The 110,882-nt window shown below is 63.6% G+C and overlaps 7 protein-coding genes across 14 annotated transcripts; 5 read left to right on the top strand and 2 right to left on the bottom strand.

The window, feature by feature from the left end:
* Nucleotides 1-347: 347 nt before the first annotated feature.
* Nucleotides 348-11,933, top strand: INPP5E (inositol polyphosphate-5-phosphatase E). Its single transcript, XM_012782041.3, has 11 exons — nt 348-456; nt 887-1,935; nt 6,276-6,399; nt 7,070-7,167; nt 7,856-7,980; nt 8,169-8,288; nt 8,546-8,653; nt 9,075-9,236; nt 9,314-9,429; nt 9,956-10,092; nt 10,437-11,933. The coding sequence occupies exons 2-11, from the start codon at nt 1,115-1,117 to the stop codon at nt 10,567-10,569; spliced, it is 1,944 nt and encodes a 647-aa protein (XP_012637495.1). The 5' UTR covers nt 348-456; nt 887-1,114; the 3' UTR covers nt 10,570-11,933.
* A 2,312-nt stretch (nt 11,934-14,245) lies between these two features.
* PMPCA (peptidase, mitochondrial processing subunit alpha) lies at nt 14,246-25,509 on the bottom strand. 2 transcript variants are annotated; one of them, XM_012782048.3, is made up of 13 exons: nt 25,316-25,509; nt 24,112-24,314; nt 23,606-23,685; nt 23,256-23,338; nt 21,272-21,366; nt 20,159-20,259; nt 19,466-19,729; nt 19,103-19,195; nt 18,904-19,022; nt 18,650-18,740; nt 18,429-18,491; nt 16,404-16,548; nt 14,246-14,963 (listed from the first exon to the last, which is right to left on the bottom strand). In XM_012782048.3, the coding sequence occupies exons 1-13, from the start codon at nt 25,384-25,386 to the stop codon at nt 14,794-14,796; spliced, it is 1,578 nt and encodes a 525-aa protein (XP_012637502.1). In that variant the 5' UTR covers nt 25,387-25,509; the 3' UTR covers nt 14,246-14,793. The 2 variants fall into 2 exon arrangements, with proteins under 2 accessions (XP_012637502.1, XP_012637504.1); XM_012782050.2 differs by lacking the exon at nt 25,316-25,509 and having other exon boundaries at nt 21,272-21,364; nt 24,112-24,250.
* Nucleotides 25,510-25,582: 73 nt separating this feature from the next.
* ENTR1 (endosome associated trafficking regulator 1) lies at nt 25,583-32,491 on the top strand. 4 transcript variants are annotated; one of them, XM_012782042.3, is made up of 10 exons: nt 25,592-25,714; nt 25,887-26,036; nt 26,763-26,831; nt 27,561-27,673; nt 28,235-28,651; nt 29,108-29,181; nt 29,582-29,693; nt 30,008-30,070; nt 30,721-30,860; nt 31,492-32,491. In XM_012782042.3, exons 1-10 carry the CDS (start codon nt 25,645-25,647, stop codon nt 31,586-31,588), a joined length of 1,305 nt encoding a protein of 434 aa, XP_012637496.1. In that variant the 5' UTR covers nt 25,592-25,644; the 3' UTR covers nt 31,589-32,491. The 4 variants fall into 4 exon arrangements, with proteins under 4 accessions (XP_012637499.1, XP_012637498.1, XP_012637496.1 ...); XM_012782044.3 differs by lacking the exon at nt 25,887-26,036 and having other exon boundaries at nt 25,585-25,714; XM_012782043.2 differs by lacking the exon at nt 30,008-30,070.
* A 1,645-nt stretch (nt 32,492-34,136) lies between these two features.
* On the top strand, nt 34,137-54,140 carry SNAPC4 (small nuclear RNA activating complex polypeptide 4). Of its 2 annotated transcripts, XM_012782053.2 has the most exons (25): nt 34,150-34,206; nt 34,903-35,096; nt 36,008-36,146; nt 37,114-37,160; nt 38,190-38,357; nt 38,538-38,663; nt 39,144-39,222; nt 39,710-39,791; nt 40,936-41,040; nt 41,120-41,192; nt 41,591-41,755; nt 42,028-42,175; nt 42,452-42,558; nt 42,715-42,809; nt 45,392-45,486; nt 46,500-46,579; nt 46,889-47,386; nt 48,219-48,302; nt 48,511-48,760; nt 49,180-49,250; nt 49,747-49,857; nt 50,544-50,571; nt 51,073-52,637; nt 53,496-53,630; nt 53,904-54,140. In XM_012782053.2, the coding sequence occupies exons 3-24, from the start codon at nt 36,017-36,019 to the stop codon at nt 53,622-53,624; spliced, it is 4,236 nt and encodes a 1,411-aa protein (XP_012637507.2). In that variant the 5' UTR covers nt 34,150-34,206; nt 34,903-35,096; nt 36,008-36,016; the 3' UTR covers nt 53,625-53,630; nt 53,904-54,140. The 2 variants fall into 2 exon arrangements, with proteins under 2 accessions (XP_012637508.2, XP_012637507.2); XM_012782054.2 differs by lacking the exon at nt 34,903-35,096 and having other exon boundaries at nt 34,137-34,206.
* Nucleotides 54,141-56,025: 1,885 nt separating this feature from the next.
* CARD9 (caspase recruitment domain family member 9) lies at nt 56,026-64,478 on the top strand. 2 transcript variants are annotated; one of them, XM_012782058.3, is made up of 13 exons: nt 56,026-56,105; nt 57,151-57,350; nt 57,615-57,752; nt 58,688-58,992; nt 59,119-59,298; nt 59,379-59,522; nt 59,827-59,952; nt 61,183-61,374; nt 61,757-61,798; nt 61,971-62,019; nt 63,388-63,461; nt 64,051-64,127; nt 64,206-64,478. In XM_012782058.3, exons 2-13 carry the CDS (start codon nt 57,167-57,169, stop codon nt 64,303-64,305), a joined length of 1,611 nt encoding a protein of 536 aa, XP_012637512.2. In that variant the 5' UTR covers nt 56,026-56,105; nt 57,151-57,166; the 3' UTR covers nt 64,306-64,478. The 2 variants fall into 2 exon arrangements, with proteins under 2 accessions (XP_012637512.2, XP_012637510.2); XM_012782056.3 differs by lacking the exon at nt 56,026-56,105 and adding an exon at nt 56,780-56,871.
* A 231-nt stretch (nt 64,479-64,709) lies between these two features.
* Nucleotides 64,710-66,602, top strand: DNLZ (DNL-type zinc finger). The gene is made up of 3 exons (XM_012782065.2): nt 64,710-64,937; nt 65,407-65,546; nt 66,325-66,602. Exons 1-3 carry the CDS (start codon nt 64,740-64,742, stop codon nt 66,491-66,493), a joined length of 507 nt encoding a protein of 168 aa, XP_012637519.2. The 5' UTR covers nt 64,710-64,739; the 3' UTR covers nt 66,494-66,602.
* Nucleotides 66,603-69,640: 3,038 nt separating this feature from the next.
* Nucleotides 69,641-96,995, bottom strand: GPSM1 (G protein signaling modulator 1). Of its 2 annotated transcripts, XM_012782059.2 has the most exons (14): nt 96,770-96,994; nt 89,808-90,029; nt 88,739-88,874; nt 87,878-88,020; nt 87,487-87,610; nt 87,103-87,218; nt 86,460-86,615; nt 84,647-84,755; nt 83,607-83,730; nt 78,211-78,281; nt 76,022-76,201; nt 71,811-71,952; nt 71,229-71,437; nt 69,641-69,996 (listed from the first exon to the last, which is right to left on the bottom strand). In XM_012782059.2, exons 1-14 carry the CDS (start codon nt 96,832-96,834, stop codon nt 69,790-69,792), a joined length of 2,004 nt encoding a protein of 667 aa, XP_012637513.2. In that variant the 5' UTR covers nt 96,835-96,994; the 3' UTR covers nt 69,641-69,789. The 2 variants fall into 2 exon arrangements, with proteins under 2 accessions (XP_012637513.2, XP_075865313.1); XM_076009198.1 differs by lacking the exon at nt 76,022-76,201 and having other exon boundaries at nt 96,770-96,995.
* Between the last annotated feature and the right edge of the window lie 13,887 nt (nt 96,996-110,882).

Raw genomic sequence — 110,882 nt, 5'->3', positions numbered from 1 at the left:
GCAGGGGCGACCTGGCCGGGTTGGGGGGACGGGGAAGGGGCGGGGCCCCGTCCGGGGTTGGGGGGAATGGGGAGAGGACAGGGGCGGACTGGCCGAGGTAGGGGGCGAGGGCAGGGGCGACCTGGCCGGGTTGGGGGTACGGGGAAGGGCGGGGCCCCGTCCGGGGTTGGGGGAATGGGGAGAGGACAGGGGCGGACTGGCCGAGGTAGGGGGCGAGGGCTGGGGCGACCTGGCCGGGTTGGGGGGACGGGGAAGGGCGGGGCCCCGTCCGGGCTGGGCCGAGCGCGGTCCTCCGGCCGCCAGGGGCCGCTGTGGGCCGGGGCGGGCGGCCGGGCCGGGAGGGCGTGAGCGAGCGCGGAAGGCGGTGCGCGGCCGGGGAGCCAGGAGCGAGGTGTGCGGCGCGCGGGCCGGGGCCGGCTTCGCGTCTGGACGACAAAGGCTGGAAGAAGCGGCGAGGTGACCCTGGGTGCGGGGTGGCGCAGGGCCGGAGGCCGGGCGCGGTCGTTGCCCCGCGTGCCCGCGCTCCGGCCCGAGCGGCGGCGGCAGGGAGCGGGAGCGGGGTCGGGAGCGGGAGCGGGAGCGGGGTCGGGAGCGGGAGCGGGGTCGGGGTGGGGAGCGGGAGCGGGGTCGGGAGCGGGAGCGGGAGCGGGGTCGGGGTGGGGGTCGGGAGCGGGAGCGGGAGCGGGGTCGGGGTGGGGGTCGGGAGCGGGAGCGGGAGCGGGGTCGGGGTGAGGGTCGGGCCGGGCCCACCCGGCGGCCCCCGTCGCTCCCGCCGCGGAGTGCGCCCCGTGTGCGCGGCGGGCGCCCCCTGCCCCGCGGCCGTCCTCTAGGAACGTTAAATGCGCCCGAGGCAGCCGCGGGCCCTGACCTCGGGGTTCTCCTTTAGGAATTGCGGGGACTCCCGGGCACCCAGCCATGCAGCAACGGCCCCTGTCCCTTTGGGACGCCCCCAGGCCTGCACTGGAGCCGCTGCCGGGTCTCTCTGCTGTGCTGCGCCCGGTGACCTCTGACCTCGTATCCCTGACGCTGTGCGTTGCCGGCGGCCCGGGCAGGAGGCCCGGCCGGGGAGGGTCCGGCTGCGGCCGCCGCTGAGGGCTGGCGAGGCGGCCCGGCTATGCCGTCCGAGTCAGTGTGCCTGCGACCTCCGCAGCAGCCGGAAGGCAGGATGCTCAAGGGGCAGCGTCCAGGCACAGACAGAGACCTCGCGCAGAGCTCCAGCCCCGGGTCCCCGCCCTCCACCGCCTGCCAGGGCCCGGAGAAGAGCCCCGTCCTTCCTTGCAGCATTCCCGCAAAACTCAGCAGTGGGGACCCACAGGCGGAGGCCAGACCCATCGCCCCGCATCCTCCGGCCAGGCCCAGGCTGGAGCGAGCCCTGTCCCTGGACGACAAGGGCTGGAGGAGGCGGCGCTTTCGAGGCAGCCAGGAGGACCTGGCAGCCCGGAATGGGGCGGGTCCGTCCGGGGCCTCTGAGCAGAGGGACGGCCCCCCGGCCCCCACCCCCGCTCTCTCCCCACCCTGCCTGAGCACCTCCTTGCAGGAGATCCCCAAGTGCCGCAGGGGCCCAGGCAGCGAGGGCGGGAGCCCATCTCCGGGGGGTAAGCGTCTCTCCGGGGTGCTCAGCGGCTCCCTGGACCTGCTGCCCAGAGACGAGCTCGGCTCAGCGCGCCCCCCCAGGTTGGCCAGCCTGCTTCCCCCTCGCCCCCCGCCCGCCATGGACCTGGACGTGGCCTCCGACTCCCTGAGGACGGCAAACAAGGTGGACGCGGACCACGCCGACTACAAGCTCCGAGCACAGACCCGGCTGGTGCGGGCCCACAGCAGCCTGGGCCCTGGCCGGCCCCGGAGCCCCCTGGCCTGCGACAGCTGCTCCCTGCGCTCAGCCAAGTCTGCCTTCAGTCTCCTGGCGCCCATCCGCACCAAGGACGTCCGCAGCAGGTAGGGCTGGGCGCGGGTGTGTCGTCCCCAGCCTCCCTATTAGCCTTGGAGGCAGGCTGCTCGGGAGCCGCTGGATCTGCGGTCACAGATGGCGTTAAGATCCACCAGCAGAGCAGAGCGAGTCTGCCCGCAGCCACCCCTGCGATCCCTGGGTCTCCCCGCATCATTCCAGAACTTTCCTTTTGTGTTTGACAATCGTTTGCATGATGAACCCCTGAAAACACATCATCTTGACTCGCTTAGATAGGTGAGCTCTCCGTGCTATTCTGTATCTTGTATTTTTGCTTTCTTGTTCTCACTTTGCCGAGCACAACTTCCTTGCCGGCACGAGTGCCCCTGCCCCGACTTCTCGCTGTGGCAGTGATGAGGGGGCATGCTGAGCCCTGCCTTCGTCTAGCCGCTTTGCCCAGGGCGCACGTGCGGGTGCACTCCGGCTGTTGCTGCGAGGGAGGCTGTAGCCAGCAGCCGGGGAGGGTTCCTCGGGGGCGTGTGCCGGTGTCTTCCAGATGGACAGGTGGACGTGAACTTGCCGGGCCCCTGCAATGACCGTGAGGGCACCCCGGTGTCCACGCATGCTTGAGGAGGGGAGAGCAGCCAGGCCGGGCTTGCTGGGGACCACCCCGTGCGTTCTGGCTGTTCTGTGGTTAGATTTGCTGAACACTCCATTGCCAGGTCCGCTGGCCCCTGTGGCCGAAGGGTTCACATCACGGGAGGATGCACTGGCCTTGGCTTCCTGCATTTGGAGTTTTGTGACTTCAGTAATTCGTTTTGACTTTTTTTTTTTTTTTTTTTTTTTTTGAGACAGTCTCACTCTGTTGCCTTAGCTAGAGTGCCGTGGCGTCAGCCTAGCTCCCAGCAACCTCAAACTCCTGGGCTCAAGCGATCCTCCTGCCTCAGCCTCCCGAGTAGCTGGGACTACAGGCATGCGCCACCATGCCTGGCTAATTTTTTTCTATCTTTTTTGTTGTTGTTGTTGTTAGGCTAATTTCTTTCTATTTTTAGTAGAGACAGGGTCTCGCCATTGCTCAGGCTGGTCTCAAACTCCTGAGCTCAAGCGATCCTCCCACCCTGGCCTCCCGGAGTGCTAGGATTACAGGCGTGAGCCACTGCGCCCGGCCCATGTTGACTTTTTTTATAGCTTGAGAAGGACCTGGGTGCTGCCCTGGATGTTGTCCCTCTCCTGACTCCCCGCTGCACGCCTCCAGCCCACCTCTCTGAGGCCAGAGCAGTGAATTCACCAGACGGGACGGGAGTCCCAGAGACTTTTGAGCTCGGCCCCTCCAAACCCATGACCTCCTCTCCCAGGCCTGGTCTCATCCTGGGACCGGGGGTCTCGGTCTCGGAGCCTGTGCAGGGCCACCCTGCTCCCTTCCCTAGCTCCCCTCACCACGGCCATGGTGCCCAAGTCCTGTCAGTCCAGACGTGTTGGGCATGGGAGGAAGAGGAGGTGTGAGGTGGTCCCCGTGTTGGTGTCTTGGGGCTGCTGTAACCAACGACCACAGGCTGGGGGGGTTAAAACAGCAGAACTTGACCCTCTCGTGGCGCCGGCAGGGCTGCGCGCTCCCTCCGGGGCTCTGGGGCAGACCCTTCCCCCCGGCTCTCGCCCTCGGATCTACCACCTGGGGTCACACGTGGGACAAAACCATCTCACTGGTTAAAACGATTCACTACCAGCTTCTTTTTAAATGGTGAGATTTCCTAGTACGTTTAAAGTATTGCTACATTTTTAAAATCCCGCGCAACTCACTTAGGTACGTCCTTTGTGGAAAATGACAGGTCTCAAAATTGGATCAGGTTGTTGTTTACAGACAGCCGGGAATCGCTGGGGTGATGGGGCGTCTCACCCAGTCCTGCTGCCAAAGAGCCAGCCCCCGTTTCCAGACCTTTGGTTTGTTCTAGAACAGGGGCCAGCAAGCCGTTTCTTGTCAAGGCCGGGTGGTCTTTTCAGCTTTGTGGGCCCGAGGCTGTGTCACGGCTCAGCCGCGGTCGTGGTCGGAAAGAGCCAGGGACGCCACGGGACAGAGGGGAGGCCGTGGTGTGTCAACGAAGCCTTATATCTAGGGAGTAAAACTTGGATTCTCTATGATTTTTATGGGTCACGAAATACTATCCTGTTTTTCTTTTCCAACTGTTTAAGAGCGCAGAGACCATTCTTGGCTCGTGGGCTGTGCGCGGAGAGGCCGTGCCTGGCCTGGGCGGGCTGGCCAGTCCCCGCTCCCGAACGGGCCTTTGCTTGTGGAAAAGGAAAGGCCGACTCCCATGTCTGGCAGCCGGCCGCGTTGCCGTGGCCGCGTTGCCGTGGCCGCACCGGTGTCGCCCGCAGAGCACCTGCCAGTCCTGGCCAGGGGCGGGCGCCGGGCGGGGCTCTGCTCCAGGGCCCGGACACAGGCCAGTGCCCACGGCCTGCTGCCACGCGAACCGACCCACGGCTTCCCCGGTAGAGAAGACAAGCGGGTGAGGTGGCCTCGGGCGTCCTAGCAGGCTGCCTCGGGGCCAGCCGCTGCTCACCTGCGGTCTCCCATCTTCTAGCACCGTGTGGTGGGGGCGCCACTGCACCCTGCCGGCCGGTGTGTGCCGCGCCATACCTGCCCTGGTAGGAGTTTCCAGTTTTGGGGGCGAGATAAGCAGGAGCCCCCTCCCGACACGGCGCACGTCACGCCCCGTGAACGTGAGCGTGGGGCGGCGACGGACTTCTCACGGGCGCCACTGCCAACGCTGGAGGAGGCTCCCGGCGGCGGCTCAGCCCACGAGACATGCTGCGGGAGTTGCGCGAGTCCCCCCCCACACACACCACGAAGGAAGGACCGTGGGCCCCGCGTGCGTGCTGGGAGGAGGAGTGAGACTTTCCTGGCAGGTTAGGGTGACGGGAGTAAGCCGAGGTCTGGAAGGCGGTCTGGGGTCCTGCAGCCTCAGCACGTCAGGGCCCCGGCGCGGCTCCCGGGGTTCCTCCCCAGCGGGTGGGACCAGGCCCCAGATAACCAGGAAGAAGGGACCCCGGAAGACTCGGAGGCAATGACCTTGAGGAGTCCAGACTCTGTCAAAAGGAGTGCGTGCTCCCTCGCCATCGCGGGTGTGAGGCGCGGGGCCGGCGGCGGTGGCAGGGGTGTTATGGGGATTGCTGAGCCGATACCATCCGAACTGCCGTCCACCCTGGCGTCACCGGGCGGGACAGACAGACGCGGCACCTGCTGGGGTGCCGGGTGCCAGTGAGCCTGCGCGTCCTGCCCGGAGACGGGGAGGAGCCTGGCCGGTGCCAACGGGGACCCCAGGTGGAGGCCGCGCGTGGGTGCGTGGTCTGGCTCCACAGGACAGACGACCTGGTTTCTCCCACAGACAGACGGCTGGGCGGGGGCGCGTCGTAGAAACGAAGAGACGCGAGGGACAGTGTGGACGTCACCCACGTCCCGACTCGGGTGAAGGGTGGGGTGGAATTGGGCCGGAGCAGGGCTCCAGAAGGGGGCTCCCCGAGAGGAGAGGGGCTGCAGGCGGTGCGACTGGGGAAACCGGGGGCTTCGCAGGGGGCACTGGGTGTGGAAGTGCTGAACTCTCCTCCCGCTGCGGGAGGACAGGCGTCAGATGGCGCCAGACCGCAAGGGGCAGCACGGTGAGCTGTTTGGAGACGGGCATGGCCACATCCGCCTGGGTCAGGGGCAGCTGCGTCTCTAAGTGGTTGGAAACGAGATGATTGTCGTATTTCATGGTACGAGAATGTCACGTGGCATTCTTAGTTCAGCGTCCATATAAATAAAGTTTTATCGGCACAGCCGTGCCCAATGTTTCGGATGTGGGTTTTGCACTACAGTGACAGAGCCTACTACTCGTGACAGAGACCAGGTGTCCCATGAAGCCAAAAATACGAGCTGTCGGCTCTTTGCAGAACCGGCTCGCCAGCCTCGGGGCAGAAGCCGCCAGTGTGGAGCATGCCCTGGGCCGGGGCAGGACAGGGCTGGGGTTTTTCGGTTTTGTCACAGGCTTTGAGAGCAATCCAATGTGCTTGGCCATCTGCATGCTTCACCGTGTTACAATCTGAACGTGGATTGAAGCCGTGGGGTGTGGCAAAGACAGACGTATTTACTCGGGGCCTTGGACCTCTGGGGACGGGGCTCACCGTCCCCCAGAGCAGAGCGTGGGCGCCGACTGGCCCTCGAGCCTGCAGGGCCTGCGGAGAGTCCTGACTCCGGGGGCGTGGCTCCTGCCACCCCGAGGGGCTGCTGTCCCCTAGGGGGGCCCTGGGTCCCCAGAGCTGTGTCCAGCTGGCCCTTCCCTCCTGTGCCCGGGAGGACTCGTGGGCTGCTGCGGCGCCGGTGCCTGGGCCCCAAGGCCGTCTCTTCCCTCCGCAGGAGCTACCTGGAGGGGAGTCTCCTGGCCAGCGGGGCCCTGCTGGGGGCGGACGAGCTGGCCCGCTACTTCCCGGACCGGAACGTGGCCCTCTTTGTGGCCACCTGGAACATGCAGGGCCAGAAGGTGAGCAGCACTGGGCTGGGCGTGATGTGAGTGCGAAGGGGCCGGGATGGAGGCTGGGTGGGTCGCCTGGGGAGCCAGTTCCCAGAGTGGCCTGGCCCAGGAGGGACAGAGCCCCACACTCGCCCACTGCGGCCCACAGCACAGGGCAGTCAGGATGGGCGAGGGGTCACAGCCTCCTTTGTGAGGGTCCTCGGTGGCCACGTGGCTGCAGAGGGCCGGGAGTGCAGGAGGCAGCCCCGAGCCCCCCAGGATTGCATCTGTGCTCGTGGGAGCAGCCCGCAGTGCCCGCGCAGGGGGGACACTCAGAGTAGGGACAAGCAGCACGGGCAGGTGCCCAGGTGCTGAGCCAGCGTGGCCCAGGGCCAGCGCAGCCTCGGCCGTAGACTCAGAGGTGGTTGTTAGACAAACTCGTGTTTGGAGAGGGAAACTGAGGCACGGGCGGCCCACCCAGAGCTGGAGCATCTTTGGTGTCGGGCTCCTTGGAGACCCAGTGCACAGCTGTTTGTCAACTGCCAGGCAGATCCCTTCTGGGCTGTGGCCTCGGTTTCCCCTCATTCAGAGGAGTCTCCCAGCACCACCTCCAGATGCCGTGGCTGGGACTCGGGCAGAGCGCACCCGGCCCGCGGGGAGCCTGCTGGCCTCAGCTGACCCCACGTGGCTCTTCCCCCAGGAGCTGCCGCCAAGCCTGGACGAGCTTCTGCTTCCAGCCGAGGCAGACTACGCCCAGGACCTGTACGTGGTCGGCGTGCAGGAGGGCTGCTCCGACAGGTAGGGTGCACCCCTGCTCCCCAGGCCTCCCGAGTCCTGCTGGTGGGCTCTGAGACGCCCACGTGCGGCCAGACACGGGCAGCCTCTGAGCCTGGGGTGAATATGCGGGTCAGTTTCTTCTCAAATGGCGACTGAGAGAATTTAAAGTGAATGATGTTTTATTTTTTGTAATCAGATAGTTGATTTTAGAGAAAGGCAGCCAGGTGCCAGGTTGGTATTTTGTGCAGCCTGGTGCACCCCCCCTTGCCGAGGCTCTGCCAGGCTGCCCAAGTTGCCATGGGGACGAGCTGTGATGAGAACAGCAGGGCCCCCTGCGCCAGACTCCCTAAAGGAAGGGCTCAGCCCGGGGTCCCTGGACCCCACCTGTGCCTGCCTGCAGGTCGGGGCGGGTGGGGTGCTCTGCCATGGTGGGAGGGGGCTCAGCGGAGCCGTGGCAGGGATCCAGGACCGGCCCACACCGGAGCCAGAAATGTGACCCCCGGCAGGCCCCGGCTCCTGGCCCTGGAGACCCTCCTGTTGCAAACAGGCGCCCACGATGCCCTGCTTGCTCATCTGCCCTTCTCAGTGCCAGGCTGGAGCCCAGATGTCAGTTTCCCCTGTAGCTCCTCCAGGGCCCCGGGCAGCGGGGGAAGGGGTGGAGCCCGAAGGCCCAGCACGCCCCCGCAGCCCCCGTGTCCTCCTGCCACAGGCGGGAGTGGGAGACTCGTCTGCAGGAGACGCTGGGTCCCCACTACGTGCTCCTGTCCTCAGCGGCCCATGGGGTGCTGTACCTGTCCCTGTTCATCCGCCGGGACCTCATCTGGTTCTGCTCAGGTGAGTGCAGCCCTCGGGTGGGCGGGACCCCACACAGTGCCCCCCTCGCATGGCCCACCTTCCGCCCCGGCCGGGAGACAGGGTCCAGCCTTCGGGGCCGCCGTGGCTGCCCTGGCATGAACACGACCCGCTGGGCACGGGCGGCGTCCGGCACAGTAGACTGAGGGGCTGTCTGCCTGCCCGCGCAGAGGTGGAGTGCTCCACGGTGACCACGCGCATCGTGTCCCAGATCAAGACCAAGGGCGCCCTGGGCGTCAGCTTCACCTTCTTCGGCACCTCCTTCCTCTTCATCACGTCGCACTTCACCTGTGAGTCCCCGCGCCTGGAAGCCTTTCCTCTGCACTCCAGCCTCTGCCCGGGGCGGGGAGCCCGGCGCTGCAGGGTGGCTCCATGCGTCCCAGGCACGCACGTCATGAGCACCCCAAGCCCAGACCCCGGTGTTGGGGACTGTCGCCGGCCGGGCCTTGTGGGCACACCTGTGCTGAGCGCAGGCCGGAGGTGGGGTTCTTTGTGGGGGGCTGGAGTGTGCAGGGCCCCGCGTCCCCGCCCGGCTCTATCCCCATAGCTGGAGACGGGAAGGTGGCGGAGCGGCTGCTGGACTACACCAGGACGGTGCAGGCCCTGGCCCTGCCGCGGAACGTGCCGGACACCAACCCCTACCGCTCCAGCGCAGGTCAGGCCTGTGGCGGCTCCCACGCGGGGTCTACTTCCGTGCCCTTCCGCGGTCCAGCAGAGGCAGCGTCTGCAGCTTCTGAGAGTCGGGGTCCAGCGGTTGCTCCTGGTGCCCAGCCCGCACGCAGGGCGGCCAGGCAGGCGCCCAGGCCCGAGTCCTCACTGCCCGCCCCACTCCTCCCCCGGCCGTGCGGCAGGGCTGAGACTTGACTGTCGGTGCATGAGCCTCAGGCTGCTGCTCCGGGTGCGAATGCTGCCCGCAGAGCCCAGGCTGCTGCCCCGCCTCCCTGCCAGCAGCACCGAGACCCACTTCCTGTTGGGGGAGGGGAGGGGAGGGGAGGGCCTAGACCGGGGACCCCGTCACCCTGCCTGGGCCCGGCTGCCTGTGGCTGAGCCCTGATGCCGGCATGTGCTGGCTGCAGCGGACGTCACCACCCGCTTCGACGAGGTGTTCTGGTTTGGGGACTTCAACTTCCGCCTGAGCGGGGGGCGCGCGGCCGTGGACGCCCTCCTGCAGCGGGGCCCAGAGGCGGACGTGCCGGCGCTGCTGCAGTACGACCAGCTGACGCGGGAGATGAAGAAAGGTGGGCCACCTGGGGGGCCGCGCCCAAGCCAGCCGGTCCGAGGGCCCGTCCCCGCCTGAGCGCCTGTCCCCTTGCAGGGTCCGTCTTCAAGGGCTTCCAGGAGCCAGACATCCACTTCCTGCCGTCGTACAAATTCGACCTCGGGAAGGACACCTACGACAGCACATCCAAGCAGAGGACCCCGTCCTACACGGTGAGCGCCACGCCCGCCCTGCCTCCCAGCCCGCCCCGGCCCTGCCGCCGTCCACCTGCCAGACACGATGGCTTCAAGGCAGGGACCTCCTGTTAGCCAGGCGCTCACGCTAGTATCGGGTCAACCTGGCCCTAAAACTCAGTTCTGCACCCCGGCCGGGTGGCCTGGGTCCAGTGACCCACGTCTGAGCCCCCTGGGGCAGAGAATGGGGCCGCTGGACCCTCGTACCCACTGGCTTCCTGAGCTGTCTGCCGGACACGCCTGCTCCCTTCCCGCTCTCCCCAGGCCCACGCCTCCGGGCCAGGCACCTCGTGAGGTCTCCGGGAAGCCACTGAGGCAGAGCCGGGTGGGAGCAGCGAGGGACAGGCCTCTGGCCCACAGACACCAGCGACAAGATGCGCATGAGGGTGGGGGGCCAGGAAGGGGCGCAGGGGTCTTGCTGAAGGACTGCAGGAGAGGCGTGGGCCAGGCCCCACGGCCCGAGGTGCGTAATTGGTCCCCCTGCTTCTGGAATCTCTTCCTGAAGGACCGGGTCCTGTACAGAAGCCGCCACAAGGGTGACATCTGTCCAGTGAAGTACGCTTCCTGCCCTGGGATCAAGACGTCCGACCACCGCCCTGTGTACGGCCTGTTCCAAGTGAAAGTGCGGCCCGGGCGTGACAAGTCAGTGTCTCGTGTGTGCGTCCTCCCTCTCGGGGCCTGGGGGTTGGCGGCACGTGGACGTGGGTGTTCCTGTGGCCGTCCTATCGCGCGCGGCACCAGATAGGAGCGGGCGTCCCTGTGCCTGGAGAGTCCTGGGAGTCTTCGGGGTTAGCCCGGAAGCTGTCCCGTGGCCTGTGGGGCCACGCTCTGGAGTAGCAAGGAGGCAGGACCTGGCGCAAAGCTCCAGGAAGTGAGGCTGGGCGAGCCCGGCGGGTGGCAGGGCCTGGTGGCTGGGGGGACGGAGGCCCTGCCCCTCCGCCACGGGGCAGAGCGAGGGCCCTTCCCAGCGCTTCTCTCCTCCACAGCATCCCGCTGGCTGCCGGCAAGTTTGACCGAGAACTGTACTTGATAGGAATTAAAAGACGGATTTCAAAAGAAATTCAGAGACAGCAGGCGCTTAAGAACCAGAACTCCAGCACCATCTGCACCGTCTCTTGACGCTGCACGAGGACTCAACAGAGGACTCGCCAGCTGCAGTGTGGGAGGGCATTTGACCAAAGTCACTGGAAGACGGAAGCGTCCGCCACTGGGTGGCCTCTCGCCCTCTTTGGGACCCCCGTGGGCCAGCCCCGGCCGTCCCGCGTTCTTCTCAAGTGGGGCTGTGGCGAGGCCGTGGCCTGCTGTGTTCGTGTCCCGGCAAGGAAGCCGGCCCTCGGCCTGGGCGCACCTGTCCCGGCCAGGACGCGCCCCCACGGGCACAGGTGGAGCTTCACTCACCCTCAGGGCAGGCAGAGCTCGGACCCCGCACCATGGCACCACACCCCCAGCAGCCCCCACGCCCCAGAGGCAGCCGCAGGGTCCCCCACACTTCCTGCCAGTGAGCGCCCTTGTTCATGCCTTCACATTCAGGTCGATGTCTCTGGACCTGCGTCCTCCTGGCAGCCCCTCACTCACTGACACTCACACACACACACACAGCCGGGCCCTTCCTCCAAGTACCCCACGCCACACGGTGTCTGCACAGGCTGAGTTGGGGCCCCTGGAGTGCCTGAGAGCCCAGCTGACAAAGCCAGACACTTGGACCTGATGCGGTCCCCCCCCTGCTAGGCTGCAAGTCACCGCCTTGGGACAAGGAGGCGAATAAGATGAGTAAGACACTACTTCCCGTCTCACGCCGTGAAAACACGTCGCAGTTTGGTAGCTTTGGCCACAGAAGGACATTAGTAGAGCAGGGCTGGGAACTGCCGGAAGCTTAAGAGTGTCACCGCCGTCCACCTGGCCAGCACCCAGCACCACGTCCGGGTGTTTCCCTGGAGAGGGTTCAGAACGCGTCCTTGCTCTTTGCAGCTTACCCCGTCTTTTGAAAAAAATAATGTAGGCTTTGGATGTGTGAAAATCTAGGGACATTCAATCTAGTCTTTCAAATTATTTATTTTTCCATATTTATGTTTTTAAATAAATGCATATATTGGCTCTTAAACTCTCTTTCTAGCCAAAGATTGAATCTTGGGAAGGAACAACCTATGTGTACCCTTTTCTTGCAGTGTTCTTGTTTTAAAAGGCTGTAAAACTCAAAGGCAAAAAGTCTGGACTCAGCCACCAGTTGCTGACCACACTGCTACCTGACGCTCCGCTGCCGGGCAAACCCTGTCCCATTGTGCTGACCTGGAGGTTCCAGTGAATAGTACGTGAAACTTCCAATGTTACCTTCCAAAATATGGAGGCAATACACACCTAATCTGTCGGTAAAAATGAGAGAAATTCCATTAGCAAGAGGTTACAGGCAGGCCTGTCTACACCAGTCTGTACGTATGAGATTTTGTTCAAACAAATCAACCAATTAAAAATCTCATTGTTGCAAAGATTTTTATGGTAATGGGGCTTGAAATGAGTGAGACTTGATGGGTTCTGTCTAGGCATTTTCTTTGACCCAACCACAGGGAAGAGGTTTTAACCTGAGCCCGGAGTGCGTCCATTCAGCAGGGTACCAAGCACTTCATCTCCTTGGAGGATCGTTATGTCTAATACGATCACGGTTCAAAAGGCAAGCGATTTGCTTGATCGTAGACATTAGATTTTAGATGAATGGAATTCCACTTGGAAAATCAGCTTAAAATTCAAATTAATGCGATGGAAGTTGGCCAATAGCAACAGAAAATGAGCTTCATAAAGAACTGCGAAACACAACCGAAAGTGAGGGCAGTTTTCTAAAATTCAGCTCTCGTTCTCTCAACATGTTCGCCTGCGTCTTTCATTCAACGAGCATTTCCCGGGTCCTGCAGGCCCAGGGAGAGCGCTTGGCGGGGGCGGAACCAGGGGGAGCGGCGCCAGGCCAGCGTCTTGCTAACCTCCTGAGCACAGCACGCCAAAGCCTGGTTGGCGGCAGTTTCTGGAACGCGGCCGGGCTGCTCAGGGCCCCACCCTCACCGTGACACTCGCTACTGAACACAAGGAGCAGCTTCCCGTGACCTCCGTGTGCTGCCGGGGCTTTGCCCCAACATGGTACCACTAAGAAGTCTCCAACCGAAACTTCAGTTGGAATGTATTCTACACCATCCTCCTCTGGCTCCAGCCCAGCAGGCTGGATTCCACCAGGCGGGGAGCAAGCTGACTCTCCCCAGAGGCAGACTCAGTCCTTTGGCTGGTGTGTTGTGAGGGTTCCAGGTTCCCAAAACATAACAATAGGCCAGTGCTGGGAAAACCGAACCGCGATTTTCCTCCTCTCCCACGCCAACATGGCAGCACAGAAGACTTATGTGACCCCAGAATACGTGGGCATTCCCACCCACCCGGCAGCAAGCAAGCAGTTTTGCAGGAACACCCCTGTGTGTGCTCTAGTCCTGACAATCCTGGGGACGGCGAAGATCCCACAGAATGAGGGCTCCGTCCACCACGGCCCCAGGCGCCACCCACCCGTCTGGGCCTTCGGGTCTCTCACCCGCTGGCTCTAAGCTGGGCTCCCACGAACCCCTCTTTGGCTCTGATTTGCTGGAGCAGCTCACAGAACTCAGGGAATCACATTTACCAGCTCATTACAAAGGACGCAGAGGTGTGTAGGGCGAGGTGTGAGGGAGGGGTGTGGAGCCTCCCTGGCCACCCTCCTCCACGTGTTCAGCCACCCGGAAGCTCCCTGAGCCCCATCCTCTCAGGCCTGGCGTGGAGATGCCACTGGATGGGCGCGGATGAAGATGGCAATGGTGTGGAAACGGACGGGACACCAGGGTGGACCCAGCACGGACGGCGGGGAGCCCAGCACGGCCTCCCGCATCGTCCTCCTTGGTGCGGGCAGGGCCCCTCTCGAATGGGGGTCTTGGGCTGGAGAAAGGAGGACGGGAAGCCAGACAGTCTGTCTCCCGAGGCCCAGAGCACCCCAATAGTCACAGCCAGGCTGTCCGGAAGCCACGAGCCAGACCCGCGGACAAAGCCTCTGTATCGATAGATACTTAAAACAGTATCGCAGCTTGAGAATCGACAGAAGTAACTAACGCTTGTTAGTCTGACTGCCTTAAAGTACGCCCTCCCTCCCCCGTCTGCATGGCGGAGCTGGGCTTCCCAGCCGTTCAGAAACTGACTAGAGACCGTCCTCCTCTGAGCAAACCGGTGCAGCACGATCTCGCGCAGTGTGGTGGCTGCTGCAGGCCACCGAGCTGTCCCCTAGACTGTGGCCGCACTCACGACTCCAGGTGGTTAACGCAGGTTCCCAGACCCAAGCTACTGACGCCCCCGGCCCCCACCCCACACGGCTCCTGGGGTGATTCCTGGGTGAGAACCACTGGTGCACACCGTGTCAAAAGTTTTAACCTACTGGAATTAAAGCATATCTGAAAAAATAAATTATAAAAATTAATAAAGAAAAAAAAAGTTTTAACCTGTCACCGCTACTCCTAAGCCACGCGGCCTATGGCTGTCCTGAAACCGAGTCCCGAGGCTGTGTCCCCACGCCGAGGTGCCACGCCGTGTGCCGCCGCTGCCCGCTCCCTCGGCGCTCTGGCCCCGCGAACACCCGACACCTCCGCAACCAGGACACACCTCACAGTTAAAGGACAAGAGGCTTAGGGTATGGGTGAAGCCGGACGATTTTCAGGGAGAAAGGTCGCTGTTTTAGGAAAGCTGTCAGCTAAGACAGGCCTTTAACAGCTCTGCCCTCAACCAAGGGAGACAGAAAACACCGAGGTAAGAGACGTTCACCATTTTATTACCGGCGACGATGGCTGTGCACGCACACACGCAAGGCAGGCCGTGCCCCCTCCGGTCCGGCTCGTCAAAGTGAGTCCTGGGATTCGTTGCAGAACACAGGGGTCCAGCATGTGCAGCCTGGGCCTCCCAGGAAGCCAGGAGCCCCCGCTGCTGCCTCCCTGCTCAGTGGCCAAGTTTCCAGGAACTCACATGGGCCCCACGGGCCAAGAATTCCTGACCAAGGTGGACGTACCTGCCTGGTCTTGTCATGGCGAGCCACTTTTAGTCTTTCTGCACTGCGCCTGGTCTCTAGCGTGGAGTGGTGCAGGCGAGCATTAATCCCGCTGACTGGCATGTTCAGTCCGGAAGGAATGGAAACCAGGCAGGGGTCCGGCAACGTCCACTTCCTTCACCAGCTGAAGAGGAGCGACCCCCGTGCGCACTGTTCACGGAACGAGGCGTCTTTCAACCGAACGCGCAGCCAGGCAGTGCGTGCAGAAGCAGGCTCTGTCCACAGCCGCTGGGCTGGCCGCACCCGCAGGGACTCTACCGGAAGAGCCGGTAGGTCCTGGGCAGGCGCCCGTCCTTGCTCGACAGCGCCGCCTGGATGTGCTCGTACGTGGGCAGGTCCGTCAGATCGCCCAGGGCGGCCACCGCTGGTTTCCCTCGGAGCATCTTGGAAGCCACTCTCTTGATGTCTTCCGGGGCCACGTTGCCTAGCACGAGAGCAAGAGCACGTCAGACGTGGTATCTGTCTCCACATCAAGACTGTGGTCACTGAACCGACCAAGGGGCCACCAACCTACGTCATTCCCACCATGCTGGGCCAGCTGCTGAGCTAAGGCGGGGTGAGATGACAGAAGTGAGTTGTTGTTAATAAAGGGGGAAGTGTCAAAGTTTAAAATGATTTTCGAGCGCACAAGGACATACCCAGCGGGAGTTAATATGTTGAGGAAAGACCAAGCTCCTTGTCTCATGCATTAACTTTATGACAGGTCTACAGAAAAAAACAACCCAAATTCCTCAGGGCTGCGTGGACAGAAGGTGGAGTCGGAATGAGGGGCCCACAGGGCTGCCCAAGGCAGCAGCCTCGCACGCTGCCCGGCCTCTGGGGGACCCGGGAACCACTGGCAGGTGAGTGGCGAGAACCACATCCTCCAAGGAGAACGCCCCATGGAGATTTGTTTTCCTTGGGGAGACTGCACACTCATGCTCAAGGATCCAAAGGGGATTCTTAAAGGAAGGACAAGGGCCCATGAAGGGCAGGGCAGGACTTCATGCCCAGGAGGAAGGCTGAAGTCCCCTCACAAGACCGGAGACGCCACTGGGAGACGTCCAGAGGCTGAGCCTAGTAAGCAGCTCTGTGCCAGGCTTCGCAACAGGCCCCCAGAAGACGCCCATGCAAGCAAAATCTGGCGCACAGCTGGAGGAATTTCAAGGACCACCTGAAGGTCACTCACTCAGGTCAAGACGCCTGCCTGGCAGAGAGCCACAAACAGCAAAGTGCCGTCCCAAGTGACTCTGGCATTCTGCTGAGTGCTTCCCACCCCTTAGTTCACCAAGTCCTCTTTCTCATTTACTCCAGAGACAGAGTCTCACTGTCGCCCGGGCTGGAGTGCAGTGGTGTCATCACAGCTCACTACAGCCTCAGACTGCTGGGCTCAAGTGATCCTCCTGCCTTAGCCTCCGAGTAGCTGGGACTACAGGAGTGTGCTACTGTGCCAGGCTCATTTTAAAAAAATGTTTTGTAGTGATGGGGTCTATGTTGCCCAGACTGGTCTCAAATTCCTGGCCTCAAGCAATCCTCCCACCATGGCCTCCCAAAGTGCTAAGATTATAGGTGTAAGCCACCGCACCCAACCTGTGCCCTCTTTACAGACCCCGAGTAGCAGTGACAGCCCTTCTAGGGCTGTAGGCATGGTCACATGCTAAGGTGCCAGTTAGCACAGGTGAAGCCAAGAAGTGAGACAGACTCTGCAAGCGCATGGCCCTGCCCTCAGCCCTCCTTGCTGAGGACACCTGGTGAAGGCCCAGGCTGGCAGATGGGGCAGCCATGCCCATGGGGGCCCAGAAAAGTCCACAGGAAGGCGAGAAGGTATCATCTAAGCTCTGACCAAGGCCTTGAGTAGCCGCCTGACTGCCAACGTGGTACTCACGGATGAGCGTGCACAGCTCGTGGGGCAGCTTTCTGGAATGTGTGGCCAGCACCTGCCTCCCCACGTCCTCGAAGATGACGGGTCTGGACTCCAGGTTCATCATGAGCATGGACATCAGCTGCGTCTTGGCACGCTCCAGCTCCACCTGGGGCCAACAACCAGTGAGTCTCTACACCGTCACCTGCCCGTCACAGCCCCGCAGGCTACCAGAGGTACTGATGGGAACCTGTCCTGGCAAAAGGCCTCTGGGCACCCTGAGCTGGAAACCAGGACAGGAAGGGATTCCCCTGTGCCCAGGCGCAACTCAGGAGAAAGCCTGCCACGTTTCCTCCCTGGCATCTCTGGGTAAGGCTGACACTACACCTCACAGAGTTTGTGCAGCATGTGAAACAGGGAGAAACATGCTTCGCTCGAGTTCCTTTTTACTGTCTGAGTGCCAAGCAGCAGCAGAAGGTAAAATGTTAATCTCCCAAACTCCAGGGCCCCAAAGCAGCCACATGGAAAAGCAGGAGGAAAACAATGCTACACAGAGTCTGGGGCTCCAGCAGACCCCAGTCGCCGCAGACAACTGCGTTTCGCAAAGTCCTTGGGAAACTCGGAGGACAGCCGCCTCGGTCCTGAGGCTCCGGCCAGTGACAGGAGTTAACACACCAGGGCTCTGTGAGTCAGGGTTATGGAGGAGCTGGATCTGAGGGTATGTGCCAACAAATCTAGGAACTATCAAACTTTGAAAAACAAACACTAGAAAACAGACTGGATGCTGAGATACTGTATCATCTTCTAAGTAAAATAATTCCCAATTTAAACAGGTCTTTTTCGCTTTTGCCACTTCAGGCAAATATGTAAATAAATTTATTTCAAATTGGCCTCACATTAGCGAAGGGTGTTGTTTTCTAGCAGGATACTAATGGGACTAATGAATGTTAACTTTTAAACACATTTTTTTCCTTAAATAATGCTTCTTTTGCAGTAAAAAATAAATATCAGGCCAGGTGCAGTGGCTCACACCTGTAATCCTAGTACTCTGTGAGGCCACGGCGGGAAGATCACTTGAGCTCAAGAGTTTGAGACAAGCCTCAGCAAAAGCAAGACCTGTCTCTACTAAAAATAGAAAAAATTAGACAGGTGACTAAAAATAGAAAAATCAGCTGAGCATGGTGGTGCATGCCGGTAGTCCCAGCTTCTTAGGAGGCTGAGGCAGGAGGACTACTTGAGCCCCAGAGTTGGAGGTTGCTGTGAGCTATGCTGACGCCATGGCACTCACTCTAGCCTGGGTGACACAGGGAGACTCTGTCTCAAAAAGGAAAAAAAAAAAAAAGAAAAAAGAAACGGCTATGTAATCACTGCAGAAAACATGAAATACACAGAAAATAATTAAAAGCAAAGCATATACTACAACACCTACAGGCACATGACTCCTAAGCTGGCGGGCCCTGATGCTGTGTGTATGTGTGTGTGCATGTGTACACGAACTTCTTTACGTGTATGTATAAAACTGGCTTATTTGTGCCAGTAGTGGTCCAGAAGGTAACAAGACTTCCAAACATATAAGGCATCAAAAACTACACTAAAAAAATGAATAAGTAAAAACAGGTTCAAACATAAAATAGAGCCAGAAAAAGGCCAGAGAAGGCGCCATGCTGTGGCTCACGTTGTGTCGCCGTGTAATTTGCAGTCGCCTTACAGGGGTGCCTGAGCAGGACGCACAAACTCACTGGAATGCCTTCAGCAAAGCTGAGAAAGGTCACGCAGTCAGCCCCACGACTCACCAGCAGGCAGACAAAAGCAGACCAAGCACTCAGGGGAGGTGTGGTGGGCTGTGTTCTGGGTCACCACCAGGCAGGAGGGCTCTGGGGGGCTCCTGAGTGCCACGGCCGGTTCTGAGCCCCCTCAGCTACACCATCCTGCTATCCAGTGTGGCCTTGGGTTGGGGACTGTGCCCACTGCTGGCCACTGCTACTGGCCAGGCTCTCTTCCTGGCAGGTGCTGTGGGTAAATTTGGAAATGGCTCCACGCCTTACTTACCACGTCCACGGTTCCGCCCATTAAAACAAATTCCTTTGTGATGATTTCTACCATTTCTCGAACCTACAAAGGAGAGCAAGGCCCTGAGAGTGTGACCTGCACTCCAGCCTGCTGACCCCTCTCAAGCAGGGATGGCCCTGGTCAGGAGGAGCAGCTGCAACAGAGAAGTAAGGCCGCGGGTGGGCCGGGGACACTGCTCCTGCCCTGGAGGCGGCCCTCACCTGTCTCGGGTCAGCACTGGCGTGGATGCACAGGAGGCCCGTGTCTTCATAGCTATGGTGGTAGGAGGTTGCGTTGTACATCCAGTGGTGCCTGTGGGGAAACGTGTAGTTGCTGGAGTTGGGGAGGGGACTTGCCAACATCAGGCCACAGGAAACTGGAGAAAGGACACCTGGAAGGTGGCAACATGGTGCAAAAGCCCACTTGGCCTGGTCTGGCAGCCCGAGGACAGCCACACACAAAGACTGCCACCTACCTGTTGAGCACATTGAGGTAGAGCCTGGAGAACATGCCCTTGCCGGGCCCCCCGGCCGAGAAGGAGCCGCCTCCCCCCATCATCATGTTCAACACGGCGAAGGGGATGAAGTCTCCCTCCTGCAGGGACGGGAGGGCAGGGCTTGGCCAGAGTCCACACTGCGTCTGGGGCACGCCACCTGTCCAGACCCTGGACTCACCAAGAAGGAACAGCTCTCAAGTCCTACCATGATGTGCGTGAGCTCGGGGATGGGGGTTGGGCCCAGGCTGACGTTGGACATATCTCTTTCCAGCTGTAACCGAGAACAAACAAGTGTGGCCCAGGTGAAAAACCACTGGGACTCGCCAACTTCCCAGAGCATCCTGAAGGTGGCTAGCCAGAAACCGGATGCCGATGGCTCCCAGCTGCAGTGGACACATTCCGTGCCATCCTGGGACTACGGTAACCTTAAGGCAAAGCCCCAAGTACAGTAAATGTCTACCCCTCCGGAATAAATACAGAAAAAAGTCAGAAGATGTGTACAACAGCCCACGATCACAAGACCTTTCCCGTCGCCATTTACCTTGACAATCCCCCCAGTGTACTGTGCTACCGATCTGTCAACGTCCACGGCTGGCCCGCCCCCCCAGGCCGGCTGGACGCCCAGGAGGTACTTTCTGGCACATTCCACCAGGTGCTCATGCTCAACGCCCACTCCAGCCAGCACCATACGATCGGGCGTGTAGTAGTTTCTCAGGTAAGAATGAAGCACTTCTCGACCAATCTTGGCTATGTTTTCCGTGGGGCAGAAACGGTGGAGGCCAACTGTGTTCTCCCTGTAAGCTGCCTGAGGGGGAGGGAGACAGACGCAAGGGACTAAGGGAGCACAGTGAGGTTTCCTCCCACCAGCCTCTGCCCTCACCTCCTCCTGCCGTGCCTCTGGGAAAATCCTACAGAAGCTGCTCTTTTAGCCAGGGTCTGGCAGTGGCAGCTTTGTGTGTACTCATAAAAATAACAATATCTGCCTCTCCACAATGAAAATTCATAGGAGATGTAAGATGAAAAATGTCATTTTATACGTGGAGTGGGAAATATCTCATTAGGACAAGAATCGTAAAGGACAAACACTGTATAAACAGTACACTCGGAAATTCGGAGTGTTCCATGAGCACCCATGACCTGCAAGGACAGGATGGGGAGGGGACCACCACTCTCCACCACCTCGGCGCTACAAGGACCACTGATCTGGAGGGACATTGCAAGTTTTATGATTTACTTCGTGAATCATCTCAGTGAGGAGCGGTTCTGGGTCAGGCCGCATGTTCAGGTCCTCTAGCTCAAACTGGACAGCCATCCGTGTCATCTCGATTTCCTCATCTGCAAAAGAACCCAAGGACAAGGGCTCAGTATACTCAGGGAAGAATGAAGAAAGCACTAACCCCAAGCCACGAAGCTGGGGCGAGTGCTGTTCCCTGGTGGTTGCCGGCTGTCACCTCTACCCTCATCGAGGGGGAGACTGGGGGGTGCTTGTGCAAGGGAAAAACAGCATTATGGTGAACAGAGATAAAGGGACGTGAGCCTCTCATCCCAATTCTGCCAGAAAACAGCCAGCAGGACTTGCCCCAGTCCTAGTGACCTCACCGGTGAAAATCACTGCAGGTGCCTGCCTGGCTATCTCAAAGTGCTGCTGTGAGGACACAGATCAGATATGAAGGCGCTTAGAAAACAGGCATGGACTCCTGCCAGGGGTGCCATTTCCTCAGCTGACTGTAGCAAACACTACAAAGATTTCAGCTCAAGCCAAGTGTGGCGGCTCAAGCCTGTATTCCCCGCACTTTGGTAAGCCGAGGCGGGAAGATGGCTTGAACCCAGACTTTGAGGCTGCAGGGAGCTGTGGTGGCCCACTGTACTCCTGCCTGGGGGACAGAGTGAGGCCCTGTCTTAATTAACTCAACTGTAGTCTTGGACTGGAGCACTGAGGCCAGAGTGCTATGAAACAGAGCACACACTTAGCTGTCTGGATAAACCGGCACTCCCCTTTCTCCCAGTCCTCTCCAAGCAGGGAACTCAAAGTCTTGCCATCTGCAAGGCCAATGAGGGTGGTAGAAACTTCTGGAAGCATGCTGGTCAAGGTGTTTAAAGATACCATGAGGGTGCCTTTCTAAAGCAAAAAAACCAATTTCACTTAAAACATCAAAGGGCTCAGAGATGTATCAAAGTATTAAGCACTCCCTGAAATGCCAAGGACTTTTCCAATCACCAGGCTCGTTTCTAACGAAATTATACTGTCCCTGCCGGTAGGCCCAAGGCTCCAATAGCAAGCACAGTGCTCAACAAGCCTCCCTGGCCTCCCACGCCCACCTCGAGCATTAGCAGTGGAGATCCACACCTGTTAGCCGGGGGTGCAGGACCACGTCGGCCAGCAGGCCAACCACTGTGTCCAGGCCTTTGCTATCAGCAGACACAGCATACATGGTGGTGTCTCTGGAAGGAAAAACAAGCCAACAGTGACCGACCAGGCAGCTGGCAGATGTTCACACCTGGTGTGCCAGTGGGTATTTCCTACTGTTTTGTGTCAGGGACCTGTAGATTTTTCCCCCCTTTTCCCTCTGAGGGTATGAATTCCTGGCAGGTAGGAACCCCAGCTACACACAGGTTAAGTATGTAAATAAAAGACGCTGCTGAGTCAAACTAGAGCCAATGCTGATAGAGATTTTTATAGCCACAGGCACTCTCAAAAGGGAAAGCGTTTCATCTGTGCTTTCTAAGTGTATGCTAAACAAACAGGCTGGAGGCTGGGCCCAGTGACTCAGGCCTATAATCCTACCTCTTTGGGAGGCCAAGGAGGGAGGATTGCTTTGGGAGGCTCCTGGCAGGAGGCTAGGAGTTCGAGACTAGTCTGAGCAAGAGACCCCATCTCTACAAAAAATAGAAAAAGTAGCTATGCATGGTGGCATCCGCCTGTAGTCCCAGATACTTGGGAGACTAGGCAGGAGGATGGCTTGAGGCCAGGAGTTTGAGGTTGCAGTAAGCTATGATAGCATCACTGCATTCTAGCCTCGGCAATAGAGACCCTGTCTGGAAAAAGAAAAAATGAACAGACTGGAAATACACCTGGCCTTGGATGGCTGGGGGACAGAGAGGACTTGGCTCTTACAGAGATTGCTGTCTAGCTGTAACGTTAACTCCCAGCGTGAGGTACCACACCATCAGAAGTGCACAGAGCTGGGTGGGGAAGGAACAGGCATAGGAAACATAAAACTATCTGAGATCAAGTGTAATCAAGTGAGACCATACAGAATAGACAAAATCGTCACCCAGGGAAGAGCCCTGAGAGGTCGGGTGGGGCACAGTCACCAGTGCCTTTGCAGAGGGGACTTCACTAGACTTTCACCCTGGAGAGGAGCCATCCTCAGTGACGGTCCCATGTTGGGAGAATGGCAGGAACAGAAGCCTGAGCTGTGTCTGAGTCAGGACACCAGCCTGCCTGACTAGAGGACAGAGATCATTTGGCAGAAAAGAAAGAGATCTGGGGTCTGAGGCAAGCTAGGGAGGACCTGACATACCAGGCAATGAGACTGGACGTCACACATGGGCAGCAGGAGGCAGAGGACCTCTAAGAGACCTTGTTTTAAAACATGAATATGTTACCTCCATGCTAACTTTAATTCTTAGCATTTAATGTGTCCTTTACTTGTCATTTTTAGCATTCAAATGTAAATAATCAACCTCTTAAAACATTTGTCTGTGATCTATATCCACCCATATATATCCACCCACATTGCCCAGAGCTTTCTGAAAGTGTTCCACACCTGGCACACAAAGATCAATCCCCCAGCCCCTACCGCAACTGTGCTCCAGCTAATCCTGCCCCCTCCCCTTCCCCAGCAGACTACTGCCTCTTCCAGCACTGAGCCTGGGCACAGTTCCCTGGGTCTGGAAAGCCTCCTGCCTCACTTGTCTAGCAAACTCCTCAGGAACCAGCCCCAGTGCCACGTTTCCTACAATTCTGTTCCCAACTCCAGACCAATTTCATGGCTTGTCCTCCTGGCTCCCAGCACCTTTGGCTCTTGGGTCCATTACCTACACGTGGCCCCTGCCCTATCCACCAGCATGTTCAGGACAGGTCCTACTCTGTATCCCTAGCACAGGGCTGTCAGCCTGGCTGAACTGACGTGGGTAAGTGGGTTTCCAGGAACTGTGTCTCTGTGGAAGTGCTGCCTGCCCCATTCTCCACCCAGGCCAGGGCTCCTTTCTCACCGAGAAGCTCCACAGCTTCTCCAATGGGAGGGACTCAGTAGGGCCTTAAGCAAGGATGAGAACAATATTTTCACAAGGACACAAAGTAAGTTGGTTCGTAAAATCTGGTGTACCTTGACGTCTGGCAATCACAAATGCCCCCGTGCTTTTCCAAGGTAAGCAGGATGTCATCCTTGCTGTCGAATCGAGCAGTGGACTAGTGAAAATGAATAAGAAAATCTAAATAAGCAATCCAAACAAGCCCTAAAATATAATTAAGAAAATTTACTTTTGCTTTCAAAACAAAAAAATTACCTTTTAACTTAAAAGTCTTTTATTAGTATTAACTTAGCAACTTTATCATTTATTAAATGATAAAGTTAATGATAAACTTTATCATTTATTAAAATAATCATTCTAAAAAAGAAAAACTTGAAAGATCCTTCTCAAGTATAGTCTCAAAAATGATGAATTGGACACTGACCGAAAATGCCAACTTTTCCAAAAAGTGAGCAATTCCACTAAGATATTTCGCTTCATATCTTGATCCTGAATTAATAAGAACTAGTAATAAAAAGAAAATTAACAGGTTAAAGCAAATGTTCCAAACAGAAGATTTAGTCAAGAATAACCTTTCAAAATCATGAATATGACTCTATAACCAGATTTAATTTTAAGAGGGTGATGGATACATTCATCATCTTCATTGTTATGGTGGTTTCACAAGTCTATGTATACATCAACACGAATTCATAGATTTTACATGTATGATGGAAAACTATTAGAATTACAGAAAGGTTAACAAAAACAGATGTGGGGGGCAACCCATCCTAAATGCCATTACCAGAAATGGCCACTGTTCATATTTCATATTTTCTAAAATGCTTCCACTCGGTACAGTTCACAACTGACTACTCATTACAACTGACAATCAATAAAGTATGCACATGTTAAAGCAAGACCACCTGCTACACCGCCAACAGTACTTACTTCCTACTGTACAAAATTGTCCAAATTTATTTTGAGAGGCCACACGAAGCCCATTATCCAGTGTGGTAACTTTGGTTTCAAACTTTTCCTGTCCGTCAACTGTAGCGAAAACAGGCTTGGGTACTCCAGGTAAGGGAGAAGAGAGAGGGATGTTGGGATAGGTGCCACCACTACTAAACTGTCTGTATGCCTTGGGTCCAAACCTGAAACAGAGAAACTGGCCCAGTTACAAGAGACTTGAGACAACTGGTCTCATGGTAACCACATAGCTACAGTTAATTATGTTTTGTCGGCATTAACAGTCAATACCCGCCGTTCTAAAGGATTTATTTTGACACACCTACAAAGACAACATGGAGCAGTGACCCAGACTCAGCCAAGCTGGTTTAGTTCTTTGGGTCTCTACTGCTATCTCTGTACAATAGGGCTGATGACAGTGAATCACTCCAAGTGCAATTTGTATACACGAAGCCCCTAGCACAGCTCTGCCCTTCACCAGCATCAGTGAAGTATAGGTAGAAGCCACACCCCTTATTAACCCGGTCTGAGTGGTGATCTGGCCTCCTCCTTCCGCTACTAAACTCATCTCTTGAACTCTCCCCCCCCTTGCCCATTAGGTCCCACTACCCATTGTTTCATTTCTCATCTCTTGGCTTAAATGTCACCCGACGAAGGGCTATCTCCTATCAGTCTGTCCAGTCTTCCCTATTATTTTCCACTAAACGTTGCTTATTTACTTCAAAGCACTGACAGGACTGCCAACACTTCGTTCATGCTATTGTCTGTAACCATTTCCAGGGAACAGCAACTCTACTTCTGTTCACCTTCCTAACCCTAAAACAGTGCTAGTTATGTAGTGAGGGATTAATACATATTTGCCGCCTGAACGACTGTGCCTGCGTGGGAAAGGCAGCCCTGGCCGCTTGGGCAGGAGCAGCGGTGGGCACGGAAAGAGTCCTTCACGTCAGAAACCAACAGTCGAGGGGGCACAGCGCAGCAGTCGAGAGCCCTAGACTGTGGTGTCAGACAAAGCCCCGATTCTGTGGGTCTAACAGAGCGGAGGCCCCGCCGGAGGGAGCACGCGCAGGAAAAGGGCAGAGATGACACATGGTGCCGTGTCGCCTGCAAAAACTAAAGACGAAGCTTCCAAAAATACTCGATCAGCCCCAGCCCCAGGCCATGGCCTGGTTCGCCTTCCGCTCACCTCAGCCGGGAGCGGCCCCAAGAACCCGAACCCCGCAGCAACCGCGTCGCCGCCAGCACCACAGCCGCCATCTTGTGTCTCCGCCCACCGCTTCTTTCGTCACTTCCGTTTCCGCCGGCGGAGACCCACTCCCTCCGCTTCGGCTCGCGGCGTCCCGGCGCGCGCTTCCGGTGCGCAGACCGGAAGCCTCGGCGGGAAGCTCGGAGGAGCTGCGGCGGCCGAGCGGCGGGCGACGGGGTCGGGCGACGGGGGCCGCGGCCCAGGCAGAGCCGGGGCCATGGAGCTGCCGCTGCCGGGCTAGGCAGGTCCAGCCCGCCGGTCTCGCGGCGATGTCGGGCTACCCGCGCCGCCCGGGCGCCACCCCGCTGTCCCGAGCCCGGAGCCTCGTCATTCCGGACGGTGAGCGGGGCCGGGCCGGGAGGGCCGGGAGGGCAGGCTGGCGAGGCGCCCGAGCGCGGCGCAGCCCGGCCCCAGCAGGGGTCCGCTGGGTCCGCGTGGTGCAGGTAGGTGGCCTGCCACGGCGCGCGGGCGGCGCGGCTCGCGGTAAAGTCGCTCTTATTGTTACTTACAGCTCCAGCGTTCTATGAGCGCCGGTCTTGTCTCCCCCAGCTAGACTGTGAGCGTCCCCATGGCAGGGACTCGGACTCCCACTTCTTCGGCATTCGGCCGACTTTTATGTGCTATGTGCCCAGTCCGGTGCTAGCTTCCGTGGGAGATACAGGTGAGAGACGAGGGCGCCGTTCTCAAGGAAGCGCCCGTTCCTGTAGTACCTGTAGGTACCTCTGCTATAGCGTTATCTCCGCCATTGACCCAACAATGAGCACTGAGCGCTCACTGTGTGCCAGGCACTGGGAGTACAAAGGTGAAGTCCCCGCCCCCTAGGAGCTCACAGCCTGGTTGTGGGGAGACCGTCCCCCAAGACAGTTCCAGGACAGCCTCCTCAGTGCCCAGTGGGAGCACAGGAGACCAGCCCATCATTCCAGGTGGTGGTGGGGGGGAATGAGGACAAAGGAACCTCCCACTAGGTGGTGATTGGAAACTGAGCTGGAGCCGTCTGCGTCCACAGCCGGTGAGCGGCAGGTGTTGTTCATCCTCATTCTTCCCAAGCAGCTGTGCTGCCGGGTGTGTGGGGATATTTAGGTGGTTATGTCCTGACATAAGGTCTGAGGACATTCAGGGGGTATCACAAGACAGAGAAGGACATGTCCACCCCCAGCTGGGCATCAGAACCTACCAGGAGCATCTTTAAAATCACAGACAGCAGGGCCAGTCAGTGAAAGTCAGACCATCTCCACAGTCAAGAGTCCTGGGGCTTGTATTTTTTTAAGTTCCCCAGGCAGTGAGAGCCAGTGCAGTAGAGACTCCCATGTCCAAAAAAGAAAAAAAAAATGTAGTTATAAAGGCTCCCATGATCGAGGTGGGGTGACATGACAACGTTTCTTTGCAGATTTTGGCTATGGAAAGGGGACATGTAATAAGCAAGGTCCATCAGGAGCCCAGGAGACACGTTTTGGAGGTAGAGTAGTTCGGTAATCCTTTCTCTTTCTCTCTAGCACACAGTGCCAGGCACGTGTCTGTGGTGGGGCTCTCGATTTGACTAGGTATGAGTGGCTCTTTATATCCAAAAGAGCAGGTGTGGTCAGAATCCCACAGATGCAGTCTGGGCCCTAGAGGAGAAGGAACAGGGTGCAAGGGCAGGAGAGTGGAGGTCAGGCTGGGATTACAGGAGCCAGCCTTACACCGGGTGGGCATCTGGGAGAGGTGCCCACTGGTTGACTAGAGGCCCAAAGTGTGGCTTGTGGGTACCAGGAGAGTCGGAAGGAAGTGGAGTAAGAGGGAAGGGAAAAGTGGACTAGTGGGCCTGAGCTAGGTAAACTAGGTTAAAAGGTCAGAGAGAGGACTGAGGAGCACCTGGTTCACAGGCTTTGCAGCTCCTCCCCCGGTGAACTCGGCATGTGGAGTGGAGGCGACATCTGTCTTCTTAAGGACCGCTCCCGGGGATTCCTGTAGGCAGCAGTGTGGGAACTGCAGGGCTGAGGGATGGAAAGGAGGAGAATTTCGAATTCGGAAGAAGAATGTTTCATTGCCCACCTTTCGGTCAGCTTTCTCACCTCCTAATGTCACCTGAGTCGTGGTGGAGCTGTAAGAGTGGCATTCCCGATTTCAGATGTGACCACGCTCTGGAAAGAGATGAGTAGGAAGGTTCTCATGATCTTCTTATGCTCTTGTGATTCTGTTATTTCAGATGACAAACTTGAAGATCTTGAAGAGGCAAATCCATTCTCCTTTAAAGAATTTCTGAAAACCAAGAACCTTGGCCTGTCCAAAGAAGACACAACCAACAGAATTTATTCAAAGGTAAATCTAAAAGGCCTTCAGAGGACACCTCTTTTCTGATTTGCAGTGTTCCTTTGGAGGAGTCCATGGAAGGATGTGCGGCAAAGCGAGGCAGCTGTGTTAACACTGGTGGAGAAGTTTTTCAGGGTTAAGAAGCTATTTAGATCCTACTAGTAGACAGGATAGGGTCTTTCTCTGTACTCCAAGGTTGAACACGGGGAAAGAAAGGCAGGACATGGCTTCTGGGTTGGCAGAGGGTTTTTTTGTTGTTTTGGGGTAGTTTTTTGAGACAGGGTCTTGCTTTATTGCCTGGGCTAGGGTGCAGTGGTGGCATCGTAGCTTGGGATCAAGTGATCCTTCTGCCTCAGCCTCCCAAGTAGCTGGGACTACAGGCACGCGCCACCACACCTGGCTAGTTTTTCTATATTTTGTCGAGACAGGGTCTTGCTGTGTTGCTCAAATTGATCTCGAACTCCTGAGCTTAAGTGGTCCTTCCACCTTGGCCTTCCAAATTGCTGGGATTACAGGTATGAGCCACCGTGCGGGCTGAGCCGGCAGCTTTGCTCCACTGCTTTTTTTTAGGAAGCCTCGAGGCACTCACTGGGACTGGACCACAACTCCCCAACCTCCCAACCCGTGGGGTATGGCCTGGAATATCAGCAGCCATTTTTTGAAGACCCGACAGGGGCTGGCGACCTCCTGGACGACGAAGAGGATGAGGACGATGGTTGGACTGGGACCTATCTGCCTTCCGCCATGGAGCAGACACACTCAGCAAGGGTCACTACCAGCACGTCGCCCTCCGGCACATACCTTTCATTTTTTTCCACCCCGTCTGAGCTGGCGGGGCCCAAGTCTCTACCTTCCTGGACGTTGAGTGACACTGACTCTCGTGCGTCTCCGGCATCTCCAGCAGGGAGTCCCAGCACAGACTTCGCGGGTCACGGAGAGTCTCTGGGAGATCGGCACTTGCGGACGCTGCAGATAAGTTACGAGGCAGTAAGTGAGGGGCTTGCGTTGGTGCCCGGCACAGCGGGCCAGTCTGAGCAGGGCTCCTGGAGGGAGCTGGAGCCACCCTGCTTGGTGGGTGGCCTAGGGTGTGTCACCAAGGACGAGTCCGGTTGTTATGTAACAGCCTGCTCTGTGGCTTCCCTTTCCCTTTAACTTTGGTTGCATACTTAAGCATAACTGGCTAAAAAGTACCGTGATGGGAATTTTTAAAGAAATTGTAGTCACCTAAAAAAAGTTAACAAGCTATGAGTAAAATTGGAGTCTGTGACCACAGGTCTTTAAAGAGTGGGCACCTTTTCCATGGTCTTCGTGAGTGCACTGTGGGTTGAGTCTCCACTGACCTGGATATTTCTGTTTACCAAGAAGTTTCACAAATTATAGAAGTACATACCCCTTTTGAGTGAGATGTACTGAGTTTCTAATAAGGATTTTCTTTCTCTACAGCTGAAAGATGAAAATTCTAAGCTAAGAAGAAAGCTGAATGAGGTTCAGAGCTTCTCTGAAACTCAAACAGAAATGTATGTAAGCTTTTAGTTAGGAATGTAAAACTTCTAACACTCAAGGAAGTTGATTTTTAAATGATAGTGGACTAATCAGAGTTGAGCTGAGTCTGGGCTTTATCGTATGTACATCTTCAGTGTCAGCACAGCTCTTCCGTTCTGTGTAAAAGTTTGTTTTAAACATTAGACCAGAGTCCTTGCTGGAGTTGCGGTGCTGCGAGCCAGCCCCCTCCTCTCCACACGTGTCAGCACCTCGGGGTTCACCCCTGAGGTCACCACTGCCTGGCATTTGTACCTGAGGTTCATTGTCTCTCGGGCTCTTGGTGGCTTTTGTCCAGCTAATCAAATCAGAATATGTTTTAAAGGTATTAGGATTAGCCACATGAATTACTAACAACTCAGGATTTCCTTCAACAAGGGTGAGGACGCTTGAGCGGAAACTAGAAGCAAAAATGATCAAGGAGGAGAGTGACTTCCATGACCTGGAGGCGGTGGTTCAGCGGGTGGAGCAGAACCTGGAGCTCATGACAGTACGGGTCCACGCTTCTCCACGCTAGGGCTGGGCGGCGCAGGGCGCTCCTCTGGAGCGAGGGCTGTGGCTGGCGCGTTGGAGCCGGCAGTGTGCCCGCGTCGCGCTCGGGCAGGCCCCCAGCACTTGGGCACGCTCCTCCGAGGCCACCAGCAGGCAGAGGGCCAAGCACAGGCTCTGTGGGACGAGCCCCACGGGAAGGGTGGTGGCCGCAGGGGGTGGTGTGTGGCTCCCTGCTGTCGGTGTCAGGGTTGGTGCACTATGTGGACACAAGGACAGCAGTGATGCTTTTTGTGTTTATTTTTTGGGTAACAGAAACGGGCTGTAAAGGCAGAAAATCACGTCATGAAACTAAAGCAGGAAATAAATTTGCTCCAGGTAATTAGGGGAAAGTCCATACATGTTTTCCTTTGATGTGTGGAGTCACATATACATAGATTTAACTGACTGCCACACTAGAAAAAAATTTTTTCCTTGGGCCATGATGTTGTATTAGAAAATGATTGACCCCTTCTAATTTAATGAAAAATTCATTTTTATAGTTTTCTGTGTGTAAGTTGTATGCCACTTAAAAAGTAGTTCTCGCGGCTCCCAGGGTGAAGAGACGTGTGAGTTACGTATGCTTCATGAGGCCCCAGGCACAAAACTAGCGTGAGTTAAATACAACTCATGTGACAGTTAATGTGTTAAGAAAAACTATGTGAAAGACACTGCTGGGGTTCACCCTGTGCCCTGAGCAGATCAAGGACTTAAACTCAGGACGGCACCAGCTTTCTATCCAGGGCCTTAAATAACGGGAGGTGAGGGAGTTCTTTCGGGTGTCTGATGTCTAGGCTGGGGCGGAGATAAGTGGAAGGTGTTAGGCCCGTCTCCCTTAGGAGCCTCCCTGGTGAGGCAAGAGCGCCTGGCGTGAGTGAGGCGGGGCCCCTCGGGCAAGTCCACGCTTCTCTGGGATGGCGCTTTGGTTTGCAGCTGGATTGCCTCACAGGTGCTCTCTGCTCAGCCATAAACCTCCACCCCCACCCCAGGTGCAGGTCTCCAACTTCAAACGAGAGAACGAAGCCCTGCGGTCTGGCCAGGGTGCCAGCCTGTCTGTGGTGAAGCAGAACACCGATGTGGCCTTGCAGAACCTCCGCTTGGTCATTAACAGCGCACAGGCTTCCATAAAGTGAGCGCCTCGTGGGGCTGGGAGAGCTCGGGCCAAGTGAGGGTGAGAGTAGAACGGCCATCAGCTCTTCTGGGTGGGGCTCTGACGGAACCATGGCTGCAGACCCGGGGTGGACATGGGTTCAATGGTCCTGTCCCCTCCAGGTTGTGATGTGGACAGACCAGGGCTCTATTTAACCTGCCTCATAGTGACCGTTTGCACCTGGGTGGTGTGGATGTGGGCATCACACAAATTTTAATCCCAGCTCCTTCACCTGCAAGACACTAAAATTCTGAATAAGAAAGTAGCTTTCCTCCTGTTGTAAAAAGATAAATTCGCAGAAGGCCCTCGGTGCGGTGCTTGTCACAGTGAGCACCCCTGGGATACACCAGCTGCTGTCACTGAACAGCAGTGATTGTCTGCCTCCCACTGGGCTGTGCTCTGCAGGGCGCCTGTGCCGGCCACCCCATGAGCACTTCCGTGGACAGCAAGGCCTGTTCTCCTGTTAAGCAAGTCAAGCGTGAGAGTCTCAGAATGGATCTAGGACTTTAAAAGTCTGGCTTTCACTTTGAAATTCCTTTGCTTTCGTGCTGTTATTGTTGCTGTGCACCATCAGTAGTAGCTGCTTCGAATATCTGTGTTTTCATTTTAGGCAGCTGGTTTCTGGAGCCGACACGTTGAATCTTGTTGCTGAGATCCTTAAATCCATAGACAGAATTTCTGAGCTTAAAGACGAGGAGGAATCTTGAGAAGCTCCGCGACGCTGTCAGCTTGATGCTCCGTGTACATCCTGAGGACACTCCCACTTCATCTGAGTGTGCAACTGTGTCTGTCACTGTGCAGTCTTAACCCAGAGTAAAGTATTTATCATGAGATACTAATTTCATGCCCTAGAACAGTATTATTGGCCACCCAGCATAGGAGCTGATCCTGACTGGCAGTCTGAGCTACAATTTACATGCATTCCTTATAGGTGAAATTCCTGCTATTTTATAGATTCTGATGACCTATTGGAAGGAATCTTTGTAAAAGCCAGTGTTTTTTTTTTAATTTATTTAATTGCTAAACATGAAAACAGCAATTCTGTAATAAGTGTTTTCCATTATCGTCTAAAAACATCGTCAGATGAGTTCACGTGATGAGCCCTGATGTCGTAAGTAGAACACTACACGAGCCATCACAGAAATGATGGGCTTGGGCAGGGACATGTGCCTTTTCACCATTACTCAGGGACCCTCTGACTCCCAGTTCCGTCTCTCGGCCTTCCTGGGTGGTTTCTGCAGTTGGTGGCCCGAGTGAGGGGGTGCCGCTTCCTAGATGCTGCTGTCTTCCCACCAGCCCCCCCCTCTGGAGGGGGGGACCAAGGTTGCACATTCCGTGTTGAAGCTGTTTAAACACAGCTCTGTGAGCTTTCAGATCTGAAAAACTTTTGGGCTGGGGGTTTCGAGACACATTTAAAGTGGCATTTTGTACAATGAATTTTAGAATTCAGGAATTTAAAGTGTGTTCAGAGCCTTCCTGGGTCAGTGGAAGGTCTTGCAGACTACCTTTCTGATCCTGTCCTGCACAGGGAAGAGGGGGGTGTACTGCACCTTTTTGGCTATTTTCCTGTAGCTGTCATTTTTTTAAATAAATTTTCTCTCCTGTTCGGACTGATAGCTTCCTTATTTAAATAAATTTTGAAGTTCATGTGCACAGCATATTTTATTCTGATTTTTGCCAAATCTTGATGCTTGAGAATTGAGCTGCCTTCCAACACTAGGGCCTGCATCCTGTTTTGTTCTTGTCTTAACTGGCAATTTGTGCTGGGAGATTAATTTCCTCAGGTCCTTGGCCATTGGGGTCAGGGACAGACTCAGACCACTGCTGCCTGGGCCTGATGACCGTGACTAACATGCTATAGATCTGTGAATCACACAGCTGCATGTTTTGGAGTGGGACAGATTGGATTGTGATTAAATTTCCAACCAAGATGTTTAAACTGCTGGACCTTATGGCCTTAGCTATAGGTAAAGGTCACAGCTTTCCAGAGTCGCCATTGAGCGTGCCTTCAAGCCTATGCCCCTGACAACAATTCTGTTGTCAGGACAGACTTCAGGCAGGGCAGTATGGAAAGTGGTACAGGAAAGTGCTGGAATGAGGTTCTCCTCTGGGCCTACAGGACAGTACGGGGACTCCCGGGGAGGATGCTTGGGCTGCAGACCTGTTCCAAGGCCCTCAGGAGAGACAGCATTCTAGCATTTTATGGGGTGGGAGGACGTGCCAGATGGCCAGGGTGGCCATCAGAGCCACCCTCTGACATTGCACCTGCCCTGGGTCCTACACTCCAGCTGGCAAGCAGGGTGGAGTCTGGGTGGATACGAAGCCGTTCACTCTGCTGTTCTTCCTCGGTGTGTGTTTGAAGCGTTCCATAGTAAAAAACTTAAAAATAAAATTCACAGTGCCATATTTAATGTCTGCCTCTGGGTTTCCTGCCCTGTAAGGACAGGTCCCTTCACAATTCAGGGAATGCAACGGGAGGTGCTCTGGGAGCACTGAGGGGCCAGCAGCTTTATGGTTCCATCTTCTCAGTTCTACTTTTGCACCAATACCAAACTCCCAGCTTGGCCTTCCCTGGTTCTAGCCCTCTGAGGCCAAAAGCCCACCCCTGGGTGGACAGCAGCCTCCCTTACCGTTCTCCAGCTGACTCCCCAACTCTCCCAGGCTGCGCTGGGGGCCCTGGAGTGCCTCTAATGCTCACAGGCCCTCAGCCCAGAGTCAACCCCGGAATGTTCCTGAATGGATGAGTGCCTACTTAGGGGAGCTCCCTAGGGAGCTCTTCAGGCTGGAACACCCTGAAGGTCCACAGGGGTGAGTCCTGCGTGGGGTCCCCACCCTCTTACTCGACTGGTGTTCAGTCCCACGTACCTGCCTGGAGATGGGTCTGGCCTGGGGCAGTACTGAGCACTCGGTGCTTTCGCGTTGGTTGCCCGACCAAATTCCAAGATGCAATTGACAGAAGATGAAACAGTCACGGAGAGGCCAGGGACCGCCCAAGGTCACACAGCTGGTGAGAACTCGCCCAAACCGCTCTGCCTCTCCAGGCTAAGCCAGAGCCATATCTTGACCCGGCGACCAGGCCGGCCCAGCCTCTCAGTGGCTGGGGGACCCAGAAGGCGGTCCCGAGGGCGGCCGCGCGAGGGCAGCACCGAGCAGCCCGCTTCTCTATGATCTCCGTCTCTCTATGGTCCCTGCGGGCCGCAGCGGCGTCCCGGCGTGCCCCGCGCCTCAGGAGGCGGGACTTCCGGTGCGTGGAGCTCCAGTCCGGTGGCCGCCGGAAGCGTCGTGTCTTCGGTCGCCCGGGCGACGGTGCTGGCCGCGCGCGCAGGTGAGGGCCGTGCCGGGCAGGTGAGGTACGGGGCGGGGCCGGCAGCCACGGGGCGCGGGCCCGAGGAGCGGACAGCCGTGGCCCGGGGAGGGGGCGGGGCAGCACCCAAAGACAGGGAAACTGAGGCCCGGCGTGGCGGCGATCCTGCCATGCTGGGGAGACCTGGAGGCCCAAGCCCGTGGGAATTCTGGCCCGGAGGGACCCTAGGCGGGCAACGGGCTGCAGGAGGCGGCCCAGGGGCGCAGCCCGGGACTCCCGGAGGTTCCGCCGAGACAGCCGCCCTTCCCTCCCGCCATCCTCACTGTCTGTGGGGGTCCAGTAGTAGGGCGCCCGCGTGCGCCAGGTCCTGCACTAAGTGCTTTTCGGGGATTGTGCCGGCCACTCCTCACCCCATTTTACAGATGTGGCAGCTGAGGCTCGGGGGAGGCAGGTGATTGCCCGAGGCTCCACAGCTAGCAAGAGGCAGCCAGCGCCTTTAACACCCCCGCCCCCCGCCGCCCCATACTGACGGCTTCCTTGGGTTCACTGGGGCCAGCTAGGAGGCCTGGGCCGGGTCTCAGGATCTGGGACTGAAGTGTCTTCTGCCACAATCTTGGGCAGCCCCTCATGAACACCCACCGGCAGGGAGGGCTGCAGGCAGAAGGCTCAGGGCTTGAACTGTGACTCTGACCTTCCTTCCTGCTGTTCATTGCTTAGGAGCAGTACGGGAAGGGGGTGGAAGACGGAAGTGAAAATCAGTTTGTCTTCAAAACACAAGTTGCCTTTTCCTTCAAGGCGAAGCTTCCAGAAGAAAACATCCCCTCCCTGCCCTGCCTGGGGGAAATGGCAGCTTTGAACCTGCCAGTGGTTCTGCAGATCTCGCTGGCTTTTAGCTGAGTTCGGTTTGCAGGGTTAGAAACATTTCAAGTGTAAACGATGCATCCTGCGCAGGAATGGGGGACATGGGCTGCTCTGTTCCAGTCACTCACGGCTCCACCAGAGTCTCTAGCTGGGAGAGCTCACGCCAAGAGCAGGGGAGGAGGCTTCTCTTTGTTCCTCCCAGACCTGTGCTTGTGTTTCTTTGAAATCTTCTCAGCTAATGCCTTGTTCTCCCACCCTTCTGTCTCCGCAGCTTCCTTCCCCCTTCAGGCTTCCCAGACCAGTGTTGCTAAGAAAAAAGCTTCATGTCTGCTTCTGCTTGTTGAGTCAGACACTGCCATGTGCTGGGTGCTGCTCTAGATTCTGGAGATACAGCAGCGAGCAGACAGAAAGCTTTGCCTGTGGGGAGCTTACTTCCCAGTGCTGCCAGTGACTGTCACCTGGTCAGTCTGTGCCCGGTGGACATTTTCCAAACGCCCTCTGTGGGTCCAGCTCTGTGCCATGGAGAGCAGGATGCACCTGAAGCTGTGGTCATAGGTTTAGGGGCCACGGGCCTCATCCTTGTCTTCTAGAGACTTTGCCCCTGCACCTTGCACTTTCTGCACTGGGCGACCAGCTCCCTTGTGCCGTGGGTGTGGGAGCAGAGACCAGGCAGTTGGGTCATCTTGGTGTCCATCTACTCCACCTATGCGGTGGTAGCCTCAGAGCAGGCAAGAGACATTCACGGGCCTTTGGCACCTGGCAGAGCACAGGGCAGGTGTTTGTGGGGTGCAGGAGGGTGCAAGGGTGCAGCCCAGGGCTGGGCCTGAGTCTGAATCTCCCTGGAGATCCGGGTACCTGCTTTGGAACAGGCTTCTGCCATCCTCTGCAGGTGCATGTGTCTGAAGAAGAATGAGATTCTGGCTCTTGGTTTCTAACATCTCATGATGTATTTTGGAGGCAGGCAGACGTCATGGATATAGATGCTGAAAGAGAGAAAATAACGCAGGAGATCAAGGAGCTAGAAAGGATTCTGGACCCCAGCTCCTCAGGTATCCACGTGGAGGTCTCCGAATCAAGTCTCGATTCAGATTCTGAAACAGGTAAGCTCCTGTGCACCTGGCCTCCTTGGAACGTGGCTAAGAACATCTGTGTCTGCCCTTGGGTCTGTTTAGCCACGTTAGGTAGAATGTGCTGGGGCTGCTAAGCCTAGGCCCTGTTTCTTGCCGACCTGGCCCCTGCCTCTCCCCCAGAGGGCTCGTGACAGTGCCTCCTTTGTCATGCTCTGGGTGCACTGGCTGTGCACAGTGCCCTGGCTCTGCTGCCTGGAGAGGGGCAGGAAGGAAGGAAGGGTCCTGCCATTGAGCCTTGAGCTCTAGGGGCCTCAGGGGGAGCATGCTGGCCTTCTGCAGTGTGCACTTCTGGGAGGGGCGGGCCCAGGGCTCAGCCCGTGGGCCAGTCTGGACAGTCACCACTACTCACACCCCTGGAATCTCTTGCTGGGCTCATGCGAGCCTCCTAAAAGGACCCTTCTGTGGAGGCCACACTGTCTCCCCATGCACTCCCTGAGCCTTCCCCACCCTGACCAGAGACCTGCCCACAGCTGCCCCCAACACACACACTGCTGCTCACCTCTCCCTGGGCCCAGGGCCGCCTCTGGGTGACTTTCTGTCTTCTGTGGGCAGGGCCTCTGCATCTGTGCCCTCCCTGCTCACTGGCTGAGCTCCCTCAGGATAGAGCCGGGTGCTACAGAGCCTTCCCTGGCGTCCCTCTGGTGGAAGACAGCACGTGTCATCCAGTGAACTCTGTAGTTTTGTCCCCTGTGTGTCCAGGGGCACCTCGTGTTAGGCTGGCATCTTCTCTGTCTGACCTGCCTGGGTCAAGTGTGTGCCCCGCACCATCAGGGCAAGAGGGTCCGTTCACGGCAAGTCTCACCCTGAGGCTCCGTTACCTCCCGGCCGGTGGGACCTCGGCCCCTCCCTGTCTGCACGGCCCAGGAAGCCGCGGTGGCTGCGCCACCTGCCCTTCCCGTCTTCAGTCACCAACACGGCGCACTTTTGTCTCCCACAGACTTGCTGCCTGGCGAGGGATTGGACGCCGCAGATCCCCCGATCTTGGTAACTACTGGCCTGGCCTGGCTGTGTGCAGGGTCGGACCTGCCGCCACCTTCCAAAGTAGCCCGGGAGGGGGTGTGTATAGAGAGACGCCACAGAGTATTCACTGTTGACGTTAAAGTTGTGTCCCGAAATAACTGCTATTAACAGCCTCCTGGCATTTTCCTGAGCGCGTGTCGATACACACACATCTCGTGAGAGAGTCCATCTCACGCAGAAGGCAGCAAGGTGTGTGCCTGGGCCCTGCCCTTCACAGCTCGCCTCTCTGTGTGCCTCAGTGTCCCCTGGGGCAGTAGGGACAGTCACGGCACAAGTCAGTTAACGTACAAGAGCGCCTGGCAGCTGCTCGGGTACACCAGTTAGTATTATTAACTGCCTTTCATCTATTCTGGAAGACTTTATGATTTGGTTTTTGTTTTGCCACCAAGTCAGTGGGTTCAGAGCGGCCTCGTGTTTTCAGTGGCCGTGCTGCCCTCGTGTGGACGGGCTTAGCGCCATGGCTTCGCACTCAGCGCCTCGAGACGGGCTGGCCCTCTGGAGCCGTCGCTCGCTCGCCTGTGATCTTTTTTTTTGTTATTTCGGCGCGTTATGGGGGTACAAATGTTTAGGTTACATATATTGCCCTCGTCCCCCGCCCACAATGCCCGTGACCTTGCACGAGCGAGATCATGGCAGCCTGGCTCACTGCGATGGTGGCACAGGCTTGTGGCACTTGGGCCGTAGAAACATTTGCTGTAGTGACTGAAAGCTGCTTGTTCCCTCACACGGACCCCACCCGACCTTCCTTACGTTGAGATGAGGAAACGTGTACACACTCGACTCTGGGAGGGACAGGCGCCACCCCAGACGTGAACGTGCTCCTGCCACCCACCAGGGTCATTTCTTGGTCCCACATGTGGGTGGTCTTGGGCCAGAGCTGCCTGAGTGTCCCAGGGGCCCAGCGACTGGTGTGTGGGCTTGGGCTGGGGCCGAGAGGGTGGGAGGACATCTGTGTGTCCCATCTGCTCACGGCAATCTCTGCCTCACAACCAGGAAGAAGAAAGGTGGGGTGAAGCCAGCAACGATGAGGATGACCCCAAGGACAGAGCTCTCCCTGAAGACCCAGAGACCTGCCTGCAGCTGAACATGGTCTACCAGGAGGTCATCCGTGAGAAGCTGGCAGAGGTCAGCCTGCTGCTGGCACAGAACCGGGAGCAGCAGGTAGGATGGGGTGACAGCCCCTCCTCGTGCCGACACCTCCTGACCCCAAGAGCCCTCACAGCCAGGCTCCCAGGACCAGGGCTCCCTGGCTGCCTGCCTCCCTTTCACCCAGGGGTCCCCTTCTGCACAGGGAGTGTCACTGCTGCCCTGCCCACAGAGGGGCCCTTGTGTCTGTCATAGGAGGAGATCATGTGGGACCTGGCTGGGCCCAAAGGCCCCAAGGTGCAGGGCAGCAAGAGCCTGCCCCCGAACGTGTACATAGGGCACTTCATGAAGCCGTACTTCAAGGACAGGGTCACCGGAGTGGTGAGTGGTCGAGGGAAGAAGCTCTTGTCCCCACAGCCTGCTGGTTGGCTGTGAATTCCCTTGGGGGCTTCAGGGTAACACTCTCCAATCTCAGAACTCTCTGCCTTATCCCTGGTGAAAGTCAAGGCCTCCCTCCCTGGGTGGGTGAGCTTCCCTCCAGGTGGGCCACGCAGGGCGCGGCTCGCTGTGCAGTGGCACCCCGATGGTCAGCAAGGCCTCGCCGTGTGGACTGCAGCGTCCAACAGTAGGGCCCAACCTCGTCAACCTTCGAGGAGCCCACCCTGCGCATGCCCACTGGGTTGTGCCCACAGCCACCACGTGGCAGCAGCTCTGGGTGCAGAGGGCCAGCATCTGCCCTTGCCCACCAGGAGGCTGTGGGGAAGGGGCCCTGAGTCCTGGTGTGGACCCAGGAGGGACGTTTGGGGCCCTTCAGGTGAGCACACAGGTATGTTCACATTGTGCTGCCGTGTGCTCTGACAGGGGCCTCCTGCCAATGAGGAGACGCGGGAGAAGGCTGCCCAGGGGATCAAGGCTTTCGAAGAGCTCCTTGTGACCAAGTGTAAGAACCCAGGCCAGGCCCTTGGCGTCCAGTGAGCTCTGGGACACGGGAGGCCCCTTCCCAGGGCTGTGTGTGGTTCTCAGACCTCTCTGCTGTGACCTCCTGGGCACCTGGCCTCGACCACTGGGACTGGCCACTTGAACCCCCAGCCTTTTCCAGTTGAACAGGGTCCTTTCGAGGATGCCAGTCACTAGGGGCAGGCCCGGGCTACCACCTCACACTCTCTGGTCACTTCCGCCTCATCTCGGCATGCCTAGCCCGGCAGGCCCTGACAGGAGCTTGTGCCAGGCTTCAGGTGGAGCGTGTTTCCGGGGAGGGGCTGGCACCCAGAGGCCATCAGACAGTAACTCCCTCCCTCGCCACTTAAGCACCGCCTCCTGCTCTGGAAGTGGGAGCTAACGGTGGCACCCGGTTGTGGAGAGGGCGCAGTGAACGACGAGCATGGCACGCCAGAGCCTCCGATGACGTCATGGTTCTCTCTCCTCAGGGAAAAACTGGGAAAAAGCCTTGCTCAGAAAGTCAGTGGTGAGCGACCGCCTACAGCGTCTGCTGCAGCCCAAGTTACTGAAGTGAGTCACGGCAGGTCAGGGGACGGCCTTCCCCGCCGCCCAAGCGTCGCAGCTGGCCAGCGTGGGCCGGGCAGAGGTGCAGCTCAGCCACCTCCCTCTCCCTGGCGCCGGGAGACGCCGATGCCTGAGCTTCGCGCTCCTTCCCCAGAGGAGGCTGCCAGCGTCTCGGCCACTCGGGAGTGCAGGGCCAGGCTGCGCAGCTGCGTTGAGCCATGTGCCTCAGGCAGCTCCTTTTCTCTGGGCCTCAGTTTCCCCCTGTGAAATGAGAACCATTCCATGAAACCCATTTAATGCTTTTGCTGATGGGGTAACGTCAGAAACACACGGGGTGCTGCTTTTTTGTAAATGCTCAATGGGGCAGCATGGTCTGGAAGACTATGGTGAGAGACACAGGAGACACGGTGCCTCCCAGCGCTGGGCACCAGGACATGCAGGGAGGGCAGTGGAGCCAGGTCTGGATCAGCCCCACCTGGACAGCCCAGCAGGGTACCCACCTGCTGCTGTGTGGGACCACGAGGGCTAGAGGCAGAGGTGGTGCCTTCAGGGTGGCAGCAGCTGGGGCCAGACAGCCTCTCTGGGCACTGAGAGGCCTGTGACCAGGCCAGGGCGTCCCGGGGGCCATGTGCACCTCGTGACTTGATGTGCACGGCCAGGACTTGCAGCGGTGACAATGGGTCCCTCCTCAGGCCGAGGGAGAGCTGGGTCCCCCGGCCCGTCCCGGGAAGTGGTTCTCTACTACAGCAGCAACCGTAGGCTCACAGAGCAGCTGCTGGCCCCCTTGCTGGGCACAGGTTGAGGTATCTGCACAGGGCTGGGCTGGGACGCTGATGCTTGGGAGGGGAGTGTGCCGGGCTCTGACACATGGTAGGGGGAACAGGTAGTCACCACCTGTGTCAGCAGACATGCTGCCGCCGTTCTGATCCTGGTGACAGCAGCAGGAGAGGCAAGTGCTGCCGCCCCCTATATGGGGGAGGAGGCACAGGCAGGGAGGATAAGGCAGGCTCGGAACTGGAACCGAGTCACAGTTCTGTACCACTGAGTTGAACGGAGTGACCAGCCCTCCCCAGGGCGGCCCCAGAGAGGCAGGGCACCCTGCGGAGTGCGCACCGCCGTCCCCAGCCCTCGCCTGCACTCTGCCTTGCAGGCTGGAGTACTTGCACCAGAAGCAGAGCAGAGTCTCCAGTGAGCCGGAGAGGCAGGCCCTGGGCAAGCAGATCCAGGAAGCTGAGAAGGAAGTCCAAGATATCAAGTGAGACAGGGTCCCCAGGAGGGCCCCGGGGAGAGCCCACAGGTTGGGCGTGACACAGTGCCCTGGTCCTTTCCTCCAGCCAGCTCCCAGAAGAGACCTTGCTGGGAAACAGGCTGGACAACCATGACTGGGAGAAGATCTCCAACGTTAATGTGAGTTGGGTCCGGTCTGAGCCCCAGGCAGCCTGCAGCACGTGTCAGGGATGGGGCGGGGGTCGGACCTGGGCAGTAAGTAAGGCTGCGCCGTCCCAGCTCCTCCATCCGCCATGGCCCTTCTGGTCAAGTGCGTGGCCAGCAGCCAAGAGCAGTGAGTGGCTTCATGGGCCCTCCCTGTCGATGTGCACATCTTTCTCTTCTGTGGTGGATGGTCTTGAGGCTACTGGCTTTGCATTTGGAGCCAAATGTGCATTTTTGGCAACGCAAGACCCAGTGAGCTGGATGGAGGCTCCTGGTATTTCCACCTGCCAGGAAGCAATGGCTTGGCCTGGAGCTTTGTCTGGGGGCCTCTGGGGTCAGCAGCCCCGCAAGGCTGAGTTTCTCTGTCGGTGCAGTTTGAAGGAGGCCGTGGTGCGGAGGAGATCCGAAAGTTCTGGCAAAACTCTGAGCACCCGAGCATCAACAAGCAGGAGTGGAGTGGGGAGGAGGTGGAGCGGCTGAAGGCGATTGCAGCCTCACACGGCCACCTCGAGTGGCAGAAGGTGGCAGAGGAGCTGGGGGTAAGGACCGCGGGACCCAATCCGGACCCCGGGGGTCCCAGGAGACCTCAGAGCGTGGAGGCCCTTAGCGGAGTTGGATGGGGCAGAGCCGGTGGTCTCACCGCCCCATGGGAGCCTGGTGGGAGGACAGCGTAGGTTTACAGACTTGTGTCACCGTGGGGCGCTTGGGGCCCACCTGTTCCCCAAGCCTCCCAGAGCCAGGTCTGAGTGCGATTTGGCACACGGGGCAGAGCCCACTGACGCCCCTTTGCTTCTGTGCGGGCCTTGGGAAGACCCGGCGCAGCGCCTTCCAGTGCCTGCAGACCTTCCAGCGGCACAACACGGCCCTGCGGCGCAGGGAGTGGACGGAGGAGGAGGACCGCATGCTCACCCAGCTGGTGCAGGAGATGCGCGTCGGCAGCCACATCCCCTACCGCAGAAGTGAGCTCGCGTGCCCGTCCTGAGAGGCCCTCAGGCTGTCCCGGGGCGCCCCTACGTGGAGGCACAGACTCTCCGGGTGACTCGCTTTCAGAGTCGGGAGAGGCTACAGGGAGTGCGAGGGGTCACGTGGTCTCAGGGCTTCCACAGTTGGATCCTTGGTGATCAGAGTGACTCTGTTCTGTGCGACCCATCTGGGAAGTGGGTGTCTCGGCCCCCACGAGGCGCCCCTGCGTGGGGGGCAGGTGTCTTGGCACCCACGAGGCCCCTCTCCCCCAGTTGTCTACTACATGGAAGGGAGAGACTCCATGCAGCTCATCTATCGCTGGACCAAGAGCTTGGATCCCAACCTGAAAAAGGGGTACTGGGCCCCAGAGGAAGATGCTGTAAGTGTGTGGGGCCCTAGGAGAACGGTCCTCTGGGAATTAACCGACCTGTCCCGAGGGGCTGCTGGGCCCCTGAGGTTCCCTTCTTTGAGTTCAGGACGGGGAGGTTATGGCTGTGCCCACAGATACCGTCTGCGTGCTTGTCCCTTCCTGCAGAAGTTGCTTCAAGCTGTTGCCAAATATGGGGAGCAGGATTGGTTTAAAATCCGGGAAGAGGTGCCAGGTAGGAGCGATGCCCAGTGCCGAGATCGGTGAGTTGCGCGGCGCGGGGAGGGAGGGGCTCACTGGGATGCGTGTTAGGTCTGCTCTCGCCTAGGCTGTAGGCAGCCCAGGAGACAGTGGCCAGGAGTGATTTGCTGCTGTAGGGAGAGGGTGTGGCCCAGGGGCGTTCTGTGTGCCAGGGTTGACTCTCTGGGGAAGCAGGGTGAACTGCTTTTCCAAGCCAGACTTTTATATTTATGTCCCTTGCTTGCCAGGAACAAGACCCAAGTTCCACCGGAGACAGGGTGTCCTGGTCAGTTTTCCTGACCCGTGATGTCTAAATTTTCCAGATCGCCAATGGGCACATTCCCTGGGCAGGCAGCCGCACCCCCCTCCTTTCCTGGTTATCTTTTTTGAAAACAGCTTTATTGAGATAAAATCCACATACCATACAAGCCGTTCATTTAGTGTACCCTCCAGTGGTTTTTAGTGCATTCATTGAGCCGTGCGGCCATCACCACAACCAATTTTAAAACATTTTGATCACCCCAAAAAGAAGACCTATTCAACAATAAAAACAGTTCAGTTCAAAAGTGGGCAAAGTGCTTGAATAGACACTTCTGCAAAGAACGTATGCAAATGTCCAACAAGCACACGAAAGATGCTCAACATCCTCAGTCGTTGTGAAGTATACGTCAAAACCACACATAGATCGGGATGATACTAATTGGGGAGGGCAAGTGTGGTGGCTCACACCTGTAGTCCAGCACTTTTGAAGGCTGAGATGAGGGGATCACTTGAGGCCAGGAGTTTGAAACCAACCTGGACGGAATAGCAAGATCCCATCTCTAAAAAATTTAAAAAAAAAAAATTAGCCTGGCATGATGTTGCAGACCTGTAGTCCCAGCTACTTGGGGAGGCTGAGGCAGGAGGATCGCCTGAGCCCAGGAGTTTCAGGTTGCTGTGAGCTGTGTTGACTCCACGGCACTCCAGCCTGGGCAAGAGAGCGAGACCCTGTCTCCAAAAACGAAAAGTAACACATGTAGGTGAGGAAATGGAGAAACCGGAACATTCATTCATTTGGTGGGGACGTAAAACGGCGAGGCTGCTGTGGAAACCAGTAGGCTGGTTCCTCGAGAAGCTAAACGTAGCCTGATACCCAGGATGATCGGTAGCTGTAAAACCCGAGAGAACTGGACGCAGGAACCCAAGCGCATCTGTACAGCCGCGTCCACAGCAGCGCCCTCACGACAGCCGAAATACGGAAACAGCCCGAGTGTCTGTCGACAGATGAATGGATAAAATGTTGTCTTTCCGTACGATGGAATGTTATTCAGCTTTTAAAAAAATGAAATTGTAGCAAATACTGTATTTCTGCAAATTCTGGTACAACATGGGTGAACTTGGAAACATGAATGTTCACATGCCTTTTTTTTACGCTGAGGTACATGTTCGTTTCCCTCAGGTGTAGCTGAGGAGTGGGGTTGCCCGGTGTGGTGGCTGCTCCGTGTCAGACAGGTTTCCAAAGTGTTCCCACTAGCAGCGCACCGGGCTTCCAGTGTTCCACATTCCCCGATGCTTGTTCTTTGTGACGACAGCCATCCTAGTGGGTGTGAACTGGTGTCATGGTGATTTTTATCTGCATTTCCCCAGTGACTGAGGACATTAAGCTTATCTTTTCATGGGCTTGTTTGCCATTCGTATATATTTTTCTTTGAAGAAACATTTATTCAAGTCCTCTGCTCTGTTTTTTTTATTGACTTACAAGTTCTTTACAGATTTCAGACACAAGTCCCTGATCAGAGGTATGGTCTGCAAATATTCTCTCCTGGTCTGTGTTTTCTCCCCTTCAAGTACTAGCCACCCGACCCCGCCAGGCCCGAGATAGACGAGATCTGGCGCGTGTGGGTGGCATGGCCGGAGACCAGGCTGTATGTTCTCTTTTTTTCTTTTTGAGACAGAGTCTCACTCTGTTGCCCAGGCTAGAGTGCCGTGGTGTCAGCCTAGCTCACAGCAACCTCAAACTCCTGGGCTCAAGAGATCCTTCTCCCTCAGCCTCCCGGGTAGCTTAGGACTACAGGCATGTGGCATGGTGCCACCATGCCTAGCTGGTTTTTTCTGTATATTTTTAGTTGGCCAATTAATTTCTTTCTATTTTTAGTAGAAACAGGGTCTCGCTCTTGCTCAGGCTGGTTTTGAACTCCTGACCTTGAGTGATCCTCCCACCTTGGCCTCCCAGAATGCTAACATTACAGGCGTGAACCACCGCGCCTGGCCTGTGTGTTCTCTTTTTTCCTTTCTTTCTTTTTTTTTTTTTTTTAAAGACTAGTCAAGTGCAGAAGTGAGAAGGGGTAAGGTAGTAGAGCCAGAAGTTCAGTCTGTAACTGAACAGTAAGTGGGATAACTCACTACCTTCTGACCAGCCCAGCCTGTGTGTTTTCTTTCCACTTTCTTGACGGTTTCCTTTGAAACACCGAAGTTTCACATTTTGACAAAGTCCAGTGTGTCTGTATTTTTCTTTGGCTGCTATTGATTTTTGTGACATATCTAAGAAACCGTTGCAGAAGCCAGGATAAGAGTGGGAGGTGTCTCAGCATGTTTTCATGTCCCCTTGTTTTCATGTCACTTTCAGCTATTTCAGAAGATTGCATTTCAGCTTGAAAAAGGGACGTTGGACTTTAAAAGAAGAGGAACAGTTAATTGAATTAATAGAGAAATACGGTGTTGGTGAGTTGCCGGTGTGTTAGCTTGCGCAGTGTCTGCTCGCTTGGGGAGCGTGCCCCAGCTTTGCAGACCCCGTCAGGCTCCGGTCTGCCCTGACCCCATGTCCACCGCTCTTCCGCCCGTTCTTCCCCGTCCGGACAGACGGCAGTTTCCCCTTACTACAGCTAGTGCAAGTTCACCACAGGACACTTAGAAGTGCAGGCGTACAAAAAGGAGAAAAGTAACGTGAGCGTGTCGCCCAGAGATAACCGCTGTTAGCTGGCGCACACCTCCCCTCTCCTTCCTCTGTCCTCTTCTAGGAAAAGGCAGCTTTTAACAAACTGACTCGTGTGTAACTGACTGCTTTTTACGTGACGGTGTGTCATGAGCCGTGCCGTCTGGCGTGAACATCCCGTCCGGACGCACTCTGTCCTGCTGCCGCTCCGCCGGTGGCTGCGCCGCGTTTCTTGGCGGCTCACGGGTTATTCAGCCAACCTTCCGTCCCCATCTTTCTCTCTGGCCTGGAACGAGCTGAGCGTTTATAGATAAACCTTTGCTTACATTTATGACATCTCCTTAGAACACACCCTAGCTGTGGGGTTGCCGGGCTCCAGGACGTGCAGAGCACTGAGGCTGTGTCTCACTGTCCAGCTGTCCCGTACACGCTCTGCCCTGACTGCCTCCCGCCAGCGCTGTCTGAAAGAGAACTCAGGTCGTTAGCGGCGTCTGGCTTAGAAGCCCGGGCGCAGCAGACACGCAAGGCCCATGTTATGTAGATGGGGCGATTCTTCCTTCTTGGTTGTACGTTTGCCAGAACTCTGCTGCGGGGCTGAGCACCCACGGAGGATTGGGCTCCAGAGTTGCAGGGGCGGCGGCGAATCTGATCCGGCTTCTAGCTGGGCAGCGCGGGAGGCCCCAGGCGAATCTTCCAGAGGACAGCACGCTGTCCTGGGAGCAGACTCTTCCTCTGAGCGGATGACCTTGTGCCGTCGGAGGCTGTTGTATGAAGCGGTTTCCATGTGGTTTTGCTTTTGCAGGTCACTGGGCAAAAATCGCTTCCGAACTGCCCCATCGGTCGGGCTCCCAGTGTCTGAGCAAGTGGAAGGTCATGATTGGGGTGAGGCATCCATTTGTTCCTGGAGCTCTGCCTGCATGCAGACGGAAGGTCCCATCCCCTGCGTCCCCCACGGGGCAGAATCAGGGGGCGCGGGGATGGGGGGTCGGGAGGGAGGTGGGACATGTGGATTCTGGCCCTGGTGTTTCTTCTTCCGGGCAGTCTAGGGCAGAGGGAGACCCGCCCCGGCTCAGCTGCCGCCCACCCCGCAGGCGTGCCTGCTCAGCCTCCCCCTGGGGGGCGTCTGCCTGTTGTCCTTCCTCGGTGAGCCTGCGTGGCTGAGGCCTCCATGGGGCCCTTTCCTCCCTTCAGAAGAGGCAGGGTCTGCAGAGGCGGCGGCGGAGGCCCCGTCGCAGTGTCCGGTGGAGCTCCAGCTCCAGCAGCAGCGGCGGGGACACCAGCAGCAGCGGCGGCGGCAGCACCAGCACCAGCAGCAGCAGCGGCAGTGGCAGCGAGGAGTCGGAGGCGGAACTGCAGCAGGCGCAGGAGGGCGGCAGAGAGCTGCCGTCCCCCCAGTACGTGGTGCCGGACATGGACCTGTGGGTTCCTGCCAGACACAGCACCGGCCCGGCGTGGAGAGCAGGGCCAGGAGGCCGGCCGGGGCGCCCTGCTGCCTCCCTCGGCCCTCCCAAGGGGCCCGGTGCCACCCAGGGCAGCAGAGAGGAAGCTTCCGCCCCCACATCGGCTCCCCATGAGCAGCTGGGCCCCTCGCAGGCCCCCTCCGGCGTCCACAGCACCGCCCTGCGGGGCGTCCAGGACTCACGCGCCGCGGACACGTTGCTGGCGCGCTCAGAGGAGCTGGCCCTTGAGGTAGGCCCCGGGGTGTGTCCCCGGAAAGGCACAAGGAGGAAGTGGGTGCCCTGCGCTCTAGGTGGTCACCAGGGCTGGTGCTCGGGGACCATGTGGCGGCCTGGCCACCAGCCAGGTCCCCAGGTGTAGAGAGACACCCCCTCATTGCTCATCAGAATGTTCTGCTTCTGGCTGGTTTTGGAGAACCGTCCCCACGGGCAACAGCCTTCTCCCCTGAGGCTGGCGGCTCTGTTTCCCTAGCTTGGCTGAATGAGCACGTGGACGTGGAGGCATTTCTGGAACATTTCATCCCCGAGCCGGGTGGGGGGGATTGGGGGGAGTAGGAGGGAGGAGGAGGCGGTGGTAAGGAGTCCCCAAGGTCCTCCCTGTGAAGGGCCCTGCCCACCTGCTGGGGACAGTGGCGTGTGCTGCCTGTCCTGGTCGATCTCCAGGCCGCGGGCACAGGTGCCGCTCTGGCTGTGTCCCGAGTAGCAGTCTGGGCGGAACAGGCTGGTCTTTCCTGGGAGGTGCTGGAGGGGACAGTGGACCCTGAGGCAGCCAGCAGAGTCACGTGCCACGGGGCCTGCTGGGAGCCTCCGCTGGAGAGAGGCCTGCTCTCAGCCCGAGGGCCGGCTGGGGGGAGCCCCGCTAGTGTCCTGGGGTGCCCTCTCTCCTCTGGGGAGGCCCTGCCTGAGGACCCCAGCCCCCCACAGTGCCACTGCCACACGGCACACACCGTGCTCCGGAGGCCGGGGAGGAGACGTTCACGGCAGCCCCCGTGCTGGGGGCTCCCACACTGCCTCACACTGTCCAGCTGTCCCACACACGTCCCCTAACCCGACTCCTTTGTCAGGATGGGAGCCGGCTGCTGAAGGTGCCCCTGGAGACCGTGCTGAGGGTGCTCAGGACCAACACAGCCACGCGCAGCCGCACGCTGGTGAGGCCTGCCGCACGCTGCCCGTGGCACCCAGCGCCCTCCCTGCCCGAGCCCGCACACCCCCGCCCTGGTCTGAGCGTCCCTCCCCCAGGCCCTGAAGGGAGTGGGGAGCAGGGGCCCTTGCTGGCTCCGCACTGGCCACCAGGGCAGGGGTCGCTACAGGGAGCTTGCCTGGCCGGGAGGCTCAGGTGCCTTCTCCTCCCTGCAGAAGGAGAAGCTAAAGCAGCCGCCCCTGCCCAGCTCACCCCTAGGGGCCAGCTCTGGTGACAGCGCTGCCCGGTCCCACGTGAGGCAGCTGTGGCACGGAACCTTCCAGAATGGACGGCGGCGCTGGAGACATGCTCTGCACCAGAGACTCCTGGACCGCAGGCTCCTACTGGCTGTGACCCCTTGGGTGGGCGACGTCATCCTGCCCTGCACGCCGGCTCCCCGGAGACCTGCTGTGGCGCAGACCCGAGGTACCACCCAGGGCTCCTCTGGGAGCCTCCGAGGGGGATGGGGGGGTGGAGATAGGCGTCACGTCCTGCTCAGCGCACGGCAGTCAGTTAGGGAAGTGGCCTCAGCAGGGAGCCTTCTGGGATGGGCCACACCTCTGGCCAGGTTCCTTGGTGAGGGTCGGCACCTGTCCCTGAAGGTTTTCGGCGATGGCCAGTCAGGACCCTGGCTGCTCTTCCCGGCCCTGCACGGGGCGGCTGGCTTTGAGGTTCTTGGGGCGGGGAAGGGCTCAGAGGACCCCGCCCTTCGTCCGTGGTGGCCGTGTGCTGCGGTTCCAAGGTTTCTCCCGCCCTGCCTGGCACCCAGGCCTGAGGGCTCTCGGGCCTCCGGGAGAGCAGCGTGGCAGCTGGAGCAACTTTGTCCGTGTGCCCTTGTGCCCCAGCCGATGGCCTCGGGAAGCAGCTGCAGCATGCCCGCCTGGCCAGCACCCCAGTGTTCACGCTGTTTATCCAGGTAAGCACATGGGCAGGATTTCTTTTGCTTGTGTGGGTATAAAGACTTAAAGTTTGCAGTAGATTCACTCCTAAAAGTATAATTATCTAAAGTTCTCAATTCTTGAGAATTTACTTTCCGAGGCTTATGGCTGTTGGCAAATTAACGTGGAACGGGCTGGCTGGCTGGCAAGCGTTCACTGCCACCATCAGGTTAAACGGTGTCCTGGGAAGGGTGAGAGCAGCCAGGGACCAGGTGTAAATGGAGGAATGGGGGCGTGACACCCAGGACACGGTGGGAGCCCAGACCGGAAATCCACGTGCAAGTCAGGACAGGAATTCTGGCCGAGGGTTCAGTGAGGCCGGCACAGCCGCACAGATTGCCCGTGCTCCCGCCAAGGCCTCTGTGGTGTGGGATCTCCTGAGAGCAGCTGCGGTCAGGGCTGTCCTGCGGTGTTCTGTCCTGTGGGGTCTGGGGGTGCCGAGGTGGGAGGTTCTACTAGCCCTGTGCCCCTCAGCTGTTCCAGATCGATACTGCTGGCTGCATGGAGGTCGTTCGAGAGAGGAAGGTGCAGCCACCCGGGCTGCTCCAGGCTGGCACCCAGGACCCCCCTCCGCGCCCTGTGCAGGTAGTGGCCCTTGGTGAGAAGCAAGAGTGAGCGCCGCCCTCCCCGGCGTGGCGAGGCGCTGCCCACAGGAGGAGGGTCCCTCCGGCCGGCTCTGCTGTGCTCCCTCCAGGGGTGTCTACACAGCCCTCACGTGGGGCCTGCAGCCCTGAGAGGTTCTGCGGGAGTCCCAGGTGGGCACAGGTCAGACCAACACTGAGACGTCCCACCTGCCCAGCCTGTGTCCCCACAGCCACACGGGGCGGTGGTCAGGAACCATGGGTGCTGTCTGCTTGGGGGTGCCTGGTTCTCGCCTTTCTGCCCCAGACACCGAACTTGCGTGAGCTCAGTGGGTGAGAAGCCTCGCCCCAGAGCCCTGTCACCTAGGGTGGGAGACCACAAAACGGTGTCCTCGTTTGAGGACCAGAGGCAGCTCTGTGGTGCCCCCCAGGCCTCACTGCCCTCAGCCCCCTGCCCCCTCCTGCAAGCCCCACACCGCCCCGGCCCCGGAGTGAGCGCGTTCCAGGGTGCCCGTGGCGGAGCTGCGTTGGGAGGGAGGCGTGAGGCCGCTGAGCTGCAGAGGCGCGTGGGGAGCCGGCACCTGGGGCCTTGTGCCCTGTAGCGGTGGTGGCGAGAGGTGGTCTGGGAGTGGGGACAAGTGGTGAAAGCACACAGGCGAACAAGGTACCGACTCTCCTCTCCCTTTTCAGGCGCTTTCGAGAGCCCCGAGCACCCCAGGTACTGCTGCTTCTGTGCTTGATTCGGTGGGGCAGTCCCAAGCGGCCGCTGGCTCCGAACCAGGGCCTCTGGTGCCCCGTGCCCCTGGTGACAGGGTCCCAATTGAACCCCCGCCACAGGGATGAGAGCCCGGCTGGGTGGGTTTGGTGCTCCCAGCTGCCGCCCCTGCTGGCCCTGCAGCTTCCCCGGCCCAGGTGCACGAGAGGGGCCCCCGTGAGTGAGGGCTGTCCTGCTGGCACCACTAGTCTGCCCACACCCGGCCAGTAGGGCCGGGCTCCCGAGGGGACGGAGAAGCTCTCCCAGGAGAGCAGTGCCAACCCCACGGTCCCGGCCTTGAAGATGTTCGAAATTCAGGGGCTGGGCTGGCCGGAACGTCCACTGCCCTGGCTGTGACCGGGTGTTGGGGTTTGGGGTACCCCGAGATCTGGGCCGGCCCCCAGTGACCACATTCCAATTGCTGCCCAGTACAGACGCTCACTTAGGGGTCTCTCCTCCCTGCAGGCTGCCCCTTACCCAGCGTGACAGCTCAGAAAGCTGCAAAGCCTGCCGGCCGCCGGACAGAGTATGCCACACCCCCGGTGCCCCCACCGGCTCTGAGCGGCCCTCGGCCCAAACCCAAGACCGTGTCAGAACTGCTCCGGGAGAAGCGGCTTCGAGAGGCCCGGGCCAGGAAGGCCGCCCAGGGCCCCACGGTGCTCACGCCCCGGCTGCTGCTGTCCTCGCCTGTGATCCTCCAGCCCGCTCTGCCGCCGGCCCCCCACGGGCCCCCAGCTTTGGGTCCCGCCCTCTCCAACCCAGCAGCCTCTGGGCCCGGGGGCCCTGCAGCAGCCAGTCTGGGCACTTCCGCCTCCTGGCAGGGGGCTGGGACTTCAGCCAAGGACGAGGGGTCCTCCACCCTGCAAACCCTGTCCCTAGCGGCTGCGTCTGGAACCCCCACCCTGGGCCCAGGCCAGGTCACCGGGAGCTGCCACCCGAATAGTCTCGGACAGTCTCAGGTCCCTGCCACATCCCGGAAGCAGGGCCTGCCGGAGGCGCTGCCCTTTCTCCCTGCGGCCCCCAGCCCTGCTCAGCCACCCATCCAGCCCCTCAGCCTGACACACAGAGCAGGGCCACACGTGGCAGCCAACGTCCCTCTCCCTGTCACCTGGGTGCTCACGGCCCAGGGGCTGCTTCCTGTGTCGGTGCCAGCAGTGGTGGGCCTGCCCAGGCCAGCAGGGACCCCTGACTCCACAGGGCTGCCAGTGACCCTGCTGCCTCCCCTGGCTGAGACGCGGGCAGCCCAGGGCCCCAGGGCCCCGGGGCTGAGCTGCCCTGGGCAGCCCCAGACCAGTGTGGACGTGGGACCAGACTCTTCCCCCGGGACAGGCCCCTCGACCCCTGCCACATGTCCCTCGTCACAGAGGCCTGCAGATGTGGATGGGGATGTGGCCTGTGTGGCCAGGACGTCGCCCCAGGCGGACCACCCTGAGGCAGAGCCCCTGCCGCCCAGCCCGCTGCCTGCCTGTGGTGTTGCCGGCCCAGGGAGTGACCCAGGAGGGACACCAGGGCCCCCCTCAGGGACACGGGAGCCCAGGGGGCCTCAGCCTGGGCATGAGAAAGGCTCCCTGGACCTGGGCCTGCTCTCCCACAAGAGTGAGGCGGCCACGCAGGAGTGGCTGCGGGGGCAGGGCGGGGTGTGTGTGCCCCCCCTGGGGAGCAGGCTGCCCTACCAGCCCCCCGCCCTGTGCAGCCTGCGGGCACTGTCCGGCCTCCTGCTCCGCAAGAAGGCCTTGGAGGACAAGGCCACCTCCCTGGTGGCCAATGGGGCAGCCAGGGGCCAGGCCGAGCCCCGGGCAGGAGCCCTGCAGGCCGCTCTTGGGCTGGTGCGGGCGCAGCTCCAGGACAACCCTGCCTACCTCCTGCTGAAGGCGCGGTTCCTGGCAGCCTTCGCCTTGCCCGCGCTGCTGGCCACCCTGCCCCCCTGCGGCGTCCCCACCACTCTCTCAGCAGCCACAGGCGTGGGCTCCGAGAGTGAGGACGAGGGCCTGGACGAGCCGGAGCTCACCTCGGCCAGGAGCCCCGATCAGGTACGGTCTGCTTCCAGCCCCGGCCCCACTTCCCCACGGCGGCCCCGGTGGCACCGTCACCCGCCCAGAAGTGTCTGGCCTGCCCGAGCGGCGTGCGGGACAGGCAGAAGTCGCGGGCAGCTTGGTTCCTTGGGACGAGGAAGTGGGCGCTGAGGTCCCCTTGCCGCCCCCATTGCGTGTGGCGTCTGTGCAGAAGTCACCTCCCCTATGGGGCAGCGTGGGGAATGCTCGGAGAGGGGCCCAGGTCACGTGCACACGCGGCGTGCACTGCCTGGTGGGCCGTCCGCCTGGGGCAGCAGCTGCGTCCTTCCCAGCACCTCTGGGGGCGCAGAGTCCCTCAGGTGTCGCCTCCCTGGCTGCGTGTGGGGAGAGTGTTCCCAGCTCTATACGCAAAACCACTTATTTCTGACGAGAGCCCTGAAGTGTGGGGCTGTGACCCTGGTCCTCCAGCTGCACCCAGGGAGCCCCCTGCAAGGCCCCTTCCCCTGTTGCCACTTGCAGCCCTGAGAAAGCCCCAAAGCGGCTCCTTCCCGCCCTGGGCACCCCAGGGCCCTGCCTCGAGCCCCCGGGAGTCCTGGGCTGAGCGAGGGAGGAAGCCCTGACCCGGGAACAGGCTGGGCACCCCAGCCAGCCGGGAGAGCTCCTGCGCCCACACCCCCCAGCCCTGTCCTGGACCACACGGCCCTCCTCTCGGGGCAGTAGGAAGGGCCTGGCGGTAGGAACTAGGATGGCCTGGAGCAGCTGGTGCCTGACCCATGTGGGGCCCCTCAGGGCCCTCTTCTCGCCACGCCTGATTCCCGCCCGCAGTGGCTGGGGGTCACTCGTCCTCCCCCCCCCCCCCCCCGTTCTGTGTTGCAGCCAGCCCCAGGCCCAGGCGAGGGCTCCGCCCCCTCCTGCCCGGACACCTGTGCCGACCTGGACACAGACCTGCACGTGCTGAGGACCCGGCGTGCCCGGCATGCCCGGAAGCGCAGGCGGCTGCTGTGAGGGCAGGTGAGGGGGTGGGCACCGCCCTTGCGGCCAGGAGGAAGCAGGGGCGGGGGCCACGAGGGCTGTGGGGGACCGTCCAGTTGGCCTCCTGTGGAGCCCATCCTTGGGCTCTAGTGCCCAGGCATGGCCCTGCCTCACGGGCCATCAGACACGGGACAGGTGGTCCAGCAGGTGCACAGTTGGCACAGTGTTGGCCTTGGTCCCTGTACCTCACAGCATTGCCCATGGGGTCTGGCTGGGTGTGCCTGGGACTCCACCAGGGTGTTTGTGCTCCAGGACAAGGACACCCCAAAAGCCACAGCTGCAGCTGAGGAGAGGCAGGGCCCCATCAGCCCCAACAGCTGCCACCGCCCCACAGGAGAAAGCGCCAGAGGCCAGGGGAGCCGGTGCCGGACCTTTGTTGGCAGTGGGGGGGGGCCTCAAACAGACCATGTCATCACGGGCATAGCTGGTCCCCAAGTGCAAACCTGACCATTTGAAGGAATAAAGTTCTATTTTTTAATTAAAAAGCAAGACATGGCTCTGGTGGTTTTGTTGTCTCGGGATGCTGAGCACGTACAGGGAGCTTCCTCCTGGCACCACTGGACCAGCCACTGGGTCCTGGTGGTCTCCTGTGCCCGGGGCTGCCTCGCGGACCATGACCCCATGACCCTGGGCCTCAGCCCGAGTGAGGGGACAGGTTCTTGCCTTCGTGGGCGACATTTGTGGCTCCGGCCTTCAGGCGGGGCCTGTGCCCTCTGCAGGCGGCTGCCAGCCCTCGTGCTGCCCGGGCCGACCCCAGCGGCTCCCCTGGGACCAGCTGCCACCTGGCTGCGCACAGTCACAGCGGTGGCTCCCTCCCTCCTGCATGGGCGTCTCCGGCACGAGACCAGGTCCCGGCTGCAGCAGTGTCCCCTGCGTGTCCTGTGTCCCTCCGCGGTGACAATGCCCAAGGCCCTGGGCTCTCCTGTGAGCTCCGTCGCACAGTGACCGCTGTGGGCAGCCCGTCTGCCCTGAGCCCCGCAGATGGCACGCCCTCCTCGCGCCAGTGCCCTGCGAGCTCATTCTGGGCTTCCACACCACCTCCGCGGACCTGTGCATGCCTCAGGTTTGTCATGCAATTTCCAAATACTTGGGAATTTTCCAGATATCTCTGTTACTGATTTCTAGCTTAATTCTGATATGGTCAGAGAACGTAGCATTTCCATTCATTGTCAAGGACACACACCACAAGGAAGGCACCGTTGTCTTCGTTTCACACACGGGGAAGCTGTCGGAGGGCTGACCACCCGGGCCACCCGCAGCAGCAGGACCCCAGGGCCCCACTCACACCCCGCACGCCAGGCCCATGCAGGGCACGGCCTCCCAAAACGCAGCTCCCTCGGGGCCCAGGAAGACCCAGCTGCCCGCTCCTCCCTGCATGACGTCCGGGGCTGTCGTCCTGCAGAGGCCAGCAGGAGGGACGGGCCGAGGGCTGAGGGCCAGCGGGCGACGGGAAGGGAGTGGTCAGGTGAGCTCCGCGCCAGCTTCCCGCCTTTCCCGTGCAGCTGCCGGGCGGCAGCTCGGTTAACCGGCTACACCAGGTGAGGCGAGGCTTGGGGTTCCCAGACTGCGTTGAAGATGAGGGTCTGGCTGTACCAGAGCCTGCAGTCCACAGAGGACTCTGCAGCTGTTGTCCACGAACATGCCCTGCCACCGACAGCCCTTCTGAAGCTGGCTCGGGGTCCCCGAAGTGGCCTCCCAGTCCGCACAGTGGGGCCTGGTAGAGAGGGAGGTGCACAGAGGGGAGGATGCCGTGGAGGGTGTCAGGGACTACACTTCTGGACATTTCTTGCTCCCGTCTGGGAGGGACACGGCATGCTAACTGGTGCCCACGGCCCTGAAGCCTGGGCCCGCCTGCCCCCCAGGACGCCGTGAGTTGGGCTGCTGGCCCTTGTGTGACCCAAGCATGTGCTGGCCCTGTCGTGTGGGTGTGAGCCGGGCTTGGGTGAGCTCTCCCCTGCCGCGCCCCATGGGTCTGCCGCAGCCAGCCAGCCCCAAGGCCACACTACCGTCCCCAAGACGGCTGGCAAGGGTGCAGGCGTCAGGCACAGAGCACCCCCGCTGGAGGAGCCCCCAGAAGCCTGTGTCCGGCCTCCTCCAGCCCACAGGAGGCCTCTGCTCTCCCTTCCACCTGCCGGGTGCCGGGGCCAGGCCCCCAGGGCGGCCCCAGGACCCAGGACCCCTGGCCACCAACAGGGCTCCTAGCAGCTTTCCTCTGGAGGGCGGAGGACTTCCACTTCCCTGGCCCCACCTCCTGGGGCCGCCCTGGCTGGGTGGATCGGAAGGCAGGCCACCGGCACTGGCCCCTGGGGAGGCCGGGCAGCCAGACCGCCAGGAAGTGCACGGGCCGCCTCGTGCCCCGGCTCCTCCCTCCTCCAGCTGCCTGTCTCCCAGCGGGCGCTGCTGGCTACTGCGCGTCTGGTGCCTGCGGCGCAGGTGGCCCTGGAGGACCCTGAGGTAGGTCGGTCAGCTGGGAAGACCAGGGGCGGCTATTTTTTGGGGACCTGGAGCAAATAGCCCAGAGCAGCACTCCGTTTGTGACGGCCGGCCAGGCGGGCTCCACTGTGCTGCCCGTCACAGCCCCTGTGAACACCAGCTCCTTTCCGTGGCACCAGCAGTGGGAGTCAGGTGTGGCTCGAGCAGATTTGGGGCCAGAAAGGCAGCAGTGGGCCCGTGTCCTGGGGAGCCACGGGGTTGGTAGGCAGTCCCTCCTGTCACCGGGCTGCGTGGATGACAGCACAGCAGGAAGTTGAGAAATTTCTCCGAAGACCAAGCCAGCCGCAGCCCATGTCTCCAGGAGCCGTGATCTAGCCCCCGGGGGCTGGACCCCAGCGTGTCCCGGGGGCTGGAGGCATCGGAGGGGCTGTGTCCTGCCGGCTACGCCCAGCCTTGGCCCAGTCCAGGGAGGGCACCTTCCAGCTGGGGAAGGGGACAGCTGGGGGGCTCCGAGAGAGCTGGCCTGACCACCTCGAGGTGTGGCTGGGGGCTGGGCTTCCTCTGGGGTGAAGAGCGCGGGAAGCCACTGGTGCCCAGCACCCCGGGACCCCCCTGCAGCCGTGGGCCACATCGCCAGCCCCTCCCCGGCCCCCGTGCCTGGCAGGGGTGACACACCCACTCCTGTGGGCAGGCCTCCGTCACTCTTCCAGGCCGGCACGGTGACAAGCAGCCGCCAAGGGCCACCGCCACCACCGCCGCCGAGGGAAGCAGGGCGCGGGCCTGGGCGGTGAGTGGCGCTGAGCGATGAGGAAGTCCCGCACACACGGACGCTCCCTGGGGCCGGCCATCGCGAATCCGGGAGGGTTACCGGCCCCTGGCCGGCCAGAGGCTGGACCCACCTCCCCAGGGCCGCGCAAGGGCGTGGCGCCAGGCAGGGCAGCCCCCGGGTGCAAACAGCTGCATCCCCTGCGAGGGCGGGAAGCGGCCGCCCCTGCAGGCTCAGGGCACTTTGCAGGGTCGGGCGGGAACGGGAGGCGGAGACCCTCAGCTGCCCTCCCCACCCCAGCCGCCCCCGCGAGGCCATGTCGGACTACGAGAACGACGACGAGTGCTGGACGGCCCTGGAGGGCTTCCGGGTGACGCTCACCTCGGTCATCGACCCCTCGCGCATCACGCCCTACCTGCGGCAGTGCAAGGTGCTGAACCCCGACGACGAGGAGCAGGTGCTCAGCGACCCCAGCCTGGTCACCCGCAAGCGGAAGGCAGGTCGGTGCCGCGGCAGGCCACCCGCCGCCCCCAACCCAGCCAGGGGGCCCTGCCAGCTTTGTCCCGGCCCCCGTGAGCCCAACCCTCAGGGGGAGCCCCCCACCCCCAGCCCCCTGCTGTCAGCAGCTGCTGCGCAGAGGAGGGTGGGGCAGCCCCCGCCTCACCGGGGCCCCACCACACCAGGGGTGGGAGGCGGGACCCCCCAGCCCGGCTGCCCTCTGCCCGGAGCACGCCCACCAGTCCCGGCCCGGCCTGGGCCCGCAGGTGTGCTCCTGGACACCCTGCAGCGCACGGGCCACAAGGGCTACGTGGCCTTCCTGGAGAGCCTGGAGCTGTACTACCCGCAGCTGTACAAGAAGGTCACGGGCAAGGAGCCCTCCCGCGTCTTCTCCATGATCATCGGTGAGGCCCGCCCACTCCGCTGCCCACCCCCACGTGGGGGTGGAGAACAGGGCGTGGGCTGCGGTGGGGGGGCGATCCCCTGGTCACGCCTCTGCTATCGCGGTCAGAGCTCCCCGCCAGGCGGGGGTCCCAGGGGCCCCAGGAAGGGCAGCAGCAGGGGCGGGAACCCCCTGGTGGCCCCGATGCTCACCCAGATGAGGATGTGGCCCCCACAGCCCTGCCGCGGCCACAGCCCTGCTGCCGAGGAGCCCGTCCCGCGGGTCCAGCAGCCAAAGGATGCTCTCCCGGCGGGCGGGGAATCTCGTCCCATCTTTTTTTGTTTTTGTTTTTGTTTTGAGACAGAGTCTTGCTTTGTTGCCCAGGCTAGAGTGAGTGCCATGGCATCAGCCTGGCTCACAGCAACCTCAAACTGTTGTGCTCAAGCAATCCTGCTGCCTCAGCCTCCCGAGTAGCTGGGACTACAGGCATGCGCCACCATGCCCGGCTAATTTTATATATATATATATATATATATATATCAGGTGGCCAATTAATTTGTTTCTATTTATAGTAGAGACGGGGTCTCGCTCTTGCTCAGGCTGGTTTTGAACTCCTGACCTCGAGCAATCCACCCGCCTCGGCCTCCCAGAGAGCTAGGATTACAGGCGTGAGCCGCCGCGCCCGGCTCGCCCCGTCTTTGGTTAAGGCCCAGCATCACGTGAGACAAAGGGGGCAGCCTGGTGCCGGCCGCCCCATGCAGAACCTGGGTCCCTTCCCCGGCACTAGGCAGCCGGGGCGCCCGGGGAGAAGGGCCTCTTCGGGGCCAGCTTCTGTCCTCGGGGTCCCGGCGTGTCCCCTCGACCTGGCCGGCGTCCCCAGGAGCCTCGGGTGCTGCTGGTCTCTCCGAGGCCGGGCGGGAGCCGCGGGGGCCGTCGCCTGACGCCGGCCTCGCGCAGATGCGTCCGGGGAGTCGGGCCTGACGCAGCTGCTGATGACGGAGGTGATGAAGCTGCAGAAGAAGGTGCAGGACCTGACGGTGCTGCTGCGCTCCAAGGACGACTTCATCGAGGAGCTGCGCCTGAAGGACGGGCTGCTGCGCAAGCACCAGGAGCGCGTGCAGCGGCTCAGGGAGGAGTGCGAGGCGGGCGGCCGCGAGCTCAAGCGCTGCAAGGACGAGAACTACGACCTGGCCATGCGCCTGGCCCGCCAGAGCGAGGAGAAGGGCGCCGCGCTCATGCGGAACCGCGACCTGCAGCTCGAGGTGATGAGGCGCTTCTCTGGGGGACAGGGGGGTGGGGGACGCGGGGGGCGCCCCGCTCGCTCGCCTGGCTGGGCTGGGGGGCTGCGGGCGGGGGCGGGGGCCGGCCGGCTCACGGCCCGTGCACAGGTCGACCGGCTCAAGCACAGCCTCATGAAGGCGGAGGAGGACTGCACGGTGGAGCGCAAGCACACGCTGAAGCTCCGGCACGCCATGGAGCAGCGGCCCAGCCAGGAGCTGCTCTGGGAGCTGCAGCAGGAGAAGGCCCAGCTGCAGGCCCGGCTGCAGAGCCTGGAGGCCTCCGTCCAGGTGGGGCCGAGGGCCGCGGGCGGGCCGGGCCGGGCGCGTGGGGGGCATGCCCGGCACTACAGCGGCCGTCTGCCCCGCAGGAGGGGAAGCTGGGCAGGGGCAGCCCCTACATCCAGGTGCTGGAGGAGGACTGGCGGCAGGCGCTGCGCGACCAGCAGGAGCAGGCCAGCACCATCTTCTCCCTGCGCAAGGACCTCCGCCAGGGCGAGGCCCTGCGCGTCCGGGTAGGCGGGCAGGGCAGGGGGACGCTGCGCCGCACGGGGCCCAGCCGGGCGGGGTGGCTGCGTGTCCGCTCCGTGCCCTGCAGGCGGGCGGTGCCGGGGCCTGGGCTCCGCGTCTCCACTTCACCCACCCCCTGGTGCCCGCTCCTGGCCGCGTCCCCCGTGGGGAGGCCCAGCCGTGGTGCCGTGGGCGGGACGCACGGGGCTCCTGCAGCCGCCCTGGGTACCAGTGTCCCCGGGATCCCGCCCTGGGCACACCCCGGGGGCCTTGGCTGGGCGCAGGGGGCTGAGCCGCCGTCCCCGGCAGTGCATGGAGGAGAAGGAGATGTTCGAGCTGCAGTGCCTGGCCCTGCGCAAGGACTCCAAGATGTACAAGGAGCGCATCGAGGCCATCCTGCAGCAGATGGAGGAGGTGGCCATCGAGCGGGACCAGGTGGGCCTCGCCGTGGCGGAGGGAGGGCCGGGGCGCCCCCGCGCAGGAGCCTCTCTGGGGCTGTTGTCCAGTTGTTTTCAAACGACAGAAGTAACGCGTGATCATTCTCACGCAGGCAATAACGAAGTTAACCTCCCCTGCCCCACCCTGCCTGCTCTCTGGGGAAACCACGTCCACCCTGGGACCCCCATTCCAGCCCCCTGTGTCCCCCATGGGCATATAGTTTTGGGGTTTGGTTCAGAAAAATGGGAGCTTTCCATCTGTCTCATTTTGCAAGTAGAATTTGTATCTCTAAAAAAAACTGGGCCCCTCGGCATCCGTGGCATCTGGGGGCATTCTTGTGAACACAATGGGCTGTGTCTGCTTCGGCGTTTCCTTCCCAAGTAGCGTCCTGAGCTGGTTTCTAACCAACACAGCCGGCGCTGCTGGGCGCTTCCGCGAGATGCTGGGAATTGGGCCCCAGGTACCAGCAGCCTGAAACACAGACCCCTCCCCGCCAGGAGAGAAGCCAGGGCCTTGGCCTTGCTGGAGGCCCCAGGCGGGCAGGGGAGGGGCTTCTGGCCGGTGTCCAGCGGGGTCGGGCAGGGGCATGTTTGGCCTTTACTGGCTGGTCCCAAGTCGGAAGTGGGGGCAAAAGTTAGGGGAGCGGCCAGTGATGACCGACATCTGGCCATCTGGGGCCGACAGCCATGGGGGCCCTGGTGGCCTCTGGGCTACTTGCCGTGTCCTTGTGGTCTGGTGGCCAGCCGTTTGCACCCTCAGCGTCCCTGCGGGGGCGGGCACAGAAGCGCGCTGTGCATGTTTGCAAGAATCTCACACAGCCGGGAGCCATCACATCCTCGATATCAAGCTACAGCCAAAATTCGTAAAATGCACGCTTACGTGCAGAGGAGCCTACAGGTGTGCCGAGTCCACCTGCGGTGTAGACCGGAGACCACCCAGGGCAGCAGGGCCGTTTTGGTGCTGAATGTGGAGACTTCTGTTTTCCTTGCACATGTAGGCACCCACTGGTGCCCTCAGCATCCTCCGTTACTTTTACAATCCACGGAGAACAAAGAGGAAGAGGCCGGTGCTGCCTGGTCCCCTTGGGCCCGGCGCCTCCGTGGCGGCTCTGGCTTGGTGTTCAGCGGGGGCCCTCGCTGGGCGCCGGGGTGCTGGGAGCAGCGGGCTGCAGGGGGAGGAAGCTCCGTGGGGACCCCCCTGAGGGCCTGCCCTGGGCCGTCCCCGCAGGCCATGGCCATGCGGGAGGAGCTGCACACGCAGTACGCCCGGAGCCTGCAGGAGAAGGACGAGCTGCGCAAGCGGGTCCGCGAGCTGTGCGAGAAGGCGGACGAGCTGCAGCTGCAGCTGTTCCAGCGCGAGGCGCAGCTGCTGGCCACCGAGGGCCGGCTCAAGCGGCAGCAGCTGGAGACGCTCGTCCTGGTGGGCCTCCGGGGTGGCCGGGCCGGAAGGGAGCCTGGAAACGGAGGGGGGGGGGGCACCAGGCGCAGGGTGCAGGGGGCCGGGGAGCCTCAGGACGGCTGCTTCCCGGTTGGTGGCCTTGGCCTTCCGTGGCCCTTTCTGAGCCCCGGAACCTCTGTAAGGTCAGCTCAGCCCCACTGAGCCCCCTCCTCGAGGTGGGGTGAGGGGTGCAACTAGTCCCAGGCCTGAGCAGGACGTGGGACTGTCTGTGGCAGTGGCCACCAGGCGGCTCTGGGTGTGGGTGGGAGGGGTGTCCCCAGGAACCCCTGCCCACCCCATGCCTGGGCCGGCTAGTGCCCCCCCCCGGACAGCTGACACCCCCCCCCATTTGCCATGGCAACAGAGCTCTGACCTGGAGGATGGCTCGCCCCGGAACTCCCAGGAGGTGAGTGTGGCCCCAGGAATGCCGGGGCCTCCGTCAGCCTGGCCGGGCAGCGGAGTGCCTGGGAAGCTCTGCAGGGGTGGCAGCGGTGGCTGTACCCAGCTGAGGGGCAGGAGCAGCGGGAGGGCAGTGGCTCCAGAGCGGCCTAACTGGACTACCTGCCTCTCCCCGGAAGCTCTCGCTCCCCCAGGACCTGGAGGAGGACGCCCGCCTCTCGGACAAAGGTGAGGGCCGTGCGCCTGCATGTGCTAGGGCTGAGACCCCCCTGGTCAGCCTGAGCCACAGCCAATCACTTCCTGCCCCAGTCTTCCAGCCCCTACTTTATGTATGGGGAAACCGAGGCTCGGAGGGGGATAAGTACTCTGGTCAAGGCCACCCAGAAGCAAACTAGAGAGCCTGACTGGAACCCAGGGCCAGGAGGACACATCCCAGCATAGTGGGCGTGGGGTCCCCTGGGGATGGTGTGGAGGTGAGCAGGCCCCGCCCACCCTGCTTCCTGGGGGGGGGGAGGGGACATAAGCTGATCCCCAGGTTCTGGGGCTAGAAAGGGGGGACACCCGTGGCCCGAGGGATGGGTGGAGTGCAGGGGTGGCTGAGGGCCTGCTGTGTCCTGGGGCACAGGGGCTTCAGCAGGTGGGCAGGACCCCTCTGCCCACCCAGAAGGGGACTGGTGGGGCCGGGGAGGAGCAGCAGCTGCGGCCGTCCCCAAGAGCTGGCAGTTCTGACCGGGTGGAGGGGAGAGGTTTCGTGGGAAGTCAGACAGACTTCCTCAGCGTCAGGCCTGACCCCAACCTCTAAGCCGAGCAGAAGGGGAAGAAGGGGCCGCAGATGGAGAAGTGGGGGCCTTGCAGCCCAACAGACGTGCGCTTGAGGCCGCCAGCCCCATGTGGCGCAGAGAGGGGGCGGGAGTCCCCGGCTCAGGCAGCTCCTGCGGGCACTGGTGGGGCAGGAGCGAGTAGGGCAGGGTGTCAGCTCCAAGGAGGGGCTGCCACTTGGCCAGCACAGCCTGGGCCCGGCCTCTCCCCACGGTGCCACCTGAGACTGGATGTGCAAGGTCCTGCCTGGCCACCTGTGCACCTTCTGCCCAGGGGCCCAAGCCCTGGTCTGCCCAGGCCCTGGCAGATTCTGACGGGGTCCAGCCTCAGACCCTCCTGCCCCGACCTGCTGCAGTGCCCGGCCTCCACCTCCCCTGTGGCCGCCTCCAACCTACTCCCCAAGAGCTGCTCCGCCTGTAGACGCTGCCAAGGGGCTGGGGCCTGGTCAGGCCTGGGCTTAAGTGGGCAAACTCTCCCATGGGCCACTTCCTGCCCACCTGTCCTCAGTGGTTGGGGGCAGCCAGTCTGGAGGAGCAGACAGGGCTGGCAGGAGCACCTGCCTCGAGGCCCCCCCTCACCCCGGGAGTGAGGAGAAGGCCTCAGCCTGTCTCCTGGTCTGTAAAATGCGAAGTCTTCGCTGGATCCCTGGGAGGTTCCCACAGGACCCTGGAGACTGGCCCCAGGTCGTGTCCAGCATTGGCGGGGGTGGGGGGGGGCGCCATGCTGAGCGCAGTCTGCAGAGCGGGCAGGACCCACGGGCACAACTGTCCTTTCCAGGCCTGGCTGACGGGGAGCACCCGGAGCAGCCCTCTGCGGCCCCGCAGAAGGAACACCTTTCACTGACACCCAACGTAAGGCTGCCTGGGGTCCCCTAAGCTGAGGTCTCCTGGCCTCAGTGTGAGTGCTCAGCAGCTGGGCCCGCCCCCATGGCCCCTGGACGGCTAGGTGACCACATGCCTCTGCCTTTGGGCACTTGGGGTAGGGTGTTTGGAACAAGAAGGGGACCACCCTCCCCTTGCCCACAGAGCAACAGGCTTGGGTGGGCTTGGGAGTGGACGTGCCGGGTGGGGCGGCCCTGGACGATGGCTGTTTGTGGTCCTTGGGGGCCTTTGCAGCAGGTCAGCATTGACCTTCGTGGGTTAACTCGGAAGTCCTGACAGCAAAGGGGCAGCCTCTGGCTTTGTAGTAGAAGGAACACCCGCTGGGAGTCCAGGCCTAGCCCACTGGCTGCGTGTCCTGGGCCTCTGCCTTGTTATCTGGAAGGCAGGACACAGACACTGGCTGGCTTCAGGGGTACGGGCAGGTCCCCAGGTGACCAGCCTGCCTCCTCTCTGAGCTCAGGCCGTCTGGGCCCCAGTCTGCCCTGCAGTTCGCAGCCCAGGGCCTGGTGGAGGGTGTGCGCAGGGCGTCCGGCTGGAGCCTGAGCCTCCCCCTCTCCAGGACACAGGCCTGACCAGCGGGGAGCCCCCGGAGAAGGAGCGGCGGCGCCTCAAGGAGAGTTTCGAGAACTACCGCAGGTGAGTGCGACGGCCGGGCGGGCAGGGCGGGGGCGGGGCCGGCCTGGCGGGCGCGTCTGGACACCTCGGTCCCCGCAGGAAGCGCGCCCTCAGGAAGATGAAGAACAGCTGCAGACAGGGCGAGGCGGACCGCGGGAACAGCTCGGGCAGCGACAACACCGACGCCGAGGGCTGCTAGCGGGCGTGGGGGCCGCGGCCGACGGGAGCCCGGGGCTGCGCCGCGGGCTGCGCCCGCCCGAGGGCGCGGGCTGGGCCCCGCCGGCGAAACCCCCGCGGCGGTTCTTGCTGCCCGACGCGCTCGCGCTGTGGAAGCGGCGGGAACGAGGCTGAGCAATAAACAACAAAAAGGAACAGTCCCTGTCCGCTTCGCGCCCGCGGGACCCCGGGCGGCGGGGCGGGGCGTGCGGAAGCCCCAGCACGGCGGCGCTGCGAGGCCCGCGCGCGAGCGCACGGCCCCGCCAGGGGGCAGCAGAGCGCAGCGCTCCCGTCCCGGCGGACGGAAGCCAAGGGCCACTTCCGCTCACGGGGCCAGCTTCCAAGATGGCGGGCGCGGCTTCAGCCGTGGGGGGCGGGGAAGGGGGCGGAGCCGGGCGGCCGCGGCCGGCGGGCGGGATGCTGCGAGCGACGCTGAGGCTGCTGAGCCATGTGCGGCCCCGAGGACCCGACGCGCGGCAGCTGTGGGGCCGCGGTGCCCGGCCGGAGGCCACGAGGAGGCGGCGAGCCTGGGGCTGGGGGTGGCGGCACTCGAGCTCCGAGCTGGGGCCGGGGCGCGTGGAGGCGGCGCACTACCAGCTCGTCTACACCTGTAAGGTGGGCGCGCGGCGGGGCGCGGCCGGGCTCGCACCGGGCGCGGCGTGGAGAAGCGGCCCCAGCGGGCCTTCCGGGCGGGGGCGGGGCGGGCCACGAGAAGGGGTGGAGCTAGTTCCCAGGGGGCGGGGCGGGCCACGGGAAGGGGTGGAACTAGCTTCCGGAGGCGGGGCCACGGCACGGGGTGGGTGGAACTAGTCTCCAGGGGGCGGAGCCACGGCAAGGGGTGGGTGGAACTAGTCTCCAGGGGGCGGAGCCACGGCAAGGGGTGGGTGGAACTAGTCTCCAGGAGGCGGAGCCACGGCGAGGGGTGGGTGAAGCTAGTCTCTAGGGGGCGGGGTGGACCACGGGAAGGGGTGGGGCTAGCTTCCAGGGGCGGGGCGGGCCACGGACGGGGCGGGGCGATCGCGTGGGCGGGGCTAGGCCTCACACCGGGCGGGCTCGGGTCCTCAGCGGCTCTCCGCCCGGCCAGGTGTGCGGGGCTCGGTCCTCCAAGCGCATCTCCAAGCTGGCCTATCACCAGGGCGTGGTCATCGTGACCTGCCCCGGCTGCCGGAGCCATCACATCATCGCCGACAACCTGGGCTGGTTCTCCGACCTGGACGGGAAGAGGTGAGGCCTGCGCCCGTCGCGGGCTGTGGGGACTGGGTCGGGAGCCCCCGCAGGGCACCTGGCCTCCCCGGGGCATTGTGCGTGCCCCCCGGCGTGGCGGTTCACAGGTTCACCTGGGCAACCCAACTTCCTCATCAACACGGGACGGTTAGGTCTGGGTTTCAGGTGAACCGCAGAGGCGGGCGCCCTGGCCAGCCACGGTGCACACTGCCTGACTGCCGCTCGCACCCACCCACGGCCTCCCTGTGCTTTGCGTTCTCGGGGTGGTTGCCCCACGGTGGGGCGTGGGGGTGTGGCAGGCGGTGTGGACTGACCCTGGCCCTGAGGGTCGCTGCCGCCTTTCGGGGAGGGCACTGGAGGTGGGGTCAGGAGCCGGCCGGGAGGCCCCGGGCAGGACCCGCAGCAGAAGGTCCGTGGAGTCAGCACGGAAGGTGCGAAGGTGTTCGGAGGTGCCCTCTGGCCTCCAGCCGTCCTCCCGCCACACCTGGGCTGTGCGGAGCTCCTCCCCTCTGACGTGTGGGGTGCGGGGTCTGCTGCGCAGTGGTCGCAGAGTGAGGAGCCGGGGCTGAGGCGCCCTCGGTGGACTGCCCCACCGCAGCTGAGAGGAGAACCTCATGATCCTCGGTTCCTGGAGTGGCCGACAGAGCCCCGGGGGTGGGTGAGGGTGCACAGGCCTGGCCAGGTGCCACACAAGGGCCTGGTGTCGGGGTGCCCTCAAGGGACCGGGGTGCAGGAGGGGCCGCTGGGCCTGGCGAGTGACTGTGTGCCCGCCTCGCAGGAACATCGAAGAGATCCTGGCGGCCAGAGGGGAGCAGGTGCGCCGAGTGGCTGCGGAGGGGGCCCTGGAACTGGTTTTGGAGGCTGCAGGGGCCCCCACATCCACTTCTGCTCCGGAAGGGGGTGAGGACGAGGACCGCAGCCTCCCTGGCAAGGCGGAGCCCAGCTGACTCCCACGCTCGCTGGCGCTGTGGGACTTGTGCCTTCCGGAAGGATGTTTCGGCCCTGGGCCTCCCTGGACGTGGCCTGTTTTGTATCAATAAACGGACGTCACTTCCAGATGCTGGGGCCTGCGGCTCTGGCGTTTCTTTTTCTGGAGTCGGAAGGACAGCCAGGAACCCCCAGCACTGCCGGGTGGGGCTCCGCGGCCGCACGCCCCGGCCTCAGCCTTTCCCGCTGCAGAGTCGCCGCGCCTTGCCCACAGCAGGGCCACGTCCAGGTGCGAGGGGGCTGGACGTGGGGTCAGACCCCTCCAGGCTGTGGCTGTGTGGCCTTGGGCAGGCCACTTTGCTCCTCTGGGCCTCTGCTTTCCTGGCACCCCTGCACGGCACTGGCTTCCTCACCGTAGCCAGCGCTGATCTCAGTCTGGCCGGACTGCACTGTGGCCGCCGGCAGGACCAGCACGGGGGCTCGGGAGAGCGTTTGAGCCGGGGCTGAGTGCCCTGTCCTGGGTCAGTAGCCAGTGTCCCCATGCCTCCTGGGCATGAGTGGTTGGTCTCCCAGCCTCCTTTGCACCCTCAGGATGCTCCTGTGTTTATGACAGCGAGCAAACGCAGGAGCGTGTTTATTCCCAGAAGTGTTCCGGGCCGTGTGACCTTCCGCATTAGTCACCAGTCTTGCGGGGAAGAGCCTGGCTGACACGTGGCCCCTCCCCACAGGTGTCAGCTAGTGATTACCGGCTCACGCTGGGCCGTGGGAGGCTGGGGGCGGTGGCATTGTTCCCGGCATGAGCTCTGACTCGATTACCCCCTGTCCTCCCCTCGGCAAGCAACCCTGTATTACTGCCGCCCAGAGCCTCCTGCACCGTGTGCGCAAACCCGTCATCCTTGGGGCTGAGCCAGCCCCGCACACCTGGGCCTGCTTCTCCGTTGACGGCCCCGGCCATGGGGCAGCTGGGGGTTTCCTGGGCGCCGCCGGGGCTGGGCTTGGCCCCGCTGCCTTGCTGACTCCGGGGCTCTGGACCCGATTCACTGACGAGAGTCACGTCATGGGCCTGTTCCTCCCACAAGCGTGGTCTGGTCCTTGCCTATTCCTCTGTGCCCTGCCCTGCCCACCTCTCCACACTCAGACAAGCAGGTGGGCTGCCGGGGCCTTCCCCAGCAGCGAGCCCACCTGCCGCCCTGCAGGGCCGAGCTCAGCCCTTTGCCCCGCCTGGCGGTCCTCGCTCAGCGTACTGCTCCGTCCTGCACGACTGCTTCTCCCACCCAGCCGTGCGGGGGGGGGGGACCCTTAGCAGACCAGGGCTGGAAATCCCTAAAGTGGACTTGAGGCAGCCTGGCTCAAGCCCTGGGGGACCGAAGGCTCCCGGAGGTGCCTCTGTGGCCCAGACTTGGTCCCAGGGCTTTAGGCCCTGGAGTCAGAACTGTTCTACCCAAGCCCCCTCTGCAGGTGGGGAGGTGGCGGGGGTCCAGGCAGGGCGCCAGGGGAGCATGGCTGGCTGCTGCTGTGCGTGGGGTGGCCTGGCTGGCATGTGTCCAACTGCCTGGCATGACTGTCCCCAGAGCCCTCTGGGGGTCCCGCCTGGGACGAGCCCCAGGGCTGCCCCCTGCTCTGAGCCGTTTCATGGTGTCTGGACCTGTGGGACCCGGAGCCCCGAGGGGCCAGGCTCCTGGGACAGAGCCCTCTGGGCTGGGCTGGGGGCTGCGTGGATGACCACAGGGCTGACCCAGAGGGAGGCTGCTCTGGGGCCTCCTGCTCTGGCTCCTGCCCCCTCCGTCCTCCAGGAGGTGAGGCGTGTGGGGGGCCTTCACCCCTGTGGGCTCCTCTGCCCACCTTTCCCTGCTAAATGCAGAGGGACCCCTCCCCCAGTGGTCTCTGGGCAGCCCTGGGGCTCCCAGAAGCGCCAAACGCTGGTCTAATCCCGAGACAGTCGGCACTCGCTTGGCAGACTTTATTTTTTGGGAAAAACAGAAAACCAAGTGTACCTCTTGGGTTGGAAAGGACCCACTGACAACATGGCAAACACGTGTGAGCAATAAATACGCATATACATTCAAGTATGCGGGGGCAGCGCTGCGTCCCCGGGGGACCCTGTGCCCTGGCGTCTGCCCTGCCCTCGTCACAAGTGGGGCCACCACGCTGAGCCCAGGGCCAGCCCTCACCCTCCCCTGCGGGGCTTCCAGGCCGTACCACGGGGCGGGTCCAGGCCACCTCCCCAGGCCCGGGACACCACCCAGAGGGGAGGCCACCCCCCGCCCCAGGGGCTCTCCAGAAGGGTGGCCAGGAGCGTGAGGCCACCGTCTCCAGAGGCTCCAGCGGGTCCTGCCTGAGTCTCTGGGCCTGAGCTTTGTGTCCGTGGGATCTCAGGTGGGGGGGACTAGACCCCCGTGGGGACGAGGCAGTGATGTCATCACCCTCAGCTGAGGGAGGGGAGGAGGGCTGGGTGGAGCCAAGTCCCTTCCAGCTTTCGCTGACCCACTGACTCGGTGACGGCCACAGAGCCTAGTCCCACTCTGGGTACAGATGTCCCTGCCCGCCAGAGGCCCCAGGACCAGGCCCTGCTTGCGTTCTGGGACTTGGAGTTGAGGAATGCTGAGGTTTGTGCCCGTCCTTCCCTCCGCAAGGCCCCCACTGGCTCAGGACACCTGCCAGGGCCAGGGACTCAGGGGGACCTTCGCTGCCCTGTGCCGCCCGGTCGGGGTGGGCTTTCTGTGGCTAACGACCTCCCCCTCCTCCCGCTGGGGCAGGAGTCGGGGGACTGGCTCAGGGGCAGCCCTGCCCAGGGACCAGGCCAGAGGGCCTTGAGCGTGTCTGCCACGTGGCCATCCTGGGACCAGCTTTGGGGGCAGGACGTGCCCATGTTGCTGGAAGCCCCAAGAGGCTTCAGAGACACCTTTGGGGGTTGGGAGAAGACGGCAGGGCTTCACATTTGGCCGGGCAGGACGAACCTGGGAAGGGGGTGTGGGCAGAGGGCGGGGAGGGTCTGGGCAGTGCCGGGTCTGGGGCCAACATGCTGAAGGCCGGGCCAGCCTGGGGCAGGGGCAGGGGCAGGGGCAGGGGCGAGGCTGGGCTGGGCGGACCTGCAGGAGACCGTGGACCTTGTGGGGGCTGGCCTGGGCGGAAGCTTGCCCTCCTGTCCCCGGGTTACGGGTGCTATGGGGCCGTGTGCCCAGCATCGGCTCAGAGGAGGGCCTGGGGCTCAGAGCCTGCCCTCAGCCGTGGCCTTGGGGGGGATTCGGCTTCTTAGGGGGCCGTGGGCATCGTGGACGGGTGTGAGCCCCTGGCGTCCAGGAGTGGGTGCGGGGCCTTAGCTGGCCCCAGGCTGGCACTGCTGCGGGGCCGCCGGTGGCCCGCCTGCCTCCTGCTCTGGGCTGGCGGCGAGGTCCACCCGCTGCTCGTCCATGCGCTTGGCCTGCACCCTCTGGATGAGGCTGAAGAAGTCCTCGTCCGGCATGGTGGGGCCCCGCGGGAGCACGTCAGGCGGCGGGCAGCGCTGGTCGTCGATCCTGGAGGACTGAGTGGACACACATGCGGTTGGTGGCCTCACCCTCCCCGGGCCCCTTGGTCGGGGACTCACGGACACCTCCGAGGGCAGGCCCACACCCAGCGGCTCAAGTGGGCTGCTCAGGCCTCCCTGCGTCCACCTGGGAGGTCAGCGCCAGGGCCACCTGGCTCTGAGGTCTTGCACTGGGAGTCCTGACCCCAAGAACAGTCTTCCAGGGGCCGCGTCCCCCGGGGCCTGGCAGGAGACAGCTGCCAGGACAGCCCCCGAGGCCTGCTGATCCCCGGGGACAGGCATGGCCGTCCCTCTGCACTGGCCTGGGGGCTGCAGCTCATGGAGCCGTGGTGTGGGGCTCCCCAGGGCTCCCCCTTGGGTCGGGTGGCTGAGCCTGGGGGCCCTGCCGGCCCCGGCATGGAGGCTGGGGGCCCGAGGGGGTGCCTGGGCTTCTCTGCAGGGCCTGGAGCAGGAGGGCCGGGAGCCGGCGCAGCCGTGGGCGCGTGCGTGCGTGTGGACGGGGGGCTCTGGGCTTCTCGGGAGGGGCTGGGTTCGAGGCGGCTTGTCGTGGCCGGGGGCCGTGGTTTCCTCTCCTCTGTGGAAATGCAAACCTGCTGGCTCTGCACAGGCCACGCTGCTGCCCGTGCCCCACCCCTGAGCCACCTGCCACGTCTCCTGACCCTGGGCCCCACCTGCTGTGCTGTCTGCCCTGGATGGCAGGTGGCTGGACCCCACAGCGACTGTGAGCCCCCCAGGCTGGTGAGGGGGACGCTGCGCGAGGCCGCCCAGCTGGAGCCCCAGCCCCTGCTGCGCGTGGTCCCCGCCTTCACCCCGCCAGTGCCCGGCAGTGCCAGGGTCTCCCCACTCCCACCCTGGGGCTGCTGTCATGCGTTTGCTTTCCTCTGCCCAGATGTGGCACCGGGTGGGGATCCCTGTGGCCACGACCCCCAACCTGGCCCTGAACCCCTGTGCTGTGAGGGACAGCCCAGCCAGAGGCTGTCCTGGGGTGCCTTCTTGGGGGCTGCCAGGGAGAAGGCTCCAGGTCCCAGTACCCGTGGTCGCCCAGGGACACTGCTGAGCCGGCCCTGGCCCTGGGGCGTCCCTCAAACATGGCCCCGGACAGAGGGACTGGATCCCACCTCACCCCCCGGGGGCCCTGGAGGCGCCTCCACTGGACAGCGAAGGTCCCCGGGCGGCTGGGCTGGGCTGGGCGGGCTGGACGAGTCCCACCTGCCGGGCGGCAGGCCCACCTGGTACTTGATGAGCATGTTGAAGAACTCGTCCCCTGGCTCCTGGGGGTCCCCGTCGCCGCGGAGGTGGCCCACGTTGTTGTGGGTGATGCGCAGGCCGGGCAGGCTGCCCACGCTGGCCCGCTGGTCGTCCAGCCGGCGGCTCTGGGAGCTGGCGATGAGGTCGAAGAACTCCTCGGTCTGGGGGGAGGCTGTGGCGGCGGGCTGGCCTGCAGGGACAGAGGGTGAGGCCTGGGGCACCCTCGGGCCAGGCTGGGGGCCGGGACCTACTGCAGGGTGGGGCCTGAGGCTCAGGCCACCGCTGGTAGCTCCGACCTCTGAGCCCACCCCGCCGTACCCCTGGGGATGTGGCCCTGCCATGGGCGCTGCGCCCGCCTGGGGCTTCCAGGAGGACAGGGGCAGAGCCCCGGCCTCCCAGGCCCCGCCGAGACCGCGGCCACGTGCGCCCTGGCACTGCGTGTTCCGGAGGGGCAGGGACGATCACAGGCTCCCAGGACACTGCTTGGGGCCAGAGCAGGGCCGGGAGCCGGGTGATCGGGCGCTGTGGCCGGCCTGCCGCGCGTGGCCGGAGGGCGCACTCACCGATCCTGTCCCCCAGGGCCTCGGCGGCCCCCGCCTGGCCCTCGTCCAGCGGGCAGCGCTGGTCGTCCATGCGGCTGCTCTGGAACCGGCTCAGCAGGTCAAAGAAGCACTCCTCGTCCGAAGACGGGGCCCGCGGGATGCTCTGGGGAGGGAAGGGGGCCGCTGCAGCCAGACATGGTCCCCAGGCCCCTGACACCGCGCCGGCCACACCCGGTTCCAAAGCCTGGGCCAGTCGGGACCCTCACCTGCCCCTGTGGCCGTCCCCCACCCCAGGCCTGAGGCCCGCACCTCCCCCATGCCTGCTTCTCCCTCCGTGGCTGCCGCCCACCCGCCCACCACAGCCTGGAAGGCCCCAGCTTACCCCAGAAGCCTCCCCCTGCCCTGTCACTCCCTGCCACCCCTGGGATGCGCTCCCCGTGTCTGTGCACGGGGCCCCCCGCTTGCCAGTGTCTGCCACGGAGTGAGCACGTGACCGTGGACGCTGTGACCCCACCTGGGCTTGGTTTACACGTCCACCCTGGGGCAGGGCAGAGCACTCCACCCCGAGAGGGCCGCCAGGTGGCTGGGCTCACTGTCCAGCTCCCCGGGGGGGGGGGGGCGAGGGGGGCTGAGCACCCGATGGGCCTGGCCTGTCGCTCTCGGCAGGGGGCCTCCGCAGGGCCACCCAGAGCTGGGCCCGCACAGCTGGGAACAAACGCACAGCCAGGCCGTGTCAGCAAAGATGTCACCCCTGGGGGCCGGGCACAGCCTGCCATGCAGGACACCTGGGACTCCTGTCACCAGCCCCTGGCACGGAGGAGAGGGAGGCGCGGAGGGGCCATGTGGCTGCCAGCGTCATGGGAGCAGGGGCAGGGCGGGGCCCCCGGTGACCCTGCATCAGGACGGGCCCAGGCTGTCGGCAGCAAGGGTGACATGGCGGGGGCGGCCATGTCAGCGGGTGGCAGCCCCGGGGCGGAAGCTGGGAGGAAGAGTTCAAGCCCCCCCAGCCCACACACAGGCCCGCGGCCCCCACCCTCGCGTGGGCCACCAGGGAAGGGAGAGCTGGCCCTGGGGGCCACGTGTGCTTGGGCTGGGCTCCAGGACCCTGCCGGCCCGCAGAGGGCTCTGCCGTGGGGGAGCTCCTCCGGGCTCTTTGGGGCCAGGGTGGCTGCGGGCAGCCCGGGCACAGCCAGGGGTGGGTGGACGCAGCACAGCCTGCTTTGAGGGGCTGCCGCTGCTCCGGCCCAGCCCCTGCATCTGGCCCGAGCGGGACCCCCCAGGGTGGAGCAGTCCCGTGGGCTCCCCAGGAGACCTGGGCAAGGCCCCTCCCGGGAAAGGCAGGACCCACGGAGGGCCAGGCCACACCTCCCCTGCTCGGAAACCTGGGGCTCAAGGGGTGCACGCAAAGAATGGGGGGGGGGCTTGCCCTGAGGCCTCCCCCAGCCCTGTCACGCACGGGCCGTGCCCAGCAGAGCCCTCACCAGGCTTGAGACCGGCAGCCCTCCCCTCCCTGAGCCAGCGGCCACCTGCCAAGGCTCCTGCTTCCCTCCTGGGGAGGGGGCTGGGGGCCCAAGACCACAGGGCAAGACTTCAGCTCCAGACAGCCTGAGGCCCCCCCAGACCCCTGGCTCAGGAGCACGGCCCTGGGCCCCACGGGACACTCTCGACAGCCTTGGGAGTCCCGCCTCCCCTGCTCCCACCTAACCTCTCTGTGTCCCAAACCCTGGCCCCGTCCATCCTGGAAGTCTCAGAGTTCTCCTGAGTCTGACTCCGCTCCCTCTTGCTTTATTTAAAGCCCAGCATCTCCACGGAGGAAGGGAACGGACCCCGGTCAAGCCCACCCACCCCAGCTGCGCAGAGGCCCAAGTGCCCCCCGATCCCCCCGCCCCCCGGGCAGGGACAGCAGGGCCCACTCACGCTGCTCCGTCCGCCGCAGCACCGCAGCCGTGCGGGGCGCTTGGCCACTCGGAGTCCCGGCCTGCCGCCAAGACGCCCAGCGCCGCCCCGATGCCAGGCCCCGCGCGTCGGCCCGATGCTTAAATAGGACCCCGGAGAGGGCCCGGCCCGCCCAGCGCCGCCCGCGCTCACTCGAATGTGCGCGCACAGGCACGCGCTGGCTCGCTCGCTCACACACGCGAACGCTCACACTCGGGCGTGCTCTGTAAACACTCCGACACGCGTCCCCCGAGCAGCTGTGGGCGGTCGCGCCGGGGCGGTGGGGGGGACAGCCTCTCTGGAAAGCCCTCCTCCTGCCTGACGCCACCGGGCCGGGCTCCCTGCAAAGCGGGGCCAGCCAGGGAGGCCGCCTCTCCAGCCAGCTCCTGAGCAGCCCCCGGGAGCCGAGGCTGTCCTCCCCCCCACGCCTCCCGACTCTGCCCCGGCCAGCCCTCCCTGCTCCGGAGTCCTCCGTGGCTCTCACTGCCCCGGCCTCCAGGTCTGCCCAGCCCAGCTGGGCCCCAGCCGAGTCTCCGGAACACCGCCGACCCCACCCACGTTGTCCCCACCCTCCGGGGCCAGCCTGCCCTGCTCCTTGCCCCCTCCCCAGGACGAGCTCTTCAGGCTGCTCAGACCCAGCCATCGAACTCCCGGGGATGTGTCCCCAACCCACCCTCGCTGCGGTGCCCAGCCGGCTGCCACCCGGGAACAGACGGCCGGTCCTTCCTCTGGGGCACCCAGGGCCCTGACCTCGGGGAGGGCAGCAGGGATCGGTCACCAGGAGGCCGGCGAGGCTGCCACCCCCGCAGCGCTGAGAGCTTGGCTGTCCCCAGGTGTCCTGCCCTGTGAGGGGCAGCAGGGGCGGGGGCCAGGGCCCACGGCAGGCATGGGTCCTCAGGGCAGCGGCCAGTGTCCCCAGACCGCCTGCCTTGCAGCTGGGCCCGTGAAGCGGGACACTGGAGCTTGTCCCCTGGCTGCGTTCAGGGGGGGTTGCTGGGGGCACATGGAGCTTGGGGGTCCTCCCGAGCCTGGCCTCCTGGGGAACCATCTGCCCCTCCCAGGCCCCACGCCGACTGGCCCTGGCCCGTCCTGAATGCACGGCGGGCAGCTCCCTGTCGGCCCAGAGGTGACAGCCAGAGCCAGTGCTGCCCTCCCGCCAGGCGCAGGGAGGCTGGGCAGAGGCCACCCAGGAGCCCCCTCTGGTGGGCCTGGCTGGGGGGCCCGGGGCACCCTCCCCTCGCCTCTCATGCCAAGGGACAGACTCACCCTGGCCGGCATCAGACCTGGGGTCGGATGAGGTCGGGGGAGGCCGCCCCGGGCTGGTGGGAGGGACGGCTCCGGCAGCCCGCGGGGCTAAGAATACCCGCACGGCGCCCACGCCCCACGCAGGCAGGGAAGGTGCTGATTAAGCCCACGGAGGGAACTATTCTTAGACTAATTTCTGGGGGTTTGGACCCAGGTGTCCTGCTTGAGGGGTTCTTCAGGCTGGCCCCTGAGCCTGGACTTGGCCCCTCCATGTCCCTGCAGAGGCCGGGCCAGGCCTGGCACGGCGGGACCCTGCTGGGCAGTCAGAGCCCGGCCCCCCACCCCGGCCCGTCTGTCCATCTGCCTGCCCACCAGTCTGTCCCGTCCATCCATCCGTCCACACCCGTGGCCATCGGTGCCACGGCCCCATCCATCCTCCACCGCCGAATATCGCAACGCAGGCTGACTGTGCCGGGGAGGGGGCTGCCCAGCCGGGCCTGAGAACCCGAGTGGCCCCTGGGCTGTGCTGCAGCCACTTGCCAGGCCATCGGTCCCACCCCAGCAAGGCCCCCGGTCCACCTCCACTCGTGACCCTGAGTCAGTGGGGGGGCGGGGTCCGCCAGCTCCTGTGACTGGCAGATGGGTCTGGAGGGTCCAGCAAGGCAGGGAGGGTGCAGGGACAGTCAGCAGGGCCACTGAAGACTGGGAAGAGCCAGGTCCCGACGGACGGCAAAGATGGAAACTGAGGCCTGGGGGCGGGTGTCTGTCTGTGCAGGACTGAGGCTCCTTGGTGGCCTGGGCCTCCCTGAGGCTGGGGTGCTACCGGGACTGAACACACTGCCTCTGCTCCGGGACCCTGACACCGAGCACCACCGGGGCCCCAGGGGACATGAGTGCCAGGCCCACCAGGGACGCCTGCTGTCCTGGAGTGACGCCCGGCCGGTCCCCTGGACAGGTGCTGGGGGGGGGCTGCGCAGTTTCCACGGCTGGGAGGGATGGGGGGTGCTGTCAGTTTCCACGGTGTCCCCCTCCCAGCCCCGCGAGGCGCCTACCGTGCGCGGCACCTGCACCCGGACATCGGCACTGTCCAGCGGGGAGTGGCCGCCCTCCCGGGGCCTCCTCTCGGCGGCCTCGGGCCCTTCCTGGTACTTCCTGCTCCTCACTGGGAGGGGGAGCGAGTCCCTGCTGGGCCCCCGCCAGTCCCCCGCGTGGTGGCTGTCTCCATTCTGCTCCTGGGGAGGGGACTGGGATGTGGCCGGGGCCATGCCCGACCAAGGTCCCCTCTCTCTCCCAGGACCCCGGGGAAAGGCCAGGCGGGTGCAGGCACCACCCCCACTTCCCAGAGGCACACAGCGGGCGCCTGGGTCCCGAGGAGCCGGGAAGAGACGGGCTGTGGGCGTCCCGGGTTGGGGCAAGGAGAGGTGGGGGGTGTCTGAGGGATCCCCACTGCCGGCCTTTCACACTGGGCAAGGACGGTGACCCGGGCGCCCCTGAGCTGCACCCCCACCTCGCAGCCGTCCACAACTGAACCAGGCTACGCTGCAGGAACCAGAGGCTCAGAGAGGTTAGGCCACTGCCCCAGGGCCACACAGCACCCACACCTGGCAGGTACAGAGCCAGCCTGGGGCCCAGCCCCACCGAGCCCCTGCATTTGTCTGCCTGCCTGGGTCTGGGAGCCCCAGCTGGCGTCTCCGCCGGGAACAGCTCCTCCACCCCTGCGCACAAAGTCTGAGTGCACAGGGAGCAGCCAGGAGGGGCTGTCCCTGTCTGTGGGCTCCCCAGGGCGCTGGTGACACAGTGGCTGGGTGGGGGCACGGGCTCTGCAAAGAGCAAGGGCCACGCCCTGCCCTGGGGAGGGGGGCGGGCAGTGAGCAAGGTGCCCTGCTGGGTGCTGCGGGCTTGGTGGGGGCGGGCAGTGAGCGAGGTGCCCTGCTGGGTGCTGCGGGCTTGGTGGGGGCGGGCAGTGAGCGAGGTGCCCTGCTGGGTGCTGCGGGCTTGGTGGGGGCGGGCAGTGAGCGAGGTGCCCTGCTGGGTGCTGCGGGCTTGGTGGGGGCGGGCAGTGAGCGAGGTGCCCTGCTGGGTGCTGCGGGCTTGGTGGGGGCGGGCAGTGAGCGAGGTGCCCTGCTGGGTGCTGCGGGCTTGGTGGGGGCGGGCAGTGAGCGAGGTGCCCTGCTGGGTGCTGTGGGCTTGGTGAGTGGCAAGCAGTGAGCAAGGTGCCCTGCTGGGTGCTGCGGGCTTGGTGGGGGCGGGCAGTGAGGTGGGGGCGGGCAGTGAGCGAGGTGCCCTGCTGGGTGCTGTGGGCTTGGTGGGGGCGGGCAGTGAGCGAGGTGCCCTGCTGGGTGCTGCGGGCTTGGTGGGGGCGGGCAGTGAGCAAGGTGCCCTGCTGGGTGCTGTGGGCTTGGTGGGGGCGGGCAGTGAGCGAGGTGCCCTGCGAGGTGCCCTGCTAGGTGCTACAGGCTTGGTGGGTGGCAAGCAGTGAGCAAGGTGCCCTGCTGGGTGCTGTGGGCTTGGTGGGTGGCAAGCAGTGAGCGAGGTGCCCTGCTGGGTGCTGCGGGCTTGGTGGGGGCGGGCAGTGAGCGAGGTGCCCTGCTGGGTGCTGCGGGCTTGGTGGGGGCGGGCAGTGAGCGAGGTGCCCTGCTGGGTGCTGCGGGCTTGGTGGGGGCGGGCAGTGAGCGAGGTGCCCTGCTGGGTGCTGCGGGCTTGGTGGGGGCGGGCAGTGAGCGAGGTGCCCTGCTGGGTGCTGCGGGCTTGGTGGGGGCGGGCAGTGAGCGAGGTGCCCTGCTGGGTGCTGCGGGCTTGGTGGGGGTGGGCAGTGAGCGAGGTGCCCTGCTGGGTGCTGTGGGCTTGGTGGGGGCGGGCAGTGAGCAAGGTGCCCTGCTGGGTGCTGTGGGCTTGGTGGGGGCGGGCAGTGAGCGAGGTGCCCTGCTGGGTGCTGTGGGCTTGGTGGGGGGCGGGCAGTGAGCGAGGTGCCCTGCTGGGTGCTGCGGGCTTGGTGGGGGCGGGCAGTGAGCGAGGTGCCCTGCTGGGTGCTGCGGGCTTAGTGGGGGGCGGGCGGCAGATGGGCCCGTCCAGGGCCTTGGGCCGCTGAGTGCACATTTGTCTCCCGGTGGCAGGGCACGTGGGCAGGGCAGGGTCCGGGGCAGGTGGTGGCAGCACAGCAAACAGTGCCCCAGCCTCACCGCCCGCTGCCCACCCTCTGCACCGCTGCGCTGACATCTGTCCCCATGGGGGCCCCACTCACCCGCTCCAGGGGCAGCCTCAGCAGGTCCCAGGTCTCTGCGCTCAGCCTCTGCGTCCGCTTGGGCCTGGCCCCTGGAAGACAGGGAGGCCGGTCAGCCCTCCACGTGGAGGCCAAGGTCATGCCAGGTGTCCTCTGCGCCCGCCACACAAGCCAGCAGACAGCGGGCGTCGAGACGGGCGGGCCCTTGTGGGGTGGCAGGGCCCGGCTGTGGTTCCTGTCACCCAGGCCTGCAAGGGCCGGTTCTGGACGGGCCTCTTCCCAGCCTGCTGCCCGCCTAGCTCCCCCATGCCCCCTGCTGGAACACCCTTCCTGCCACCCTAGCCCGGCCTCCTCAGCCTGGGCCCTAGGGGCAGGCGGGGGAGGCCTCTGGGTGGGCCCCCCGGGCTGGGTAGGGGTGAGGAAGGCCTCAGCTGAGCCCTAGGTCGGCCCCGCTGCGGCCCCTTCCCTGGGCCCCTGTCCACCCCCTTGGCCCACGTCCCGACCTCCTTCCCAGAGGTGCCCAGGTGGAGGCAGGCGCAGCTCAACCTGTCCCCGTCCCCCACCCCCGGAGGTTTGGGAAGGTCTGGCCTCCGCCCGGCTCCTCCCTGGGCACGGGCGGGGGAGAACCAGCCTGGCAGCCAGCCCAGGGCAAAGCAACAGAGGGACAAACGGACGGAACCGGAGACGAGAGGACCAACCCGGTGGGCGGGACCGGGAGGGGGGCCGCTGCTGGCTGAGACCGAGAGCCTCCGCAGGGGCCTCTCTGAGCAGGTGCGTGAGCCGGAGCAAAGCGCAGCCGACGTGGAAAAGGCGGCAGAACGTTCCGGGCAGCGAGGACGCCAGGGGAAAGAGCCCGGCTAACGAGGACCCTGCCCTGCCCTGCCCTGCCCGCCAGGGAGACCCGGGCCTCCCCTTCTGGCCCGGCAGCGCCCAGACGCGCAGTGGACAGCGGCTTACGGGAGCCCCCGTCAGACGGTGGGCAGGCACCGGAAGCGGTGGGAGAGTGAGGCCTGGCCTCGGGGGACACTTTGGGGACCCAGTCCTGGCACCGCTGGACCAGCAGACGTGGACCCTCGGTCCTCCTCTGGAAGACTGGGCCGGCAGGGGTGGGGCCGGGCAGGACCAGGACGCTGGCGCCCAGGGAGAGGCGGCGTCGTTCCCCACCACGTGGCGTTTGGGGCAGGGGCAGCGCCCGCCCGCAGAACGGGGTAACAGGCGGGCCCCACTCGCACACCCCTGAAAACCCCGCCCCCTCTCCCCACGCTCTGCCCGAGGGCTGTTTCTCAGCTCCCGCCCCAAATCTCTTCCCCCGCCCCAGCCCTCCACCTCCGGGCTGAAACGCCCTTCTGAGATGCAGCCTGCGTGGCCCCTCGTGGCCAGGCACCGGCTGCGGGCGGAAGGCCCTCTGGGCCCAGCTAAATGCACCCTCTGTCCAGAGCGTTTGCAAGGCCGTGGCCCTGCCGGCTTGGCTTCCTGTCTCTCCCCCTGCACCGGCAAGGTCTGGAAACTTCTCCCAGCACCGCTCCACCCCTGCCTGAGTCTGACAGTCACGTGGTCGTCACTTCTGCCCTGGGCCAGCGGACCTCCCGCAGCCCTGCCTGTCCCCCCACGGGCAGCCCTGCCCCCGCCCCTCAGCTCAAGCCAGGGCAGCCCCCACCTCCCCTTCACCCCCACTTCACAGCCGACCCGGGTCCAGCCCCTTCTCCCCTCACAGAGACCTGCGTCACCTGCCTGCTGCGCCACCTGCCCCCAAGTCCCTTCTCCACGCAGGTGCCAGGGACACAGTGAGGACCGGCTTTGATCGTGCCCCTCCGCTTCTTGGTCCGGGGCCCTGCCTCCTCCCAGCTCTGTCAGCTGCAGATGCTGCCCCCCACCTGCCAGGCAAATCCTGCCTCAGGGCCTTTGCACGGGCTGTTCCCTCTGCCTGGACGGCTGCTCCTCCCACAATAAGCTCACTCCCTCTCTAGCTACATGTCTTTTCTCAAACGTCGCTGTCTGGGGTCTGAGTACTTGTGCCCCACCAAAACGCACATGTTAAAGCCCCATTGCATGGGGTGAGGGTACTGGGAGGGGATTAGGTGTAGGTGAGGTCATGAGGGTGGAGCCCCGTAACATTAGGGCCCTTATCAGAGAACACCAGTTTTCTTTTTTTTTTTTTTTTTTGAGACAGAGTCTCACTTTGTTGCCCAGGCTACAGTGAGTGCCATGGCGTCAGCCTAGCTCACAGCAACCTCAAACTCCTGAGCTCAAGCGATCCTCCTGCCTCAGCCTCCCGAGTAGCTGGGACTACAGGCATGCACCACCACGCCCGGCTAATTTCTTCTATATATATTTGTTGGCCAATTAATTTATTTCTATTTATAGTAGAGACGGGGTCTCACTCTTGCTCAGGCTGGTTTCGAACTCCTGACCTCAAGCAATCCGCCTGCCTCGACCTCCCAGAGCACTGGGATGACAGGCGTGAGCCACCTCACCCGGCCGAGAACACCAGTTTTCAAGCTCCCTCCCTTTCTCTCTCTGTGTCTGAGGACACAGTGAGCAGGCGGCCGTCTGCAAGCCAGGCAGGGAGTCCTCCCCAGGGCCTGACCATGCTGCACCTGGCCTGGGCCCTCCGGCCTCCAGGCTGGGAGAGACAATGGCCTCTGATGCCACCCAGCGTGTGGTGCTGTGCTTGGCAGCTGGAGTGGCCGAAGGGAGCCCTGCTGCCGTATGGACCGCTGCTTCCCACCCCCGCATCCCCCGCCTCTCCTCTCCCCCAAAGCACGTCTGACGCACGGCCTCCTTGTGTTTGTCACCTGTACCTGGCCTGATAGGATTCGGCTCTGCGGCTGTCTTGTCTGCTGGGGGACCCCAAGAGCTCAGGCAGCGCCTGGCACATAGCAGGTGCTTCCTAAGTGCCGTGGATCGGTGCTCAGTATCGACTGGGCATGCGGTGCCCAGTGTGTAGGGGCCCTGTGTGTAGTTTCTGAGACACCGTCCCCTCCAGCCCCTCCCAGGCCCAGAGGCTGCCACTGCTGCCATCGCCCAGTGCCGAGGACCCTGGAGGGGCCGGGCTGGGGGCAGGACCTGCGGGCACGTGTCATGGGAAAGAGCAAGGGGAGCCCGGGCGGCACAGACGGGCAGGGAGCCCAGGGCAGCTGCACATCCTGTGGGCCGGGGAGCAGCCAGGCGCCTGCTGGGGACGGGGCAGGGGCAGTGGGTGCCCAGCAGGGCTCGGGGCCAGCTCCCTCCTCCTCTTTCCCGTGGCACGTGCTGGCCACGTCAAGCACGGCGCAGGGGAGCCCGTCCCGCGTGCCGCATGCGCCCCTGCGCCCGGGCTGGGATGCAGGGGTGGGGAGGCAGCTGGAGGCAGTGCCCCCCAGACGCACTTCTGGGGCCTCTTGCTGGCTGGGGAGGGGCAGGGTGGTGAGATTGATGCAGACCAAAGCCCAGCAGGGTTCTTTGTCCTAAAACTGCATAAAAGTTCCCTTATATTTTCAGGACAGTTTAAAAAAAACCTGAGTCCAGCTAGACCAGCTCTCTAGCCAGAGAGCGACAGCCACACCCACACACAACCACCTCCATGCCACACAAGACCACGCCCACTACCTGATCACGCCCCCAGTGCCACACCCACGGCCCCAAAGGCCACGCCCACCCCTGAATGTAGCCGTCCTGTGCCTCCCCACACTCCACCACCCGGTGCCCACCAGACCCCCTGCGGCCCCACCGGTGACAGGCTCTGGACACGCACCTGCCCACCGCACCCACCGGACAGTCCGAGTCCAGCCCCTGCCAGGCTCACCTGAGCGGGGGTCTCCCCCAGGCCTGCCCGGGCTCTCGGGGCACCGGCCTGCCCCGCACAGCCGCATCCCAGGAGGAGCCCCGGCGCCCGCACACCACCCGGGGAGGACGCTGGCTCTGCGTCCTAAGCCGGCCGGCCACTGGCAGCCCCGTGGGGGAGGCTTCCGGGGGCCCTGGCTGGGAAGGGTCTGGCCGGCAGAGGGCCTGGAGAGGGACAGAAGCTGCCTTGTCCGCCACGGTCCGCCCCCACGGCCCCCCTTCCTCGGCTCCGAGAGGAAGGAAAGCGGCGGGGGACCCGGAGCTGGCGGCCTCCGTGGGCGCCTTTCCAGGCCGGGCCCAGCCCTGCCCCCACCTGCTGCCCGGGGTGGGGGTGGCCGTGCTGGGCCCGGGGCGCCGAGGGTGGGGGCCGGGAGCTCTCCGCAGAGCACCCCCTCAGGAGACCCGGCTGCGGGAAGATTCCGGCCTGCACAGCCAGGGCTGGGGGCCGCTCTCCACCCACCTCCCCAGAGGTCCCATGGGCCAGCTCAGGCCTCAGAAGCCACTGCTCCTTCCCGCCTGTCCTCAGCCTCTGGGGGGGGTGACATGTGTCCTGAGTTTCCCAGGACAAGTCATCGTCAGAACCCCAGAGACACACCGCCACGTCCAGGACTCAGCAGGCCCGGGGGGCTGAGGCTCTCAGGCTTCCCTTCTGGGGGCCCCGGGCCGGGGCAGGGGGGTCGCCTGGGCACACAGCCGTGAGGGGCCAGGGCTCAGTTCCTGGCAAACTCAGGAACCATGGCGGAGGGGGGGGGCTCGTGGGCAGGGGCAGCTGCCCCCCAGGCCTGCCCCTCACCCACCTGGCAGCCACCTGGGGAAGCCAGCCCCTGGTGACAACCCCCAGCACCCACCCCCAGGCCCCACATTTATTAATCTGTTTGCTTTGCGGGGAACGTCCTGTTCCGTGTGCTGCAGCACGGCTGGCCTTGTGGGCTGACAGGCGGCCCACAGATGAGGTCATCGCCGTGGCCTTGGGCCTGGCCCCGCTGGGCTCCTGGGCTGGCTCGGCCCCCAGCATCCCCCTCCCCACTGACATGGAGCCACTGCCACACTGGCTGCCCTGAGGCTGGGTGGGGTGGAGGCCAGGACAGCAGGGACAGTGAGTGGCCATCTCCTGTCTCTCGGCCATCAGCCTGTGGCACCACAGGGACGTGGGTGGGAGGGCCCGAGGGCCCGGGGCAATCGCAGGCTCTTGTGGTCCAGGGACGGCGGAGAGCTGGGCTTTCGCGGCATGCAGGCCGCTGGGCCTCCACTGGCTGGTCCTGCCCCCTCCCAGCCCCCAGCCCCGTGCCCGTCCCTCTGCTCCACATGCTGATGGCAGCTGTCCACCCACCCCAGCCCCGACGTGAGCTCCGAGCACAGGGCAGGGGTCTCAGTCTCTCTCCCGGCCCAGCACAGGGCTGGGCAGAGCAGGTGCCCTGACGCCCGGGAATGGGGACAGAACCCTCCTCGTGGCCCACACTCATGGCAGCCGGCAGGTGTCCCTCCCACAGGTGTCCCTCCTGCCAGGCCCCTGACTGATGAGGCTGCTTTTGCCCCAGGCTGGGTTTTGAGCCCATCCGGCACTGCCCTCCCCTCACCCCGGCCCCGGGACTCACCCTGGGCCTCGTAACCGGCCAGGTCCGGCTTCTCTGCGGCCGCCGGGCTGGTCAGCCGGCCGAGCGCCAGCTGCAGCTGCGCGACGTTCATGCGGGCCGTGAGCTCCCCGTTGCGGTCGCCAATCTGCGGCCAGCAGGGGCGTCTGAGTGGGCAGGCGGGGCTGGGGGCCCTGCTGGGGGCTCCCACGGGGACAGCCATGGGCCCCCAGCACGCCCGTCCCCGACCGCTGGGTGGCCTGGGCTGGCCACTGACCCCAGGGCCTCTGAGGGAACCAGGACTCACTGTGGCCCTGGAGGGGGGCCTCTGGGCCTCTGTCCCCAGGCGGGGTGGCCCGTGTCCCTAGTCCCACCCCAGAAATGCTCGGTCTGAGCCACCAGCCCTGTACCGTGTGGGGCCCTTCAGCGGGCCTCGGCCTGGCCCTGCCCGGCTGCACCTTCCTCAGCCCCAGCCTCGCGCCCTGGGCCTGACGTCAGACCCTCCAGGGTGGCCGCCTGCCCAGGGACAAACTCAAGTGGAAGGTGGGGTGGGGCACGGCAGGGCTGCTGCACGGGGCCTTGGGGGACGTCAGGGGCCGCAGCCTGCCCTCGGAGGCCACCGGTGGAGGTGCTCTCCAGACAGGGGCCTCTGCTGATCTGAGCGTTCCTGGCCCTGCCCACCCACACCTGGGCACCTGCAGGCCATGCCCACCCAGCCGCCTCCCATCTTCAGCACAGGCAAACACGGGGTGTCTGGAGGCAGTGGCCCTGCCACCGGGGCTGCTTCCTAGAGGTGGGGTGGGAGGGAGGTGACACAAGGACAGGCCAGGAGCCAGACAGGCCCAGGGTGGTTCACCTGTGAGGTCCCCACCCCCACTACAGTAGGAGGGTCTCGGTGGACAGGAGCCACGGAGACCCAACGTGTCCTCTCCGAGGAGGAGGACACTCAGCTTCCCAGGAAGACCTCACCGGCCAGGCGGCCGGGTGGCTGCGCTAGCCCAGAAGGGACAGGTGACCACCTGACACTCAGGGCACAGTCTGGGGCGGGAGGGTGGCCGGCTCACCTCCTGGGAGATCTGCAGGTGCTTCTTGGCGAAGGTCAGTGCCTGCGCCGGGCTGCCCATGGACACGTAGGCGTTCCCCAGGCTCCAGCACGCCCGGCCCTCGCCCACCCTGCCAGAGAGGGACACAGTTCACGCCCGCCCCCTCCCCCCCACCGGGCCTGCCCCTCTGCTGAGCCCCCATCCTCCCGGTGGTCAGGGCCCCGATGTGACGTTTGGTGCCACACCTGTGACGCTGTGTGGCCTGGCCCTGAGGGTCACCAGGGGCCCCCAGGACCCGAGGCACCAGTAGGACGGTAGGATGACCCGCCCCAGCCAGGGTCTCCCACAGATCCTGCCGCCCTCAGGGAGAAGCCCCAGGGAGCTGAACCTTTTCCCATCAAAAGTGCAGCGGTCCCCAACCTTTCTGGCACCGGGGACCGGTTTCACGGAAGACACTTTCTCCATTGACCAGGGATGGGGGAAAGATTCAGGTGCATCACGTTTATCGTGCAAACCTCTCTGCTAGGGGCGGTCTGTGTTTGCAGCCGCTGCCCAGCGCTGGCATCCCCGCCTGGGCTCCACCGCAGGTCACCAGGCACCGGCACTCACAGGGAGCCACAGCCTGGACCCCCACGTGCGCGGTGGACAGTGGGGTTCGAGACCCCTGATCTGCCAGGAGGCGGAGCCCGGGCGGCGGTGCCCGTGGTGGGGGCAGTGACTACAGATGAAGCTTTTTTGTTTTTTTCTTTTTTTGAGACAGAGTCTCACTTTGTTGTCCAGGCTAGAGTGAGTGCCGTGGCGTCAGCCTAGCTCACAGCAGCCTCAATCTCCTGGGCTCAAGCGATCCTCCTGCCTCAGCCTCCCGAGTAGCTGGGACTACAGGCATGCACCACCATGCCCGGCTAGTTTTTTTATGTATGTTTTAGTAGGCCAATTAATTTGTTTCTATTTATAATAGAGGCGGGGGGGGGGGGTCTCACGCTTTGCTCAGGCTGGTTTCAAACCCCTGACCTTGAGTGCTGCTAGGATTACAGGCGTGAGCCACCGCACCCAGCCTTGCAGATGAAGCTTTGCTTCCGCCCTGCTGTGCGGCCAGGTTCCTAACAGGCCACCGTCCATAGGGGTGCATGCCCGGGTTGGGGACCGCAGGCTGTGCTGCCACCGGCTCTGCCTGCAGGCGCACCAGCCTCCCTCGCCCCCTGGTGGCCGGCGAGGCTCACTCCACCCTTGGGGGAAGGCCACCCCCAGTCCCCTGCCACGGGTTACTTCTAAATGGATGTGAAACGCACCTAACAGAACCGTGGCCACTGTCCGGCAGACAGCGCAGTGACACGTGGCACATTCACGCCGTCATGTGACCGCCACTCTGTCTAGTTCCAAAACACTTCCGCCACCCCCAGGACAAGCTCGGGCCACTCTGAGGCCTCCGGGGGACTTTAGAAGACCCTCCCTCCACGAGCGTGGGAGCCGCAGGCTCCGTCTCCCCTGTTCCAGCCGCCCAGACCCGAGTGGGGGGCTGTGCCCAGGAGCCCGGGGTCTGCCTGCCTCTCTCCAGACACAGCTGCTTACGTACATGCGTGGGGGCGTGGCGTGCCAGGGTCACTGAAAGCGGCCAGCCCAGTGCCCACATTGTCTGGCTTGGTCCCCACAGTGGTGTCACCCCTGACGGGTGGGGAGGCGGAGACCTCGGGACGTCTGGGGCCACAGCGCGGTCCCTGGAGCCCGGGGCTCAGACCCAGGCCCTCTGGCCTTGGCTGCTGGGATTGGGCCCCATGGGCCCACAGGGGCTGCTGACAGCCCTCTGAGCCGGGCCGTGCCCGTCCGCCCCGCGCACCTGTCGGCCAGCTCCTGGGCGATGAGCAGGTGCCGCAGGTGGTACTCGGCCGCGCGCTCGTAGTCCTGCAGCAGCGTGTAGGTGTTGCCCAGGCTGTAGCACGCCTGCGCCTCCACCGCCTGGTCCCGGAGCTGCCGAGACAGCTGCAGCGTCTTCCTGCGTGGAGTGAGGGCAGCCCCGGGGGGAGGGCGGGTGGTGGTGAGGAGGCCTGCGCCCTTGTCCCCGGCCCCGGGGTCCCAGTGGGGGCTCTCTGGGGCCTCAGAGGGACACAGTATCAGACCCGGCCGGGCCCAGACTGATACGGGCTCCTGTCAGGCTCTGGCAAGTCTCCTGACCACCCCGAGCCACTGCTCCCCCATAGGGGACAGGGGACTCCACGGGGGACGGGGGACAGCCAAACCCACTGCTCAGGCCCTGAGACGGGCTGTTTGGGGCTGGGTACAGGGCCCGGTGCCACCCAGGCCAGGAGGCAGATGGCCCAGAGCCCATGAGCTCAGTCCACCCGCCCTTCCCGGGGCAGCCCGGAAGCCCCCACCGGCTCCTGGGGAGGCCAGGCTGTCCGCCCCCTGCCTGGTGTGTGTGGCTCCCTGGCCGGCACCCGCCCCCGCAGCCCTCCCTCTCGCTGGGTGGTGGTGGGGCCTACTTGTAGTACTCGGCGGCCACGTCGAAGCGCCCCAGGAAGACGTGGGCGTTGCCCAGGTTGCTGTAGGCCCTCCTCTCGGCCGCCTTGTCTCCGAACTCCTTGGCGATGGCCAGGCGCTGTGCAGACAGACCCGCAGCCCGGGTTGGTCCCGACCAGCATGGGCGGCTGCTGCCTCCCGGCCCGGGGCGCTGGCCCTGGCTGTACGTCAGGGGGAGCAGCCGGAGCCAGGGGACCAAGTGTGGATGAAGCCAGGGGTCGGCGGGACACCCCTGCCACCCGGCCACGTCACCCCACCCTGCTCTGGAGGACCGCCTCAGGGGCAGGGCACCCCAGGCCAGGCGGGCGCTCGGGCAGCCCGGGCCAGCCACCCCGCGGCGGGCTCACCTCCCTGTGGAAGGTCGTGGCCTCGGTGAAGTTCCCCAGCAAGTAGTGCGCGTTGCCCAGGTTGCCGTAGGCCCTGCCCTGCGCTGCCCTGTCGCCCAGCTCCTTCACGAGGGCCAGGTTCCTCCTGCGGGGAGACCCCGTGAGCCGCGGCCCCCCACCCTGAGCTGGAAGGTGCTAGCGGGTGGCTCCCACGGCCCTCTCGGGGGCAGGCCCAGAACAAGGGTGGACAGGACGGCGTCTCCAGGCCCGGGGCTGGCTGTGGCCCCACCAGCCGCCGCTGACAGGTGTGGGTGCCGGAGAGGCCCTGCTTGGCTGTCAGCCATCCAGGGGGCTGCAGGGAGACGTGGGCCTGGGGGGGAGGGGGGTCTGCCGGCCACCACGCCCCACTCACTCGTAGAACTCGGAGGCCCTGCGCAGCGTCTCCCGGACGTCGGGTGGCAGGTGCCCGGGGTCCTGCGCGGCATTCCAGGACAGCTGCTTGCCCTTGGCGTGGTACACGTTGCCGATGTTGTACAGCGCCCGGGCCTCCCCGACCTGCGGGGCACAGGGTGCGGGGTGTGACCGGCCGCCGCCCTTGCCGCTCTGGGCCCCAGCGGCAAGGACCTTGGGCCACCACGGAGTCGCGGGCACTTAAGAGTGGCAGGGCCTGAGGATGGGGACACAGGGGAGCCCTCCCTGCCCCAACCTCCAGGCCCTCAGTTCGGTCCTCTCACCCCCAGGCTGAGCGCTCCAGCCCAGGCCCAGATGCCTCGGGGCAAGTCACACTGCCCCTCCAGCCTCAGCTTCCCCGTTGGCACCGGGAAGCAGGGATGTTTATTCCACAGGGTCACGGCGGAGGTCAGCACGGAAGGACGGCCCAGGGTGGACCTGCACCTGCTCCGATTGCTGCCGCCACCTCCTGCAGCTTCTGCCTGCCCCGTCCGGGCCTCCCCCAGAGCCACCACCTCCCTCCGGGCCCCAGGCAGGGATTGGGGTGCTGACGGGTTCAGGGGGGTCAGCAAGGGGGCACGGAGCTGAGTGTGGAAGATGGGCCGGGCCTTTGCCCTTTGGCGTCAGCGAGAATGGGAAGTGCCCCCGGGTCTGAGTGCCCAGGACCCCCAAGTCACTCGGGCTCTGGGGGCCCGACCTCCTCGTCTTCCCTCCTGTGTGGGGGGAGCCACTGGCCCTGTCGCCCGCCTGCCCGCACCCCAGATCTGGACACGAGCCTCGGGGAAGCCGAGGAGGGGCAGGCGGCCGGGGACTGGCCCCTCACCTTGTCCCCCTGCTCCTGCGCAATGTCCAGGTGCCGCTGGCAGCAGACCACGGCCTCGTCGAACCGGCCCAGCACCTTGAGCGTGTTGCCCAGGTTCCCGCTGGCCTTGGCCTCCCCCATGCGGTCACCGATGGTCCTGGAGTGAGGGAGGGAGTGAGGGGCCGGCACTGGCCGGGTCCAGGCCCAGGGAGCTGGGTGGGGTCGGGTGGGCAGCCCCAGCGGCTGATGCTGGGCAGGGCCCACAGGGAGGTCCCAAGGGCAGCCCTGGGCAGGGTGCCCAGCTGAGGACCAGTCCCTCTGCCGGGCCCGGTCTGTGGTCAGCCCCACGCAGCCTGCAGAGGGACCGTGAGCCACACATGGGCCCTCAGGACCTGGCCTGAGCCTGCAGGCAGGGGGCTGAGACACGACGGGGCTCACTGCCCAGGGAGGCAGGGCTGGTGGGACGTGGCCCTGAGCAGCTCTGGCCCAGGCGGGGCCTGGAGGAGGAGGAGGAGCTGGGCAGGGTGTGCACGGGGTGTCCCGGCTGGCTCCACCTGGGCACAGGCCTGGAGGCCGCACAGACCGGTCACTCAGGGTCCCTGACGACACGTGAAGGGGCCTGCTGGGGTTTGGGGTTCCCGGGGAGGGCAGGGAGAGCCCCCAGGGCAGGACCACGTGCTACAGAACAGGTGAGGAGTGCACCTGGACCCCAGGCCAGGAGAGGCCTGACCTCTGGGCAGGGCTCTGGGTCACGCAGACACGCAAGGTCATGCACGAGGATTTGCACGGACAGACACGCGCCCACACAGAGAGTGCTGGGTGGCACCCCACGCTCTCACTCGCACAGGTCTGTCAGCTTAAACACAGGGCCCCCCCCGGGGGGGAACTTCTGGGATCCCAGCCCCTCTCCAGGCTGCAGGTGCCCCGAGGGTTCCCTGGGACCCTGAGAGCCGCCATCGTCCTCCCACTGGGACTACCCCTCCCCACCTGCCCGAGGGCAGGGCAGCGTGCACCTGGCCCCCAGCCGGACAGCCGGGCACCGGGTTGGAGGTGAGGACGCCCCTCCCCGGGCCCTGCCAGGCCCGCTCACCGGGCCAGCAGCAGATCATGCTTGTGGAACTCCAGTGCCCGGGCGTACTCCTTCAGGTAGAAGTAGGCGTTGCCCAGCTGGCTGTAGATGGCGCTCAGCGTCTTCAGGTCCTCAGTGCCCACCTGCACCGCGGCCTCAAAGAAGGCCACGCCCGCCTTGAAGTCGCCGGCCTTGCACAGACGCTCGCCCTCCAGCGCCAGCTCCAGGCAGGACGCCTCCATCCTGCACAGAGGGAGGGCGTCACGGCCCAGCCTCCCCGGTCACCCCTCGGGGCCGAGCCCCTCCGTGCCATCACTGCGGATGGCGCCCCTCGCGGGGACTGGGGCCGGTGCCAGCTCACAGACCTCAGCATCTCTTTGGGACACAGGCCGGAGGCAGGTGCTGGGCCCAAAGGCTCCCCGGCTGGCACACCTGGGCAGCTGACCTCTGCCCAGACCTCCCTGCCTGGCCCTCGCCACGGCCAGGGTCAGGGGCACCAGCGGGGAAGGCCTGAGTCTGACACCGTGAGAGCCACAGGGCCCAGAGGTCCGAGCTCCAGAGAGCAGGAGCAGCCTCCACACCCGGCCTCCCTGAAACCCCAGCCCCGTGGGCCGAGGGGCCTCCGGAGCGGCTGCGGCCACCTGGGCCGGCCCTCGGATATCCGTGGAGGACAGCTGGGGCTCCAGGAGGAGAGTGACCTGGTTGAGGCTATGCAGGTGGGATCTGACCCCAGGGCAGGACCTCCCCCCACCCTGGGACCCCACAGCTGAGATGTGCTCACTGCCTGCCTGCCAGGCCCCGCCTGAGACAGCCGCTCCCGCCACGCCGCTGTGGAGCAAGTGGGCCGTGCCGCGTCCTGGGAGGAACTCAGGCCCCTGCAAAGCCGCTCAGATTCCTGCCCCGTAAATCGAGCCCAGCACCGAGGGCCCAGACCCCCCTGGGGACTCCCAACGCCCCCGCTAGAGGTTGTGCGGCCCCTTGTCCCCTACCTTCGGGCGGGAAAGCCCCTCATCTTTGGGCCCTGCACAGCCCCCGAGGTCCCTGCACCCCAGCTGCCCCCAGGGCCCACTCACTGAGGGCCCCCAGCCCCAGGCCTGGGGTGCACTGCCCCCAGGACACGGCTGCTGGGGAGAGGTCACTCCCTCGGGCTGCTGCAGAGCCCTGGGCTGGACGCTGCACCCTAGGAGCGCGGGTGTCCCCCTCGGCCCTGCTCCGACCAGCGGTGTGGGCCCCAGGCCACTGTCCTGCCTGGGGTGGAAGGGCTGCTATCAGCGGCATGGATGCCACGGGGTGAGCCGGGTCCCCCATCTCCAGGGTGCCCGAGGGAGTGGGCTGAGAGGCACAGGGGACTCGGTCCGGGGCAGGAGGAGGGAGCCCAGAGAGGACCTGTCACGGAGCGGGGCACGCCCAGCCCCAGCCTGGGGACCTGGAGGCCTTGGAGAGGGGCTGGCCCTGCCACTCCTGTTTTCTGCTTTCTGATAAGACCAGCGGTTTGAGAAAAGCTACAAAGAGATTTAAAGTGACCACGATGCCACAAAGCACCTGTAGCACCCAAGGAGCTAAGCCCTCCTCTGTGATGTTAGAATCGTGCAAGGACCCGGAGTGACTGGAAGAAAAAGCAACGTATTTCCTTAAACGAGAAAGCGTTGTCGGGAGGGCAGTGTTTCTCCTCGGTTGTAACCCAGTGTCCCTCGACAGGAACACAATGCCCATCGCTTGATTCCTGCCTTATCAAGAAAACGGCCACTTTGAACTTTCCCAAGATAACGGCGCCACAAGAACAGCCAGGCAGGTGGGGGAACGAGTCCCCGCTGAGAAGCTGGCCTGGGTGCCCGGCGCCCCACTGGCTCAGAGCTTTCTGTTGGGGAGACCCCGGTTGCCCCCAGGCAGCAGTGCCCAATGCCTGACGTTTCTGGCCCCCCGACACTGGATGAGCTCCTTTCTGCCCCTCCGTTTTCTCCCCCTACTCCACCCATCTCAGACCCTCCCAGGTCAGGAGCCTTGGAGCAGCCCTGAACTCTCTGTGTCCGCCCCAGTTCTTGGGACGGGGCAGGCACATGAAGGATGGGCCTGGACCTGGTGCCCAGCAGCTCGGCCCCCGAGCCAGCCAGGCATCCGGGACCCCCGAGCCAGCCTCAGACCGGCCCTGCCTTGCCCGGCACCCTGGGCCGCCCTCCAACCCTGGTGTTCGCTGAGCACCCACGCCGTGCCCGGCCCAGAGCTGCCCCCACTCCTGGGCCAGGGGTTCCCACCCGGTCTGCACGCCGCAGGGAGGCTCCCAGGAGCCTGGGGGACCCCTCCTGGATGCCAGCCAGATGCTGTAAAACTGGGGCACAGCCACGGCTCAGGGCGTGCAGGGAGACACCAAGAAAAGCTAAACTCTCACACAGGCGTTGGGGTTACTGGCTGGGGAGCGGGCTCCTTGCTCCCCGGGGGGTGCCAGGCGGGGCTCGGGAATCCCACCACCTGGCTGCCTCCCCCAGGCTCACAGAGCCCACGCGGCCCTCAGAGAGCCGAGGGCCAGGGACATACCCCCAAGGCCCTGCAGGAGACAAACCTTTGTGCCGCCCACCCACGACCTGCCAGGCTCCTTGGCAGCCACCGGGCCGAGCCCTCCGGGAAGGGCCATCCGGATGCCACGTTGGTCGCAGGAGCCCCCGGTCACCATGGCGACCGGCCAAGAGCCCCACTCCTGCAGCCAGGGCCACGCACAGGGCTTCTTAATTAAGGCTGTCTGTCCCTGCACAGCTGCCTGCCAAGCGGCCTGGCGAGGCCCACTGCCCCCTCCCTCCAGGCCAGTGCGGAAGAGACAGGACTTGGGGTCTGAAACCTGGGTGCAGGTGGAGCTGCAGACATGCCCCCCCACCCCCCTGCAGACCGGGCAGGGGCGCTGCCTCCCACTTCCCTCTGGGCATGTGCGGCTCCAAGCAAAGGGGCCCAACATGCAGAGCAGAGCATCCATCACGGCCACGCTGACCCTGTGCCCGGGAGATCCACTATGAGCCCTGGCAAGGTGGAGGGCCACTTGGAGAGGCACCAGGTGGGGTGTCCCAGCCAGAAGCCCCCACCCCCACTTATCCCCAGACACCCTCGGGTGGGCCAGCCCAGCCCCCGCCGCACCTCTTCCTCTGCAGGTTGCGCATCTTCTGCACGTACAGCCACAGCTCCAGGCCCACGGGCAGCAGCAGCGGGCGGGGCCGGGGGGCGCCGTACACCACCTTGCACACGGCCTTCTCCGCCAGGCTCCGGGCCACAGGCTGGCCCTCCATGGCGGGGGCCGGCATCGCTCCCCTCCCGCTGGCCGCTGGCCGGCCCGTCCCGCCGAGGCTGTGGGTCCTGACGCTCTCCCCGCCTCCGGGGGGGTGGCTGAAGGCTCAGCAGCCACAGCCCCAGGAGACCCCTGGCCCTGCGGCAGGTGCTCTGACGCCTCCTGGGGCTGGCGTGGATGAGGGATCAGGGCAGCTCAGGCCGGATCAGCAACGTCAGCAGGGCCGGGTGGGGGCGGGGAATCCCGCCTGCCGCTCCTAGGGGTGGCTGGGGAACACGGACCCGGACCCACGGCAGTGCCCTCCCACCCGCCAGCCCACTAACTCGGCACACGGAGACCTGTTCCGACCATGGTCATTGGGGGGCAGTGCTGGAGTGAGGAGGAAAAGCGCGTGGACACCCCCAGCCCGGCTCCACCTTGCCTGGTGGGGCAGACAAGGGCAGGGACAGCACGAGCCCCTCCTCGGTCTCCTTGGGGCAGCCTAGCTGGCTCCAGCCAGGGGCCGGCAAGGGGCAGGGGCAGCTGCCCCAGAACTTGGAGTCCTTGTCATCGCACTTTGCCCTGCCCGGCCGTCCAAGGTAAGCTCAGGGCCCAGGCCTAACCAGGGTCAGGGCCGCAAGGGGCCTGGGGGCTTGGGAGGCCCAGCTCTCCCGCCCAGTCCTGCTCTCCTCAAACTGCCCCGCCCAGCCACCTGCCCCGCTCAGCCCCCCGTTCCTCCAGCACCGGGGCCCAGAGGAGCCTGGTGAGTGGGACGTTCCCTGGGCAGAGAGGGACCCCCAGAGTCAGGGGTGCCATCATCCAGCAATAGAGAGGGGGTCATGGGGTCTCAGGAGCCCCCTCACCAGGCCACCTGCCCTTTCCAGCTGTGTGACGGGGTGGGGGATGCCAAGGCTGAGCGCTGGGGGCCCAGGGAGGAGGGAGGAAGGAGTGGCTCTGGGGTCTGAGCGGAGCATGGGTGGGGAGCATGGGTGGGGGGCCTCCAGGCCCTGGGCACACTCCCCCCACCCCGGACCAAGGAGCCAGGGCAGGGCCTGGACCTCCTCCTTGCCCAGCCCCCAGCAATAGGCTGAACCCCCAAACCCTTCACAGCCACCCCTGGTGCCCAAACCAGCTCCCCACACCCACGGCCACTCGAGGGGTCCTTCAGCTCACTCCCCAGTAACTGAGTCGGCCCCGCCCCTGTCCAGGGCTGTCACTCACACTCTGGGCAGCTGCCCAAGAGACCCTGCTCACAAGGGGCTCCCTGTCCCCCACACCCCCATAGGGAAACCACACCGACTGTCCTTCAATGGTAGGGGGAAGGGAGAGAGAGGGGCCCGGCCAGGGCCAGGAGCATGGTGGGAGCTGGGATCACTAGGGGGACACAAGGGCCACCCCAGCGTTAGAAAGCACCTAAGGGTCAGGCTGCCGGGGACTCCTAGGCCACCACACCCTAGAGGCCCTGCCAGGGACAATGCCAGGGAAGGGGGCCCCAGAGCAGGAGGATGGAGTGAGGGGTGGGGCCATGGGTCTGCTGCTGGTGGCTGCTGCTTGGGGATGCACCTCTAACAGGGTTACCCCAAGGTGGTTGCTCTGAAACCCATTCCCCTTCCCAGCCCTGGGGTAACACTTGGAAGAGGGCTGGGAAGTCAGGTGAGGACCCCCCAGGGCTTCCCTGCTTTTGGGGGGGTCTTCTCAGCCACCTGCCCATCCCCCTAGGCCCTCCCTCCCAAACCCCTACCCTAGGCAATGGGGCCCAGGCACAGGTGAACCAGGGCTCTGAGCATTCACCCCCAGGTGCTCTGCTCCCTGAGACTTGGGGACTCGGAGGGTCACTGGCACACCCCACACACAGTGCCCTGCCAAGCCCCCAGGCCATAGAAACTAAACTGTCCCCACCAACAGGAATGTGGGTGTGGGAAGGGGCAAGGCAGAAGGGACCTCGGGCCAGCACCAGGGAGCCCCGACCACACTGAGGGTCCCCCGAACGGCCACATGAGGAGTGCACAGGCCAAATGGACCCTGTTCCCCACCAGGACATCCACACACCAGCAGGGACACACGGGGTTCCGCAAGGGGACAGAGACTTTCGGATTCTTTCTCCCCAGCCCCAGCAGCCTGAGGCTGCCGGCTCTGTGGGAAGAGGTCCCTCCTCTCCAGCCCCGAAGCTCCCAGCTCCAGGCTGACCCCGGGCACTGCACGCCCATCCCCCTGCCCGCCTCACAGGCCAGCCCAGACCAGGAAAGGCCTGCCCAAGCCCAGCTGAGGCCCAGTGTTGGGTCCAGACTTCCCCTGGGGCCTCCTCACAGGCCCTGCAGGAAGCCTGGGCCGAGCTGGAGCTCAACTTGGGTCTCTGTTTGGAGGGATGGAAGCTGCTGGGCCTCTGCGAGTGGCCCCTCTGAGCACTGTCCCTGCCCAGGGTCGGCCCCTTCAGGCCGGGGTCTTGTCTGGGGAGTGCCCACTGGACCCCAGGCTCCCAGGGCCAGCCCTTGGAACAACTGACTCCCATGCCTGGCCGAGCAGGGGTCTCCCAGGGCTAAGGACCTGGACCCCCTCGCCCCCAGCTCCACCCTGCCCGGCTCGGGCTGCCTGCTGCTGGCCACCAGGCCAGCTCCCGCCAGCCACAGAACACACGCCCCATGGGGTAAAGGCGCTTCCCGCAGGGGCTGTGCAGGGAATCCTCAGGGCAGGCCCGGCATCAGTGCCCGAGAACCTCTCCTCACACCCACCCCCTCGCCGGGGCCCGGGAGCCTGGCTGGGGCCCGGCTCCATCCCGGACCACACAATGGGGCTGTGTCTCTGACCGGCAGCTCAGAGGGGGCAGGGGTGGCGAGGCCTCCTTTCACAGCCACCAGCGCCTCATTTTGCTTGGTGGGGTGCCCAAAAGAGGTTTGCTGGCCAGTGTACTGCCCGGCTGGGGCTGGAGAGTCCTTGGGGGCCAGGCTAGGGCCCCCAAAGGGTCCGCAGCCCGGGCCCCAAGAGGGGAGGCCACCAGGTTTTAGGGATGGCCGGAGAGAACGAGGACAGTGGTGTCCCCGGGAGCTGGGGGCCCGTGAGGCCCACTCCAGGGAGCAGGGCCTGCTCTGCCCAGCCCTCAAGCCTGCAGAGTGGCAGTGCCTCACGCCAAGTGGGGGCCACGTGTCCATCTGGCATGGGCCCAGGGCACCACCTGGGGGAACACCTTCGACTCTGGGAGTCACCAGGCAGGCACGCGAGTGGAACGGGGCCACCTTGTCATCCCAATCGGCATGGGGCACAGAGCCCAGGCCGCTGGGATCACCTGTGAATCTGCCTGGAGGGCAGGAGCCTTTTCAGGCAGGTACACACCCACCTGGCTGGCTGGCTGGCTCCAACCACGCCAGGTCCCACTGGGCACGGATTGCGGATGGCCGATGGCCGGTGGGGGGCAGGGCCCCATCCATGACAGCCGGGTCTGTTTGGCCGCCGGGCTCCCTGCCTCCCGGGTCGTGGCACTGCCAGGGTTGGGAGGGAAGCTCCTGGCAGCGCCCGGGCCAGCTGGGGGAGAGCCCGGCTGGAGAAGCTGCGCCTCTCCCGCCCCTGTCCCCTTGGCCTGGGGGCGGGGGCTGCCGGCTGACGCCCATCCCACCCCGCGCCCCTGGCCACCCGCGCCGCGCCGGCTCTGGCTCTGGGCGAGGGGCCGCGCGCACCCGCCGCAGGGAGGGCGTCCGGCCACGCTGGGCCGCCTTTGTTCCGCTCGCCGCGCTCGCGCCCCTACCTGGAGTGCAGGCGCCGGGCGGCCGGGCCCGGGAGCTCGTCCGCGGCTGGGGCCGGGCCCGCCATGGGCCGGGGACGCGCGAGACCGGGGCCCGCGCCGCGCCTGTGCCCGCCGTCCGGCCTGCGTCCGCGCCCGCCCCTCCGTCGTCCCTCCGGCCGCCGCCGCCGTCCTCCCCCGCGGGAGGCGCCGAGGAAGTGATGTGCGCGGGGCGCCGCCGCCCCTCCCGCGCCGCCGTGGCCGTGATGTCACCGCCGCGGGGAGGGGGCGCGGACCGGCGGGCGGGACCCACGCCGGGGGAGGGGCGCTGCGGAGGGCCCCAGCCCACCCCGGGGAGCGCAGGGGAGGGGCCTCTTTCTTCTGCACCCCCTCCTTGAGCCTGCCGGGCTCCGCCCACCGGCCCGGCCTCGGAGGCCCCCTAGCCTTCGCCGGGCAGGCGCCCCTCCCCCTTGTGGTCCTGTCTGTCCCCTCCTCCCTCCTGTCCCGGCTCTGCCTGGCTGACTTGCACCTCTGCCAGTGGGTATGGGCCAGGCCAGGGATGCCCCGCTGCCTGCTTTGGCCAATCCCGGGGCACCGATGACAAACACGGGTTCTGCTGGGCTGTGGGACAGTGGGCAAGCCCCCAGCTCCCTGCAGTGCTACCTCTGAGATAACCACAGCACCCTTCCGGCCTCTGAGGAACGGGGTGCAGCCAGCCCCCTCCCTCCCCCTGGGGTGGCCCTGCAGACTTGGAGTGGCAGAGCAGCCAGGCGGGGGAGCCCCCCAGGGCACCCAGCGCTCTGCCCTCCTATTCCTCCCCGAATTCCTGGGAGCCCCTGGGCCTGGACCGTGTGAGGTGGCTTCACCCACCCTCAGCTCTGGAGGTCTTGACAGTCTCCTCCCCAGCCTGCTAGGGGCATGAGCAGGGCACACGGCGCCCCTCACTGTCCCGTCCTGCCCTGCTCCCTTGTGCCCGCCCCACCCCCCAATGCCCACCCCAATCCCGCCCCTCCAGCTCTAGTCGGGAGACTGCAAACCCCTGAAAGGTGGCTGTGACCCAGGGACAGCCAGTGTAGGACAGGGACAAGTCCGGGAGCAGGAAGTGGGTGACATTCCTTTGGAGCTCCTCGCTGCACCCAGCCCTCCACGGTGAAGAACATGCCAAGGCCAGCCCAGCCAGACCCTCGCAGAATGCAGCCCACGGGGCAGCGGCTTCGGGCAAAGGAAAATGGAAACAAAAACAACCCCGAGATAAAAAAGGGTCTGTTGGCCCCGGGCTGGTTTGTTTTCCTCTGGAAGAGAGGCGGCAGGGAATGAGAACCATCTGTGCCCTGGTGCAGCCCGAGGGCTCGCACGCCCCACCCGCCCTCCCCACAGTGACCGCAGTAGCCGGGCAGGGCCTTGCTCCTGCTCTCAGCCCAGGCTGCTGGCCCCGGCAGGGCGGGTGGGGGGCTGCCTGGGGTGGCCTTGGCATGTTCATTTGCCGCAGCCCGGGCAGGGAGCAGGCCTGCGGTTCCAGCTCCCGGCTTCCGGCTGCCTCCTTTGGGCACCCCTGAACGGGCAGGGGCTGCCGTGGGCTTCAGGAGGCCCACACGGCTCACAGCGGCAGCCCTGCGTCGGCGGCCAGTGGCCTGGTGACCAGAAGACCCCATCGTGACATTATGTGCACAGAGTGAGGGAGGGCTTCACGCTGCTGGGAGAGCATCTCCTCCTTCCTTGGGCAGGGTGGCGGGTGGGGCGGGCCCCGCCTTTACCCCAGAGCGGCAGAGATTCCCAAACCAGCCGAGCTGGGCCTGGAGGCCGCCCCGTCACGCAGAGCACCTCCTGTCCGGGGACCCGACTCTCTCCTGTCGAGAGAATCCACGCACAGCCCCACGAGATGGAATGTGACAAGGGCAGGCACCGGGTGACAAGCCTGTATGGAGAAGGGGTGTCCTGGGCTCCAACTCTCCGTCACCACCTTCCCCTGGCACTGGGCACCCCTCCCCTCCCGTCCGCTCTGCTGCCCCTCTGCCCATCCTCTCAGGCACCAGCTGCCCGTGCTGGCCTGGTGACCGCATGGCACGCCACCTTGTATATTGTCCCGCACCCCCACCAGGGCAGCGTGCTGGGCACACCCCTTCCATCCCTAGCCGGCCCGATTCCCAAAGGGACATTAGAGGGGAGAAAAGCATTTCCCATTCCGGAAGCTTCCTTCTAGCCCCAACTGACTGCACAGGGAGCAGGAGGGGATGTGGACAGGCCTTCTGCGGACGGTGGTGCTGCCTTGGGCCGGGAAGCCCCAACCTCCCATGTGCCCGGTGACAGAGCCAGCTCAGCCACTGGACTCGCAGTACCCAGGGCCAGGGGCGCTCCAGCATGCCCAGGGCCCTGCTCACTGGCGGTCATCGCTGGTGCCATCTCCCTTGTGGGCCCTGCCCCAGCCTGCCTGTGGTCACCGGGCCCTCCCTGGCATGCGCCACCCCATCCACACGCCCTCCTGATTCACAGACCAGGAGACAGCCGTGACTGGCCCAAGGTCACCTGGCCTAGCAGGGTGTGGGGAGCTGAGGCCCAAGCTTTGGCTTCCTGACTCTGAACCTTACCCCTTCCTGACCTGTCCTCCTGGACAAGCCTCCTGGCATGGGACAGTTGCAGGGCTCTTGGCTGAACCCTGGCAGTGGGGGCCTGGGCTCTGGAGGGAGGTGGACACTCCAGGCTGGTGCGGTGCCCTGAGTGAGGGCCAGGCAGGCAAGGCAGCCGGAGGCCAGAGCAGTGGCCCATGACGGCACTTCATAGAACACGCAGCCTCGAGGCCCTGCCTAGCTTTGCTGGGGCTGGGGCTAGATTGGGATGTCCCTGTGGTGGGCGTGGCAGTCCACGGCCCCCCAGACCCTGGCTTCCTCCTACTCCCCCTTCCCTGCAAGTCCCCTCCCCAGCAAGCTGCTCCTACAGGGCCCAGCTGGGGCTGGCAGCCCCCAGGTGCCCGCAGGGACCCTTGGCAGGGGCACCGAGCCCAACCCGAGGACCTGATGGCTCCCAGCCAAGCTCTGCATGGATTCCAAACTGGGGAGGGGGATGGGGACAGGGAGGGAGGGAGACACACACACGTAAAAAGAACGCTCAGTGTGACCACTGTTTCTCAATTATCTCCACTGAAAAGAACACTTGGTTTTGTCACCGTTGCCAAATAATCTCGTTGCCCTGAGAAAGGGCTTATTCTTCCTCACAGTCGTGGGCCCACGTCCCTCCCTGTGGCCCTGAGTCCCATTACCGTGTCACCCGCTGCCGACCCTGGAGGGCGGGGCAGCAGGGCGGGTGGAAGGGCCCACAGGCTCATCTCCACGGGCCGGGCCGGAGGAAACGGTCCGTCCCACCCCCAAGGCCCGAGCGCCTTGCAGGGAGATGACTCGCAGCCCAGGAAATAGCTCAAGGCCACGTGAGGCTGCACGCCACCCACGTCAGCGTGAGACACCTGGCCACGCTGCATTCTCAGGGCGCTCGCTGGCAGCTGCAGGCTTTGTCACCCGGGTTATGTCCCCGGGGCCTGTGGGAGCAGGCAGGGCACATGGGAAGTGGGCACGCCAGGACCGGGCACACCGGACCCCAGGGGCTGGGCACAGCCCTTCCAGACTTAACCAGCCCGATTCCCAAAGGGACATTAGAGGGAAGAAAAGCATTTCCCATTCCGGAAGCTTCCTTCTAGCCCCAACCGACTGCACAGGGAGCAGGAGGGGATGTGGACAGGCCTTCTGTGGACGGTGGTGCTGCCTGGGGCCAGGAAGTCCCAACCTCCCACCTGCCCGGTGACAGAGCCGGCTCAGCTGCTGGACGTGAAGTGCCCAGGGCCAGGGGCGCTCCAGCATACCCAGGGCCCTGCTCACTGGCGGTCATCGCTGGTGCCACCTCCCCCGTGGGGGTTCGTCCCCGTCCTCCCCCCACTCTGTGCCCCAGCAGACCTGGCAGACGAGCGATGCTATGAGTGCCAGGGAAATACAGGTGTGTGAGCGTGCAAACACGCGCACACATGCAAACACACACGTGCATACACACGCACATGCAGGCACACACGGGACAGTCTATTCAGCTCCGGTTCTGAGGGCGGCCCCAGGCCCCCCAAGGCCTTGTGTGGGTGGCAGGCGGGGAGTGTTTTAACATCAGCCCAGACCACACAGAACTAGGAGCAGGAACCTGCCGCCCCAGTAAATCCTACGCAGGGGTCCACGGCAAACAGAAATGCAGCTGATTTCTCCCTCTGGGGGCTCCTGCCCTCCACGAGCACCCCATTCCCTGGGCAGGAGAGTGCAGGCATTGCCTGGGGGGTCTGACCAGCCCTGCAGGTTTGGAGCCGACACCCCCAACTTCAGAGCCACTAGTTTGCTTTCAGTCCCACCTGTCCTGCCGCCTGTCTTGGGTCACTTCTTGGGAAGGGGGGGTGTGGAGTTGGGTGCACCACACGCCCTTGAGGCCGGGCCCTACTGCTCCCTGCAGGGGTCTCCAGGCTGCCCCCAGACCACCCCTCACTCACTGGGGTCTACATCGGAGAACAGCTCTCGGGGACTTCTATGGGTCTCCTCCTGGAGGGAAACTGAGGAAGAGGTTGTGGGGCCGGACCATGGCCCCCGCCATTGCCGCAGAGCCCAGAGTTGTGGGCGAGAAGCACCGGGTCCCCATGGGCCTTTGGAGAGATGGCAGTGGGACCTCCCCGCTGCCACCCCTGGGTTCCAGGCCACCAGTCCTCCATGCCAGGGACACGGCTGCACGTGGAGGTCCGAGGCTCGAGCGTGCACGCCGGGGCAGGGCACCCTTTCTTTGCAAGGTGGTGCCCCCAGCTGACGCTCCAGCTTCTATCCTGCCTCTGCCGCAGCGAGGTGAGCAGCCCGTGGGGCTGGGTGGCGTGGGGTGAGCTACGCCCTTCCAGTCCAGGGTCACCGGCCGGCTCCCTGCCTCTTTGGTGAACGTGGGCCCCAGTACGATGCAGTGTCGTGGGGGCCCATGCCGGGAGCCCAGACACTCCACCCGCTCTGAGGGGTGCTGGCTGAGGCCTGCGGCTGCCAAGGCAAACCTGGACCCAGAAAACACACGCGGGACGGAAGGGGCCCAGCGTGGCTGACATGAGCGCAGCCCTCCCAGGCCCAGTGCTGGCCTCTGTCGCTGCATCCTGGGCATTTGGAGGCAACAGCAGCTGGACGGAGCTCAGCCCCTAAGAGCTCCCACCCCTGTCTCTGCCACCACGGCCACTTTGTGAGCCACAGTGTGTGGACCCTGCCCCGCAGGCTTGGCCGTGCTGCGTGCTCAGCAGTGCAGGGTCTCCTCTCGGCTGTGCACCAGTCCCACTGCCCCATGCCCATGGCACCCTCTGCCCAGATGGTCAACCTCTCTCCTCTTAGGCCCTAACCAGCCGGCGAGGCCACTCACCGCTGCCGCGGCCCCATGGCATCCTCCCCTCACGACGCCTCCCTACTCCTGCGCAGGGGTGGCCGGGGCAATGGCAGGGCTCGCCGCGGGAGCCTGGCCTCTCCACGGCCTTGCAGGGACTCCCAGAGGCAGACTGACCTGGTGTCTCCGTCTCTGGCTCTGCTTGCCCTAAGCCACCCCTGCCCCCCGCCGAGGGACCAGCACCTCCCCCTGCGAGCCCTGGGCGGCCGGCGGCGCAAGAGTGGGGTGCCTTGTGACCCCAACTCCGTTTCTCAGCGGGCCCTGCTGGGCCTGCCCGCGGATTGGGGGTCGTGCTTTCCAGCCGGTACTCACACCTGGCCAGGTGCCCGTCTGTCGCCGGGGCCAGGAGCACACCAGGACTGAGTTTCCAGAAGGCGTGCGTCACGGTCTGCCTGGGCACCGTGATAAACCACCGTGGCCTGGACAGCCGTGACGGCACTCACTGCTCACGGTGCTGGTGGCTGCAAGGCTGACATCAGTCCTGGCTGCCTTGTCTCTGCTCAGGGCCTCTTCCTGGCACAGAAAGGGCCACCTGCTCACCGTGTCCTCACGCGGCCTTTGTGGCACTTCCTCTCCCAGCGACACTCACCCTCTCAGACCGGGGCCACCCTCAGGACCCCGTTAGCCTGATCATCGCTTCCTTTCTCCACATACAGCCACACTGGGCTGGGGTGGGGCTCCCACATATGCATTTGGGGGACGCACACACCCAGCCCACAGAGCGAGGGATTCTCTACGGCAGCTGTCCGCTTTCCTTCCAACCCCAGGGGCCTGGGCTGTGAGTCTCCCGCTGGGGCTGGGGCCACACGCCCCACCAGCCACGCTCCCCTGATCCTGCCACTCACACCCAGGCAGGTGTCCTGGCTCGTGGGCCTGGGCGGGGCTCCTAGCCCTGCAGCCACGGCCTGCCGCTCAGTCCTGCCTGCCCAGGGTCCGCCCAAAGCCGGCAGCCTCCGGATCAGCAGCAAATGGCCAGAGCATGGCCCCAGGTGTGGACTGCGCCACCTCCCGGGACCTGAACAGGCCCCTCCGTGGTGGGAGGAGCCACAACGTGTCTTTTGCTTTGGAGCGGAAGCCCAGGCGCATCCCGCCGCCGCTGAAGCTCTCAGACGCTCACGCTAGAGACAGGCCTCGGAATCTCTCTGAGCTCCCGCCCGTCACAGCCCGCGAGTGAGCAGCAGGCACGTGGCCGCCGCCCGAGGCCACCACACCCTGGGGTGCCCTGTCTCCCCGAGGCCTCTGCTCCTCCGGCCCATCACCATGACGTCATCGGTGGGCTGGATCCGAATGACGCCCTGAAGAATGGCCCGGGCACTGCCGTGGCCCTGGGGCAGAACGGTCAGTACACGGGGTTGTCCGTGTTATGTCCGTCTGGTCTCCATGACAGCGCCCCACATCACGGGCTCGGAGGATGTCCCTGCAGCCACGTCAGTCTGCGCCAGGGAAGACGCCACGCCCACCCCCGAGCCCGCAAGCTCTCGGCAGTCTGCGGTCACCCCACGGATCTGCTCGGGTTAGCAGGGGCCAGACCGGTGGATTCAGCCGGCTCCATGGGACCAGCACCTGCATCGTCCAGATCCGGGGGACAGTGCCGGCCAGCACCGGCTCCCTTCCCCCCGCGTGAAACTGGCTTTCTTTTCCCTCTCGGCCAGGGAGGGGCGGAGTTTTTCAGGCTTCCCTTAACCTTCCCCGATGCGATCATAGCGGCGGCTCTTCGCCTATGGACCAAGGACCCACCGGACGGTGCCAACAGCCACGTATGTCCACCCGATTGCGCTTTCTGCGCGGGGCATGACCGCTGCGGGCTGAGCTCCGCCGATGCCCACTCCGACAGAGGACGCCCCGCCTGTGAGGACGTCTCCCGTCCCTGGGTGTCCGTGTCAACCTGACCCCGCAGTCCTCCAGTGTCTGGTGGTCCCTTCCCCAGTGGGGTTACGAGAAGTCCCCGCGCAGAAGGGCTGGGTGTCATTACCGGGCGCTTTGTCCCGAATTTCCCAGAGTCTCGTATGGCCCTTGCTGCCGGCCACTTCTCCAGTCCGCGGGTTCCAGGGCTGAAAACTGGCTCAGGTTCCGAGCAAGGACTGTGACTTTTTCTTGGGGCAACCACCTTGGCGGCTCAGTCTCCCATCCTTAACGTGCTCTGTGGGTGCACGCGGACGGCCGCCCCTCTCCTTTGCCCAGGGACGCCGCCGCGTTCTGTTAGCTCCACGCCTCTCCGAGGGGGCCGCTCCTCTGACCTGCCATTAGCTGTGACATCTGTAACCTCCTGGCTGTTGGCATTTAAGTGTCAGCCTCTGTCCTCTGCTATGTGAGGACCTCCATCTCTGTAGCTATCGGTAAAATAGCCCCTGGCCTGGGGCAGAGGCCCCCATCGTCCTTGCTGGCCATGCTGGTGTCCCTCTGGCCAGCACCAGGCAGGTGGCCATGATGCATGGTAAATGGGCCTACCTGTGACACACCTGGCAGGTCTTTCTGGGTACACTACTCATGGGACGCCCACGACCAGTCTGACATGCCTGGGTCTTCTCAAAAGAAACTCTAGGCGCTGGAAGCCAGTGTGGAAACGCCTTTATGTTTCGGAATGAAAATGTTTCCCGACTTAGAATTCTATACCCAGCCCAGATGACCACCCGCTTGCCAGAGGGTGGAATGAAGACACCTCGGGCACAAAGCCACCTGCAGGTGTGCTCCCACGAACAAGACGTCAAACTGGATGGAGAGGAGGGCACGGAGACAGGAGGAGGTTTCCCCGGAGGAGCACTGGGAGTGTTGGGGAGGTCCTGGGTGCCGCCCTGCAGCTGGAGCGGGTGGGAGGACTCTGGAGAGATTTCTTCCAGAAGACGAAAATGATAGTGCCTGCCTGGCACGTCTGCACGTACGGAGATTTAGACAATTGCAAGAAAATTTGAGGTTGGGTTAGTCATAAGCACAAAAAAACTGCATAATTGCGAGGGGAAAAAAAAGAGGAAAAGTATTTATAGGATCCTACAGGGCTCAGCTGTAAATAATGTTTTTGTTTAAACTCTGAATATTGATGTTATCAAAGTCTGATACTTCGCCACTCCCACCGCGGGGGGACCTGCATGCGGTGGGACCTGCAGAGAGGTGGGCGCACGGTACCGCCCAGACTGAAAACCCGGCAGCCATGGCACCAGCGCACTTTCCAGCCGGAAGGAGCGTGTACCCAGAGGAGCGGCTAAAAAGCAGAGCACTCACCTGCCGGGAGGGGAAGCCGCCTTGGTTTCCATAAGAAGCCTGTAGCATGTGTTGGCTGTTTTGCAAAAAACACTCGCAACACGGATTTACATTGTTTTCCTGTTTTGCCCGGCTGGGCGGGGGAGCTCCCACAGGTGCCTGTGCGAGGGACGGCTCACTGGCCAAGGCCTCGCCAACTGCGCGGGGAGAGCCGGGGCCCCTGGTCTGAGCAAGGCTGGGGTCCCCCAGCGCCTGCCCTGTTCGAGTGCTCCCCGAACAGGAAGCGTCAGGCCATGGGGGCCTCCGTCTGAAGCTGGGGAGCAAGGCTGTGTGGCGTGGGTCGCCACTGCTGAAGAGCACGGGGGCCGCGGCCTGAGCCTGGAGCCCGGCTGACCCAGGACCAGTGGCTGCAGGGCCTGCAGAGGGCTGGGGGGAGTGTCGGCGCTGTGCGGTCAGTCGTCCAGGCTCTTGTTAAGAACCCTGCAAACCCTCGAGAGCCCAACACTGAGGACAAGGCTCTGGGGCCGTTCCCACTGGTTAAGGAGCAGGTGAGCACAGGAACGCGCCCCAGGTGGGGTCCCCGAACACTGCAGTGTCCGGTCGTAACGTTGGTGCAGACACTCAGCCTAGGGCCTGAGCTTTCGGAGGCAGAAGTGTATGTACGGGACTCCACGCTGGCCAGGATGGTCCTGCCGTGGCTTAACTCTGCTTGCTCAGAAGTGAGTTTCCTGACCCTCAGGGCCGCTTGGCCGAGAGGGCAAACCCCGAGCTCCTCACTGCTGTAGGGAGACGCCTGTCCTTCTGCCGAGGGGCTCATGCGGCCCTGCAGCTGCAGGTGGGAGAGAAGGCGGCAGAGGAGGTGAGGCCGGGGTGCAAGGAGGATCCTCGGGGGGCTCCAACAGTGACCAGTGGCGGGTAGAGTCCCAGGTCTGCGGGGAGAATTGTTTTAAGGCTTGGAGACTCGTTTGCATTGGCACATTTCCTGTTAACAGAGAAAAAGGTTTTGATTTGTGGTGCTTTATGGGGTCTGACCTCTGTGTCATCTCAGAGTTTGCATTTGAGGCGCTTTGAGGGGCTGTGCCGGGGTTGGGGGGGGCAGGGATGGCCAGATCTGTTCAGGGAGGGGGCTGCCATTGTTGGGTCTTGTGTCGCCACTTGGGGGACATAACCCAGGGGAGGGCGGTGTGGAGGGGACAGTCCAGACTCTGCTCAGCCCTGGGCCAGGTGGACTTCTTCCTGTTTCCCTGACGTGGATGGGCAAAGTCACCCTCTGTCCCCCGCACCTTGCCCAGGTTGGCACACACCTGAGCTCTAGCCACATGTGGGAATGAGCCTTTGGGTGCCAGATGCTTGGGGCCCGAGTCACTGCCCTCATCTGGGATCGCTGGACCCTCCTGGCCTGTGGTGGCGGGGGCAGGTGGAGCAGGGGTAACCCTAACGCTAACCCTAACCCTAAACCCTCCCCCTCCCCTCTCCTCCCCCTCCCCTCCCTCTCCCCCTGTCTCTCCTCCTCCCCCTCCGGACCCTCTGCGCAAGGCTGGGTGCCACCTCCAGCGTGCTCTTGCTGTGGGGCCCTGCTCTGGCCCGGGAGGCCGCCCCTTGGACGGTGCCGAGCACTCCCCAGGGGCAGGGGCACCCCCGAGTGTCCCAGCGGCCAGGCCCCTCACATTCTTTGCCCCAAATCCAAATCTCCTGACGCCAATAGGAGTTTCTTGGCAAAAGTTTGCTTTTCCAGAGTGCTTTTTTGGGTGGGAGGGACACATCCTTGGGGGCTGGCAGGAGGCCATCTGGGGGTGACTCCCCAGCCACAGCGGGGAGAGGGCGCCACCTGCTGGCACCACCCCACGCCTGCAGTAAAGCCCAGCGGGGACCCTGGATTTTCATGTGGGACAGGCGCCTGTCCCCAGGGGACTCCGGGCGCTGGGGCACCTGCACCTGGAGCTGGGCGGGAATGGGGGCCGCATGCCCCGCCCCCCACACCCATTAGCGCCCAGAGTTGGAAACTGAAGTCTGACGCCCAGAAGTGGGAGATGCTGCTGAGGCGGAGGGAACGGAGAAGGGCGGCCCTCCTGGCCCCGCCCTTCGAGGCAGCTCCAACCCCCCCCACCAGCCAGGTGGCTTTGCAGGGCTTGGTGTCACTGGACGTGGCCGGCTTCCCTGCCCCGTGTGCCCACCCCCCGCACCGAGTGTCAGAGGCAGCTCGGCTGGAGCCCTGCTGGCCGTGGTGGGGGTCGGGGAGGGGGAGGATGCAGATAGGAGGGGAGCAGTGAGCTGGGAGGGGCTGCGCCAGGGCTGGGGTCTCCCGCTGCCCCACCCTCCGCTCCCGTCCTGGGCAGGTGGTGCGGGCGGGGCGGGGCCCCACCCCATCCTGCCTCACCTGGGCGGTGCAGGTGCAGCCCTGGCTCCATGGAGCACCCAGGGGAGGAGCCGGCAGAGACGCCAACGGGTTTCTCTGGCAACGACCCTCCCACTCCCGCTGGGCCTTACCAGGGCGCTGGGTCCACATCCATGGCCGCCCACGGACAGGGCGGCCTGGAGCCCTCCAGCCGGTGAGTGGGGGTGGGGGCTCTACCGGAGCCCCGCCCAGCCTGCCCCAAGCACCTGGGGAAGGGGACTGGGGCAGGTGGAGGGAGGGAAAGGGGTTTCTGCTTTCCTTTTTTTATGAACTTAGTGGGACACAGAATAGCCACCCCTCCTCTGGCCACCTCCCCTGGGGAGGGGGTCCTTCCCATGTAGGGGCTCCCACTGAGGCCTTGGGGCTCCTCGGCAGGAAGCCAGGTGGCCCATTGAGTGGAATTCCCCCTCCCTACCCACCGGGCAGCACTGCCTCTGGGCTCAGGTCCTACTGAGGGGCCCTGGAGCTACATTGCCACCTGACAAATGGTCTCAGTTTCTTCATCTGTAAAATGGGGGTAAACACCGCTAGGCCCTGGCAGCACCCATGCCTGGTTCTGCATTTGGCCCCACCTGGCAAGTCCATCCCCCTGACCAGGGCACAGGGGGAGGCCACCCCAGCCAGGAGGGCCAGCTCAGCATGGACACCCCCAGCCGACCCTCATGGGCAAACGGCCTGGCCTCCCTGGGCCTGTCCTGCTGGAAGGTTCCGGCTGGGCAGTGTGAGTTAGACGTTGGCAGCTGGCGGGAGGCGGCCCAGAGCTGTGGCCGCCGCTGGGCCCTTCAGAGCCCCTGAGGGAGGTTCTGGTGCCTGAGGAGGGGGTGTCTGTCCACTGGCTCCTTTCCTGGGGTGGCTGCCCCGGGCTCCTGGCTCGGGAGGTGCTGAGGAAGGGTCTGTGTTGTGTGCCGTGGCAGTGCCTCCTCGTGGGCAGTCGTAAGGAACGCAGGGCCGCCGGGCAGCGCGTGGACACAGGGCCTGCTACCCCGAGCAGTGGCCGGCTCGGGAGACACGGCTGTCCCCGGCCGGCGGCGTGGGGCGCCGGGCGCCGTGTGCAGCGGGGGCTGGGCTGCGGCCGACTGTGGCCTGGGAGGTGGCAGGCCTGGGCCCTGTGCTGGACGGGCCTGTCTGCAGGGTCCTGCCGCCCACTCCTTGTGGGCACGTCTCGGTCTGTCCGTGGCGAGCGTGGACGGCGCCTCCTGTGCGGGTTGTGGGGTCACGATTCCTGGTTGTCAGCAGATGGGCTTGCGGGGCGCCGAGATGTTGGGGTGCCGCCACGGTGACCTCCCTTCCCGCACTCGGCTCCTCGGAGGGCAGAGCCACCAGCCGGTGGTTCCTCCCGGCCTCCTCCCACCGCCACCGAGCCCCCCGCGGCACCCTCCTCCCAGCGTCTCCCCAGCAGTGGCCGTCGTGTCACCTGGCCCCGCCCTCGCACCGGCCCCTCCGTGTGGCCCCGAGTCCCCGGGCCTGACCGGCCTCCCGGCACCCGCCGGCCTCCCTGGGCACCGTATGGCGTAGCCGAGGCCGGAGGGACAGGACCCCTGACTCGGACACTGGGCGGGCTGACCACGCTGCAGACCTGGTGTGGGGAGTGTGTGTGCATTGTGTGTTCTCTGTGTTGTGTGTATGGTGTGTGTTATGTATATGTGTTTGTGCATTATGTGTGTTGTGTGTTATGGGCATTGTCTATTGTGTGTTCTCTGTGGGGCTTGTGTGTTTTGTGGGTTATGTGTGTGTTATGTGTGTGTTATGTGTTATCTCTGTGTTTTGTGTGTTATGTGTATTCTGTGTTGTGTTATATGTTATGTGTTGTGTGTATTATGTGTTACATGTGTTGTTTTCTGTATTGTGTGTCCTGTGTGTTTTCTGTGTTATCTGCATGGTGTGTGTTGTGTATGTGCTGTGCATTGTGTATCGTGTTATGTGTATTGTGTTGTGTGTTATCGGTGTGGTTTATGTGTTATGTGTTATGTGTATTCTCTGTGTTATATGTTATGTGTTGTGTGTATTATGTTACACATGTTGTGTTATGTGTGTTCTGTGTTTTGTGTGTTCTGTGTATGGTGCGTGTTGTGTGGTATGAGTTGTATATTATATGTGATGTGTGTTATGTGCATTGTGTGTTATCTTTGTGGTTTGTGTGTTTTATGGTTATGTGTGTGATATGTTATATGTGCTATCTGTGTTTTTTGTGTTCTGTGTGTTCTGTGTTGTATTATGTGTGTTGTGTTGTGTGCTGTGTGTGGCGTGTGCTGTGTGTCATGTGTGTTGTGTGTTATTTGTGCCGTGCATTACGGGTGGTGTGTGCTGTGTGCTGTGTATAGCATGTGCTGTGTGTGTTGTGTCCCACAGGGGAGGCGTGTGCTGTGTATAGCATGCGCTGTGTGTTGTGTCCCACAGGGGAGGCGTGTGCTGTGTATAGCATGCGCTGTGTATGTTGTGTCCCACAGGGGAGGCGTGTGCTGTGTATAGCATGTGCTGTGTGTGTTGTGTCCCACAGGGGAGGCGTGTGCTTTCAGGTGTGCAGGGCCCACGGTGCCCAGGTGTGCTGGTCGTGTGTGTGCAAGGCGTCCCTGCAGGTGTGACCCGCCTGGGTCGGCCTCTGGGGGGGCGGCCAGTGCTCTGTCGGGAGCGCCACCCCTGCTGCCTTTCCTGGGCACCTGCTGCCGGTGGCCCCAGGGCGTGGCCGTGGGCAGGCGTGGCCGTGGGCAGGCGTGGCCGTGGGCAGGCGTGGCCGTGGGCAGCCGCAGCCTCTACCTGGCATGCGGGGCCGCTGCCTGGCGCCCAGGGCTGGGCTGAGGAGGGGCGGTCGGCCGCCATGCCGACGTCCAGGCCGTGCGTGCCCAGCAGCCGTTGCCGCGGCGCTCTGCGGCCCAACGCCAGCCCTGGGCCCAGCAGGCGGTGGGCGTGCCGGGCCCGCCTCCCCGTCACGAGCCTGCCCGGGCCTGCCCAGCGTTTGCTTTTCCAGCGTGAGGCGGTGAGAAGTAAACAGCGTCCCTAATTAGAGCAGGGCTGCTGCCAGCTCCAGAAGGAAGCCCCCACTCCCGCCACCAGCCACCCCCCGCAGCCAGACTGCAGCAGCGAGCGGCATATGCCAGGGCTGGAGCGCCAACGTGGCGGGCTGCGGGGGTG

Source organism: Microcebus murinus, chromosome 12, assembly GCF_040939455.1.
Source record: "Microcebus murinus isolate Inina chromosome 12, M.murinus_Inina_mat1.0, whole genome shotgun sequence".
NCBI lineage: Eukaryota > Metazoa > Chordata > Mammalia > Primates > Cheirogaleidae > Microcebus > Microcebus murinus.
Note: the sequence above shows the minus strand (reverse complement) of the source record. Positions and strands in the feature narration are given on the sequence as shown.

Excerpts from the sequence above, each read along its gene's own strand:
- DNLZ (XM_012782065.2), top strand. The coding sequence starts at position 64,740 with ATGCTGCGAGCGACGCTGAGGCTGCTGAGCCATGTGCGGCCCCGAGGA. Across the intron at positions 64,938-65,406 it reads AGCTCGTCTACACCTGTAAG|GTGTGCGGGGCTCGGTCCTC; the intron begins GTGGGCGCGCGG and ends CCGCCCGGCCAG. Across the intron at positions 65,547-66,324 it reads TCCGACCTGGACGGGAAGAG|GAACATCGAAGAGATCCTGG; the intron begins GTGAGGCCTGCG and ends CCCGCCTCGCAG.
- SNAPC4 (XM_012782054.2), top strand. The coding sequence starts at position 36,017 with ATGGATATAGATGCTGAAAGAGAGAAAATAACGCAGGAGATCAAGGAG. Across the intron at positions 39,792-40,935 it reads CTGCAGCCCAAGTTACTGAA|GCTGGAGTACTTGCACCAGA; the intron begins GTGAGTCACGGC and ends TCTGCCTTGCAG. Across the intron at positions 52,638-53,495 it reads CGGCCAGGAGCCCCGATCAG|CCAGCCCCAGGCCCAGGCGA; the intron begins GTACGGTCTGCT and ends TCTGTGTTGCAG.
- CARD9 (XM_012782058.3), top strand. The coding sequence starts at position 57,167 with ATGTCGGACTACGAGAACGACGACGAGTGCTGGACGGCCCTGGAGGGC. Across the intron at positions 59,523-59,826 it reads GCGAGGCCCTGCGCGTCCGG|TGCATGGAGGAGAAGGAGAT; the intron begins GTAGGCGGGCAG and ends CGTCCCCGGCAG. Across the intron at positions 61,375-61,756 it reads AGCTGGAGACGCTCGTCCTG|AGCTCTGACCTGGAGGATGG; the intron begins GTGGGCCTCCGG and ends CCATGGCAACAG.
- PMPCA (XM_012782048.3), bottom strand. The coding sequence starts at position 25,386 with ATGGCGGCTGTGGTGCTGGCGGCGACGCGGTTGCTGCGGGGTTCGGGT. Across the intron at positions 24,315-25,315 it reads TGGGGCCGCTCCCGGCTGAG|GTTTGGACCCAAGGCATACA; the intron begins GTGAGCGGAAGG and ends TCTCTGTTTCAG. Across the intron at positions 16,549-18,428 it reads TGGGCGGAACCGTGGACGTG|GTGGAGCTGGAGCGTGCCAA; the intron begins GTAAGTAAGGCG and ends TGTTGGCCCCAG.
- GPSM1 (XM_012782059.2), bottom strand. The coding sequence starts at position 96,834 with ATGGCGGGCCCGGCCCCAGCCGCGGACGAGCTCCCGGGCCCGGCCGCC. Across the intron at positions 90,030-96,769 it reads GCCCGGCGCCTGCACTCCAG|GATGGAGGCGTCCTGCCTGG; the intron begins GTAGGGGCGCGA and ends CCCTCTGTGCAG. Across the intron at positions 76,202-78,210 it reads TGAGGCTGCCCCTGGAGCGG|GAGCAGAATGGAGACAGCCA; the intron begins GTGAGTGGGGCC and ends TCCCCTCCCCAG.
- ENTR1 (XM_012782042.3), top strand. The coding sequence starts at position 25,645 with ATGTCGGGCTACCCGCGCCGCCCGGGCGCCACCCCGCTGTCCCGAGCC. Across the intron at positions 26,832-27,560 it reads CCAGGAGACACGTTTTGGAG|ATGACAAACTTGAAGATCTT; the intron begins GTAGAGTAGTTC and ends CTGTTATTTCAG. Across the intron at positions 30,071-30,720 it reads AGGAAATAAATTTGCTCCAG|GTGCAGGTCTCCAACTTCAA; the intron begins GTAATTAGGGGA and ends CCCCCACCCCAG.
- INPP5E (XM_012782041.3), top strand. The coding sequence starts at position 1,115 with ATGCCGTCCGAGTCAGTGTGCCTGCGACCTCCGCAGCAGCCGGAAGGC. Across the intron at positions 7,981-8,168 it reads CCTCATCTGGTTCTGCTCAG|AGGTGGAGTGCTCCACGGTG; the intron begins GTGAGTGCAGCC and ends CTGCCCGCGCAG. Across the intron at positions 8,289-8,545 it reads CATCACGTCGCACTTCACCT|CTGGAGACGGGAAGGTGGCG; the intron begins GTGAGTCCCCGC and ends CTATCCCCATAG.